General features: G+C 55.5%; 5 protein-coding genes across 5 annotated transcripts; 3 read left to right on the top strand and 2 right to left on the bottom strand.

Moving 5' to 3' along the window:
* Positions 1-24,829: 24,829 nt before the first annotated feature.
* On the top strand, positions 24,830-28,411 carry ZFP92 (ZFP92 zinc finger protein). The gene is made up of 4 exons (XM_054719923.1): positions 24,830-24,862; positions 25,090-25,216; positions 26,694-26,795; positions 27,282-28,411. Exons 1-4 carry the CDS (start codon positions 24,830-24,832, stop codon positions 28,409-28,411), a joined length of 1,392 nt encoding a protein of 463 aa, XP_054575898.1.
* Positions 28,412-46,438: 18,027 nt separating this feature from the next.
* TREX2 (three prime repair exonuclease 2) lies at positions 46,439-48,157 on the bottom strand. The gene is made up of 2 exons (XM_008159231.3): positions 48,080-48,157; positions 46,439-47,454 (listed from the first exon to the last, which is right to left on the bottom strand). Exon 2 carries the CDS (start codon positions 47,424-47,426, stop codon positions 46,716-46,718), a length of 711 nt encoding a protein of 236 aa, XP_008157453.1. The 5' UTR covers positions 47,427-47,454; positions 48,080-48,157; the 3' UTR covers positions 46,439-46,715.
* A 1,934-nt stretch (positions 48,158-50,091) lies between these two features.
* Positions 50,092-72,487, bottom strand: HAUS7 (HAUS augmin like complex subunit 7). The gene is made up of 10 exons (XM_028136148.2): positions 72,262-72,487; positions 70,685-70,800; positions 65,958-66,025; positions 63,859-63,920; positions 59,434-59,525; positions 58,852-58,989; positions 58,678-58,762; positions 58,000-58,212; positions 56,490-56,601; positions 50,092-50,303 (listed from the first exon to the last, which is right to left on the bottom strand). Exons 1-10 carry the CDS (start codon positions 72,427-72,429, stop codon positions 50,206-50,208), a joined length of 1,152 nt encoding a protein of 383 aa, XP_027991949.2. The 5' UTR covers positions 72,430-72,487; the 3' UTR covers positions 50,092-50,205.
* Positions 72,488-83,021: 10,534 nt separating this feature from the next.
* LOC103302241 (extracellular matrix protein 2-like) lies at positions 83,022-91,367 on the top strand. The gene is made up of 8 exons (XM_008159278.2): positions 83,022-83,076; positions 84,987-85,433; positions 85,734-85,849; positions 86,259-86,391; positions 86,587-86,744; positions 87,444-87,583; positions 90,406-90,732; positions 91,187-91,367. The coding sequence occupies exons 1-8, from the start codon at positions 83,022-83,024 to the stop codon at positions 91,365-91,367; spliced, it is 1,557 nt and encodes a 518-aa protein (XP_008157500.2).
* A 9,639-nt stretch (positions 91,368-101,006) lies between these two features.
* On the top strand, positions 101,007-116,080 carry BGN (biglycan). The gene is made up of 8 exons (XM_028136142.2): positions 101,007-101,149; positions 110,839-111,087; positions 111,372-111,484; positions 112,292-112,505; positions 112,999-113,109; positions 113,287-113,380; positions 113,465-113,603; positions 114,853-116,080. The coding sequence occupies exons 2-8, from the start codon at positions 110,850-110,852 to the stop codon at positions 115,048-115,050; spliced, it is 1,107 nt and encodes a 368-aa protein (XP_027991943.1). The 5' UTR covers positions 101,007-101,149; positions 110,839-110,849; the 3' UTR covers positions 115,051-116,080.
* Positions 116,081-139,338: the final 23,258 nt, after the last annotated feature.

A 139,338-nucleotide genomic window follows, 5' to 3' on the forward strand; every position in this document is an offset into this window, starting at 1 on the left:
TGCCTTCCTCTCTAAAATCAATAAAAATATATTTTAAAATAAATAAATAATTTTATAAAGACCCTGCTTCATTTCTCTCTTCCAAATTTCATGCAAATTTGCCCTGTGATCAACCTTAGCCTGGAACCGTAAAGGGTAGGGAATTCTGGGATAAGTAGTTGCAGCTTAACCCAGTGGACACAATACACTTGACATGTGCCGTCCTTCATCTGGGGATGCCTCTCAGCTTCCTCCACCCTGCCCCACTACCCCTCAATGTGCACCTAAGGACATTCACCTTACGCTTCAGAAGTGCGCATGTACCCTCGGCTCCCCAAGTCCCCCGCAGCCTGGTGGGCACTGGTGGTCAGGGCCAGGCACTGGCGGGCAGGGCTGAGGGGGAGCTTCTCAGGCTGGCAGCTTGGAGAGCGTGGCCAGGAATCACTGCCCCTGCAACAGCATTGGCAGTAGCTGAACACGAGTTCCTGATGCAGCCCCCCTTGGCAGAGTCTGCCGGGGTCCCTGGAGTCTAGAATGCTCCAGTTGGAAAAAGGGGCAACTTACACAATGATTATGCAAGTTGTCCATCACGTGAGTGGGTTTGTGCTGCCTCTCCAGCCCTAAACCTTCAGAAGGACTGGGCTCTGGGGCCCGCGAGGTGGCCACTGGGGCACAGGTTCACCAAGCTCTCTCTCAAGGCCACGTGAGCTCGAATCCCCGCTCACCCAGAAGGCATTGGCTCCCTGGGGACCTGGCAGCTGAGAGAGTGTCTGGAGCCCTCCTCTGGGGGACTTGTCCTCCGAAGTCCAGTGTGGCCATTGGAATGGAATGTGTTCGCAGAATTAAGACTTTGCAAGTGCTTGTGGGGGAAGTGTTGAAGGCCAAATCCCAAGTGCCTCCTAAGGGGCAGGCACCATGTCACCACCCCCAGCAGCCAACAGGCCTTTTTCTTTTTTTTTAATTCTTGATTGTTTAAAGTCTCACATATAGTATTACATAAGTCCCCTTTTTCTCCCATTGATCCTCCCCGGCCACCCCCACCCCCCAGCACATGCCCTCACCCCCCTAGTGTCTGTGTCCATTGGTTATGCTTATATGCATGCATACAAGTCCTTTGGTTGATCTCTTACCCGCCCCCCAACACTCCCCTGCCTTCCCTCTGAGGTTTGATGGTCCGTTTGATGCTTCTCTGTCTCTGATCTATTTTTGTTCATCAGTTTATGTCTTTCATTTTTCAGGGGCCACTATGTAGCAGGATCCCAGCGGTCATTTGGTGAATACTGTCTCCCCCTCTGCAGATGGGAGCTGGGCTGGGATGGGAAGGGGCATGGGGCTGGGATGGGGCGCCAGCAGAATCTGCACTAGGCTTCAGGGAGGGCCATGCACCTACCCAGCCACCACTCCCTGTGCCAGCCGGCAATCTGGTCCCACGGGCTGGAAAAGACGCGGCAAGTGGGGTGGAAGGGTTCCCCGCTCCTCGGGACTCTGCCAGCTGCCCTGGGCTACGGACAGAGACAGGAAGGGCCTAGAGTGACGTGCACTTGGACTGCGAGCAGGAAAGAGGACACAAGAGGAAGAATAACTAGGAAATGTGAAAGGCACCGTCAAGGCCTGTTGGACGTCCCTGACCATCCCATCTGGGACATAAGCTTCGAGGAATGGGGACAAGGCGAAAAATTGGAACAGGGGCTCCCCCAGCAATCAGTCTGCTCGGCCCCCTGAGTTGATCAGCGTCAGGGTATAGGCTCTTCTTCCATTCATGGGGAAGAAGGAAACCACTGGGAGTCTCAAGCTCTGATCAGAGGAGATACAGACTGAGAGAGAAACCACCTTGCCCAACTTTCTCTCTCACATACACACACTCACACAAATACATAAGCCACACACACACACACACCACATGCATACACATAAGACACACACACACATATACACATAAGCCCCCCACACACTCACTCACACACGTAAGCCACACACACACATGCATACACATAAGCCCCCCCCACACACACCCATACACATAAGCCACACACACACATGCATACACATAAGCCCCCCCCACACACACCCATACACATAAGCCACACACACACACACACACACACACACACACACACACACACACTGAAGCTTTGTCCCGAGACCCCCTCCACCTCATCCCAGGGCCTCCCCTGCCCTCTCACAGGTTCCTCTCTCCCCTTGATCAGGAGCACCCAGCCCTCAGGAGTCTGCAGGAAGGGACCAACTTTATCTGTGCCTGGGAGGGCTTCTCAGGCAGAGGGTGTACCCTGCTGCTCACCCCAGAGTGGGAGCTCCCCTCTCTCCACCAGATTAGCTCCCCCTCCAACCCAGTTCCAAGAGAAAAGAGGCACCCACCCTGACCCTGTCCCCCGAGGGCCCCACACCTTACATTCCCTGGACCTGCTTTCCCTCAGACCTGCCCTGCGGCACTAGGCATGGCATTCCCGAATCCCAGCCACCCTCCTGTGGGTGGGGGTGTTCTTTTGGCGGGTGTCATTGGGACGCTCTCGTACCACCCCGGTCTTTAGCCATCACATCTCACTGTGGCTGCTGGAAGCTCGGAGGGAAATTAGCTGAAGGATGGCGGGTGGCTCGTGGGTGTTCAGGGAGGCTGGAGAACCAGGCTTAGAGGAACAGGGTCTGCGGCAGGGCAAAGTGCTGGGCAGGCTCCCTCCCCTGACTGGCACACACATAGACACTGTGCTTGGCATCACCAATGTGGGACTCGGGTGCTGCCAGGAGAACCGTGGCTATCACTGCTCCTCAGGTAACAAGCCTCACTGCCCCTGCTGCCACTCACCACCCAGTGGAACCTGGGAGGTCCTGCCTCTTCCCATCTGGGCCCAGATCCAGTGGGCAGCAAGTGCATTTGATTGACGTACCTGGTCACGTGCCCACGCCCTAGCTGCAAGAAAAGCTGGGAGAACACAGACCCGGCCTTTTCTGCTTCTCTCATGGGAGGTGGGGCTCAGCCTCATAAAGGGGCAACTTCTGGAGCCAGAAGGAAGGAGCAGTGTCCACTGGGCCCGCCTAAATGGTCCAGCAGCTTCTCACTGCCTTTAACATGAACCCTGACCTCCCTCCCCTGAATGTTGCCCCTTCGGAGGGCAGCCCCTCCCGAGTTCCCTCCACTGTGCAGCTCACTAACCTAGTCTTTTCTTGTCCTTGGGAGCAATTCTTTAAAAAGAAAATTTTTTTTTTATTTCAGAGAGGAAGAGAGAGATAGAAACATCAATGATGAGAGAGAATCATTGATCAGCTATCTCCTGCACATCCCCCACTGGGGATCCAACCCACAACCCGCATGTGCCCTGACGGAAAATTGAACCTGTGACCTCCTGGTTCATATGTCGACGCTCAACCACTGAGCCACACCGGCCGGGCGGAGCAAGTCTTTTTGCAGGTGGAAGTGCTATGGATAACGTAGTACCCCCTCTCCCAGAAACCCCAAAGGTGTCTAGAGTTTCTGAGTTGCTCAGTAAGTGCCATCATTGTTGTTCCATGGTGATATTTTCACATTTTAGGATAGTTCAAATTAAAATACACTTGGGGTGTTTACAAAAGTCTTAGCAGTCTAATACTGGTTTCTCAGCAAGCATGCTATGGGGAATGAGTTCTTGGTTCCGTGGCCCTACCTCACACATCACACACACTTAGCAGTCCTCAATCCCAGGCACTGGAGGCCAGTGACTCCTTCCCTCCCTTACCCATTTTCAATAGACGAAGGGGTCAGGACCATCCCAAGACAAGAATGAATGGAAACCCAAAACTTTGTAATTCACTTAGTAAATGGAACAAAACCCCTCATCATGTCCTAGGCCCATGGTCAGCAAACTGCGGCTCGCGAGCCACATGCGGCTCTTTGGCCCCTTGAGTGTGGCTCTTCCACAAAATACCACAGCCTGGGCGAGTCTATTTTGAAGAAGTGGCGTTAGAAGACGTTTAAGTTTAAAAAAGTTGGCTCTCCAAAGAAATTTCAATCATTGTGCTGTTGATATTTGGCTCTGTTGACTAATGAGTTTGCCGACCACTGTCCCAGGCTGACAGTCTAAGTACCCACCCTACCCTCTCCCTGGAGGTTCCCCAAGGGTGTTCAGCAGGAATCCTTTCCTAGCCCCCAAGCCCACCCCCAGCAGACCCTTCCCTCAAGTGACCTCAGCAAAACTCAGCTGAAATATTCAGTAACATTTATTGAAAAAAGAAACATTTGTTGAAACCATTGAACAAAGGAATGACAACAAAGGGGAACTTCTAACAGCCACCAGAGTACATAGTTCACACGCCTTCCTCCTGGGGTCCCGGATGAGGTGCCTCAGCTTCTCCCACACACGGCCCTCCCACCAGTCTCCCTCCCTGAGGGCTCCACGATTGCTCTTTGCAGGATAATGGACGCTGGTGTTGTCCACTCACTGCAGGGCTCCCTCCCCTCTCTGGACGACATGCTGGGGCCTAGCTCTGCCCTATGACCTGCACAGGACAGACACAGGACACTGCAAAACACAGCAAGGGACACTCCACCATGCTGAAGAAACTGAGTCACAAAGAACAGGGTGACATCAGAGCACAGTGTCCGTGGAGCCTCCAGCAGCCGCCTTCTGGCCCTGGTTCGCTTCTTCCAGGGGTCACTGGGTGAGTACCGGCCGCACCTTCGCCGATCCTTCCCGCCCTCTCCTGGGCCTGGGCACAGGGTCTCCGAGGTGGGTGATGTTGTCGATGGGGAGGGAGAAAACTGCTCAGAAAAGAACACACACATCTCCACAAGCACAAGCAGCAGTTGGCCTAAATCTACACCGAGAAAGCAGAGGCTGAGCTCATGACACTGGACGAGAGCTGGCAGAGCCTTGGTTGACAGAGGGGCTCACAGCACATGCCGGGGTTGAGAGGTGGCTGCCCCGGGGGGGGGGGGAGGCCAGGACACCCATCTGGGTTCACACACACCTGGCGGTTCTGCACAAGCACCATGACTAGTGTGTGTGTTGGGGCCTACAGAGAAACAGGGTGAGGGCTGCTCAGGGGATGGTGGATGGGGGTCCCAGAGACTGGCACCCTTGAAATGGCCCCTAAAGTTTCCCAGTCCAGTGCAGGTGGCAGACGTATTCAAGTGCCCCTTACTTGGACTGGGACGGCTGCCCAGGGGTGCCCAAGTGGGCAGGGTTTGGGGCTGCATGTGGTGATACTATGAGGGGGCACCTCTCCCCGTCCCATTGGTATCACAAATGGTCATCTTGGTGACTTGGAAGGGTTGATGGTCATGGTTAGGGCCCCTTGGGAGTAGTGGGGGGCCAAGGGGCAAGGCAGACCCTTCCCTGGGCCCTGCTCCCCATGTGGGGTGAGGTGGCCTTCCCCTGCCTCCAGGGCTCTGCTGCCCCAGAGAACAGGAGGCCACTGGGCCCTCCAAGCTTACTCGAAGGAGGGCTCAGGGGGACTCATCTCCCCAGACCCATCCTCACTTCCTGACTCCTCTGGGATGGGCATGAGCCCCTCCTGGTGAGGCTTCTCAGCCTCCTCCTCTTCTTCCTGGAGCAGGCCCTCTGGGTCATAGCCAGGACCTCCTGAGCCCACCCCAAAAGCAATGCCCATGTGGGCAAGGGAGGGCCCTGCCTGCCCTAGACCTGCAGGAGCCAGAGCATACTCATCTCCCTGAAAGGCAAGGGAGGCCTCAGGGGCAGGGTCTGCCCCGGTGGCATCACTGGTTTCAGAAGCAGCGTCACCAGGATCGGCAGTGGCAGGACCCGCCTCAACGGCCACTGCATCTTCCTCGGAAATGGCAGCCAGGGTGGCATCTTCATAGGCTGGGGCGGCCTGAGCAGCACCTTCACAGGCTGCAGAGGCCTGACCAACATCTTCAAGAACTAGAGAGGCCTGGGCATCTTCACAGGCTAGAGCGGCCTGGGCATCTTCACAGGCTAGAGCGGCCTGGGCATTTTCACAGGCTAGAGCGGCCTGGGCATCTTCACGGGCTAGAGCGGCCTGGGCAACTTCACAGGCTAATGCGGCCTGGGCATCTTCACAGGCTAGAGCGGGCTGGGCATCTTCACGGGCTACAGAGGCCTGGGCATTTTCACAGGCTAGAGCGGGCTGGGCAACTTCACGGGCTAGTGCGGCCTGGGCATCTTCACAGGCTAATGCGGCCTGGGAAATTTCACAGGCTAATGCGGCCTGGGCATCTTCACAGGCTAATGCGGCCTGGGCAACTTCACGGGCTAGTGCGGCCTGGGCATCTTCACAGGCTAATGCGGCCTGGGAAATTTCACAGGCTAATGCGGCCTGGGCATCTTCACAGGCTAATGCGGCCTGGGCATCTTCACAGGCTAATGCGGCCTGGGCATCTTCACAGGCTAATGCGGCCTGGGCAACTTCACGGGCTAGAGCGGCCTGGGCATCTTCACAGGCTATAGCGGCCTGGGCACCTTCACAGGCTATAGCGGCCTGGGCATCTTCACAGGCTAATGCGGCCTGGGCATCTTCACAGGCTAGAGCGGGCTGGGCATCTTCACGGGCTAGAGCGGCCTGGGCAACTTCACAGGCTAATGCGGCCTGGGCATCTTCACAGGCTAATGCGGCCTGGGAAATTTCACAGGCTAATGCGGCCTGGGCAACTTCACGGGCTAGTGCGGCCTGGGCATCTTCATAGGCTATAGCGGCCTGGGCACCTTCACAGGCTATAGCGGCCTGGGCACCTTCACAGGCAAGAGCGGCCTGGGCATCTTCAAGGGCTAGAGCGGCCTGAGCTTCTTCACGAGCTAGAGCGGCCTGGGCAGCAGCCAAATCTCCAATGTCCATCCAGGGCCCTTCTTCCACTGGAAACTGCTGCTGGCTCGTAGTCGGAGTGGCCTCCCATGCCTCTGACTCCCGAATGAGCCGGAGCATCCCCAGGAAGCCAGGTGGTCTCCTCTCCAGGCGCATCCTTCTCAGCTTGTTCCAGAGAGTCTCGTTGGGACGGGCCCGCATCAGCACCTGCCTGGCACGCACCTGGTCTGCAGTGGAGGGTTGGATGGCCCCCTTCTCCATGGCCGCCTGCAGCAGGCCTTCCAGGCGCATCACGTAGGAAAAGAGAGTTTCCTGGGGCCGCTGGGCACAAGTCATGAATCTCAGTCTCGCGGTTGTTCGGGTGTCCTTGTTCCCGAACACCTGAATCAGCGTGGCCAGGCAGTCCTGTGCTGCAATGTCAGGATTTTCATCCATGAGGCCGCTCACGAGATCCAGCGCAGGCCCGTGCAGGCTCTCCACCAGCCGCCGGCGCCGTTCCCTTTCCGATATGTGGCGCCATAGGTACAGCATGTCGTTGGCGTGGTCCAGCCAATTCTCAAAGGTCTCCTGCTCGTGGCCTGGCTCTTCCATGCCAGAAAAGGATCTCAGTTCCTGGTAGGCCATATTTTCCAGCAGAGGCTGCAGGGCCTGCCTCCATTGCTCATTCCAGGCTCCTGCCTGTCCTGGGGCTCCTGCCATACCTACAGCTTCCTCATCTGGAGACCCTGCCTCACCTGCGGCTCCTGCCATACTCACAGATCCTGCCATGCCTGCAATTCCTGTGTCACCTGAAGCTCCCTCCTCATCTGACCCTGCTGCTTCATCTTCAGCTCCTAGCTCACCTATAGCTATATCCTCACCTACAGCTATATCATGACCTGCAGGTCTAACCTGACCTGAAGCTATAGCCTCACCTGCAGGTATATCCTCACCTACGGCTACATCCTCACGTGCAGCCATATCCTCACCTGAAGCTATATCCTCACCTGCAGGTATATCCTCACCTACAGCTATATCATGAACTGCAGGTCTAACCTGACCTGAAGCTATAGCCTCACCTGCAGGTATATCCTCACCTACGGCTACATCCTCACGTGCAGCCATATCCTCACCTGAAGCTATATCCTCACCTGCAGGTATATCCTCACCTACAGCTATATCATGAACTGCAGGTCTAACCTGACCTGAAGCTATATCCTCACCTGCAGGTATATCCTCACCTACAGCTACATCCTCATGTGCAGCCATATCCTCACCTGAAGCTATATCCTCACCTGCAGGTATATCCTCACCTACAGCTATATCATGACCTGCAGGTCTAACCTGACCTGAAGCTATATCCTCACCTGCAGGTATATCCTCACCTACAGCTACATCCTCATGTGCAGCCATATCCTCACCTGAAGCTATATCCTCACCTGCAGGTATATCCTCACCTACAGCTACATCCTCACGTGCAGCCATATCCTCACCTGAAGCTATAACCTCACCTGCAGCTTCTTCCTCACCTGCAGCTACCTCCTCACCTGCAGCTCCTTCCTCACCTGCAGTTTCTTCCTCACCTGCAGCTCCTTCCTCAACTGCAATTTCTTTCTCACCTGCAGCTCCTTCCTCACCTGCAGCTCTTTCCTCACCTTCAGCTTCTTCCTCACCTGCAGCTTCTTCCTCACCTGCAGCTTCTTCCTCGTCTGTAGCTCCTTCCTCACCTGCAATTTCTTTCTCACCTGCAGCTCCTTCCTCACCTGCAATTTCTTTCTCACCTGCAGCTCCTTCCTCACCTGCAGCTTCTTCCTCACCTGCAATTTCTTTCTCACCTGCAGCTCTTTCCTCACCTGCAGCTCCTTCTTCACCTGCAATTTCTTTCTCACCTGAAGCTCCTTCCTCACCTACAGCTTCTTCCTCACCAACAGCTCTTTCCTCATCTGCAGCTCCTTCCTCACCTACAGCTTCTTCCTCACCAACAGCTCTTTCCTCATCTGCAGCTCCTTCCTCAGCTGCAACTCCTTCCTCAACTGCAGCTCTTGCCTCATCTGCCCTGCCAGCCACTGCTTGCCTTTGGGGCTGTGCAGGGAAATCTGGTCTATCCTGTGAGTCAGCATCAGGAACCTGCGGCAGGAAGACCACAGTCCAGGGTCCCCCCCTGCCTGGTATTTGTCGGGGGATCAGACTTCGGTTTAAATACTCGGTGAATTCAACCAAGGCCACCCTAGACTGGAGCTCCCTTCTGAAGATCTTGCCCAGCACTCGGTACCTGCCCAGGGGCCTCAGTGCAGCCCGCACAGCCTCCTGGAATTCCTCCTCCTCACAGTCATCTGGAATGCCCAGGATGAGCAGGGAACGCTGTGCGTTCACGGCCATCAGGCCACACCAGTCCCGCAGGATGGTCAGCGCCATTGCCAGCATTGAGGATCTGAGGGGTGGGGAAAAGGGACTGATCAAAAGTGTGCAGGCTGTGGCAATGTGGTCTTTGTCCTGGGTCAAAGGGAAGAGAATCCCATGTTTGTGCCACAAAGCCCACCCCACTGCCCACCCAGAGCCCCATGCCCCGCCCAGCAGAGGCCTAGAGCACCTCCTCGCCCCTGTTCTATTTGTTTGATTTTAGGGAACGTTTTAAAAAATAAATAAACTTACAAGATACAATCCTCGTCGTACCCCAGAAATGGAATTGAGCGGTGGGGTGGGCTGGCTGACTGTAGCGGAGCTCAGAGGCTCTTCTCAGAGCGAGCTGGAGATGAATGCCAGAGGACGTGGATCTCAGCTAAAGGACAGTAGACACAAATAAGAGAAAGCATATATCGTGTTCATGGGTTGGAAGAATTAACACCATTAAACTGTGCACACTACCCAAAGCAATTTATAGATTCAACACAGTCCCTATTAAAATACCAGCAGCATATTTCACAGATCTAGAACAAATACTCCAAAACCCGAATAGCCTCAGCAACAATGAGAAAGAAGAACAAAGCTGAAAGGATCACAATACTGGATATCAAACTATACTACAAAACCATTATAATCAAAATAGCCTACTACTGGCACAAGAACAAGTATATAGATCAATGGAACAGAACAGAGGCCCCAGAAATCAACCCATACCAATATGGACAGTTAATATTTGCCAAAGGAAACAAGAGAGTACAGTGGAGTAAAGTTAGTCTCTTCAATAAATGGTGCGGGCAATGGAATACTATGCTGCACTAAAAAAGAAGGAATTCCTACCATTTGCAACAACATGGATTGAACTGGAGAGCATTATGCTAAGTGAAATAAGCCAGTCAGAGAAAGATAAATATCACATGATCTCACTCATTTATGGAATATAATGAACAACATAAACTGATGAACAAAAACAGTTCCAGAGACAGAGAAGCATTGATCAGACTGTCAAACCTCAGAGGGAAGGTAGGGGAGGGTGGGGGTTAGGGGGAGAGATCAACCAAAGGACTTGTATGCATGCATATAAGCCTAACCAATGGACACAGACACCAGGGGGGTAAGAGCATGAGTGGGGGGATGGGGAGGTAATGGGGGAATAAGAACACATATATAACACCTTAATCAATAAAGAAATTAAGCCCAGCCGGGTGTAGCTCAGTGGTTGAGCGTCGACCCAGGAACCCAGATTGCGGGCTCGATCCCCAGTGGGGGGCATGCAGGAGGCAGCCAATCAATAATTCTCTCTCATCACTGATGTTTCTATCTCTCTCTCCCTCTACCTTCCTCTCTGAAATCAATAAATATATATATTTTTTAAAAAAACATACCCTCGAGTGAGGATTAAAAAAATGGAAGCTAAAGAGAAAATTAACAAATGGGACTACATCAAAATAAAAAGCTTTTGCACAGCAAAAGAAACCATCAACAAAACAACAAGAAAGCCCACTTTATGGGAGAACATATTTGCAAATGCTATCACTGATAAAGGTTTAATCTCCAACATCTACAGGCAGCTTATGCAACTTAATAAAAAGGAAGATAAATGATCCAATAAAAAAATGGGCAATGGACCTAAATAGAATATTTTCAAAAGAAGACAGAAGGAGGCCAAGAGACACATGAAAACATGCTCAAAGTCACTAATTATCCGAGAGATGCAAATCGAAACAACAATGCGGTACCATCTCACACCTGTCAGAATGGCTATCATCAACAAATCAACAAACGACAAGTGTTGGAGACGATGCAGAGAAAAAGGAAACCTCGTGCACTGCTGGTGGGAATGCAGACTGGTGCAGCCACTGTGGAGAACAGTATGGAGTTTCCTCAAAAAACTGAAAATGGAACTGCCATTTGACCCAGTAATACCACTTCTAGGAATATATCCTAAGAAACTAGAAACACCAATCAGAAAGGATATATGCACCACTATGTTCATAGCAGCACAATTTACAATAGCTAAGATTTGGAAACAGCCTAGGTGCCCATCAGCAGATGACTGGATCAGAAAACTGTGGTACATCTACACAATGGAATACTATGCTGCCATAAAAAAGAAGGAATTCTCATCATTTGCAGCAACCTGGATGGAATTGGAGAACATTATGCTAAGTGAAATAAGCCAGTCAATGAAAGAAAAATACCACATGATCTCACTCATTTAGGGATAGTAAAGAACATTATAAACTGATGAACAAAAAGATAGATACAGAGACAGTAAAGCATCAAACAGACTGTCAAATTACAGGGGGAAGGTTAGGGAGAGGTGGGGGAGATAAGAGATCAACCAAAGGACTTGTATGCATGCATATAAGCATAACCAATGGACGCAAAACTCTGGGGGGGGGGTGAGGGCATGTATGGGAGTGGGGTGAGGGGCAATGGTAAGATATGTACACATATAATACCTTAAGAAAGAAAGAAAGAAAGAAAGAAAGAAAGAAAGAAAGAAATAAAATAAAAATAAAATAAAAAATAAATGGTGCTGGGAAAACTGGACAGGCACATGCAAAAAAAATTGAAATTTACACCATACGCAAGAATATATTCAAAAATATAATGGGGGGGATAAGGACACATATGTAATACCTTAATCAATAAAAAATTAAACAAATAATTTTAAAAGAATATATTCAAAATGGATAAAACCAAGCATTCAAAAGACTGTCAAACTACAGCAGGAAGGTAGGGGAGGAAGGGGGGGCGGTAAGAGATCAACCGAAGGACTTGTATGAATGCATATAAGCACAACCAAAAGACTCAAGACACTGGTGGCGAGGGGACGAGGGCAAGGGGGACAAGGGGGGGTAAGGGGGCCAAGGGGAGGTCAGTGTGGGCGGGAAAGAGACATATGTACTACTATTTGTAATACCTTAAACAATAAAATTTTAAAAAAATGGATAAAACCATAAAAATCCTAGAAGAAAACATAGGCAGCAAAATCTCAGACACCTCATATAGCAGTTTTTTCAGCAATACATCTCCTAGGGCAAGAGAAACAAAGGAAAAAATAACAAATTGGACTACATCAAACTAAAAAGCTTCTACACAGCAAAAGAAGCCATCAACCAAATGAAAAGGGAATCCACTTATGGAACAACATATTCACCAATGATATATCTGATAAGTGGTTAATTTCCAAAATATATAAAGAACTCATACAACTCAACACCAGGAAGACAAACAATCCAATTAAAAAATTAGCAAAGGATCTGAATAGATGTTTCCATAGTGGACATACAGATAGCCAATAGACATATGAAAAAAAATGCTCAATGTCACTAAACATCAAAGAGACGCACGAAATAAGTTTTTTTCTTATTGGGGTTTTATTAAATCTATTAATCTCTGTCTTTTAACTGGGTTGTTTAACCCTTTTACATTTAATGCAGTTATTGATTGGTTTTAATTTACCATCTTACTATTTGTCTCACATATTTTTGTTCTCCCTTCTGTTTCTGACTTCTCTGTTGCATTCATTGAGTATTTTTAAAATTTATTTGTCTTTATTGTTGATGGTATTACAGATAGCCCCCATTTTCCTCCATTGTCCCCCTCCACCTGGTTCTGCTCCACCCCAGGCTTTCACCACAGTATTGTGTGTGTCCATGAATTATCATATATGCATATAAGTTATTTGATAATTCTCTGCCTGGGCATGAAATTTTTTTTTTAATCCTCACCCAAGAACATTTTCCATTGATTTTTAGAAAGACTGGAAGAGAGAGGGAAAGATAGAGAGAAATATAGATGTGAGGAAAACACATTGATTGGTTGCCTCCAGCACGAGCCCCGACCATGGCCCTTTACAGGAATAGAACCTGGGACCCTTCAGTCTGCAGGCCCACGCTCTATCTACTGAGCCAAACCGGCTAGGGCGGGCATGAAATCTTTTCTAAGTTCCTTTGTGATTTTCTTTGACCCATGGATTTCCAAATATTTAGAGATATGTTATCATTATTAATTTCAAATAAAATTCAAAATTATTTCAAATAAAATAAGAGCATGTATTAAGTAAAAGTGCCATCTTTTTAAATTTACGGACAGTTTTATGGCCGGGTGTATGGTGTATGTGGGTGAATGTACAAAGCACCCTTGTAAAGCATCTACATTTTCTGTGGAAGCCAAGGCCTAGCCCCTCTCGGCACTGCAATCCCCCTCGTGGTCTTTCAGATTCCAACCGTTGCGCTCCACTCCGAGCCGCTCCCCTCCCCCCACCCCACCGCCAGTGCCGACTCCATTTTCAATATCCAACAGCCTCCAGCAGATCACCTGCTCCCCACCAGCCAGGCGGCTCCTCTCCCACCCTCAGCCAGTGGCTCTACCTTGCAGCCCATTCCCTCCCTGGACGTAGGGGGCGCCACCATCTCCCGCCCCGGCGAAGCGCCCTCTGGTGCTGTGCCCTGCCCCGCCCGGAGCCGGGTGAGGGCGCTCGCCTTTAGCAGCAGAGCGCCCCCACTTTCTTAGACGTTAGCTTTCCCCTCTGGCCTCCTCACAACGGGGGAGCCCTCCCCTCCGGAGCCCTCACACTGGTCCCCGTCCCCTCCCGTGTTCTCCACACCGGCAGCCAGTCCTCCTCTCCTGTGGTCCCAGGAGCAGTGCACCATCCGAGTTCACGGACATCCGAGCCTACACCTGCTAGGACACGCGATCCCGTCTAGCCTCCCTTCACCAGGGAGCCCCTCCCTCTCCGCCCCCCACTCCCGCCTCGCAGCGCTGAAGCCTGGAGCGCCCCCCCCCCCCTCCTCACCCAGAGACGATGGGGTGGGAGCCCGCCCGCGGCAGCTCTCTACACCGGGGGCAGGAGCAGCCCTCCTAGTGTGGCGGCGGCCCGTGTTCTGCCTTCCGCCCTTCTCACACACACCGTGGAAGCTCCCCACTCGCAAGATTCCACCCCATTGTCCCACCTTGGCTACTAGCCCTCTCTTCACCCCCCCCCCCCAGTCAGTCTTAGTCTTCCCCTCACGTCGGGGCACCGGGAGCCATCTGCCTGCCCCACACCCACCCATCCGCAGCCAGCAGCCCTTCTTGGGTAGAGGCCCCAAGGCCGGCCCAACCGGCCCAACCGTCGCTCCACTCCGTAGTCCTCAAAGCACAGTCATTCCCCCCACTCCAACATCGGGGAGGCCTTCCTTCCACGCCCCGTCCCCCAACCGCTTAGTCCGCTTAGCCAATAACACCACTCACCGCCTCCCCACACCAGAGAGCCGCCACCTACCCCCCTCGAAGCCAGCGGCACCCACCCTGTGGACCCCCTATGGGAATCCTGCCGTTAGCCCCCCTCAGTCAGCAGCCCTCCCTTGGGCCGGCTCCTGGTTCCTGCTCCTGTACCCCAACGTGTTAGCCCTTCTCTCTGACCCCCTTATCCAGGGGCCCACCCCCAGTTTCAGCTGAGGAGTCCCCGCCAACACCCTGCCCCAGGGGGGCCTTACTCTGTAGGCCTCTGTGGACGACTCCGGAGCTGAAGAGCTCACGTCTCCTGGGCAGCCAGGAGCCAAGAGGAGGCGTCTCCGACGTTCTCCCGTCTTAAGACCTCGAGAGCTTCCCAGAAAGTTCTAGATGTCTGGATTCCAGGCAAATGATTGGATCCGAAAGACACGTGAGGGGGCAATATGTTACAGATACGTTACAGTAACATGTTGTCGGCGGGGAGAATGAAGCTTGGTGTACCCAGTCTTGAGATTCTAAAAACAACAAGCACACCCATTGGCCCTCCATGGACAAAACGGCCTACGAACAAGATGGAGGAGTTAGCGGAGTAAACTGGCAAATATGGAGAACCCATTGTGGCGAACGGGGAAAATTTTCTTTATAGTTTGTTTTCTATTGTGGCTGAAAATGTCATAAGATATATTTTTACTGACGTCTTGTCTAGTTGTCTCAAACTTTTGTTTTATATATTTTAAGCTTATTGTTATAAAGCACAAATACATTTATAAACTCGATGTGTTCCTGATTAATTAATACATATGTCATTATTACCTTTTAAAGTGGACCCCCCAACTGGGAATCCTGCCTTCAGCACCCCCATTACCTTAATAGTTTTTGTCTTTAAATTTGTTTTGCCTAGTATTAATGTAGCCATTTCCACGTTCTTATGCTTACTTTTTGCATGGTATATCGTTTTAAATCCTCTTACTATCAACTCATCTGAGTCTTTATTTTTAAATTGCAGCTCTTGTAGACAGCAAAATTATTGCTCTTTTCCTCATGCTGACAATCTGTAGCTTTTAATTGGAGTTCATGACCCATTAACATTGAGTGTAATTTTTATATGGTTAAATTTAGATTTATCCTTTTACTGTCTTAGTCCATATAGGCAGCTATAACAAAATACAGTAAAACCTCCATATAATGGATTAATTCAGGCGAGGGGGTGTCCATTGAAGCTGAAAGTCCCTTATATAATAAAGTAGGTTTTCCGAATGCATATGTTAAAAATTTGACAAATTAGTTTACCTGTTTTTACTTATGCAGGCACATTTGTGTAATTAAAATTATTTATGAAAAGTTTAATATCACAAAAAAAGTTTCCTATATGTATTACTGTAATTTTACTTTTATATTGAATAGATCCAGTAGATTCCTGCATTCACCAGTCACCGAGAGCGAATAAATGCACACAGCTGGGGCCTAGCTTCGCAAAGGCCCGAACATCGGCCCGCACCAGTTAAAACTGCTGCAGAAAGTCACGCCATCAACAACAGAACCAATTACCGCTGGAGATGCAGTGTGATTACGTGCGAATCATTCCCCGGATGGACATTGTTTACCAGTGGTGACTCTTGGATTTAAATATGTAGACTAGAGTTGTAGATATGTAATATTTATTTATGTCAGTGAGATTACTAGCGGTTTTTGTTTTTGTTTTTTTCCTCCTGGGATCCCCAATACACGTGTCAGACCTTTTTATATTGTCCCACAACTCACCGGGGTTCTGTTCTGTTGGTTTTTCTTAAATCTTTTTTCCTCTCAGTTTCTCAGAATGGATCATTTCGATTGATAAATCTTTCACTAAGTAGTAGGAAGCCTCTAACATTCATACTATTAAGAAATACCAACGTTAACAGAACGGACTAAGAGGAGCCAAGAAAGGACTTGGCTCAGATGCTTCCCTCCTGAGCAAGGGGCTTGCTTGCCCCGGACCCTTTCTCCAGGCCCCTTCTCCACTGGGGTCCCGGGTACCTGCTGCAGAGTGGCTGAATCTGGGCTCACTGCCCTCAGGGAGCCGTCCCTGCCTGCAGCGATGAGGCCACTTCTCTCAAAGCAAGTCCTGAGCCTCCTGCCACAATAAAGGGAGGTGGATGTGGGAGAGATGGCCCTGTGTGGATAGCAGCTGACTGGTTTGTCCGCGACTCCTGTTATATTGCTCTGTCTAGGCTGGCTGGGCATATGTTTGAAATTCTTGTTAATAAAATATTGAAAGCAATCCAGTAGGGAAATTTCTCTCCTGATCCAATTGTGGGTTTATTAGTTTTTTTTTTTTTAAATATATTTTATTGATTTTTTTACAGAGAGGAAAGAGGGATAGAGAGCCAGAAACATCGATGAGAGAGAAACATCGATCAGCTGCCTCCTGCACACACCCCCCACCGGGGATGCGCCCACAACCAAGGCACATGCCCCTGACCGGAATCGAACCCAGGACCCCTGAGTCCGCAGGCCGACGCTCTATCCACTGAGCCAAACCGGTTTCGGCTATCAGTATTTCTTCATCAGTCTATTACTTTGACTGACTATAGTAATGCTCCCACCAGCCATAGGGTAACCCCCAAACGGTTAAGACAATTGTGCACTCTCTCCCTGCCTCTCTTTTGATAGCCCTATTCCAACTACATATTCAGAGCACACAGTCACTCCCACTGCAGTAGATATGGGGTACACTTCCGGAGCACCCCTCCCGGCCTACTCTCACTCTCCTCCTTTGGTGAAGCTTGGATGCCAATGCTGTCGAGGAATTGCCCAAGGCCAACGGAGCTGCCTCACCCAAGGTCGCTCCCAGCACACATCCAACTCCTACCAGCTGAGTGCGCGCAAAGGCCCAGCCCCTTTCTAGAAGTTAACTTGGGAGGGATCTGAGCTCAGCCCATTCCCTCTTGTATGAGTTTTCTCGGACTGCTACAATAAATCACCAAAAAGCAGCTAGCTTACAACAACAGGAATTTATTTTCTCACAGCTCTGGAAGCCAGAAACCCAAAATGAAGGTGTCAGCGGGGCTGCGCTACCTCCAATGGCTCTAGAAGAGGACCGTTCTTTGCCTCTTCCAGTTTCATGGGACTCCAGGCATCCTGATCAGGGCTTGTGGCCGCGTCACTCTCATTTCTGGTGCCACCTTCACATGGCTTTCTCCCGTGTCTATGTCTTTCTCCTCTTTTATTTTTTAAAATATATTTTTCTCGATTTCGGAGAGGAAGGGAGAGGGAGAGAGAGAAACCTCAATGATGAGAGAGAATCATTGATGGGTTGCCTCCTGCACATCCCCCACTGGGGATCAAGCCCCGCAACCCAGGCATGTGCCCTGACCGAGAACGGAGCTGTGACCTCCTGGTTCATAGGTCAACGCTCAACCACTGAGCCACACCGGCCAGGCTCTTCTGTCTCTTTGAAAGACATTTGTCATTGTATTTAGGACCCACTTGGGTAATCCCAGCATGACTTCATCTCGAGATTCTTAACTTCATCACATCTGCAAAGACTCTTTTTCTGAAAAAGGTCACGTTCACAGGTTTGGGGGGTCAGGGTGCACACATATCTTTTGAGGGGCCACCATTCTCCCCACTACACTTGGAGAGCCCAGGCTCAGGCCTGCCCAGCCAGCCCCCCAGTGAGAGGACAAGAACTGGGCAGCAGGGTCCACAGCCAAGGGCCACAAGGGGTCTCCCTACCTCTGCTCTAGGGAAAGGCTCCAGCCCTGCTCCCCACAGCTAGAAGCACTCTAAGTGGGTGTCTCAGGTCTCCCCCTAAGCGAGGAGGGCTGCTGAGGGCTTCTCCCTGAGGCCCAGGCTCTCCTGGTTTTGTAATGGAGGGTCAGAGAGGCGCCCAGCTCCTGCTCAGTTCCCAGTGGCCTGGGGCTGGGGGAGGGGCGGGCCACGCAGGGTGCCTGGTTTCCCTGGTTGCTTTTCTCAGACAGCCTTTTTCCGATTCCCAACTTTTCGGGAACTCATCATTGCCAAGACAGCACGTGTCCCCAGTCAGCCCTGGATTTCAGTCCTGGCTCTGCCGCGTGGGTGGTGACCTGTGGGGGAAATAGGGACTCAAATGCCTACTCTACAGACCAGCTTGTAGGCTTGCGGGTCACAAGGAAAACCTGAGGGAAAAAAGTTGAACCCAGCAGCTCTTCACTCCCTGCTCTCATCCTCTCTCCCCTCCACCTGCCTGCACACGGCCCTCCCCCAAACCCTCTCACTGCCCCTCACTTTCTCATCTCTGCCCTCCTGGCTCAAGTGGCCTGGTCCCTCTGCTGCTAGCTGCCCTGCAAGGTGGGGGGGGGGGGGTGGGGGGAGGGGGCGGGAGTGTGTAGATGGAGGGGTTGATGACTGGATGGACGTAAAGCCCAATGTTGCCCCTCCTGGCCCCTTGGGGGACTGCGGTGGATCGACCACTGAGACCAGAACCCTGGAAGCATCCGGACCGGGACTCTGAGCAGAAGTGCTTCAGCGTCCGCGGGGAGTCAAGACAGAACCCCGGCGGGGCGCGCCGGGGCGGGCGCTGGCCGGGCCGCCCTCCTGCCGCGCCGCGCATGCTCCGTGCCCCCCCCCCCTTTTCCCACGCCGCCACCGCCCCCGCCCAACCCGCTCCGTGCCCGAACGTTGGTGCTGGACGGACAGACAGACGGACGACGGCAGTGCTGAACGCACCTCCCGAGCGGTGACGGAGGACGAGGCCCCAAACCTTCCCGGAGCCCCGCTGCCTCCTGGGGGCTGCCCCGGAGGGCTTCTCGGAGGCGGCGGCCTCGGCTTCGGTCTTGCTGGGGCGCCAGGTAGGGGCGGGGCCCCGTCTCCGCAGGTGGCGAGGGGGTGAGGGAGCTGCTGCAGCAGCGGCGGCGGCCGTCGGGACGCCCTGGGAGGCGGTGAGCTCTGAGGAGCTGGCGGCCGGCCCGCGGGGCTATCCCTTTCCTGGGCGCCCCAGAAAGGCAGCCGGGTTTCCCAGTTGTGTGTCCACTGACTGCCGTTCGCCACCGATCCGGGGGCCGGCAAGAGCGCATCCCGTCGCCCAGCCGCCTGGTAAGTTTGGACTGTTCGCCTCTTCATGTGGGAGCACCGGGCAGGCTGGCGCGGCGACCCTGGTCGCAGCATTCCTGCCCGGGGCACCCGGCGAAGCGTCTGCAGGCACAGGGCTGGGGGTTGTGCCCTTTGGTGGTGTGGGGGGTTGGGGGTTGGCGGCGACGCGCAATGCCCCCGGGAAGGCTCAAGAAGAGGAAGCCGAGGGCAGGGTAGAAGGCCCGCAAGGGCAGGAGAGGGATGGAACTGAGCGGCGGGGACTGTGCGGGAATTGTGCAGGGCTGCCCTGCAGAGCCAGTTCTCTCAAATCCCCTCCGAGCTCCCATTGTGGGCCAGGTTGCTGTGGGCATTGGGGGTACATCTGGGAGCGAATTGGCTTAACCCCCTGCTTGGTGGGTCCAGTTCTAGTGGCAGGGCACAGACAATGAAAGGTAACGGTTTCAAATGAAGAATTATAAAGTATGCTAAATGGTGGGAAGTGCCAAGGGAAAAAATAGAGCAGGGGAAGGGAGGGGAGGTGTGGGATTGCATGTTTAAGTAGTGTGGTTAGAAAGCGACATTTCTGAAAAACTTAAAGGAGATGAGTGAGCCTACCAGGCAGCAGGAAGAGCCAGTGCAAAGGCCCTGAGGTAGGAGTGGCCCGGGTGAGTAGGAAGAAGAGTTCAGAGGCCAGTGTGAGTGGAGCAGGGGGAGCAAGGGTGTGGGAGGAGGGGAGGGAGAGGTCAGGAAGGGCCATGGGTTTACTCTGAGTGAGACAGGCACTTCAGGGGAGGGTGCTAAGCAGGGAAGGGCAGAACCTCACTAGGAAGTGGCTCTCTTTCTGTCCAGCCCAGAGCCTCTGCCCCTGAGGCCAGGGTCCTGGAGACACCAGTTGCACGGTTGTTCCTCAGAGGGCTTTGCTGGGCCAGGCTGCCTGGAGGCCCCGGGGCTGACCTGTGGCAGCTTTCAGCCTAGACCTGGGCTCCGGACTGAGGCTGCCACCCCCCCCACCCCCCCGCCCTGGGTCTTCCAGCTTTCCCACCAGGTGGATGGCAGGTGATGTGCACTTCAGGGAAGGCTGCTGGGCAAGGGAAGGCTGTTGGGTCTTGAATCACTACACCCCAGAGGAAGTCCCACCAGGACGGAAGAAGACCTTCCTTGTGGATGACCGCCCCCTCCCCCCAGTTCCTGATCCAGCCTGAGTGGGGGGACTGCTGACTGCCTTTCCAGTTGTTTGTTTGTTTTCTGTTTCCTTTTTCTGGGGAAATAGCCCCATCTCGTGGTCTTCCGAAGGCATCAGCGCCCAAGCCCACTGGCCGCCCCTCCCGCTTTGGGCTTTGGAGCCGGCTTCACTTAGCCCCCTGCACTCCTCCCCTCCCCCCGCGGGGTGGGCAGATGGCTCCTCGTTCTCAGCTTTCCCTCTACCAGGATCAGTGAATGGGGTGGGAGTCTGCCCCCTTCTTGGGTGCAAACCAGCCCAGGAGGAGGCTGGCAGGGCCTTCCTGGCTTCTGGCCCCGGGGCACTGCTGTCCGATGGACCCTCCCCTGCGTCCCAGTGCCAGGTTTCAGGAAAGCTGAGCTTCGGGGTCCAGAATCATCTTTCAGTTTCTCCTCTATTCTGGTGGCCCAAGGTCAAAGGGTCTTAGGAGAAGCTGCTCTCCAGCTCCACAGGCTCCTTCTAGATTGTTCCTTATGCACGTGCTAGGGAGTGTCTTCCCATTCCCACCTGGAGGGTTACTTGAAGTTATAGTCTGTGAGGAAAGGGCTTGGCGTGTCTTTCCTTCCAGGATTTGGAAGTGTGCTGACTTTGGGGGTCTAGGTCTCAAGCATAGATATTGTTGCATGCCACCACTCATCGTGGCTGGCATCTCTCACTGCGCCTTGTGGTGTTGAACTTGAGTGTTGGTCTCTACAGGTGAGCCTGTTATGCTGTTTCTCTCAGGTGGTCACAGCTCAATGGCTGCTTCTCCACTGGGGGCTTGGACCCCAGTATGTCTTGGAGTGGGGGACCGTAGATAACGCCTCTTCCTTTAGTCTTTCCTGTTTTCCAAGATGGACCATGACCTGGCGTTACAGCCGTGGGAGGGAGAAAAGAAGCACGAGCTGTCCTTCAAAACAATGTGCTGCTGGTCTGGAAAGCCCGGATGTTCTCACTAGTCTCTACCCTACACCTTTAGCCCGTTATGTCCCCGAGTGACTGACGGGGTGTCAGAGTGAAATGTGACATGTGGACATCAGTATGATACTTGACAGCCACACCTCTTGACCCCCCCCCTTTTTTATTGAGATGAGAGTCACATAAAATCAAATTAACCATTTTAAAGTGAACAATTCAGCGGCATTAAGTACATTAACAATGTTGTGCAACCATCACCGCTGTCTTGTTCCAGAACATTTTCATCACCCATGGAGAAAACCCTATACCCAGAAAGCAGTCACAAGCGCGCGGACACACACACACACACACACACACACACACCCTCTCCCCCCCCCCCCCCACACACATCCTCACACCTCATGCCCACCAATCTGCTCTCTGACTCTGGATTTTCCTATTCTGGACATGTCATATATTGGTTTTTAAAAATATATGTTTTTATTGATCTTTTTGTAGAGAGAGAAAAACATTGACGTGAGAGAGAAACATCCATCGGCTGCCTCCACTATGCACCCAGACCGGGAACTGATCCTGAAGCCTGGGCATATGCCCTGACCTGGAATCGAACCGGTGACCCTACGGTGCACGGGATGCTGCTCACCCCATTGAGCCACACCTTCCCTGGCCATGTAATATTTTTAAAGATAAAATTATTTTTTGATGGCAGGTCACAGGACAGTGACACTTAGAGAGATGAAAGGCAGAACTCTTTCTTACAATTCAAAGGAGAGGAGGCTGCCACGTGGGGGTGCACCTGGGTAGCGTGCTAGTTTCCGTGGGGTCCCTCTGGGCACAGGGGTTGTCCCTAGTTTTCTTGTACTGACCCCTGAGTGTGGGAGCCCAATAAGGGGGCTGAGGACATATTTAGTGGCCCCAGAGAGAGAGCCCCTGATGAGGGAGGTAGTTGGGATGGGAGCTCAACAAACTGCCCATGAAGAGCAGAGAAAAGGGGGTTTTCAGTCATAAATTCCAAACTAGGTCGAGACAGCTCTTGTGAAATATTGCATTACCTCATATAAATGGAATCATACCATCTGTGGCCTATTGTGTGTCTGGCTTTTGTCACTGAGCATAATGTCTCCAAGGTTCGCCCGCATTGTGGCATGTATCGGCATCTCATTCCTCTTTGCGGCCAAGTAGTATTCCAGTGTGTGTGTACGGACCACGTTTGGTTCATCCGTTCCATTCGTCAGACGGTGAACATTGGGTTGTTTCCACCTGTGGCTGCTCGGGTGCACCACGCTGCTGGGAACAGTCATGTACAGGCTTTTATTTGCACACCTGTTGGCAGTTCTTTTGAGTATGTGTCCAGGAGTGGAATGGCTGGGTCATGCAATAACTATGTTTACTTATTGAGGAACCATCCAACTGTTTTCCCTTTTAATTTTGAACACCGTCGAGCAAACAGACACGCAGAGAGACTAGTGTAATGAAGCCCAGGTACCAGTCTCCCAGGCAGTGCCCTCCAGCGCCCCTCATTTCCTAGTTTGCCCTTTCCTTTCCTGCCCTTCTGTTCCCTCCCCAGCCTTTTAAAGTAAGTTTATAGGCCCTTTTCTCCCAAAATGCTTCAGTGTGCATCTCTTTTTTTTTTCGTTTGTTAATCTTCACCCGAGGATATTTTTCCACTGATTTTTTAGGGAGAGTGGAAGACAGAGGGAAAGACAGAGAGAAACATCGAAGTGAGCGAAACACATCGATTGGTTGCCTCCTGCACACGCCCCGACCAGGCCCGGGCCAGGGAGGAGCCTGCAACCAAGGTACGTGCCCTTGACCGGAATCAAACCCGGGACCCTTTGGTCTGCAGGCCCACGCTCTGTCCACTAAGCCAAACTGGCTAGGGCCATCTAATGGTTTTTAGCATCCACTTGACCTTAGAGATTCTCTCTCTGATTCATAGAAACGTCTTCATAAGACATTTGCGTTTATTTATTCAGGGCCAGTGTTGATTGGCAATTTATCACAGGTGATAAGGTACTTCGGGCCAATTTCAATGCTCTGGGGACCCTCTCCCTTTGCCCTCTCTCCTGTTGTACCAACACACTGTGCTTGCCCACAGCAGCATAAGAAACACTCTGGGCGCAGGCCCACCCACCCCCCATACGCAACCTTGTTCCTCCGCTGCTCCACCCAGGACTTCCACCTTTCAGTCTCCAGTTGGGTGAAAACAACATCCTTAGAGCAAACTTTCTTCTTCTGGCTTTGAGAACTGATGTGGAGAGAGAAATCTGGTTCTGTCCACTTTGTCAGTGACACGCTCTTCCTGCCCTTAATGTGAACCTGGGCTCCTTCCTGTCCCTGGGGAGGGGAAGGGGGGAAGAGAGGGGGCCTCCAGAATGGCCTCACCTTCTGCAAACTCCTCCCCCTTGTCCCTCCCCCCCCCGCCACCCCCACACCCCCCTGCCAGCCAGTTTTCAGCACCATGAATGCTGCACTCAGGCCTATCTGAGGGCTCGACATGGGCCATGCCCTTGGTCTGCTGCTCTCCTTACCCCCAACCTTCATCTCTTGGCCTAAATGTTACTTTTTCAGAAAGTACCCCCCTTTATCCCTCCCCCACCCTATCGTGGGTCCCTTAATTGTGCAGCTCACCAGCCTGGTCTTTCTCTTCCCCTTGAGAGATAGTCTATTTGCAGGTGGAGGCGGTATGTTTAGTTTTTTTTGTAAGAACCCTGACCTGAGGGGAAAGGGGGTTGGCAGCGGAGCTTCTAGGGATGGCTGGAAAGTTGGGGTCAGGGGTACTGCCCACATGAGAAAAGGGCCAAGAGAAGAAGGAAATGAGAAAAAGAAAGGAAAGAAGAGCCCAGCTGGCATGGCCCAGTGGTTGAGTGGCAACCTATGAACCAGGAGATCAGGGTTCGATTCCCAGTCAGGGCACATGCCCTGGTTGGGGGCTTGATCCCCAGTCGGGGGGCATGCAGGAGGCATCCCATCAGTGAATCTCTCTCATCGTTGATGTTTCTATCTCTCTCCTCCTCTCCCTTCCTCTCTGAAATCAATAAAAATATTTTTTTTAAGGGAAGGAAGAAACACACTTCCTTGAAAGCCTAGTTAGGTGCTGCTGGCCAGAGGAGGGAGTAAACCCGTGTCCGTGGCCCGCTGCACAGGTGAGGAGAGGGGACAGAAGCTCAGTTTGGTTAAGTGTTATGGGTTGAATTGTGTCCCCTAAAAAGATATGTTGAAGTCCTGTCCCCAGGGGCTGTGAATGGATGGGCTGTACTGGAGTAGAGTGGGCCTCCTCTCACACCTGCTTCTTTCCACTTCCCTTAGCTTCTCCGTGCCTCTGCCATGGCAGCCATTCTCCTAAAGACCAGAGCCAAGGTGAGTGGGTCTCCGAGCTATGGGCTGCCCCTCGCCTCAGCATCTCCCCTTCACGGTCTCCACCTGCCACCTCTTCGTGTCCCAGCCTCACAACTGTTGCAACTCCAAGCCTCCTCTGGATGCTGCACTCCCCAGTACCGCCCTTGCCCCATCTTTAGTTGCCCCCATCTCATCTTGGGGCCCAAGAGGGTGAATTTCCCTACAGTCACAGGAATGGCTCGTTTTAGGTGCCAGTATCTTTTGAGGACGTGTCGGTGAACTTCAGCAAGTCAGAATGGAAGCTTCTGGATCTCAAACAGAGGATCCTCTACAAGCAAGTGATGCTGGAGAACTACCGCCATTTAGTGTCACTGGGTAAGGACCCCACACACACCTAGTGCCTCCCACTCTGTCTCAACTCTCTTTCTTTCTTTCTTTCTTTCTTTCTTTCTTTCTTTCTTTCTTTTTTTAAACATATTTTTATTGATTTCAGAGAGGAAGGGAGAGGGAGAGGGAGATAGAAACATCAATGATGAGAGAGAATTATTGATCGGCTGCTTCCTGCATGCTCCACACTGGGGATCGAGCCCGCAACCCGGGCATATGCCCTGACCGGGAATTGAACCATGACCAAACACTAAGCCAGGCGTCCTCAAACTATGGCCCGTGGGCCACATGCGGGTGTTTTTGCTGTTTTGTTTTTTTACTTCAAAATAAGATATGTGCAGTGTGCGTAGGAATTTGTTCATAGTTTTTTTTAAACTGTAGTCCGGCCCTCCAACGGTCTGAGGGACAGTGAACTGGCCCCCTGTTTAAAAAGTTTGAGGACCCCTGCACTAAGCCATGCCAGCCAGGCTGAACTCAGTTTATTTGTGAGTTCCTTTGCTGGTTGGTTACTGTAAGGTCAAGAATAAATGCATTTCCCCATCAGATCCATTGCAGCCCAGCTTTTGTCTCAACAGGGCAGTTTTTAGCTCAGTGGTTTGGACCTGTAAATGTTCTGGGAAAATGTGTGCCCTCCCTCATCAAACTTATTTTGCATATAAACTCATAGGTTAACGAAACTTCTGCTACCCAAAAGATGGTGCAAATTACCCTATGCCCTATTGGAGACTTAATTCACTTTTACCAAGGTTGCATTTCACATTTGTTTCTTGTTAGAATTTAGCAGCATCAAGCCACAGAGGGCCCAGGACATGGAGGCCCAGGCCAAGGCATGCAGAAGCCGGGGTGGGAGCTGGGGCATACTCCCCTGATGCATCCCGCTGCCTTTGGGGCTGCAGTGGACCCTCTTGCCCCAATTTTCCTTTTAGAGTCAACAGATTTCACCTCTGTGATTTACCCCCCACCGAGGGAGACTAGCTGCTTCCTCTGAGTTCTTTCTGACCCTCCCCAGGAAGATCTGGGCTTCCCAGGGGAGTCCAGGAATCCTCAGCTGAGTATGTTATAAGGAACTGAGACAGCTGCTCTGTGTGCTGGTGATTCAAAGGTCTTCAGTTTTTGGGGTGCAGGCAGTCCCTCGGCTCTGTTCACTTCCAGATAACTCCCTACAGTCTTGCCCCCAGTGGATCCCTGCTCTAGTCCTTTGGCTATGCCTCGGGGTATCCACACACAGAGAGGCCCCCACAAGCTTGCTGCTTTCCGCGAGGCCAAATAATAACATTTTTATCCTCGTGGCCCAAATCGCCATTTATTACAGATCCCCTGGGCCTGCCTGGCCCCTGTAGGCTTAGAGCCCCTTGCTTCTTGAGAGGGACTTTGCCCTTTCTCTGGACCCTTCCAGTGGCACTTTTTGGAGAGTTCTTTGTTCTCTGTTCCTGAAGATACTGATTCACTTCATTTCCGTGCACAGGATTTTCATCCTCCAAGCCTCACCTGGTCTCCCTGCTGGAGCGAGGGGAGTGGCCCTGGGTAGCAGACAGCCGGACAAGGGCTGCCGTAGGAACACAGGCAGGTGAGTAAAAGGTGCTTAGCCAGCTTGCCTGAGCCATTCGCATAGAGCAGCAGCCAGTGGAGGATGGCACAGTCACTTTGGGTGGGGAACTCTCTTTTGTGGTAGAATTAAATGCCCCAAGGAGTCCCCCCACCCCATGGAGGCACCAGATGAAGGGAGCACCTCCTGCTGTCTCACCCCACTTCCTCCCTTCTCACTCTCCTGTCTGTATTCCCAAGATCATCTCCTGGTTCATCTCTTCTCAGCCTTGGCATGAGGATGAGGGTGAAGAAAAAACCCTCAATAGAGACCCAGGGAGGGAGCAATACCGGTTAGTGCCCTCTGTCTTTACAGATGAAAGGATCAATAGCAAGACATTGAGTTCCAAGAAGAAACATTGTCCAAAAGCATGCGCAGGTGGCAGCAAGGGCTAGGGAGCCAGGCTGCTGGAGGAGACACCTGAGCAGACACAGAAACATGTTCATTCTGTTCATTCTCCCGAGACAGGTTCCAGCAGGGGTGACCATCACAGGGAGAAAGGCCACGGCAGCTCCTCGGGAGAGGGAAGAGAGCCAGTGCAGAGAAGGAACCACAGCGTCAGGCAGGATTCAGTGCCAAGGCCACAGAGTTCCAAAGGCGCAGAGAAGCGCTACCTGTGTCAGCAGTGTGGGAAATCTTTCAGCCGGAGCTCCAACCTCATCAAACACCGCATCATCCATAGTGGGGAGAAGCCCTACGAGTGCTCGGAATGTGGGAAACTCTTCCGGCGCAGCTTCGCCCTCCTGGAGCACCAGCGCATACACAGTGGCGAGAAGCCCTTTGAGTGCAATGAGTGCGGGAAGACCTTTACGCGCAGCTCCAACCTCATCAAGCACCAAATTATCCACAGCGGGGAGAAGCCCTTCAAGTGCTCAGAGTGTGGAAAACTCTTCCGGCGCAGCTTCGCCCTCCTGGAGCACGAGCGCATCCACAGCGGCGAGCGGCCCTACGAGTGCAATGAGTGCGGGAAGTCCTTCAGCAGGAGCTCTAACCTCATCGAGCACCAGCGGACCCACAGTGGCGAGAAGCCCTACAAGTGCAGCAAGTGTCCGAAAGCTTTCAAGGGCATCTCCCAGCTCATTCACCACCAGCGCATCCACAGCAGGGAGAAGTCATTCCAGTGCAAGGAGTGTGGGAAGGCCTTCCGGGGGCGCTCGGGCCTCAGTCAGCATCGCCGGGTGCACAGTGGCGAGAAGCCCTACGAATGCAGCGACTGTGGGAAGACCTTCGGCCGACGGTCCAACCTCTTCAAGCACCAGGCGGTTCACAGGGAGGAGAGGCCCCACGAGTGTCAAGACTGCAAGAAGGTGTTCCGGAGCAGCTTAGACCTCCTGGAGCACCGGCAGGCGCACGAATGCCGGAAGGCCTGGAGCAAGAGCGATGAGAAGCCTTGCACATGTGGCGAGTGTGGCAAATGTGACAAGGCCTTTAAGGGAAAATTGCAGAAAACTCGCCATGGAAAGAAGACTTTGGAAGACAGCGACAATGAAAAAGAGCCAGCCTCCTTGGCCCCCAAAAGTCCCCCTGCAGAGCCCCACACTGCGGATGAGAAACAGGGGATAGACTCTGAATGCAAGGCTGCCCACAGTGCCATGTGACAGGGTTGTCTCGGGAGGGCTGAGCGTCCTGCTCCCCTCCATCTTGTCATTGATGACGCAGCCTGAGCCCTGGGCTGATGACAGGGTGCCGTGTGTGTGCACAGGAGTGCGTGTGTGTGGAGCGGATGTGAGCTGCTGAAAGGGCTCTTGCACACCCATCAGGACTGCGTGCTGCAGGACACCTGTGTATGGGGCCACCCCCAGGGCACAGGCACCTTGAGTTCAGTAGAGGTGGTCTATTTTCTCTCATCGGGTCATTCACTGCACCCCAAGACTTGTTAGTGTTTCCAGGTAGAAAACACAAAAAGGCACTTTAATCCTTGAAGAGCTTATATATGGAAGGGACTTGAGGACATTAAAACTCGTGAGCTCTGTAAGTAGGCTGTGGCTTGACTGTGACATCCCCCCCCCCCCCAAATTCATCAAGAAATGGTCTGAAAATGGACTCCGGCAAATGCTCTCACACACTGCTCGTGCCTGCATTGTCAGCCTCGGCTCCGTGGAAAGGCACAGGACACCCTGCTACGGTGCTGACCCGTTCTTTTTCCAGGCCATTTGTCTTTGTGCCTGAAGACTGCAGCCTTCGACGGCTGTCCCCAGCTGCTGCTTCTCAGAGGAGCAGCGCCAGGCCCCATCTTCTCAGAGCTCAGAGCTTGGGGGGGGGGAGGGGGGAGAGGCGGGACTCTGGGGAATGGAGGGCCAGGGCCCCATGGAGAGGATGAGGCCCAGGGACTCTCAGCTTCTTTCCCCCTACCCCCCGCCCCAGAGAGTAGCCTTTTTGCACTGGTCCCTCCAAGCAGAAGGCTCCAGGCAAGACATGGCAGCATGGCAACATTTGCCACCAGCTGCCCTGCTACCTTTGGTCTCCTCCCTGCCCAACCAGGCCCCCAAGTTTGCCCCATCTGCTGCTTTTCTGCAGAAGCCACCCTGGCTTCTCTATCCCTCCTCCCCACCCTCAGTGCCTAAAGCTGCCCCCACTCCCCGCACCCCTTGTGGTTTGTATGCATCAGGAGGAAAGCCAGACGGGTTAGGAATTTGCACAGAGGGTACCCAGCCGTGGTTCTCTCGTTAGATCTGTCTTTATAGGACATTTCTGAAAATATTGGAGGCTCGGTTGCTTTGAATGTTTTTGCGTTCAGGACAATGTAAGTTGAAGTTTGAGATTTCTGCCATATGAGAGTGTCAGGGAATCGCTCCTGAAATAAGAATCCCACCCCATCTCCAGCCCTCTGAGAAGTACTCAGACCGGAGAAAGGGTCCCCCCTCCCCCCAGGCCTGGCACATGGCCCTTGTGGTGGCAAGCCTGGCTACTCTTTTCCCTCCTCCCCCTCAGCCCCGTGGAAACAGGGCAGACCCTGCAAATGGCACTTTACTGCAGGCCAGGCGAGGTTCTCAAGCTCGCGCTGGCCAGTGGGGGCAGCTGCTGGCAGGCTCTGTCCTGTGCCACCTATGCTGTCCCCGGAGCTGGGCCCAGGAGTTATGCCCCTTGGTGCTCTCAGCCCAGCGTCCTGATTCGCTTGCCACCTCCTTCCAGCCCCCTTCACTCCCAGGGGCTCTGGTCTGTCACACAGAGCGCCTGAGGGCAGGCAGGTGGTGGATATGCTGGAGTCCCCCTCTGGGCCTCCAAGGAACATGCGCTTTCCCTGCAAGACAGGGGAGGGTCAGAGACCCATCAGGAGAGTGTGGGAAGACCTGGAAGTCCAGGATTCCTTCTGAACATGCTGTTTGGGACTACAATTGCTAGGACGACTCCAGAAGTGAGAAATATAGGAATAGGTGTAGTTGTAGGTGTAGATGTAGATGTAGATGTTTTATAGAGATTTTATTTAAAAGATTTTACACATCTTTGACTTATGGAAAGTGCTTGTAACTTGCTCTTATCTCATAACCTCCTTCTGCTCTGCGCATCATATTCATCTTTGTGCCCTAGCGCTGGGCTTGGCACTTAGTAAATATTAGGTCGCCGAAGGATTATGAATTTATTCAATCACCCGCACACCAGGTGGCTGAGCCTGGATGGCTTCAGCACCCAGTGACTGGAGACAGCGGCTTTTAAAGGACTTTTGGAGGGCTTTGTCCTGGGCGTAGACTTCTTTATGCATACCCGGAGGGGAGAGAATGGAATGTGGTCACAGCAAGTGAAATGTGGTCTCAGTAAAGGGAATGTCCATAGTGACACGACCTGGAAATCCAGTTCCTGGGGGGAGGAGTAGCAATTCAATTGCTCCATCAAACCTAACAGTAAATGCTTGTGAAATGAATATCTCCCCCTTAGCACAATGAACTCAGGTTCTAGACCACAGTCAGCCCCAGCGTAGCCTGGAGGCAGTTGAAAGTTTCTGAGACTTTTGGGTTTTCCTGTAGAAAAAGAAGGATTAGGAACAGTGTCTGGAGTCCAGGGAGAGGTCATTGGGAAATGTGTGTTTTTTCTGAGATGCAGGCAATCTTTGCTAGGATTCAAGAACCCAGTCCCTATGCAGTGCAGGGGACAGTGGCCGGAGGCCCTGTGCTTGGGATCCAATCGCCTTTAACCATGGCCTGACCAGGATTGGGGCAACAGCTGTCACGTGGTGGGAATCAGGAAGAATGTTCTAGTACGTGAACAGTTTTGCTCTTACAGGCCAGTCAGTAACCAGCTTTTAATAAAGAAGAGCTGTACCCTAGCCGTTTTGGCTCCGTGGATAGAGCATCGGCCCACGGACTGAAGGGTCACAGATTTCATTCTGGTGCACGTGGGAGGCAATGGGTGAATGCATCTCTCACATCGATGTTTCTCTCTGTGTGTCTGTCCCGCTCCCTTGCACTCCCTCTAAAAGTCAATGGGAAAAAATATCCTCGGATGAGAACTAACAGGAAGGAAGGAAGGAAGGAAGGAAGGAAGGAAGAGAGGAAGAAGGAAGGGAAGGGGAAGGAAGGAAGGAAGGGAAAAGAAAAAAGAGAAGAAAAGAAAGAGTTGCCTCCCCCCAGGATAATGTCATCCCATTGATTCTACTGGATAAGCTAGCTTTTTGTCCCTCCCTGCCACCCACCCCACAACGACTGGTCTACTTTCTGTCACTGTTCATCAGTTTGTATTTCCTGCAGTTCTGTGTAAATGGAACCCTGCTGTGTGCACTCTTTCTTGTCTGGCCTCTTTTACTCTGCATAATGATTTTGAAGTGCATCCAGGTTGTTGTAGCAGTCCTTCGTTTTCATTGCTGAGTATCGTTCCGTTGTGTGCACGGACCACAGTATTTGTGTTGTTTCCAGGTTTTGGCCATGACTAATAAAGCTGCTATGAACATTTGTGTACCAGTGTCTGTGTGGACATATGTTATCGCTTCTCTTGGGTATACATATGCCTGGGCGGGGAGTTGCTGGGTCAGTTATGGATTTTGATCTTATTGCTTCGATCATCCTTGGTTGCCCTGCAGTCCTTGCTCCCCAGACACACGCTGCACATTTAAGTGCGTGCTGGGATGTGAGAGTAAGTAAGGCATATGTCTTGCCTCCATTCACAATCAGGAGCTTGTATCTGTTGCTATGATACCTTTGTTCAAAACTTGCCGCTGTTCCAAGATTTTTAAAAAGCTTTTGTCTTGCCCTGGCCGGGTAGCTCAGTTGGTCAGAGCATTGTCCTGATATGCCAAGGTTGCGGGTCCAATCCCCAGTCAGGGCACATACAAGAATCAAGCAATGAATGCATGAATATATGAAACAAACATTTCTCTCTCTCTCTCTCTCTCTCTCTCTCTCTCTCCCTCTCTCAAGTCAATAAATAAAAATATTTTTTAAACTTTTTCTGGCAAAGATTTCTTTTAAAAAATATACAGTATACACTGAGTAGCCAGATTATTATGATCTCTGAACGCATAATAATCTGGTCACTCAGTGTATATCCTATATAATAAAAGGCTAATATGCAAATTGTCCCCTTGACCAGGAGTTCGACCAGCAGGCAGGCCGGCCAACTGCCCATGTCCCCTCCCCCTGGCCAGGCTGGCCAGACCCCACCCATGCATGAATTCATGCACCGGGCCTCATATATATATAGATATATATATATATATATATATATATACTGAGTGGCCAGATTATTATGCATTCAGAGATCATAATAATCTGGCCACTCAGTGTATATTTTATTGATTTTTTACAGAGAGGAAGGGAGAGGGATAGAGAGTTCGAAACATCGATCAGCTGCCTCCTGCACATCCCCCACCGGGAATGTGCCCGCAACCAAGGTGCATGCCCTTGACCGGATCGAACCTGGGACCCCCCAGTCCGCAGGCCGACGCTCTATTCACTGAGCCAAACCGGTTAGGACAGTGGTCGGCAAACTGCGGCTCACGAGCCACATGCGTCTCATGAGCCGCGGTTTGCCGCTCTGTTGACTAATGAGTTTGCCAACCACTGCTAGGGAAAAACACTTGAAAACATTTTAATAATGTACTAATGTCTTTAACCTGAAGTCAAAACTTCTGGGTAGCCGAGACCGGTTTGGCTCAATGGATAGAGCGTCGGTCTGCGGACTGAAGGGTCCCAGGTTCGATTCCGGTCAAGGGCATGTACATTAGCTGCGGGCACATCCCTGGTAGGGGGTGTGCAGGAGGCAGCTGGTCGATGATTCTCTCTCATCGATGTTTCTAGCTCTCTATCCCTCTCCCTTCCTCTCTGTAAAAAATCAATAAAATATATTTAAAAAAAAAAAAACTTCTGGGTAAGGGTAATGCCTTAGCAGTGGTCGGCAAACTCTGTCAACAGAGCGGCAAACCGCGGCTCGTGAACCGCATGTGGCTTGCAAGCAACACTTTGCCGACCACTGGGTTAGGGCATCTGGCAAAGAATTTCTAACAGAAAAATAAAATCAAATTGAAATAAGGAAGTAGAGATTAAATTAATTGTATTTTTTCCAGAATATTCCTCACATAATATATAATGTACTTTCCTTCCATATTCTGGCTAGTTACGTGGGAACGAGGTGAAAGGAGGTAGATGGAGAGCAAGCCGGGTAGGCAGAGAAGGGGTGAGGAGAGACGGACAAAGGAGAAAAGAGGAAAGATAGCTGTGCAATGCTTGCACACTTGGGTGGAAGACACCTCGGTTATCTCCTCAGGTTGTGGGGACAGAATAGAGGAATCAACAAACAGAGTATTAGTTAGGAAAGTGGCCACAAGTAATAGAAAACCTGACTATGGTGGACTAAATAATGTTTAATTTTCTCACATAAGAAAGCTGGAGGTAGCTTGCTGGCACTGGTTAGAGAGAGCACTGGCATCTCTCTAACTAGCCTCGTTTTGCCTCTTGATCACAAAAGGGTTGCCAAAGCTCCAGTCATCACATATGCATCCAAGCACTGAAGCAGCAAGGGGCAAGAACAACTGCTTCACATCAGTTCCCTTTTATCAAGAAAGCAACAAAATCCCAGAAGCTTGCCCAGCAGACTTTCACTTAAGTCTCAGCCAGAACTGGGTCAGATGGCCACCTTTACCTGTAAGAAAGGCTAGGAAAGCAGAGGACAGAATTGTCATAATCTGTCACCTGAGGCTAAGCCCACGGAAGCGCTGAACAAAATTGGGAGTCTTATCCCCAGAGAAGAAGGTTGGAATGGATATTGTGTAGTATTATGGATTGAATTATGCAAACCCCCCCCAAAAAAAAGGAGATATGTTGAAGTCCTAACCCCCAATACTTTGTGATCTCATCCCAAGATCTTGGAAGTAGGATCTTTGCAGATGTAAATAGTTAAGATGAGGTCATCCTGAAGTAGGCTGGGCCCTTCATCCAATATGTCTGGTATCCTTATAAGAGAGGACAGGGAGGAAACGGTTGTGTGGAGATGGAGGCAGAGATTGGAGGGATGCGGCCACAAGCCAAGGAATGTCTGAGGCTACCAGAAGCTGAAGGAGGTGAGGAACGATCATCTCCTAGAGCCTCCAGAGGGAGCACAGCCATATTGACACCTTGCTTTCTACCTGTGGACCTCAGCTCTTTATGCCTAAAACCTCAGAGCCTGGGTAGCGCTGTGCCGTGCCGGCAAGAGGAAAGGAGGTCAACCTTCTTTGCTCTCCCTCCCCACCTGCTGGCACTCTGCATACTTATGTGCATGTTCTCAGGGTAGAAGTGGGTACTATCCTGACCCCTGTTTACAAGTGAGGAAACTGGAGCTCAGAGATGGATAGGAGATGTCCAAAGCCTCCCCACTAAGAGGCCACAGATCCTCACCCTGGTCCAGGGAACCTCCGCACCACAGCTTTTTCCACTCCAGGCAACTCTGCCTCCCCTCCCCACAAACTAGAGGGAATCCAACTGGCTTTCCCATTTTCCCAACTATGCCCATTTGGGGATGATTCCTTGCAAATTTTGGTGTATCCAAAGATCAAATCGCATCATTGTAGCTTTAAGGATTTCACAAAAGAAAAATGCTGTGAAATCCTGCCTTGGGAACTACAAAAGCTTTGACCCCAGTCTAGGTTCTTGGCTGATCACTCTCCTGAGAGCTGGGGAGACCTGGGAACAGGGCCAGTAGTGCTTTCTTTGGTCAGATGCCAGGCGCCTCGGTTTTCTTCCTTGTGATAAAGATGAAAAGAGTCTTCATGTTTTCAGTCAACAAATCCCCGCTGGGGCAGAGCTCTGGGCTGGCTCTGGGCTGGAGCTGGGCCCAGTGCTGAGCCAGCCTTCTTTCTAGGGACAAGGAGTGTCAGGTGCGAGGAGCAAAAATACAACAAGGGAGCGGTGGACAGGGTGAAACAGTGGTCAGAGAGGGTCTCTCTCAGAGGTGGAGACAGTTGAGCAGAGACCTGATTGGGGTGGATGTCTGGAACAGAACAGTCCAGAAGGAGGATACAGCCAGTGCAAAGGTCCTGAGGCAGTATGTTGAGTTCCTGGGGCTGCCATAATAAGCACCACAAACTAGGTGTCTTAAAATAACAGATACTTAGTCTCTCAGTGCTCTAGAGACTGGAAGTCCAAAATCAAGGTGTTGGCAAGGCCATGCTTCCTTCGGAGGCTCTAGGGGAGAGTCATTCCTTATTTGTTTAAAATATATTTTTATTGATTTCAGAGAGGAAGGGAGAGGGAGCGAGAGAGATAGAAACATAAATGATGAGAGAGAATCATTGATCAGCTGCCTCCTGCATGCCCCACACTGGGCATCGAGCCCACAACCTGGGCCTGTGCCCTGACCGGGAATCGAACCGTGACCTTCTGGTTCATAGGTCGATCCTCAACCTCTGAGCCACGCCGGCCAGATATTAGCAGCTTCTGGTGGTTCCAGGGGTCCCATGGCTTTCGGTCACATTCCTCCAGTCTCTACCTCTGTCTTCATGTGGCCTTCTGCTCTGTCACAGTGTCTTTTCTTCATCTGTCTCATAGAAGGACACTTGTCAGTGGATTTGGGACCCACCCAGGTAATCCAGAATGACTGCATCCCAAGATCTTTAATGCGATTCTATCTGCAGAGACCCTTTTTCTAAATAAAGTCACATTCACAGGGTCCGGGGATTAGGACATGCGCAGAGCTTTAGGGAGACCCCCATTCAGCCCAGTAGAGGCAGGAACATGTTCGCTGTGATTGAGACCATGTGGCTGGAGCCCAGGGAGATGGGAGGAGGGATGAGAGTAATGGGGCAGAGGCAGCCATGACAAGAAGAGTACATGCCAAGCATCTGGTTAGTACAGAGCTCAAAACAACTGCAGCCATCATCATAGCTGACATTCTCTGCCCATCTGCTAGGTGCTGGGCCCTGGGTGTGGTCCGGCCTCCTGGCAACACTGACTCCACTTTACAGATGAGAAAACTCAAGCCGGCCTGTTAGGTAACCTCTGCTGGTCACCAGGTTGGCAAACAAGGAGGGTGGAGAGCCAGGACCCAGAACCCAGGCTCTCCCTGGGCAAGGTCCGTGCACGTCAGTAAGAATGGAGGCACCATGCTGGCATGGCTCAGAACCAGGAGGTCACGGTTCGATTCCTGGTCAGGGCACATGCCTGGGTTATGGGCTGGATCCCGAGTGTGGGGTGTGCAGGAGGCAGCCGATCCATGATTCTCTCTCATCATTGATGTTCTTCTCTCTCTCTCTCTCCCTCTCCCTTCCTCTCTGAAATCAATAAAAATATATTTTTTAAAAGAGTGGAGGCTCCCTTCCGACTGCGGGATGCCCCTTGCCACCCCCATGGGGCCCGGACAGAACAGGCACACGTGGGGGGAGGTCAGTGGTTTCTTGGTCTTCCTCCTCTTTCTCCAGGAGCAGGATTCCCAGGTTTGCAAGCTGATGTGCCTGGCAGTCAGGGTCAGAGAGCAAAGAGGTTTCCAGCTGTCAGTAGGAGAACCTGCTAGAAAGCTTGTGCTCTGCCCAGTGTGCTCCTGCCTCCTTATGCTGCCCTTCTGCCTGGCCCTGTTGGCCGGTCCTTCCCAACCACTGGGGCCCACCATCATTCTGCAAGGCTGGCCCCCCGGCTGCTCACACCTCACCCTGACCTTCCCGAATTCTCTTCCTGGTCCAGTCCCTGCCTCTCAGGGTTCCAGACCCTCCACTCATCCCATAGAACAGCCCACGTGGGTAGTGTCTGCTCACCACTTCAGGTGACGGCATTGGGCTAGACTTTTCTAAAGACACCAACCCCAGGAACATTTATCAGCAGACTTGCCAAGAGCATTCCACGGGGGCCCTGGTTTTGTCCAGGGTGGTGGCAGTGAGAAGAGGCGGGAAGATGCAGGGAAGCCTGCTGCAGAGGGCACAATCCACCTGGGACACTGGAGAGGCCACACGCGGGAAGCTGAGCCCTCCATTCAGCAGAGACTGTCCCCTAGGGCAGTGATGGCGAACCTATGACACGCGTGTCAACACTGACACGCGTAGCCATTTCTGATGACACGTGGCCGCTGAGGCGGCCGCATGCCGAGGATGAAACATTTGCTGCTCCTGAGGATGAAACATTTGCGAAATAATGTTTTTTCCTCAAAGTGACACACTACCCGAGTTATGCTCAGTTTTTTGGTGAAGTTTGACACACCAAGCTCAAAAGGTTGTCCATCACTGAACTAGGGCATGCGCAGTGCAGACCCTAAGGCTGGGGACATTGGCAGCCTTTTGCCCCAGCTCAGCCCCCTGGGCCTACTGGCTTTGGGAGTTCTGGCCAGTCCTGTGGAACCTTTGCAGTGGACAGCGACAAGCCTCCTGCTGCCTTACAGCTCAGGAAGGGTCTTCCTTTTTTAAAAAAATATATTTTTATTGATTTCAAAGAGGGAGAGGACAAGAGAGATAGATAGAAACATCAATGATGAGAGAGAATCATTGATCGGCTGCCTCCTGCACGCCCCACACTGGGGATCATCCCGGGCTTGTGCCCTGACTGGGAATAGAACCTTGATGATCTCTTGGTTCCTGGGATGATGCTCAGCCACTGAGCCACACCCAGCCGGGCTGGGCAGGAAGGGTCTTCTTAAAGGCCCAGAGGCACCTCTTTGAAATGTAAACCTCAAGGGGGGTACCCCTGCTCTGCTCCTGGCTCCACCACCTGCAGCAGGGAGAACGCCCAAATGGCCGCCCGATTGCCAGGTGACCAGCTGGGATGAGTATCTGGAGAAGCATCTGCCTGGCTAGATAAAAGGCTGGAGGTTCCTTCCGGCTTTGTGATCTCCTTGGCTGATCGCCTGACATGGGCACAGAGGCAGGTCTGTCGAATGCTTATTCAGTAGTGAAGCTGTTTGTTTTTCTTTTTACATTTGTGGAGAGGACTCTGGGTGGGCAGGGTCTAGGGGGAGGGGCCTCAGTGGGAGGCTGTGGATCTGGGGCCTGGGGCAGGGATCCAGGATTCCTGGATATTAAGCAATGACATAAAGTCTAGAGCAAGCATGTCAAACTCACAGCCCGCGGGCCACATGCAGCCTACAATTAATATTTTGTGCAGCTCAGCCAATATAACGGTATGTAAGAAACGTTTTAATAAACATTTCATAACTTAATTTTTACAATATCCTGTTATACGACGTAATTATTAATAAGAGATCAACCGAAGGACTTGTATGCATGCATATAAGCATAGCCAATGGACGCAAAACACTGGGGGGTGAGGGCATGTATGGGAGTGGGGTCAGCCAATGGTAAGATATGTACACATATAATACCTTAATAAAAAAATGAAAAAAAAAATAACGAACTACAACGTTCGCTAATGACTGGTGACTATAATCGTGTTGCATTCATGTCCCTTACGCACCTTACGCGCAGGCGCACCATTTCTCCCCACTCACACTAGCAGCGAATATTTTAGCAGCCGATGGCCACGTCATTAGTCTTGGACTGACTTGTTTGGTGTGAGCAACAGGAAATATTTCACTTTTGGAGAACAAGAAAAATAGGTTTATTTGCGTGACACTTATTAATTAGGGCAGTTATTCAACGTCTGGTAAGTTAATGTTCAAGAAAAAAATATTAATTTCTATTAAAATGTTCTATTACTTTATGTCAATGATGACTCATTTATTTCAGCCCTTTGTATTTATTCAGCATGTCTCTCTCGAAATAAACCTACGTTTCCATGAAAATGGAAGCTTTTGTTTTTTTGCGGCCCGCATAAACTTAAACCTCGGTTATGTGGCCCGTGTTAGCCTTTGAGTTTGACATGTTTGCGCTAAAGAATAAAGACCAGGTGATAGTCATTGTGCTGATTCGTTGTCCGCATCACCTTGGCTCGGCTTGGCTGGGGTACCCAGATTTGGGGCAAATATCAGCCTAGATGTTGCTGTGAAGGGATTTTGTAGATGAGCTTAACATTGAAATCAGTCGACTTTGAGTAAAGCAGATCACCCTCTATATGTGTGTGGGCTGCGCCCAATCCGCTGAAGGCCTCGAGAGAAAAAGACAGATCCTGGAAGAGGAAGAAATTCTGCCTCCAGATGGCCTTGGGACTCAAAAATGCAAATCTTGTCCTGACTGGTTTGCTCAGTGGTTAGAGCACCGGCCCGAGGATCCGAAGGGTCACGAGTTCGATTCCCAGTTAAGGGCACATACCTCAGTTGCAAGTTCGATCCCCAGCCCCGTCAGGCACATGTGGGAGGCAACCAATAGATGTGTTTCTCTCCCACTGATGTTTCTCTCTCCCCCAACTCCCTCCCTTCCACTCTGTCTAAAATCAATGGAAAGCCCAGCCGGTGTAGCTCAGTGGTAGAGTGTTGACCTATGAACCATGAGGTCACGGTTCAATTCCCTATCAGGGCACATGGCAGGGTTGTGCGCTGGATCCCCAGTGTGGAGAATATAGGAGGCAGCCAATCAATGATTCTCTCTCATCATTGCTATTTCTATCTCTCTCTCCCTCTCCCTTCCTTTCTGAAATCAATAAAAAAATATATTTTAAAAACTAAAATTCAATGGAAAAAATATTCTCGGGTGAGGGTTTAAAAAATATATTTTTAAAAAATGTTTAAACACAACTCTTCCATGATTCTCCAGCCCACTGGCCCACCTTGCAGATTTTGGACTTCCAGCCCCAACAAGCATGAGAGGTTATTCCTTATATATCAGCCTATTGGTTCTGTTTTTCAGAAGGCCCCTACCGGATCCAGTCATGAAGCTAAAAACATGAACACATAGCAACTAACTGCATAGAGAAAAACTCCTAGACATGCAGGAAGACCTCAATAAAATGCAATTATAATGGGCTATTTTATTGTTGAAAGTATTACAAATAGTAGTACATATGTCTCCCTTTTTCCCCCCATTAATGGGCTATTTTAATACAATGTTATAAAATTGTGTCACCTAGAAAAGTCATCCAGCCCCAAACAACCTTAAGCAATACATGCTCAGATCGTTAGGCAATACAATTAGATATACATAATAAAAGATGACCACAAAGTTTTAATGACTCAGAAATTAAGATAAACTGTACTATGCAAGCATTAGGTTGGTGAGGAAATGGAAAGCGAAATTAAGCCCGGTTGGCTTGTCTCAGTGGTTGAGCATCGGACCTATGAACCAAGAGGTCACAGTTCGATTCCGTGGGCAGGGCACATGCCTGGGTTTCAGCCTCGATCCCCAGTAGGGGCATGTAGGAGACAGCCGATCAATGATTCTCTCTCATCATTGATGTTTCTTTCTCCCTCTCCCTCTCCCTTCCTCTCTGAAATCAATAAAAATATATTTTAAAATATAAAGAAAAGAGAAAATAAACATCTTCCCTGATACAAAGCAAAGAGGGATGTTAACTAGCAAGACCGGGGGACACCAGAAAAATGTCCTTCAGGGGGAGATTGCGGGTTTAGAGTGCTTTAGTTATTCAAGATGAAAGATGGCAAAGGAGGTTAGACTTCCTCTTAGGAAATTAGAAAAAAAGAACAAAAACTAAATCAAAAGAAAAGAAATGGAATTAATAAAGATAAAGGCTGAAGTTAGTGAAGCAGAAAATAAAAGAAATCAAAATCTTGGGTTTTTTTCTTGGAAAAGACCAATGGAATATACACTGAGTGGCCAGATTATTATGACCTCTGAACGCATAATAATCTGGCCACTCTGCCGAAACCGGTTTGGCTCAGTGGATAGAGCGTCGGCCTGCGGACTCAAGGGTCCCGGGTTCGATTCCGGTCAAGGGCATGTACCTTGGTTGCGGGCACATCCCCAGTAGGGGGTGTGCAAGAGGCAGCTGATCGATGTTGCTCTCTCATCGATGTTTCTAACTCTCTATCCCTCTCTTTCCTCTCTGTAAAAAATCAATAAAATATATTAAAAAATAAAAAATTAAAAAATAATAATAATCTGGCCACTCAGTGTGTGTGTGTGTGTGTGTGTGTGTGTGTGTGTGTGTGTGTATTAGAGGCCCAGTGCATGAATTTGTACATGGGTGGGGTCCGGCCAGCCTGGCCAGGGGGGGGGGGGGACATGGGCAGTTGGCCGGCCTGCCTACTGGTCGAACTCCTGGTCGAGGGGACAATTTGCATATTGGCCACTGAGTGTACATATAAATGGCAAAGGAGATAACCCTGCAAATAGTGAAGAAATGAAAGAATTATGGCAATGCACTTGACCGCCTAGACTCTAGGCCCTAGAGGAAATGGACTTTATAAACTGCAATAACAAAGTTGCTCATCATTTTTTTAAAAAAGCAGCGTCTAGCCCAGCTGATGTGGCTTGGTGGTTGAGTGTGACCCAGAAACCAAGAGGTTATGGGTTCGATTCCCAGTCAGGGTACGTGCCCAGGTTGCAGGCTGGATCCCCAATGGGGGTTCATGCAGGAGGCATCTGGTCGATGAAGTTTCTCTCTCAGCGATGTTACTATCCCACTATCTCTCTCCCTTCCTCTCTCTCTCTCTAAAAATCAAGACAAGCATATTTTTAAAAATAAAATAAAAAAGCAGAATCTAACAAGATCCCATTTATGCAAAATCATAAGTGAGTGTGTGTGACTAAGTGCATGTAATATGTGGGGGGTGGGGGAGCAAACGTGTGGGAGTGGGGTTGTCTCTGCATGCAGTGTGCACGTGTGTGTGTGTGTGTGTGTGTGCGCGTGTGTGTGTGAATGGGGGTACGTGATGTGAGTGGTGGGGAAAGTGGGGAGTTGCAAGTGAGTGTTTTTTGTGAATGTCGGGTGCACGTGTGCATGAGCCCAGGCCCAAGCTGCTCTTAGGGGACGGGAGTCTCCAATGTGAAAGTTCAGACACTCGCGCCAGGCATTGGTTACTGCAAACACCAACATCTAGCCGTTTCCACAAGAAAAGAACGCAGGCGGGCCAGCCCATTCCATGGCTCCAGCTTCTGCTCCAGGATCCTGCACGGCCTGGTTTGAATTTGTCCCTCCTCACATTGCCTCCTGCATAAGGAAGACCTGGAGATGCTCCTGGCCCTGCTACTTTGGCACTCATCCCTCTGCAGGAATAATTCTGGTTTCAATCGGCTTGGGTCAGATATCTCCCAAGTGTTCTCCTGATCACAGCCACGTCCCCATTGGTAGACACTGATATGGCTTAGTAGCCAGTGATGCATTGTGACAAGAGACAGGTGGCTGGCCAGGGCGAGCTGCAGCAGTAGAATTGGTTCTTTGAATCTGGCACCTGTCACACAGCATAATTACTATGAGTCTCAGTCGCCCCCCTCCCCCTCCCCCAACTGCTGTGTATCTCAGAGCTTAGCAGAGTCCCTGGTGTGGACATGCCTCAGTTTGTCCCACTGCTCACCCCCTGAGGAACATTTGGGTTGTTCCCAGTCTGGGGCTATCTATATATATAAAAGCCTAAGCAACCGTTATGACCAAACAACTAGAACGACTGGAACGCCTGGTCAACCCGTTGCTATGACGCTCACTGGCCACTATGGGGCAGTGCAGGAGCTGTCCTCTGGTGGTCAGTGCACTCCCACAGTCAACCTCCCATGGCCCCTCCCCTCAGCTGGCCAGCCCTCCCATTGGCCCTGATCAGGGGGATGGCCGGCCAACCTCCCAGGGCCCCTCCCCCTGGCCGCCCCAGCCCCCAATAGGCCTCTTTTGCTGGCCAAACCAAGGGACCCCACCCGTGCACAAATTCGTGCACTGGGCCTCTAGTTATGAATAAAGCTGCCAGGAACAGTGATGTGAGAGTCTTTGTATGGACACATTCACCCATTTCTCTTGGGTAAATAAGTACCCAGGAGTGGAATCTTTGGGTCATGGTAGGTGCATGTTTAACATTTTAAGACACGGCCAAATTTTTCCAAAATGATGGTAGCATCTTACATCCTGGTAGTGTTTGAGAGTTCCAGTTCCCCCCACATCACCAGCGCTTTGTATGATCAGTCTTTTGTATTTTGGCCATCCTAATAGATATTAAATATTTAGGGATTTTGAGAGTTAAACTCCACCATTATTAAAAATTAAATTTTATAACTTCCACTTAAATTATATTAAAAATGAAGGAGATAACCAAAACTCATGTCTTATTTCACCACATTTTACTGTTAGCTATCATGTTCATTTGGTGGGAATTTATGTTGCAGTGTGCTGCTGGAAATGTCTTCCCAACTTCACATTCACTGACATCATGTGCAACCTGAAATTGGCCTGGTAGAGGTATTTACACCATGGGAATCAGCACATGCTACAAACCAGAGTGTGAACTATTATTGTTTGGTTGATTAGGTACACTTGAATCTGTAGTCATTCCATTATGAATAGCAAAAAAAAAAAAGAAAAAAGAAAGAAAATAAATAAATTTTCTAATATCAAAGTGTTATCCAGTTCAGCAAAGGAGTCAGTTATGTCACCAACGAACGTGTGAAGTTCTGACATACATCTTTGTTGTTTCACTTTCGTCTTATTAAGACAAACGAAAATATCAACCAACATTGTAGTGAAGAACCACGTTCATTCGTCAGTTGCAATTGTGGGTGGGGTACAGATACAAGAGTTTGGCAAAAGTTAACGAAAGGGGTTGTGTGAGAATCAACTGGCCACATGAAATTTATAAATAGCGTATTGTGTATGTGATTGTATATTTTGCATATATTGGAGATTTCATTATGTGTAAATTGTGTGCTCACATCCTTCACACCAGTAAAATTTATAATAAACTTATTAAAAATGAAGGAGAGGCCCTATCCAGTTTGGCTCAGTGGATAGAGCATCAGCCCATGGACTGAAGGGTCCCAGGTTTGATTCCGGTCAAGGGCACGTACCTCGGTTGCAGGCTCTATCTCAACCCTGCTCCGGGTGCATGTGGTAGGCAACCAATCAATGTGTCTCTCTCACATCGATGATTCTCTCTCTGTGTCTCTCCCCCTCCATTCCACTCTCTCTAAAAATGAATGGAAAAATATCCATGGGTGAGGGTTAAAAAAATAAAATGAAAAAATTCCTTTAAAAAATATGAAGGAGAGAGAGAGAGAGAGAGAGAGAGAGAGAGAGAGAGAACAGATAGATGATTTACATTTACTTTCCTGGAAAGCTGCTGGCACCCATTCGTCAGCACATCACTGCTTCCAGGCAGCAGTAAGGCAGGCCCCAGATTATATGTGTAGTACAGAAGGCAACAGGTTTGGCCCGGCCAGTTCAAGCATGGGCTCAGAGAGGGCACCCACAGCCAGGCTACCATGAGCTCAGGAGAGCCCAGAGCGGTGAGAGAAAGGCACCTGGACCTGCCAAAGACGAGAGGGCACCAAACCAGACACTACTCTGGGACAATGGCAGTGGCCACAAATTGGGGTGTCGACCTGCTCCCCAGAGTCTGGAGTCCAGCCCCTCCTGGCTTACCTGCTGAGTGTGAAGGGACCCGCTTGGTATCACTCACTTTGTGCGTCAGTGGCCCAGGGCCTGGCCAGCCCAATAAAGGGGACTCAGCTCTGCAGGGGCACCAGCGGATCTGAGGAGTCCTGGCTGCCTAGATACTCATGGTGCCCCAATTCTTTCAGCTCCTGCCTGGTGCAGGCAACTGACCGGAGGCCCCACCCCGGCCCGGCCTTGTGGTGCTTCCCAGGTGGGTGCTCTCCTGAGGCGAGGAGCCAACTAGCCCTTCTCAGGGAGCTCCACAGTGTACGGGCCACATTCCCAAACTAGCCCCTGCCCCTCTTTCCCTCATCTCACACCCTTCCCACCCCTTCCATTCTGTCTTTGGCTGGGCCCAACTCCTTTACTTCTTTTTTTTTTTAATGTATTTTTATTGAGAGGAGAGGAGGTGGGGGGAGAAAGAGAGGAACATCAATGATGAGAGAGAATCATGGATCAGCTGCCTCCTGCACGCCCCACCCTGGGGATAGAGCCTGTAACCTGGGCATGTGCCCTGACCGGGGATTGAACCCTGACCTCCTGGTTCATAGGTCGACGTTCAACCACTGAGCCACACCGTCAAAACGGCTTCTTTCTCCCTCAGTAGCCATCCTCCCCCTCCAGGCCCGCTCTCCTTCTCCACATAGCAGTCTGAGAGGTATTTTTAAAAACAGAAACCAGATCCTGCCCCTCTTCTGCTTACAACCCTCTGTGGCTCCCCATTGCCCTCGGGGTCAGTCCAGACCCTCTGGCCCAGTGAATGAGGATGACCTGACATGGCCACTGCCTGTGATCTGGCCTCACCATTCTGCCAACTTGCACATTGTAGTGGCTCTAGTCACTTTGACCTACTTAGGGGTTCCCCAAACGGGCCCAGCTGGATCAAGACTCAAGGCTCTGCTCATGCCGAGTCATTCTCGGGCGTGGCCAGCCCACTCCTGCTCACCTGTTTTCCCTGTCTCTTGACCATCCCTTCTGTGCCTTGCCCCATCGTTTGGTGACACAGGCGGGGCCCCCAGAAGCAGGTTGGCTGGCTCCCCAAGAAGCCCAGCCGAAACAGCTGCCTTCCCCACGGAGCAGCCTCCAGGTCCTCCTCAGGCCTTGCCCTGAGGGACACGGAGCCCAGGACGGACCCACTGCACCAGCTACCCCACCTCTTCTACACGCCTCAGGTCAGCTCTGCAGCCCAGCCTGCCTCTGGGTGCAGCCTAGCGCCCCCATCATCCCCCTCACCCCGCACACTCCAGGGGGCCCCTTGCATGTATGTGCCTGCGTGCGGCTGTGGGTGCTTCCTTCCTCCCCAGCACCCCGATCCTGCCAGGCACGGCGTTAGTCTACCAACCTATCATATCATTCCATCCCACAGCAGGGGCTCCGGGAGAGGGAGGAGCTGGCAAGAGCTGGAGCTGAGCTTTGCCCCGTGGGCTCCGCCCCCGCTCCTCCTCCTCCTCTTCCTCCCGGAGAAAGCCAGAGCTCCTTGGGGGCTGGGGCAGCAGCTCCTTCTTCCTTGGGGCCCCAGCAGATGTCCCTAAGTCCCTGTTCACTCATTTCTTGGGCCTCTGAGGTGACAATGCAAGGAGGCAAAGGTAGACCAGCCAAGGAGGAGGCCGGTGGCTCGGGGCCCAGAGCCTGTGAGCACTCAGGTCTTTCCCATCCCACCCCATCCCCAGCCCTGAGCTTCCTGCAGGGAGAGGCCACCAGGGGCCAGACCTGCGGGGCTGCCCCCTGGGCCCTGACTGGGCTCCCTGCCTGGCCCTCTGGGCAGGGCATGGTGTGGGGGGTGGGCGGTGAGCAGAAAGTCAGCTGGTGAACAGTTGGCAATGTTTATTGTAAGGCAGGGTGAAGGGTGGGAGCCCGAAGTGGCAAACTCCAGCGGGCCGGGGGTGTGGCTGGGGGCTGGGGAGGCCAGCGCCCAGGGGAGGCCTGGCAAGTGCCCGGCTAAGAAGATGCTCGGCTGAGGATGGGGCCCGGGAGAGACGTAGCGGTCCAGTGCCTGCTCCAGACCTCAGTGGGGCTGGATGGTCAATGCTGGTGCTGCTTGTGGTGCAGGAAGTGGACTTTGCCCCCCTGGGTGGTGATGTCACCTAGCCCCTGGCACTCAGTCCTCCAGGCTCGGGCTATCGGGCGGCGTGTACATGGGCCGGATGTGAGCCCAGCTGCGGGCCTGCTCGTCGGCCCAGGTGAGCAGCTCGGCCGCGCGGTGCAAAAAGACCATGAGCAGCGTCTGCACATCTCCCTCGGCCGAGTGGGCCGCGCTCGGCTCTGCCTGGAAGTAGCGGCGAAAGAGGCTGCCCAGGCTGTAGCCCTTGCCGCCCTGGGCTCGGGTGCCATGGCTGTGGGCACGGTCCAGGCCCCGCAGGGCTGGCAGCGTATCCAGGCAGGTGGTATCCCGCGGCAGGTGGGCACCTAGGCGCTGCAGCTCCGTGCACAGCAAGGGGAAGTCGTAGTCAAAGCCGTTGTGAGCCACGAGGCAGATGGGGCCCTCCTGGCGGCTGAGGAAGGCCTGCAGCGTCCGCACCACGGCCTCGTCGAAGCAGGCCTTCCGGCACTGAGCCAGGCCCTCGCTGCTCAGGCCCGTGATCTCGCTGGCCTTGGAGGTGAAGGGGCGCTCCGGGCACATACACAGGGTAAGCTTGTCAAGGATGCGGGGCAGCACGGGGGTGCCAGCCTCATCGCGCTCCGGGCTCTCCAGAGAGGAGCGGTGGACGGCGAACAGGGAGATCTCAGCAATCTCGGGGTCCACATTGGGGAGCCCAGTGGCTTCCAGGTCCAGGAAGACAAAGGTCTCAGCCCGGGGGACCTCAGACATGGTGACGTTCGCACGGGGACAATGACACCTAAAGTTGCCAGAGCAAGAGGCACAAGACCTGAGGGCCAGAGATGGGGATGCCTGGGCCCAGCCACCTGCGGGTGTCCCAGTGGCCAAGGCTCCAGCCCCTCTGGGTCTCCTTCCTACCCCCCACACTCCATCCGGTAAGACCTGAGGCTCTAGGGGCGATTTTCAAGGCCCACATTCAGGGAGCCTGCCAAGGGGCCTCCAGAGCTTGGACCCGGGGACCCAGGACTGTCACTTCTGTCCAGGATGAGGCCTGCCAGGGGCTCATCACCCCCTCCATTCTGGCCCCCCGTCCCTCCTTGGCCATCCCCACTACCAAGTAGTGAAGAGCAAAAGGAAGGCCTGATGCGACCAGAGGCCTCTGCCTCCTGCCTTCAGGTCCATGTCTTCAGCGACGTGGGGCGGTACAGCCCGGGATGGTGTCTTCACTGAGACGCCATGGCCAGGAGCCTCGGGCATGGCAGCCCAAGTGTGCACCCCTAGGGTCAGCTGCCAGGAAGCAGGCACCTGAGAAAGCCTCAGTCATCCCCAGCCTCCCTGGCACTCAGGTGCTGGCCCCAACCTGGCCTCCACCTGCCTCCGGGCTCTCAGTGGCTGTCCTCGCCAACCCAGCCACGCTGGCTTACCTGGGGCGGACGCTGTGGCTGGCTTCCTGGGCTGCTGGGCACCTGTCTCCTGCACACAGGCTGCTCCAGGCGGCCTTTAATCAGTGCCCTTTAATCAGCAGCCGTGGCCCGCCCTCAGCTGCCTGTTGGGCAACGAGGAGGCCTGAGGCCGCAGGACCTGTGTGGCCGGCTCGCCATCCTCTTACTCGCTCACAGCCCCCGGATACACACCCGTGTTGACAGATCGGGAAGCAGGCTCCCAAAGCAGAATCCCGGCCAGCCCATCGGCCATGGGCCGAGGACGTGTCGTCACAGGCACAAGGAGGAAGTGCGAGCCTCCCGCCCAGCCGTGTCTGCAAGTCTGAGCCAGCCGGGCCGCAGCAGCTGGGCTTGGCCAACCTGGGTTCGATGCCCAGCCCCACGCTGGGGCACCTCTCACAGAGGCATGAGGCCCCCCTCTCCAGGGCACAGTCCCCCTTGTCATAGAGGACCAGGCTGCCTCTTGTGAGGACAGTGACCTTGGAGTTGGAAAGCACCTGCACACACCTTCTTCAGCCATGAAGGGGAAGGGTGCACTCTAAGGATGGGGCCTTAGTAGTCCCCCCCGCCGTGACTGGGGACGGCTCACCCACCTTGTGGCCAGGAAGAGGAAATGGTATCTGCCTCATGGGTACAATGACCCACAATATCTAAGGAGCCTGTAGCATGGACTTCCGGGTTATGGCAGGGAGGCACGAGGCCTGGCCCTCTGAGCCATGTGGGTTCCGGCTGAGCCAATCCTTCCCCTCTGAAGGAGCAATGTGAGGGGCAGGGGTAGGGGGCTGTCCCAGTAGCACCTACAGCCTCAGGACCACGGGAGCAGGGGTGAAGCCCAGCCCCTCAGCCCCTGGGCTCCAGGGCCTTCCCAGCCCACCAGGTTCGGCCAAGAGTGAAGGACACAGTTAAGATAAGAGGCGGGGGAGGTGGCAAGGCCATCCCTGGTCCGAGGACCTCATTCTGGAGCAAGATGTGCCAGCAGTTGGCCTGTAAAGTTGTTGGCGCACCTGGGCAGTGACGACCTTGGGCCTGCCTGTCCTCCCACCTCCCACTGTAACTGTGTAGGGGATGCCCCCAGGCAGGCAACCGGGGTTCGGGGAGGAGGCGGCTTGAGCAGGAGGAGGCCTGGCACCCAACTCCCGGGAGCCTCCGCTTTGCAGCACCCACAGGAGACTTGGGGAAGCAAAGGTGCAGCTGCAGGGAATGGGGCAGAGGTGCCAGTGAGGCTGGTGGAGCCCCCCCCCCCCCGCCCCGCCACGGCCAGGCCTGCGGAGACGGGGGCCCCACCAGTTGTGCCTGTTCTTGTGCTAGAAGGGAGGGAGGTGGCTGTGACAGGCACACTGCTCAGGAAGATACTGGGTCACCCTGAAAAGCCCAGAGAACAGCTTCCTGGACAACCAGTCAGGTCACCGGCAAGAATTCCCCCGGCTGGTACCCGGCGCCCTGGGGAGGAGGGAAGAGGGAACATGGGCTGGGTCTACTGGATCCCCGATGTAGTGGGTGCAAGGGACGGGGGTGAGGGGCTGCGAGGACCCCGAGACTAATGGGACCCCGAGACTGATCACAGGAGAGGCTGCAGCTGGGCAGGGGGCAGGCTGTGGTCACAGGTGGCCAGGTGTCGTGGCAACGTGGAGATTTCCAGCACTTGGCATCGCCAAGCGTGGCAGGGGATAAAGTGAAGCAACAGGAGCAGCTCGTGCCCATGCAGACGAGGAAGGGGTGGAGCAGGGCCCAGGCCCCCCAGGACAGCAGGTGCGGCCCAGGCCCTGCAACCACCAGGATGTGAAGAAGGGAGGACTGGGCAGCAGGCACCACAGGCCACTCAGCCCGGGCCAGACAGCAGAAGGAAGGAAGGAAGGAGGCCGTCACGCAGAGCCATAGAAGCAAAAAGCAGGCAGGAGGCAATTTCTTCTAACCTATGGTTTCCTTTTTCTTCAGCTCACATTGTCCCACCCCACCCCCCACCCCAACTTCTGCCCCTTCCCGCCCCCCACCCCCACAAGGAGCTGAAGGCCCATGCATTTGGAGGCTATGCCTGGAGAACATGAGGGTTATAACTGCTTCCCCTGCCGATGGCTCGGTCACCCCGATCACCCCGGCTGCCTGGCTCTTCAGAGTATAACTTCCAGGTCGAAGCCTTCTTCGAGTCTCTTTTTCAGACTCACACTGAAGAGCTTATATTTCTGGATTAGTTCTTCCATTTTGGCGGCTGCAGAGCAAAGAAAAATACAAACCACATAGTGAGTCTAGCGCCTCCCATGGCCATCAAAGGGCTTACGGCCGGGGCGGGGTCAGGGTGGGGGGCTTGGGGCTGGTTCCCACAGTGAACCAGAAACAGCTGAACCAGTCGTTGTTGAAGGGGCTGGAGAGCAGTGAGGGCCACGCGGATGGAAGGGGAGTGGGACAGGTTGTTGTGACTCGAAACACAAATCAAATGACATGGTCCTTAGTGGTGACCTGCTGCTTTGCCTTCAGGGGTGGGGGACACTGCCGCAACATGCATCTGCCTCTCAAGGTACCAACGTCAGGTGACCACTGGGCATGGAATGGGGGGACTTGAGCTCGCTCCTCTCCCCCACGCTGAGTATGGGGGTTTCCCTGGCGGTGGTGCCTTAACTTAAATACACGCCTCTTCTTTCCTCCACCAACTTGCTTCCCTGCCTCCTCGCCCATCCACATGGCAAGGCAGTTAATTGGCATTTGGTCCTGCCCGTCCCAAGGGTGACTCTGAAGCTCAGGAATCATGGGGTGTGCCTCAAGGTGACTGGCCTCAGGGAGAAGCTAGAGCAGGCAGACTCCTGGCAGAGCTGGGGCCAAGCTTGGCCCACCCCAGATGGGTCCCGAACACCCTCCCCACTTGACACTGACGCTCTCGCTGGGGTCACCATAGCACTCTTCCTGTTGCGATCACATTGCTCCACAGATGGGCTCTTCCTAAGTCACCTTGGGTATCATCTGCCTTCATGGGATCCTTAGGTTTTCCCAACCTCTAGACCCTCTAGCCCAGCGGTCGCCAACTGGTGGTGTGTGGACCACTCACTGGTGGTCCATGAGGTCCAAAAGGTTGGCGACCGCAGCTCTAGCCCACTGCTCTCCCAGGCTGCCCCCACCCTAGTTGACAAATCAGTTAACATGTCTCCCCTTTGTCCCAGACTCGAGTCACTACCTGGCCCTGTGTTGGCTGAGCTTGGCTGGGTCTCAGATCCCAGGCCGGAAGCCCCCAGCCCTCCGGAGGCCGCAGGCTTTCTCTCTGGAAGCTTTGTGCCCCAGCCCTGCATCCCTACTACTCTGGACTTCAGAAGGCTGGTGGGCCTGGGCACATCTCTTTGGTTTCACCTGTTCTAGGCTTGGAAACTGGAGCCTCACCCCCTCAGCTCTGTGCGCCTGTTGCTTCACTGGTATCCTCCACTCTCCACTGTCTCCTCCACCCTCCATGTTTCTTCCTCTCTTTCTCTGGAGAGCTTGCTAGCCACCTGGATCGGGCCTCTGCATTACTTCTGTCTTCATTTTCTTTCTCTGTTTTCTTTCTACTCTTAGACATTTGTTGCCTCATTTTTTTGTCTACCTTTCTGTTGACTTTTCGACACCCTGCAAGCCTTTTTAACTTGTAGGAGTGTTTGCTTGTTTTTTTTGCACTTTGCTGTTCAATTGGACATGATATAAGGCTTCACTTAATGTTGTCAATACGTTCTGGGAACTCTAGTAAAACAACGTATAATGAAACCAATTCTACCATAGGCTAAGGGATAAAATAGCATCTCATCAATATTCTAACAAAAGGACATTGTTCGAGGACCTGCTGTATTGAGTATGCGAGTTCATTTCTCGGAAAGCTACATTAGCCCGGCTTTCCAGGTCTTCTGTCTTTCATGGTGCTGGCCCTGCTGTGTTCTGCTGGAGTCTCCATTCCCTGCAAGGTCTGCCCTCCACCAAAGAGCTCTGTGGGGGCGGAGCAGCAGGAGCAGACGGGGGTCAGCCCATGCCATGGACCCTCTGAGGCCAGAAACAGGTGGACTTCACCTGGGCTGCTGCCTGGGGTTTACCATTCATTCATTTCAACAGGGTCCATTTCACTGGGAGCACCAACCTGTAAAGACCTGCTTGGCTTTCGCCCTCTGCTTCCGGCCTACTTGCCAATGCCCCCTCGCCAGGGCTGTGGGGCACCAGGCACACACGCACCCCCAATGCTGCTTCAGGCTGGCCTTCGGGCTGTGGTTTTCTCCACCCCCTGCATCCATCAAATTGCTCCCATCCACTTTCTAGCTTCCAGAAAGCTGCTACAGTCTCGATCTCTCTATGCTGGTGCCGTCAACTCCCTCCCTCACTCCCAGCACAGACAGGGATGCTTTGTTTTCAAAGTGCATTGACATTTTCATGGCAGGCACTGGGGACTCCAGAGGCCTGGGAAGTCAAATGGGGCCTCAGGTCCACCCAATGGAGATGGTAACTGGTGAATGACGATGGGACAAGCAACCAACATAATCAGCCTACTGGCACCCAGATTGGTGGCCCAGCTTCTTATACTGGGAGGGGAAGTAGCACAGACACACAGGTGGGAACAGGGGAAATGCACAGGCAATTCTGACTGGCTCTTGGCATGGACTGTGCCTCTGGGGTGTCTACAGCCCAAGAACTCCTTTCAAAAAAAATCAGGAACTGAACTTGGACATGCATTAAGCCCTCCATGTGTAAGGCAGCACCACCCAAGGAAGCACAGAGGGGGAGGGGGAGGGGGAGGGTGGCGTTCACACATCTTAAGACAAAAAGGGTGCCTATCTAAAAGGTAAAACTTGCCCTAGCCAGTTTGGCTCAGTGGATAGAGCGTCAGCCTGTGGACTGAAGGGTCCCGGGTTCAATTCCAGTCAAGGGCACATGCCCAGGTTGTGGGCTTGATCCCCAGTCGGGGGCGTGCAGGAGGCAGCCGATCAATGATTCTCTCTCATCATTGATGTTTCTATCTTCCTCCCTCCCTCTCCCTTCCTCTCTGAAATCAATGAAAATATATTTAAAAACTAAAAGTAAAAGGTAAAATTTGCCACCAGTCCCGTGACCATGGCTGAGATGGCACGCAGTGCAGAAGACTAATGATCATCATTACATTAATGACAGCATGGACTGTAATTTATTAACAGCAATTACATGCACTGGGGGCGAGAGTCATAGTGATAGTGGTGCTTAGGATAAATGTTAGGATATATTTGAAAATGGAGGATTCTGTTGCAGTTCAGTCCAAAAGAAGAGAGAGATCTGAGGGCCCGGTATACATATGGCAAGTGTCTGTGCCAAAGCCAAGAGCAGGGAAAGGCCGGCAGCCTGAGGAGAGGGCTAGCTAGAGAGTTCATGCAAAGACAGCCTTCAAAGGGAGGGCCCAGAGGCTATGCAGCCTAAAACCTCTCCTTGGGGTACACTGTGGGGAAACGGCTATGGGCCCATGATTTAGTACCTGCTGCCTGAGGTGGTGGATAAGAGTTGTGACAAACCATAGACTAAGCAGAAAGCGTGAGAAGAGAGGCTGGGGGAACGAGATGCCCACAAGGGAACCTTGAAAGCTATGCAGGCCCGAGGCTGTGCAGATGCCCAGGGAAGACCTGAGAGGGCCCTCAGTGATCACGTCTGGCTCAGGGCCCTGAGGCTCAAAGAGGACGTGAAGGAGAAGAAAGAACTGTCAACTGTCCGGGCGGGTGTTAATAAAAAACATGAAGCCGCACATCCAGGAAGCTCAAAACACTCCAAAAGGGATAAACTCAAAGCAATCCACACCGAGACATATTCTAATCCAACTGTCAAAAGCCCAAGACCAAGAGAATCTGGAAAACAAGTGGAGGAAGTGCACAAGGGGCGTCCGTAAGAGCAACAGACACACAATCATCACCAAGTCAGGACGGCGGTTAGCTGTAGGCAGGAAGAAGCATGTGAGGGGTTTCGTGGCCGCTAGGCATGTTCTAGTTCTCAACCTGGGTCATGGTTACACAGTATTCGCTTTAAAATCCTTAAAAATGGAATAAAGGGGGGGTGGGGGCATTGCACAGGGAAAATACCCAACTATTTAATGTTTCTATCCCTAGGAGTTGAGACTCCTCCCTAAAGGCTATATTTCTTACCAGAGAAAAAGTCTCCTCAATGTATATTTCTAAAATAAAAAAGATAAACTTACTCAGAAAAAAATATATTTAATTGAAACTAAATTAAGCTACATTTTTGCCCCTATCCAGCAGTGGACATGCCAGAAAGATCAAATCCAGTGCTGGTGAGGAATACAGCAAGATGGAAACTGCTTGGCCTTGCAAATGGTGATGAGTCGAGTCTCTCCACCATGACCTCAGGAACCCCATCCTAAGGACATAATTGAAAGTGGGGACCCACCTTTTATGTATAAACATGTTCGCTGCACCCTTTTTATTTTTTTAATATATTTTTGTTGATTTCAGAGAGGGAGGGAGAGGGAGAGAGAGAGAAACATCAATGATGAGAGAGAATCATTGATCAGCTGCCTCAGCATTCCCCCTACTGGGGATCGAGCCCACAACCTGGACATGTGCCCTGACTGGGAATCAAACCATGACATCCTGGTTCATAGGTTGATGCTTAACCACTGAGCCACACCATCTGGGCAGCTGCATTCTTTTTAAAAGATTGACAATGGGGGAATTATCTAAGTATTATGTGTTTATTGGGGGAACGTATGAAGACTACAAAGCAGGAAAAAGAAACAAATTAAACTAAACTACCTCTGATTCCTACAGGGAGAAAACAATGTTTACATTCTGGCCCATTTTCTGCGAGGGGTTCTTTTATATTGTTTTCCTTTATTTATTTTGTTTGTTAAGTATTTTTACTGTTTTCAGAGAGAAAGGGAGAGGGATAGAGAGATAGAAACATCAATGATGAGAGAGAATCATTGATCAGCTGCCTCCTGCATGCCCCACACTGGGGATCAAGCCCACAACCCGGGCATGGGAGCCTTGATCGGAATCAAACCCAGGACCCTTCAGTCCATAGCCCGATGCTCTATTCCCGTGGTCAGCAAACTGCGGCTTTTTGGCCCCTTGAGTGTGGCTCTTCCACAAAATACCACGGTCTGGGCGAGTCTATTTTGAAGAAGTGGCGTTAGAAGAAGTTTAAAAATTGTGGCTCTCAAAAGAAATTTCAATCGTTGTACTGTTGATATTTGGCTCTGTTGACTAATGAGTTTGCCGACCATGCTCTATCCACTGAGCCAAACCAGCTAGGGATATACTGTTTTCCTTTAGAAAGGTGAGGTCATCTAGTGCATTTCCTTTTTACCCTGCATTTTCCCTTCAGCATTCTATAATATGCATTTCCTCAAAGTGCCATCACCAACCTTTGAAATAATGAACACTATTTCACCATGTAGACCATTATCTACTGGAGTGCTACCCAATGGCAAAGCTTCACCTTGTTTTCATCTTACACTATTACAAACCCTGCAACAGTATTAGGAATTACACTCAAAACCTGAAAGTGACCTACAGGCTCAGTAACAGAAGATGGTAAGCAAATTATAGCAAATGGCTGAGTGGAACAGTGTTTGATAATTAAAAATGCTACTTTGAGAACATGGGAAAATGCTTATAATGAGGTCCAAGGGAAAGAACATCTATATATATAAAAGGCTAATATGCAAAGTGTCCCCTTGCGAGTTCCATGGAAGACCAGGAGTTCAATCCACTTGCTATGACATGCGCTGACCACCAGGGGGCGGTGCGGAATGAAGCCAGCAGCAGGAAGGCCCCGATTGGCTCTGATCACTGGCCAGGCCTAGGGACCCTATCTGTGCATGAATTTTGTGCACTGGGCCTCTAGTAATAATATAAAAGTACACATGTTATTATCACACTTCACTTATACAAAGAAATAAAAAAATGAGAGGAAAAAGAATGGAAGAAGCACAGCTGGTGTGGCTCAGTGGTTGAGTGTCGGCCTATGAACCAGGAGGTCACAGTTCGATTGCCGGTCAGGGCACATGCCCAGGTTGTGGGCTCAATCCCCAAAAGGGGGCATGCAGGAGGCAGCCAATCAATGGTTCTCTCATCATTGATGTTCCTATCTCTCTCTCCCTTCCTCTCTGAAATCAATAAAAATGTATTTGAAAAAAAGGAATAGAGAGAACTAGACCAAAATACTGGGTCTATCTCTGGGCCAGGTTATTGCATTGTTTTTATTTTACCTCTGCACGTCTTTGGGTCATCCCAAATTTCTACAATTTAATGTTGTGATTTTATAATCTGTCGAAAGCAGAAGGGGCCAGTCCCCAAATGTTCCCCAAATACTGGGTGAGCACAAGAGGAACCCTGGCATGAGGCAGGTGCTAAGCCAAGGTGCACTGGGACAGCCCTGTCCGAGACTACAGCTACATACAGTGGTGACCACGTACCCAGACTCATCGCCACGCTGGCACCGTAGCTCTGCCCACCCTCCTGCTGCTTCTCCGCAGTGTCAACAGCATTTGCCGAGGTTTCAGTGACGTCCAACACTGCTTTCAACAGCTGAGAGGGAGGGAAACATGTGGGCATTAAGTGCTGTGGTCTGACCCACAGAAGGCATCTCTTGCTTCCCACCCAGGTTCACGTTCAGTGTGTGCTCCTCCCGAAGCCCTCAAGCATGTGACATTCACCCCCAAGGACACCCATGGGTGACGGCAGGACTTCCAGCTACCTAGAGACTCACCCATCAGAGTTCTGCAATCTAACTTCCTTCTTCCTAGCCCAGCGGGGGACGCCACACTAGCAGGTGCCCCATCCCACACTGGTAGCCAAACCAAGCCAATGGCACGGTGGGAATATATCCCACGTTGGGGAACCGTTGCCCCCAAATCAAAGGGCCTTTCTGATGGGAGAGGACAGGAGCCTTTCCATTACATAACTAAGACAAACGTTGTAGAAGCCCTGAGCCAATGTCAGACTTCCACAAATGGCAGCTGGGCTCACCATCATAACCAAAGCCTGCATTTAGGTCGGCTCTGGGGCTCTGAAATGTAAAACTTAATGAGTAAATCCTATATAATAAAAGGCTAATATGCAAATCGACTGAACGGCTGGTTGCTATGATGCACACTGACCACCAGGGGGCAGACGCTCAATGCAGGAGCTTCCCACTGGTGGTCAGTGCACCAGAAGCCGGGCTCACGGTTGGCAAGCAAAGTGGTGGTGGCGGGAGCCTCTGCCGTCTCCATGGCAACACTAAGGATGTCCGACTGACGGACATCACCCAAGGGCTCCCAGACTGTGAGAGGGTGCAGGCCAGGCTCAGGGACCCCCCCACCCACCCACCCACCCACCGAGTGTATGAATTTCATGCACTGGGCCTCTAGTATTCACATAGTTGGCTCAGCAGCGTGAGACCACTTTCTCCTGTTTCTCTGAGCTGAGTCAAGGGCACAAACAGGAAGCATGTGGCTGTAGGGCACAGTTCTTCGTCAGACACACAAGAACAGGCCAGGATACATTTGGGTATATCGTGAAGGCAAGAACGAGACCAATACAGGGACAGGAACTGGAACGAAATACTCTGCAGCCACTAAGATCATGCTTTCAAAGAAGAAAGATACGCACCAATGCTCACAATCAAAATCCCAGTGAAAGAGCAAGAGTGTCACAGGCAGTGAGTACCCTGTGCAGGCAGCGCACCGCCTCCAGGCCCAGGTAACACCCCCTGAAGTGTAGTGAGGCCCTGAAGGGGCCATCAGTTTAACCTTCATCCCCTCCACGGCACCAAGAGAATCTCCTGTCCCAACCCACCGAAGGACCCAGGCTGAGGGCGGAGCCCAGAACCCAGCTGTGCTACTTGCTCACAGGGAGCCTGGGCCCAGCCCCGCCCAGCCCTCTGTCCCAGCCCCCGGGTCCCTGGCTAGGGCCTCCAGTGGGAGAGGAGAGGGTGATTCTTACTTTGCGGCACGAAATCAGAGTCCTGCACACGGTTTCAATGATGGGGCCGAGCGGGTGGATGAAGGGGCAATCCAAGTTGCAGCACTCGCTCAGCTCTTTGTCGTACACTTGCAGGAAAGCCAGGACGAGCTGGTGGAAGTCAGAGATGACCAGGCGCAGCTTCTGCTCCAGAATGCCAGCTTCGGCACTGCCTACACCAACTGCTTTCTTGTGCTGCACAAAGCCAGAGAGAGAGAGGGTCCCTTGGGGTTGCCCGACCTGCGCATGGGGCACCAGGTCCCTTCTACCCAGCAGGGGCCACCCCAGGCTTCCAAAGACCAGAGGCGGAAAAGAACAACTTGCTTTCGAGCAAGGCTGACTGGCTTCTGGCCTCAGCCCTGCCACTGTGGCCTGGGTGGGCGTCAGTCCCCTCCTCAGGGGAATGAGGAAGCCAGGCCAAGGACTGCTGGGAGGACTGCAGGGCCTGGCGTGCAGCTCACCTGAGGCCAACCCTTTGAAATTGACAGGAAGCCTCCCAGCTCCTGCCCCGAGCTTGTCTGTCTCTCCCCTTCACGTGAGCCGAGAAACCACTGCATTCTAGCCCATCAGGACCTAGGCACATGCTACCTCACTTAAGCCTTACACCTAAGCTCATGGTAAAGATAGGGTACCTTAGGCCCTAGGAGCCAGCACTCTCACCTCCGCCCGCAGGACCTCCAGCTTGTCCACGCTCTCCTGCAGCTGCTTGACCATCACTAGCACAGTCTTGTCCTCATTCACCTTCCTGCAGGAAGAGAAGGGGGGACACTTCCGTCGCAGGCCACACGTGGAAGGAAGAGTGCCTGAGATCACAGAACCACGCAGGGCCCATACCTCTTGCTGTCATAAACATGCGTGTTCACGCGTGCTTTACAGTCAGGTCTCAGGAGACTGCGCAGATGGGGGCTGGAGAAGAGGTTCCCCAGTAGCTTCTCATTCTCCTCCCTGGTCTCCTTGAACTGCCTCTCCACACTACAGAGAAAGCACAGGGCCGCAGTCACTGGCCCGAGCATCCGGGGACTGTGCTGGCAGCCTTTTGAGGTCCCATGGGGGAAACCCAAGAGGCCACACAAGAGCTGGTGGAGAGGCCAAGAGAAGGGGTCTCCTCCAGTCCCCGCCTGCTTTGGTAGCCGGAGCTGAGCCCCATGCCCTCAAGAGCCCCCCCCCCCGCCCTGCCACCAGCAGGGACAGCCTGAGCACACCCTCCCCTCAGCAGGCCCAACCCCATTCACCCTGACAGCCGGGGACCTGGGCCAGTATGCACCTGCGGCCACCAGGGCGAGGAGTGAAACCCCAGCTAGAGATGTGCCTGGTGGCAGGCCCAGGTGCCCAGCAGGTCCCCGGCCTACCAGCTCCAGCTGAAGAACCAAGGACACCTGCTGGCCATTCCGTGGAGGGCCTGTTCTGAGACGTTACCTGGACATGATGAGGCATCCGGTGGCCATGCTCCGGACTGCGTCCAACAGCTCTTCTATGAGGCGCAGCTGCTCCAGGGTGCCGCCCCGGCCCTGGGCAGGAAACACCGCATGCGCTCACTGACAAGGCATGCTGGGTGCCCCCGCCGCACACCCCACCCTGCTGTAGCTAGTGGGAAAGAGGAGGTAGAGAAGCCTGGGGCCCCAGCTCTGTAGTCCCCACCCGGCCACATCGTGGACTGGCTCGGGGACCTTAGCCTCAGGGGCTGCTCTCACAGAGCACTCCCTGTTCACGCCCAGCCCTGGGCTGCAATAACGCCTGGGACCACTCTGGAAGTGACAAGTGCTGTGGAAACGTATTGGGAGTGTGCTCATTATGCATCCAACAGTGCGGCTTCTTGAGTGGGCGCGCAGGGGGCAGGAGGGCCTGCTGAAGGCAGAACACAGCTCACAGGGACCTGATGGTGGCCTGTTCCTCAGGCACAGCTCCAGGAGGAGGCCTGTCCTTCTCAGCGGATCACCCTCCCCAGCCAGGAACGACCAAGCTGATGGCACAACAAGATGGGGCCCTGGAGATGGCCTGCACCAGCCCTGCTCCTCCTCACAGGCAGACCTGGCAGGCGGCACGCAGCCAGCCTTCTAGCCAGGGTCCCCGAGCAGCAGCTGAGTTAGCCCCCTGCCCTACAGGTGGCTGGGATTCCTGGCAGGCAGCTGCCCAGCCAGGAGCTCAAGGCTCCAGAAGTATAAAGCCTCCCTCCTCCCAGAAAGAGGAGAAGGCTTGCAGCCAATCCCCAGGACCCACTTACAACTCGAGAGGCTTGGCCTACTCCAGAGAACCGTGTGAGTAAGGATGGCAAAAAGCTGGGCCTGCCACTCCATTGAAGCTCCTCATTGCCCTGCCCTGCACACCTGCTCTTCTGAGGAATGCACTAGAACAGGCGTCCTCAAACTACGGCCCGCGGGCCCCATGCAGGTGTTTTTGCCGTTTTGTTTTTTTACTTCAAAATAAGATATGTGCAGTGTGCATAGGAATTTGTTCATAGTTTTTTTTTAAACTATAGTCCGGCCTTCCAAAAGTCTGAGGGACACTGAACTGGCCCCCTGTTTAAAAAGTTTGAGGACCCCTGCACTAGAATGATTCACTCAGCCAGCCTCACTGGTCACTTATTATAAAGCCCTCCAAAAAGCATTTGCACTGCATGGCCAGTGTGGCTCAGTGGTTGAGCATCAACCACGAACCAGGAGGTCATGGTTCGATTCCCGGTCAGGGCACATGCTCGGGTTTTGGGCTCATTCCCCAGTGTGGGGCGTGCAGGAGGCAGCCGATCGATGATTCTCTCTCATCACTGATGTTTCTCTCTCTCTTCTCCCTCTCCCTTCCTCTCTGAAATCAACACATGCCATCTTCCTCTCCCATGAAATGCCCACCTCTCCGAGTGGGACAGAAGGTGTCTGCAGCCACAGAAAGGTAAATGCCAGAAAGAGTGTAGGGAGGCACAGAAACCAAGGTTACCACTCAGATGGTGACTTCTGACTGTGTTCTCTCCTCTGCTCTCCCCAAACCTGCACTCAGCCCAGCCCAAACCCAGAAGAGAGCACAGAGGTACAGACAGAGAGTTCCAGAAAAGAGAACCCCTAACGCGCAGAGAGAGCAGAAGAAATCCCTGGCCTTTTCTCGCTCCCTCTTCTTTGTTCTCTCAGATCTCAGACCTCTGGCAATAGGATGGTGGGGGTGGCAGCAGCGACCAAAGTGGCTGAGGGCAGAAAACAGCAGAGCAGGGGCAACACTCTGGGGGCAGGGAAACTTCCTCTCCATTCGGTGGAGCTATGGGGCCAAATCCTGCTACCGCTTCTTCCTCTCTGTCCTCCTGCTGCTGTGGTGCAGTCATGACTTGAGTGATTTACGGCTGAAGACGCAAAAGGAGAGCCCCTTCCCCCGAGAACCAGGTAGTAAAAAAGAGATGACAGGGAGGGGAGAGCTCAGGAAAGTGACCCTAGAAAACTGTTTATGAATGCCTGGGCTCACCCTATCCCCCCATCCCATGTGAGGGTGGATCTGATCTTGATGAACATTGTGAAGACTGATTACTAAGCCAGGGGAGAAACCAGCACCCAGGTCCCTGGCCAACCACCAGGTGGCGCACGTGCAAAACAGACCCAAATGGCACAAAGGCTGTGGGAACTGAGCTGTCACATAGGCCAGAGAAGCAGGCAGCTTAAACTAACCAGGTTAAGTGCCTTCTAAAATACAAACATTCTCCATAAAATTTAAGACCCAGAGTCAAAGTAATAGTCAAAATGTCCGGGACACAATCTAAAATTACTTGGCACATGAAGAAAACCACAAAAAAAATCTCTACTTGAATGAGAAAAGACAATCAATTGACATCAATGACAAGATGATGCAGATGCTGGAGTAACGTGACAAATTTAAAGTAGTCATCATAAAAATGCTGAATAGGTCATCATGAACACTCTTGAAACAAAGTTAAAATAGAAAGTATCAGCAAGAAAACAAGATTTTAAAAAACACATGGAAACTTTAGAACATAAAAATAGAAAAAGTGAAATTAAAATCTCTCTGAATGACTCAACAGCAAAATGGAGGGACGGAGGAAAGAGTCAGTGAACTTGAAAACATTAACAGAAACTATCTAATATGAGGAACAGAGAGAAAACAGATAAAACTTTCCAGGTACGGCAAAAGACACAAACTTGCAGATTTGTGAAGCTGAGAAAATCCAAACAGGACCAACACAAAGAAATCTTCCCACAAACACATAATCAAATTGATTAAAAAAAACAACTAATGACAAAGAAAACAATGTTAAAGTAGCGGGAGAAAAACAATGCATGACCCACAAGAGGAAAATGATTCAAATGACTGCAGATTTCTCAACAGATCCTGCGGAGAAAGAACTGCTAACCCAAAATTCTGTACCTAGTGAAAATATCTATCAAGAATGAAGGGGCCTGGCCTGAGGGGCTCAGTGGTTGAGTGTCAACCTATGAACCAGAAGGTCACAGTTCGATTCCTGGTGCTTGATCCCCAGTGTGGGGCATGCAGGAGGTAGCCAATCAATGATTCTCTCTCATCATTAACGTTTCTATCTCTCTTTCTCTCTCCCTTCCTCTCTAAAATCAATAAAGATATATTTAAATAATAATAATAATAAATAAATAAATTCCTGAAGGCAGTTCTTCAGACGGAAGTGAAAGGATACCAGAAGGAAACTTGGAGCATCACAAACAAAGGAAGAATATAACAAAGAACAAAACCCCATTATCATCTTAGTAGATACAGAAAAGCATTTATAAAATTCAACACCCTTTCATGATAAAAACTTAACAATGTAGGAATAGAAGGGAACATCTTCAACCTGATAAAGGACATCAATTAAAAAAAAAAAAAACAGTTAGTCCAGTTAGAGTGGCTCAGTAGTTGAGCGGAGACCCATGAACCATGAGGTCACGGTTGGATTCCGGGTCAAAGCACATGCCCAGTGAAGGGCATGCAGGAAGCAGCCGATCAATGATTTTCTCTCAACAATGATTCTCTTATAACTCAACAATAAAAAGACAAATAATACAATTAATGTGGGCAAAAGAAGTGAACAGAGACATTTCTCAAAAAAAGACCTATAAATAGCTAATAAGCACGCGAAGATATGCTCAACATCATTTGTCATCAGGGAAATGCAAGTTCAAACCACAATGAGATCGCCCTCGCACCCACCAGGATAGCTGGAACCAAAAAGACAACATTAAGTGTGGTGAGGATGTGGAGAAACTGGAACCTCACACGTTGCTGGTGGGAATGTAACAATGGCGCAGCCACTCTGGAAAAGTTTGGCTGTTCCTAAAAAGTTAATAGTCAAGTTACTGTATGACCTAGCAACTCCTAGCCATATACCCCTCCTAGCTGTATACCCCAGAGAACTGAAAACATGTCTTTAGTCAAAAACATATACAGGAACATTCACAGCAACATTATTTATAATAGCCGAAATGTGGAAATAATTGCTTCAAAAAATTTTTTTAAATATTAAGAGTAGAGGGCAGGGTTTCTTTCTTTGAATCGGGAGTGACTGATGGGGCTGCGGAAAATGCATGGGCTCAGGAGTCATGGGCCTGGGTTTGTCACTGGGTGACTTCAAGTGAATTGTCACCCCTCCTGTCAAATGGGCCGAAGACAAGGACTACTGCCAAGGGTGGGCGTGACAATTACTGACATGTTAAGTACTTACCACAGTGCTGGTGTGTAGAAAGTCATCGACTGAGTACAAGATGCACTCTGTCCCTTTGGTCATCAGAAGCCTCGGCCTCCTCAGCAATGGCTACGCTCTACTCAAGGAATCCTATGGGTTCCTGCCCTCGGGGGGGCTAGGGAGCAGGGGTGGGGATGAGTGGGAACACCCTCTCTTACCAACAGGATGTCCGAGGTAACCGGCCCAGACAGCATCAGCTCACGGCTCACTGACAACATCACTGTCGGAACACAAGGATTCTGTTACTGCGGATACCCACCCAAATAGGAGAGGACATCACGCACCCAGGGGGTGCACAAATATGCAGGGTTCCCAGTAGTTCTCTGGGAGGGGTGTTCCTGCTCCAGTGTCAGCAGGTCCAGTGACCACAAGGCCTGGAAGACCCAGGTGGATAAGGAAGCAGGTGGACCACACACCTAGGTGCTAGAACTGCCTCTTTTATTAAATTTTTTTTTATTATTTTTTTTACATGTGTCCTCATCCCCCCTTTACCCCCCCCCCCCACACATGCCCCACCGCCCTGTTGTCTGTGTCCATTGATTAGGCTCTTATGCATTCATACAAGTCCCTTGGTTGATCTCCCCCCCTTACTCCCACCGACCCCCTCCTTCCCTGAGGTTTGAGGTTCTGATCAACATTTCTCAGTCTCTGGATCTGTTCTTGTTCATCCGTCTATGCCGTTCATTATATTCCACAAATGAGTGAGATCATGTGATATTTATCTTTCTCTGCCTGGCTTATTTCACTTAGCATAATGCTCTCCATCTCCATCCATGCTGTTGCAAATGGTAAGAACTCCTTCTTTTATACCGCAGCATAGTATTCCATTGTGTAGATGTACCCTAGTTTTCTGATCCACTCATATACTGATGGGCATTTAGGCTGTTTCCAAATCTTAGCTATGGTGAATTGTGCTGCTATGAGCATAGGGGTGCATATGTCCTTTCTGATTGGTGTTTCTAGTTTCTTAGGATATATTCTAGGACTGCCTCTTGCTGTGTGACCTGCACCCAGTCACTGCCCCTCTCTGGGCATCAGTTTCCTCACCTAAACATAAGGGGTCACATCCAATGCTCTTCCATATAGGGACCTCTGGTTTCTAGCAGAAGCCAGACAGCTGCCTAAGGAGCTGACAGAGGTCAGAGAACCTTCCCAGGTGAGAGCAGTGTAACTTCCTGCCGCACTTCCAGCACCTAAAACAGTGCAGGGCACTCCACTAAGACTTGTCCGATGGATTGGTGGTTCTAATCCCCCTCTTTGTCGCAGTTTCTCTCATTGACACTCTTTGACAAGCACTCATGTCTATCCCCTGCTTGGACACTCAGCACACTCCCACTAGGTGGGCAGGGCTGAGGTTATCATCGCACTGTACAGAGGAGAACACTGAGGCCGGAAATGGCCAGGTCAAGGCTGTGGGCCGGGGTTAGCACCTGTGTGTTGCATGTGCGTTAGACAATGTAAGTGCTGTCTGATGACCAGGCTCACCCGGCTTGGACATGGTCCTATCAGCAGGAAAGTAGCAGACACAGTGTCGGGGAGGCCAGCGCCCAGATCAGCCTTGCAGCCTCCGAGACACAATGTCCTGTCCTTCGGGCCTATCTGAGCCTCAGGGACAACTGCCCCCAGATAATTAATTTGGCGGTGCCGGCTGGGACATGGATCAGGGGGTCCAGTTTACTCCATCCTGGTGTGGTTGGGCCAAAGGCAGGCCCGTGGAAATTTCAAGTTTTGGAGACATCACTATGAAGATGAAGAGTTAGCCGCCACCCTGAGGACCACAATTGGGTGCCCTTCACCTAATAATGCCCATTACTAGGTTACGGACAGTTTCTGCCAGGAAAGGATTGAAAAGAAGTGGTTACAAAACAAGCCCCCGGGGCCTAGCTGCCTGGTGTGCTCCTACGAATACCAGGTGTAGTATTCACGTGCACACACCAGTGACACGGGGACATAACCATCAGTGGCATCGGCAAGAACCGCTGTCTCTGCCCACAGAGCCTCAGGGGATGGACTGGCAGGGTGACAGGTTCTTGGTCTTATTCACATGCCCCTACGAGAGTAGCTCACCCATTTGCTGTATCAGTGGGGGAGGAAGCCTGATTCTAGAAGATTCTAGCAACATCCACAGGGTGTGCACCATCCAGAAGAAAACACCAGTCCAATGGGAAATTCCTAACTCAGTAAGGAGGCCATGCACAAGCTCAGAGTTGCCCAGGATCCCACCACCCAACTCCATACTCCCCTCACACAGACTCACCCTGGATCTTCGCTTCTTCTGGGGTCCTGCTTGTTGGGTTGAGAACCGGTGCCGAGGAGGGACAGGCCCTGCAGGTAAAGAGCAAAACCAGTCAGGGCTGAGTGAGCTGCAGAGGCCCCCTCACGACCCCGCCTTATACAAACTTTAAAAAGTGAATTACTGTCTGGCTGGTGTGGCTCAGTGGTTGAGCACTGACCCATGAACCAAGAGATCGTGGTTTGATTCTAGTCAGGGCACATCCTGGGTTGCAGGTTCGATCCCCAGAAGGTGTGTGCAGGAGGCAGCCAATCGATGATTCTCTCTCATCATTGATGTTTTTCTCTCTCCTTCTCCCTTCCTCTCTGAAATCAATAATTTTAAAAAGTGTTGTTGTTTTTTTAATCAGTGGCGGGGGGGTTGGGGAGTTAAGCTACTCCAGGTCTCAGCTTTAGCCATTTAGGGGCTCCTAGTATTATGGACTCTGGGTTCACACACCCCACCTCCTGGGTGGGGAGACAGCAATTCCAGCTGCCCCCTCCTAGCGTGGTGGAGCCTCAGCTTCGATGACACCACACAGATAAATGAAGCAGTGGCCACTCAAAGCATCTTGCCTTAAGATGCCGAACTGATGGACAGAACACTTTCCAGACACAGACCGCATCCAAAGGCAGTCAGGGCCACAGTGCCTGGCAGGCAGCACAAGTGACACGCAGCTCAGGCCTCCCGCTGGGTCTCCTCTGTGAGGAGGCCATGGCGTGAGCCCCAGGAGCGGGTTGCCATGGGGGGACCTCCCTACATAAAGACAAGAGGCTCTTTCCTACCCTAGCATCAAGATACCTAGAGACCGTGCCTTCTCATCACGCTGGCTGTCCCATGGAGAGGGCTCACTGCTCCTTCCCTGGGGCCATGCCTAGAAATGCCTGTGTCCCAGGCCACACCTGCCCAGACCATGCTGGGGCCCTGGGAGCTAGTGGGGCCACCCCAAGCCTGGGCCTGGGACCCCTGGGACTGCAGTAGAGAGGGGGCTGGATCCAGCAGCCTCAGCTGCTCAGCTGCACCTGTCTTCATACCTCATTAAGGCAACACAGCCCCACCCCATCCCCGTTCTGCCAAAGGCAGGGGCAGGGAGGGCAGGAGAAAGTGCCCACCATGTGAAATGCTAGGAGGCTGGCCCCTGGGCCTGCTTGCCAGGCAAGGTCCCCACTCACAAGGCACCAAGCACTGGCGAGTGCCCAGCGGTCCATCAGGCTGAACCGCAGCAAAGCACTTCAACACACTAAGGAACAAGTCCGAAAAAGCCTAAATGACCTTGCTCGGGAAGGGCTTTCATTAAAGTCGATTTTCCTGGAGCAGCAGGGAGCGGGGCAGAAATGAACAGCGTTCAAAGCCTTGAAAGCAAGCACAGCTCTTTGGGGGCCAAGGAAACTCATGTTCCACGAACTCATCCACCCAGGGGACCCTGTGGCTCTGCTCCCCTCCTGCACAGAGGGCCAGCTCAACTGGCTGTTTAGGCCACCAAGAACTGCCATGCTGAGCTCCCCCCGCCCCCAATGCTGGGTGCAGCTCCTAGGTTCTGCCAAGAGAGGGGTGAACAAGGTGGCCCTAAATGAGGGCTGAAATGGAAAGCCACGTGCAAAGAAAGCCAACATGAACTGAGGGGGGTGAGGGGGGACTGAACTCTGTCCAATCCTCTTTTTGGGCCCTGAAAGGACTAGAGCACTTTTGCCAGCGTGGGATCATTAAAAGGATTCCGTTTCTTGCGTTTAAAAAAGCACTAAAGCATCTGAGGAATGCAGCTGTGGACTGCCCCCATGCCTCTCTGGCCAGCAGAGCGACCCGGTGCCCAGCTTCCTCTGGCCAGGCAGATCTGGGCTCCCTCCCCCAGGATCTCCAAGCCATAGCCTTAGCCTCCCTCCTCTTGGGAGGGAGCTCAAGACACCCCCCCCCCGCCACTAGCCCAGGCTATCCCCAGGACTCTCTCTCCCCTCCCAGGTTCCTGGACAAGGCGCTGGTCCCTCCAGGGCTGGCAATGGCTGGCACGTGAGCCATCTGCCATTCTGAGCCAGGAGCCTGCCATCTTTCCCTGCAGCTGTTGCTACATCTTCCATATTGGTCCCCCTGCCTCCGGTCTCTTCCCCTCCAAATCCATCTGCCACAGAACCCGAGTCACCTTGCCAAAATGCCAATTTCAGTATGGTACTTCCCTGGTCCCATGCTCTTCCTGCACAGAGCACCAAGTTCAAAGGCCTCATGTGGCTTGCAAGGCCCCACGTGAGCTGCCCTGGGCTGCCATTCAGGCGGCTGCTACCTGGCTCTCCCTCCCACACAACTCCCTGCTCCTGTGGAAATGAGCACCTACCATCACCTGTTCCATCCCAGGTCAAATGCCACCTCCTCCCTGCCAATGTCCATGGCACTCAGACGGCGGAGGTGTGCCCAATACTGGGATTCGTGCCTGGGCCTTTTGCAGTCACTAAAGCCCCAGCTCCTTGAGGGCACCCATCTGAATCTGAGGCGCCTGGAATGGCACAGACGCGCATGTGACCCTGGGCCCTCTTGTCAGTACAACACTGCTGTAGTCCGGGCTGATGGGGGAGCCCTGCCTGGTACCTGCGCCTGCAGCTCCCAGTGCTTTGCAGAGCCAAACAGGACAGCAGGTAAGACAAAAGCAACAGGCTGAGGACTCTGGCAGGAGTGTGCTCCAAGGTTATGGGTGTCCAGGGGAAGAAAGGATATGTTTTGCCTTGGAAACTGGAGACTTTTTTAAAAAATATATTTTTATTGATTTCAGAGAGGAAGGGAAAGGGAGAGAGAGAGAGACAGAAACACCCATGATGGGAGAGAATCACTGATCAGCTGCTTCCTGCACGCCCGCTACTGGGGATTGAGCCCACAACCTGAGCATGTGCCCTGACCACAGAATCGAACTGTGACCTCCTGGCTCATAGGTCAATGCTCAACCACTGAGCCACCGCAAGCAGGTGGAACTGGAGACTTTTAAAAAAAGAGATAGGATGTGCCCTGGTTCAATGGGTTGGAGCGTCGTCCCATGCACCAAAAGGCTGCAGGCTTGATCTCTGGTCAGGGCGTGTGCAGGAGGCAGAGGATCAATGTATTTCTCTCTTAACGTGGATGTTTCTCTCTTTCTCACTTCTTCTAAAATTAATTTTTAAAAAAAATTTTAATAATCCTATATAATAAAAGCCTAATATGCTAAGTGTCTGGTTGACCGGTCTGCCATTCAACCAATCAAAGCATAATATGCTAATGATACGCTAAGGCCACTCAACCGCTCACTATGACGTGCACTGACCACAAGGGGGTAGACGCTCTGAACGGTAGGTTAGCTTGCTGCTGGGGTCCGGTTGATGAGGACTGAGCAAGATGGGCTGGACACACCCTGGAGCCCTCCTGCGGTCCCTCCCCAGCTGGCCAACCTCTGGTATCTCTCACTGGCCCTGATCTTGCACCGATGGGGTCCCTCGGCCTGGCCTGCACCCTCTCGCAAATCCGGGACCCCTTAGGGGATGTCAGAGAGCCAGTTTCAGCACGATACGGCAGGCCAGGCCAAGGGACCCCACTGGTGCATGAATTTGTGCACTGGGCCTCTAGTAAAAAGTAAAAGGAGATAAGATGTGTGACCTGGGTTTTTGAAGGCTGTGTCAGAGTATGTGCGACATGCAGACACCTGAAGGGCACTTCCAGGAGGGAGAACAGGTGAGCGAGAGCAAAAGGTTGAGAGCGGGTATGCCAAGGTCTGTGGTGAACCTGAGGGACAGGCCTGCAAGGCAGCAGGAGAGACTTAAGCATGAAAATGCCTCCGCCTTCCTCCTGGCTGTCCCTAGGATACCCAGCTCAGGGCCAGGCCTGCTGACATCCTGTGGCCCGGCAGGCATCAGCTGGGTGCAGGCTAGACCCTCGATCCTCCACTGCCAGGTTCCTACCCAGGTGTCTTCTGCAGCTGCAAAGGCAGACAGGCCAGGCTGAAGAGGGGCAGGCCCAGGCCTGGCCTCATGAAAGACGCCTGTACCAACCATGCATGGGCATCCCTGGGGCTCATGCCCAAAAGCACAGGGCCTGTCTTCCCCACTGGGGCATTAAGACAGCTCAGGGGCTGCTGCTCCCAAGAAAGAGACATTCTGTGGGGCTTTCTAGATCTTTCCCCTTGCCATCAAGGCAGGCTTTGCTTCCCCTACACAGTGCCAAGCACATACACCAGGCCACACCTTGACCTGAAGGACTGGGAAACAGGGGGTCTTGGCCCTGCTTGTCACTCCTCAAGTGATAAGACCCGAGGCAGGTACAACTCCAGCCTGACCCTCAGGTGCCCAGTCTGAAAACAAAAGGACTAAAGTAAGTAGATCATTTCTCAGGCCCCTGCCAGCCCGGAAATCAGTAGTCAAAGTAAAAAAAAAAAAAAAAAAAAGAATGCTCAGAAGCCAAGCTGAGTACTTCAGCCAAATGGTGAAGAGACTCCCCAAAGCAATGGTGTGTGTGTCGGGGGGGCATTTTCACCCCAAATTTGACCATAGCTCCATAGCTGGCACTTCTTACCTCAGCAGCTGCTGGTCACAGTGATCTGGGGTAGGGAACAGAGCCCCTGGGGGAAGGGATAAGGGAAGGGGGGAGGGAGGAGGAGAGGGGCGGGAGAGTGGAATCAGGGACAGAACAAAACCCCATCTCCTCAGGTGGGTTGAGTGGCAGCAAGTGTGCCACTGGAATGGGGGAAGCAGCAGCCACTCCATTACCGTGTATACATCCACTGCAGGATATCCATGCGGTACTTCGAGGGAGTACACAGCAGTTGCTTCACAGTCTCCGGTTGTTTGATGTGAAGACCCTTGATTAAGGGGCATTGGAGGTCCTAAGCAAGGAAAGGGAGAGCCGGGAAGCTTTAGGAAACTAGAATCCACGAAGGGCTGCAATGCACTTCTGCGCTCACGCCCTTGCTGCTCCTCCACGTCTGTTCACTGCAACCGGGCACACACCAGGCTTGTTAGCACTGACAACTGCCTGCAGGCACAGTCCCCCCCCACCCCCACCGTGTGCACCCTGCAGCGTCCTCCCCTCCCCTCCATCTTGTCCAGGGGTAATTTCCCCTCATTCTCATCCCCATCTATGACAGCCTGCCACCCCACTTCCATTAAATACGCCCCTCTCTGGGCTCCCATAGCTATTTGACCTAGTAGCAAGTAGGGGTTTAGCAAGATTCTGGCCGTGGAGACGTCAATGCAGGCTCCTGGCTAAGGGACTAAATGGACAGGGGGGAGGGAGGGGAGATGAGGCCTACAGGGCCTCTCCTGGAGGGGAGGGGAGGAGAGGGGAGGGGAGGAGGAGAGGAGAGGAGAGGGAAGGGGAGGGGAGGGGAGGGGATAAGGGGAGAGGAAAAGGGGAGGGGAGAGGGTCAGGGAGGGGAAGAGAGAGAAGAGTGGAGGGGGAAAGTGAAAATGAGGGGAGGGGCGAAGTGGAAGGGAGGGGGATAGAAGAGGGGAGGAGGGAGTAGAGGAGAGGGAGAGAGAGGAGGGGAGGAGGATAGGGGAAGGGGGGAAGGGAGGGGGATAGAAGAGGGGAGGAGGGAGTAGAGGAGAGGGAGAGAGAGGAGGGGAGGAGGATAGGGGAAGGGGGGAAGGGAGGGGGATAGAAGAGGGGAGGAGGGAGTAGAGGAGAGGGAGAGAGAGGAGGGGAGGAGAATAGGGGAAGGGGGAAGGGAGGGGGATTGAAGAGGGGAGGGGTTAGTGGAGGGGAAGGGGGAAGGGGAGGAGGACAGGGGGAAGGGGCAGGAAAGGGGGATAGAGGAGGGGAGACAGAGAGGAGGGGAAGAGAATAGAAGGGGGAGGAGCGGGGGACAGGCGAAGGGGACAAGGGAGGGGGACAGGGGAAGGATGGAGGAGAGGAGGAGAAGGGCGGGAGAGTGGAACCAGGGACAGCTACCCAACCTTGTGTAGTGGGCTTCATCACTACTACCACCATTGGCCTGTGACGCAGATTGGCCTGTGACGCAGATTAGCATGGAGCAGGGACCCTGCCCGCCTGTCTCCCCAGGACCCCCCCCCCCCCCCCGCCAAGACCAACGGTCGGTTCCCTCCCCGTCCTGGCACTTGCTTTGCGCGCCCAGAACTACCAGACACTGGCCGTGGAGACAGCAAGAAAGCCCGGGGCCACCCAAGGAGCAGATACATACACCCCTCAAGGCGTTCCCAATAGCGGGAGCGCAGCCTGGAGATAGGGGCGGTGCACACAGCGCCACCGACTTCCGCGGGAGGCCCGCCAGCCCCGCCGCCCGGCCCCCGCCGCCGCCCCGGGTGGTTCCCTGGGCCCGCAGCACCTTCAGCTTCTCAAACACCTCCATGGCTAGCTTGGACTCTCTGTCCTCAGCCTGGTTCTCGGGGCAGTAGCAGCCTGCGCCAGCGCCAGCGCCAGCATCCCCGCCAGCAGCAGCGCCAGCGTCAGCACCAGCAGCAGCAGCACCAGCAGCAGCACCCAGCTCGGCCATGTTTCACGCTCTTCGTGGCGCCCGGGGCTCACAGGCCGGCGTTGCTGCCAATCACGCAGTAGCCGCAGTCCTGCCGCCCACCAGTCTGAGACGGGGCGGAGCCTCCACCTCGCCTTCCCATTGGGTTTCTCACGCGCCAGAGAGGGGCGGGGCGAGACAGTGGGCGGAGCCTGGGCGGGCTCACCGTCACCAGCCTAGCTCGCGTCACTTGCGTGGGCGACCAGATCGGTGACGCATGCGGGAGCACCTCCTCCAGGAGAGGGCGCTCCTCGGTCGGGTTCTCCCCGGGAAGGATGAAGGGCAGCTTTGGGGACTGAATGGAACTGGGACTTGTGTTCCTTCTCCCAGCGCTATGCTCTGTCTCCTGTTTCCCACACAACTGGAGTTAAAGGGGAATTTCTTGTGTTCGAATCCGACCCCAACAGTCACTAGCTGTGTGATTTGGAGCGGGTTACCTAACCTCACTTAATGGGAGTAATGAGAGCACTTACTTCATTGGGTTGCTATTGAGGAGGATGGAATGAGGAAATAAATCCTAGGAAATACCTAGGGACAGTACCTGGCACATAAAAAGCACTATGTAAGAATAAAAGTTTACTGTTATTATGCTGGGCTCTGATACTTCCCCCCCCTCCTCCCCTAGACAGTCTTTGGCCTTCATGGAAGGCTCTGTGGCTCCTTTCTGCCCTGTCCACTTACACATTTCTTTGCATCTCTCAAAATAAGTGTGGAATGAAATTTGTCAGCTGGTCATCTCCCATACTTCCAAAGCCCCCAGCTCAGTGAATGCCCACATCCCCAAGACCTGCTGATCAGATTAGGTGGGAAGGAGCTGGAGGGTGGCTAATGCCTAAGGAGTGGCAGGCAGTGGCTACCAGCCTTCCTCTGTCCTCTCCAGGGTCTATCCCTCCTCCGTGCCTCACCCTGCCATTTCCTGAAGGGTGGGATCAGGGCACAAATCTAGAGGCAGAGAGACCTGGGGACCTGGCAGGAAGCAACTGCAGTCAGCTGAGTGACAGGAGAGGGCTCAGCTCTGTCTGGGAGGAGGGGATGGGCAGGAATCTGGGCTAACAGGAAAGGACCCCGGCCTGGCCTTGTGCAGTAGGGCCTGAGGCCTTGCAGAATAGTTTGTTATTCCAATCTATTCTGAGGACACGGAGCCTCAGAATGTGAGCTGAAGGGACAGCCAGCCCTGGCCCAGGGGCCCAGGGACCCAATGACAGGCAAAGCACCTTAAGACCCCCTCCCCCTCCCATGTGGCTGCTGCCTTGGGCCATTCTGGCCGCTGAGGGCTATAGGGACTTCGGGTTGTTTTCTAAATCTCTTTGTCTCCTTTTTGTTTTTCTTTCTTTTTAAAAAATTTCATTGCAATCACAGCCCCAGCTCAGACGTTCAAATTTTTGTGGGTTTTTTTTTTTCTGTGGATCTTTCCTAGGACTGGGGAATTTGGCGGGAGAAACCACGGCAGTGTGGTGGCCTCCCCCACCCTCCCCATATCCTCTGCTCCTGAGGATCAGGAAGAAACCAGCCCCTGTGTATTCTGGAAGAAAATTCCCCTCTCCACCCAGCCCAAATGGAGCCAGTACTCTAAGCAGCCCTTCCCCAACTCAGCAGCTCTGTCTACAGCACAGGGTGGGACGCAGAGAGATTGGCAGGGCCTTGAGGGCAGGAAGAACATCTCAAGGGCCGATGGGGTCCATCCGCCTACACAGAGGACCTGCTGGCCAGCCCTCAGCCCATGGAGATGCTGCTGACTATGCAGCAGCAGGCTCCAGCCTCCCTGCCCACATCACCCCCTAATCATGGTGCCTCCCAGGCACCCTCTACTGGAAAAGCTGGAGGCTGAGATGGCAACAGAGACTGCTGTGGGAAAGAAAGGGCCGAGTGGTAGAAACTTCTGGAAATGTGCACTCAAGCTCAATACAAGGAAGTACTTCTCCCAGAGGGCACTGTCTAAATACCAGCTTGCTGCCTGAAAAGGGAGGGAGCTCCCTGCTTTAGGTGTGCAAGGCCCGGGGGCGGGGGGGGGGATGGGGGGAGGCAAGTAGGGATGTGGGGGGATGGGTTGCTACAGTGAAGGAGTGAACAGCTCTCAAAGGGTCATTCCTGCCCAGAGCCCCTGGGTTCTGTGAGGGAGGCCTGTGCGGGTCAGGGGCTGAAAATGGGACTGAAGAACCCTTCTTTGGGGAAGGGGGGGTGGGGTGCAGAGGTGTGGGAGTGATCAGAGGATGCCGTAGGGCGTGGGGCAGACCCAGACACTGCATGCAGCAAGAGCCAACCTCCTGATCGTGGGGGAAACTTGGCCATAGATCCCAGCAGGGCCTCAGCCATATGTCAGTGCTTGGAAAACAGGTTGGAAAATGAGACCAGTTGACAGACAGTGGCCCCACTGAGCCACGAACAGGCTGGCAGGCAGTGGAGGCAGAGGCAGCGGCCACACGAAGTACCTCATTCTGTGCAGAAATGTATAGCCAGCCAGGGAGCTTCACCCCATGGCCTCCCTGCCCTAGAGCAGTGGGCTTCCGGTGGGAGCTATGCAGGGCACTGGGCAAAGGGGTGGGGGAGGGGCAAGAGCATCTCAACCCCACTGTTCCAGCTGCCTGAGCAGCAGGCCCTGGGGTGCAAGGTGAACCTTCATCAGAGGCCCCCTAACAAATATCGCCAATGAAATCTGAAGTTCAAGGGTTTACCTCTCCAGGAAGAGGAGACGGATTGGCATCTGCTGCATCCAGCAGGGATGAAGGCCTTGCCCCACAAAGCCCATCAGCTCCTGCCCCAAAAAGGTGGCAGCCTTGGAGGACAGAGGCTCCCTCCAGTCTACTGACCCCTAAGATTCTCCAGTAAGAAAAGGAGGACCGCCCTAGCCGGTTTGGCTCAGTGGATAGAGCGTCAGACTGCGGACTGAAGGGTCCTGGGTTCTGGTCAAGGGCACATGCTCTGGGTTGTGGGCTCGATCTCCAGTGCGGGGGGGGGGGGGCAGGAGGTAGTCAGTCAATGATTCTCTCTCATCATTGATGTTTCTCTCTCTCCCTCTCCCCTTTTTAAGCTACTGGGATGGCATAAATCTGGAGGGTTCCAGATCTGCCACTATGGGCCTGACAGATGTGCGCTTACCATGAGTGTGGGCCTGGGGGAGTCTAGTGGTCCTAGCACTCAATGGATGAGACGGTCAACAAGGGAGCTAACTGATGACTGCCAATTCTAGAATGTTCTCCTTCTAGGCTCGTGTCCACATTGGGAGTCCACTGGCACATGAGGATGGAGATGCCGCGCTGAGACCTTGGCCTCCTCTTCCTGTCTCTTCTGGTCGCTATGTTAGGGTGGGGACCATGACAATCCCAGGCAAGGGCAGCTGGAGAGCCAGCCCCACCACCACTTCCTGCCTCTGAGGGGCCCTCCAAGCCAAGTGGATGCCACCCTCTCCCAGGACACAAGCTCCTGCAAGGGCACATTGCATATGCCCAGGATCCCCCCTCCCTCCATCAGATCCCAGCCCATTCCTAGGGCCTCTCCCCTCTGAGGGTGAATCTCACTTGAGATCCGAGGTGTTGGTAGGGGGATGGACAGAGCCAGGCTGCGTGTGCCCGGTGTACCCACAAGTGAGCCCCTGGCCCCAGTGGAGGCAGGGGTGGCACCTACACAGATGGGGGCAGAGGCCAGGGCCGGGGTCTTCACATCCCCTTGCTCTGGGCCCCACACACGGTGGACGCCCAGGCCAGATCCCCATGGGCTTTTGGGTTCCTCTCCCTCCTGTTTGCAGCAGTCTGGCCGAGTTCGGGGCTCAGTGAGGGGAGGGAAAATGGCACGTGTGCGGGTGGGGGCCTCAGCCTCTCCCCCCACCCCCACCCCCACCCCCGTGGCAGTGGCGGCGGGAGAGGAAATGGCAGGCGGGATGGCCCCCTCCGCGGGGAGACACTCGGGTCTAGACGGCTTGGCAAGGCCGGCAGGGCTGAGTCACATGCGTCTGGAGCAGGAGATTCGGGCGCCAGGACTGGAACATGAACGTGCCCCGCTGGGCGGGGGAGGGGGCGCTCGACCTCGCCTTCTGGCTCCCTTGCCCCCAGGCCAGCAGGAGCCCTGGTTTCTGCCCAGACTCTGTCTTCTGCCTGAGCCCCCTCGATGCCCACCTGGAGGGCCACGGGCAGCTTCCACTGGGGTCTAGCAGATCCCACGTTATTGGCAGGGACCAAATGGGGTTTCAGACAGGGAGGGAGATGTGAAATGATTCCCCACATGCCCTCATCCTAATCATGGCCCTACTCCTTCAACCCAGCCATATCCCCCACCTGGGACCTTTTTTGTCCCAAAGCCACCCCTACTGCACTCTGCCCCCTCCTTCCACCTCCCACTGTCACCCTCTCCAGGGACACCCACTCTGTAGCAGCTGAAGGCCTCTGCCCCCTCTCTCTGTGCACCTTACTACCCGCCACCCCATCCCCAGCCTTCACTGTCCCATTAGGGGTTCTGCGTACCCCTTCCCTCCTCCCCTCTCTGTCTCTGTCTGCCTTACTGTCTCTCTCTCCCACTTGCTCGCTCAGGAACACCAGGTCTCGGGCAAGCAGGCACGACACGTGAGTCTGGATCGCTGATGTATTTAGTGCTCACAAAAGCATCTACAAGCAAAGTCGTTTAATTGGGACCAGATCCTCTGAGGTTTCAATGGCATTAAAACAAGATGAGTTTTTCTCTTGGGAAGAAATTGCTGGCAACGGGAAAAGGACATGGAAAGTTTGGCTTTTCTCTGCTCAAAGCTTAAAGAGGGAAAAGGCCCCTGTACATTGATTTATATACCATAGATGTGTGAACATGCGCCCCACGGGTAGACCCAGCATCCGAGTGCACATGCGCACGTGCACACACTGCTCTGGATGTTACTCAGACACAATGTGGAAGGTTCAAGAACGGGCCTTGGCCTGGCCGGGTGGCTCAGTTGGTTGGGCATCGTCCCGTGCACCAAGAGGTCGCTGGTTCAATTCCGGGTCAGGGCACATGCTGGGGTTGCAGGCTCCATCCCCAGCTGATGGATGTTTCTAACTCTCTCTCTCTCCCTTTCCCTTCCTCTCTCTCTAAAAAAAAATCAATTTAAAAAAACATTTTTAAAAATGTTAAGAGAGAGAAAACAGGCCCGCTCCCATGCTCTGGGGGTCACCACAAAGGTGTGTCTCTGGCTGCAGAGCCAGCATTCTGGCCTGGGCCGTGGCAGAAGGCTTAGCACCCAGTAGGGGGTTTGATGCACTTGTCAAATGACAGATCATAGAAGGGCAGGACAAGCAGCCCAGACCTTAGCCCTGAACTCCAGATTTACACACGGAGCTGCCTTCTAGATGTCTCTGCTTGACTGTCTTAATCACCAGCCTCACCCTTGATGGGGCGAGCTGGACTCCCAGCTTCTGCCCCAGGCTCACTCGGCCCGCAATTCTGACTCTACCCTCTTCCTCCACCTGCAGCATCCACCCTGGGCCAGTCATGCACTTGGGGGAGGGGGGCGGCCCTCAGCTTGGCCTATGCCCTCTCACAATCCCGGAGCCCTCGGGGGATGTCTGACTGATGGCTTAGGCTCGCTCCCCATGGGAAGCGAGCCTAAGCCGGCAGTTGGACATCCTTAGTGCTGCCACAGAGGCGGGAGAGGCTCCTGCACCGCTGCACTTGCCAGCCCTGAGCCCAGCTTGTGGCTGAGCGGTGCTACCCCTGTGGGAGCGCACTGACCACCAGGGGGCAGCTCCTGCATTGAGCATCTGCCCCTGGTGGTCAGTGCATGTCATAGTGACTGACCAGTCATTCCACTGTATGGTCAATTTGCATATTAGCCTTTTATTATATAGGACTAGTAGCCCGTTTGCACGAAGATTCGTGCAATAGACCTTCATTCACCTGGCTGCCTGCACCAGTTTTCTGCCGGCACCGGGGACCCAGGCCTTGGCTGTGGCCACCGCCTTCTACCTTCTTTCAGGGTCCCGGCTTGGCCCCGGGCGGTGGCCTTGGGCCCGGCTGCACCCCAGCGTCCCTGTGACCCGATCGCTGGAGCGAGCCGACCCCCCAGGTCGGCTCGCTCCTACGATTGGAGCAAGCACCCCGCTGGCGCCCAAGGCCCGGAAAGCCCCAGGCGGCTTTCCGGGCCTTGGGCTCCGCCGCAACCCAGCGTCCCTGCGACCCGATCGCAGGCACCCCGCTGGCACCCAAGGCCCGGAAAGCCCCGGCGGCTTTCTGGGCCTTGGGCTCGGCCCGCACCCCAGCGTCCCTGCAACAGTTTCCTGGTGGGCGTGGTTGATGGGCGTGGCTTGGTTGGTGGGCGTGGCTTGGGCATAGCAAAGGTGCGGTCAATTTGCATATTTGTCTATTATAAGGTAAGATTACTTAGGATGAGATCATGTACTAGTAAGTACATCCACAGTAGAACTCTGGCCTGTTTGGCTCAGTGATTAGAACTTTGGCCTGAGGACCGAAGGGTCATGGGTTCGATTCCCATTCAAGGGCACGTACCTCAGTTACAGGTTCTCCAGCCCCGGTAGGGGCACTTGTGGGAGGCAACCAATTGGTGTGTTTCTCTTACATCGATGTTTCTCTCTCCCTCTCTCTCTCCCTTCCTCCCTTCCCTTCCACTTTCTAGAGATCAATGGAAAAAATACCCTCAGGTGAGGATTTAAAAAAAGAAGTCCACAGTAGGTCCCTGTCTCCTTCAAGATCTAAGGCAAAATTGGCCTGCCCTCACGAACTTCATCTCTAACTTATCATGCTCCACCACACTGGTGGTCCCTTGCTGGTTCTCATATTGGGCCCCAAACTTTCCTGCCTCAGGGCCTTTGCACTGGCTGTCCCTCCTTTTTTGGAGGGCTCTTTGCTTGAGTTCCTTTCGTGTGGCTATCTCCTTTTCACTCACGTCTCCATCCAAATGTCACTTTCTCACTGTCCTCATATGATCCCCTGTCAGAAATGCCCCTCCCTCCAAACATCGTGACCAGCCCCTTTCCTTCCAATGGGGTCCCTGTGCTCCCCACTAGACTGTCAGCTCTGTGAGTGCAGGGAGCTGGCCATGTGCACTTCACACAATGCCTGGCCCGCAGCAGGGGCTCAGGAATGTTTGATGAGTGAAGAATCCATTCTCCAGTCCTCCTTTGGTGGGTGGAGAAGGCTCAGCTGTGAAGTTCTAAGGAGCCCTGAGGGACAAAGAATGTTGCTTTGACATCCTCTGAGCTGCCAATTTGAGTCCCAACTTGTGCTGAGTGTGCACGCAAGTTTGGACAGTGGGCCACGTGGAAGGGAAGGGCAGGGGCAAAAAGGGGCCGGAGTCGCTTCCTTGCCCTTAGAATTCTGGGATTGTGCAGCTAGAAGGGACCTTGATCAGCTAATGCCGTTTCTCTAGGCCCCTTCCAGCTCTCGGATTCTAGAACTTTCTAAGGAGCCCATGTCCACCACATTGAGATGATGAGACTGAGGCCCTGAGCAGGGAGGCTTACTCCTGACATTAAATGGCCTGTCCGTCCAGGGACGGCTGGGAGCCCAAAACTCTTTCCAGCAACCCTGGGCTGCATCGCTGGTTCCTGGAAAATGTTGACACTCTCCCACCCTGTGCTCCAGACACCGGCTCGGGCAGTGCTGGCCAGGGGCCCTGCCTGCCTCAGCCCAAGTCCACGCACGAGTGAGCTATGTGTGCAAGAGGGGCAGGCACATGAAGGCCCCTCTGGTTCTGCTGAGACCCCCGCAAGCTGGCTCTTCAAGGTCCCCACGATGGCTGGGCACCCTGAGACAGGGCAAAGTAGGTGACCACTGGGCCCCCCACGGGGGGAAGGGCATCTAGGACAGGACTCCCCCGGGAACTGGGGAAGTGAGCGGCCAGGCCTCGCCCCTTCCTGCCTAGGTGGGTAGGAGCAAGGGTCCCTCCCTTCTCCGGGCCACTGTGCCAAAGAACCTGGGAGCAGACTTCCCCCACCCCCAGCCCAGCTAATGGGAACCAGATGGCAGGATGTTTAGTCAGCGCCTGGGGAGCAGCGAACAGGGGAAATGGGTTGGGGGGCAGAATTCCAGAATCCATCCCCAGGCAGGGGGAGGGTCGGGACTCCCACCACCCACCACCGTTGTCTCCAAGGGCCCACCTCAGGGGAAGGCAGGCGGCCTGGCCTCTGGCATCTGACTTAGATGAGCCAGGCTCCCTCTTCTTTCCTTCTCTGTCCTGAAGGTCGCGGGCGGGGTGGGGGGGGGAGGGGAGGGTGCGGGGGGGGGGGGGGGGGGGCTCAGTCTTCCAGGATTCCTGCGTAAATCTTGCAAATCTCGCAAATCTTGATGAGTCTCCGAGTCACACCCGAGCCTCCCATGCCTAAGTGTTCCCCTCCCCCATCTCCAGCAGACTGCCAGCCCGGGACATCCTGTGTCACCCATGAGCACACAGGCACATGGCGGCTTCATCCTTGGCTCCCAAGGTGTTTGCTCATGCTCACTCCCCAGACAGTCCCTGTCTCTAGTCTGCGTGTGGCATGGTCCCAGAGTCAGGCTGTGAACCAGAGCCCTGGATGGGACAGGGGATGGGGTGTCCCTGCTGCACCCTGCGTGCTGTCCATCTCACTGCTACCCGGACCCAAGTGGGCAGAGGCTGAGGGGCCCACTTGCCAGGGACGCCCCTGCCCTGACCATTCTCCAACCTTTCCCAGGTCTCACGCACTCCCATGTGGCCCCAGACCGAGACCTTGAACCCCAGGTGGTGATGGGAAGCTCCTTCCCTACAGCTCTTCCCAGCCCTGATCCGCCTCCCCCCCTCCCCCACCCTCTCCGGCACCCCAGCCTTGCCCACAATTAACTCATTTTTTGAGATCCCTTCCAAACATAAGTCAACACTGGACAGAGCTGTAGGAAAAGCTTCCTCAACGCTGGCCCTGAGGAGCCTCGTGGTGAGCCCAGCCTCTTGGCTGTCCCCCATCCCCCGCCTGCCCTTGGCTTGGGGATGGGGCCCTCTGAGGACTGGCCTGGGCCTTGGTCAGACACCCTCTTCTTTGATGCTTGCTCCACCCTGGCGTCCTTTCCATCTTGTCCCATCCTGACCTACAGGTGCCCCTCTGAGCCACAGGGCATGTGACCCCCTGGCTGTGCCCCCATCCCAGATTGGAGTGTGTGTGGACCAGGGGCTGCCATCTCTTCGGGGACCCCTGGCCTGGGCAGCCTGACAGTGGCCTGAGCAAGGCCACATCACAGGTACCCACAGACTTCTTGGCCAAGAGCCCCAGGTCCCAGGGTAACCACTGTCATTAGGGGAACTGAAGAATGGATTCTTCACTCATCAAACATTCCTGAGCTCCTGCTGTGGGCCAGGCATTGTGTGCGGTGCACATGGCCAGCTTCCTGCGCTCACAGAGCTGACAGTCTAGGGGGAGCACAAGGCCTTGTGGGGTCTGTGACAAAAAGGTGGGAGCTCCTGGAGAGAGGGCAGAAAGGCAGAAGTGAGGCCTGGCCACAGAGAGAAAGAGGGAGGGTGCCCTAGCCGGGTTGGCTCAGTGGATAGAGCGTCAGCCTGCAGATGGAGGGGTCCGGGTTCGATTCCGGTCAAGGGCATGTACCTCGGTTGCAGGAGAGAGAAACATCAATGATGAAAGATAATCATTGGTCGGCTGCCTCCTGTACGCCTCCCACTGGGGATCGAGCCCGCAACTTGGGCATGTGCTCTTGACCGGGAATTAAACCATGACCTCCTGGTTCATAGGTTGACGCTCAACCACTGAGCCACATGGGCTGGGACCCCTCCATTTTATGAAGGAGCTCGTAGAGGCCTGGAGGGAAGGGCACTGCCCAGAGGTAGGCAAGGTGCTGGTAGGACCAGGAGCTGAGCTGTGTACCCCAGTGCCCATGCCCAGGTCGCCTTGTGGCCCCAAGGGCTGGATCCAACTAGCCACCCTGGCTCCGCCCATGTGTCTGTTTCCCCTGGAATTGGGAGTCCTCACATTGGCGCACAGGTTCCCCAAAGCCCTTTTGGGGAACCGCCATTGCCCAGGTAGCCTGGCACCTGCCCCCTCTCCTGAGGACCCGAGGCCCGGCCCCTCTCCTTTCCCAGCCACGGAGGTAGGACCTGGCAGCCTCGGGTAGGCGGCCTGCTCTGCGGTGGGCCTCACAGGCCCGCTGTGTGTGGAGACAGAAGCCTCATTCATGGGGGCCACTGGGCTCGGGCCAGTGGAGAATAAATGCGGGCCTTACGGGAAAGTAGCGAGAGTGCTGAGGCCCAAGAAAAAAAATCAATCTGCCTTTCTCCTCAGGTGGGAGCAGGGGATGCTGGGGGAAGTGGGGAGCAAGGCCTGGGGAGGTGTGTTTGGAGGGGGCTCCCTGGGGGAGGGCCAGGGTGGGGGAGGCTCGGAGCACTGCAGCCAGGGCCAGGAGCTCAGGGAGCGGGACTGTCCGGTGCCATCCGAGGTGTCCCTTCGTGCCAGGGCCACCGCTCCCACCGCTCCCAGCTATTCATCCTCTCTGCCGACTCACGCGCCCTGCGTGGCCTGAGCACAGGGGCCATGAAGACCATGCTGTTCCCTGTCCTGGCTCTCTGGGTGGGGTGCTGCCCTGGAGGGGCCCTGGCTAAGAAGAGGCCAAGCCCGAGAGAGCCCATGGCCCCACCAACCCCCATGGGCTTGCCCACCCTGCAGCTGCTGCTGCCCGTCGTGCCTGGGCGTCCCGATGGTGAGTAGGTGGCACCAGCAGGAGGAGGCTGGCAGGAGGGGGGTGCCCTGTCCCACCAGTGGAACCCCCGGGGCTGGGGCAGAGGGAAAAAAAAGCTGGTCGCCCAAGGTGGGGGGCCTTGGAGGGGCCCCCGGCCCCCGGGAACCATTCCCCGGAGGGCATGGGGTGGACTGCAGATTCTTAGAAGCCCTGTGCCCATCCCGCAGGGTGGGAGCAGGGGAAGTGAGAGCCCCCCCGCCCAGGAGGGGCCACTGCAGTGGGGCTGGAAGAATGGATCTGGATTTGCTGGTTGAGGAGCTGAGCTGGCTGTGCTGGGCCTGCTGGGGAGACTGAGAGAAGCATAGGAGGTTGGAAGTGGGGGGCCTGGGGCTGGGATGGGGTGGCACCAGGGGTCCCAGGAAACCAGCTATGGTGTGGCCAGTGGTTGTTGGCCCATCCCCAGGCCTGGGGGTGGGGGAGGAAGGGCCAGGGGTGGACCTGCAGGGAGGCTTATGGTCAGTACTGGTTAAACGGGACCGCCACGCAGTGGAAGGGAGGCCTGGGGGCTATTGCCCCTCCTTAGCCATGGCTGATGGCCCCTTTAAGTGGCCTCTGGGCTTGCCTTGCCCTCAGCAACCTCCCCTCCCAGCAGGCACTGGGGATCCCACTTCTGAAAGCAAGCTGCCAGGTGGCAGCGACCCCTTCGGATCTCCAGAGGCTATGCCCACCCTCCTGCCCAGGCAGCACCCACAGGGCCCCAGAGGCATAGGAGCAGGCCCAGCCCCTCTGCCCGGGCCACTGAAGCCCTCCTGTGCCCACCCCAGGGGCCTCCCTGTGCCTTGTCCCGACAGGATGGAGGGTGCCCAGCAGTAAAGAGCTGCCTCAGTCCTGAGAGGCAGGCAGGGTGACTCTGGTGCTAGGGGTCCCCTACGCTGGGGCCATGAAAAGATGGGGAGGAGACCAGGAAATCTCTGACACTTGATGGCCTTGGGGGTCTGTGACAAAAGGATGGGAGCTCTGGTCAAGGGTATGTACCTCAGTTTCAGGCTCCTCCCTGGCCTGGGCCCTGGTTGGGGCTCGTGCAGGAGGCAACTAAACCATGTGTTTCTCTCACATCAATGTTTCTCTCTCTGTCTTTCCCTCTCTCTTCCACTCTAACAATCAATGAAAAAAATACCCTCAGGTGAGGATTAAAAAAAAGAAAGTAAGAGGGCTTCCAGCCTATAGCTGACCCCCAGCTAGGGAGAAGGAGGTGTGGCCTCTCAGCCATTCAGGGGTCCTGGCCACCCCAGCCTGAACCGGCTCCTTCTGCGGCGGGCAACCCATTCCCAAGAACAGTGGCTGGCACGGGCCTGAGGACGGGCAGCTGGACTGGGCACAGGCGTGGCCCACCTCCAAGAAGGGTGCCCATGGAGCCCCCACCCAGCCCCCCAGACCCAGCTGAAAGGCCCCTGCCAGGCCAGGGCTGGCCCAGAGGAGTCACCCCAAGTAGCCTGAGAGCAAGAGCAGGCCCCGCCCAGGCCGAAGCTGCAGTGGGGGCTGAGGCAGCAGGGCCTCTGGTGGCCAAACTCAGGTCCTTGAGGACCAGCGAGACCCCCTTCCCTCCTCCCTCCAGTGCAAGAGGGCACAGTGGCTGCTGAGAGGCCGGGACAGGAAGGCAGGAGGCTGGGAGGCTAGGAGAAGGGGCCTGAAGCCCAGGAAGCACCTCAAAGGTGAGGACTGGCCAGGACAGGCAGCCCTCAGGTGGAACTGTGGGGGTGACAGGCTGTCCATGAGTCTGAAGAGGCCAAGACTTGGACCAACCGCTACCAATCACACCAGAGTCACCAGCCACGGAGACCCCGCGCCACTCTCAATGCGCCCAAGCCTAGACCCTCGAGTGTGGGGCCAGAGGGGAGCTCTCTAAGGCAGGGCTCCTTCCCCACCCTCAGTTCCAATTTGGGCCTTCACCCTTGGTGCCCAGGAAAAGAGGCCCAGTGTCCGGGTGTCCCAGTGCAAGCTGCTGGCAAATCTAAAGGCCCCGGGCAAGGCCCTGCCCCTCAGTGGGCCCCTGTTGCTATGTGACTGGGCTGGGGCTGCGTCTTGTTCTCCAGGGGCCTCCCACCACCATGGCCCAAGGGGCTGGCGACAAAAGAAGGACTGCAATCGAGGCTGCGGTGGCCGCAGCATCCCAGACGCCACAGGCCGTGGGCGGAGAAGGCCTGGAAGCAGGCGAGGGCACGGGCATGGGCCTGCGGACCCAGGCACCACGGAGCAGGCCATGCCCTCCCTGCCAGCCTCATGCCTCCTGGCCCAGGCGGCCATCGCCTGTGGCAATGCCAAGATGAAACACATCCCTGCCCTGACCGACCCTGGCCTGACCACGCTCTACCTGGCAGGTGAGTGGTCTTCTTCCCCCACACTCACCCCTGCAGCAGGGGTGAGGCAGCCACACCTCCAGGCTACGCTGCTAGTGGGTCCTCGGCCAGTGTAGCCACCACCCCGCTGTGCCCCGGAAATAGTTCACTTTCCCATGGGTCCTGGTTGGGAGGGAGAAGATGCTCTGACCTGGGACAGCAGAGGAGCCACCTCCTTTGAGGGCGCCTTTGCTGCCTCCGCCCGAGTGGGGGAGGTACAGAGTGGCAGACGGGAGGGGGCCAAGGACACATGGAACATGGCTGCCCTGTGTGCGCGCACAGAGAATGAAATTGCCAAGATCCCGGCCCACACGTTCCTGGGACTGCCCAACCTGGAGTGGCTGGACCTGAGCAAGAACAAGCTGGATGCCCGAGGCCTGCACCCCAGTGCCTTCAAGGTGCGCAGCAGCCCCGCCGCCTGCTCTCCCAGGGGCCGGGCCAGCCCCAAATGGCCCCAGGCATCCATGGCTCCTCACCCGCCCCTGCCTGGGGGACAAGGCTTAGAGGGAGCACGGAGTACCCAGCACGGCGGGCTTGGATAATGTGGGGTGACATAGTCCATAGCTGCGAGTGTGGAGAGCAGTACAAATTTGTGGGCTCCATGAGGGAACAGCACTCCTGGGAGAAACTAAGGGGGGTTCTGGAAACCCAGACAGGCCTGATCTAAGCGGGAACTAGGAAGCCGTGATGCAACCCATTAGGGGTGCCCCTGGGTGGGATAAGCCCAAAGCCACACCCAGCAGGCCCAGACCGGGCCCACAGAGAACCCCAGCCCCCAGCTCCTTCTTCTCCCCCACCCACTTCCAGAATCTGACGCGACTAAAGCGGCTGAACCTGGATGGAAACCGGCTGTCCACAGTGCCGGCCTTGCCCGCCTCCCTGCAGGAGCTCAAGCTCAACGACAACCACCTGCAGGGCCTGCAGCACAGCAGCTTCCACGGTGCGGGCAGCCCCAGGGGCAGGGAACAAAGGGCTCAGGCCTGGGCAGCCATGGAGGCCTTGGAAAGCTGTGGGAGGGCGAGGGGAGGGGCTGCCCAGGGTAGCCTGGCTGGAGGGCAGAGGAGGAAGCAGCAGCAGGCAGCTCCCAGTGGCTCCTCAGTTGGCTCAGGCGCCCCTCTGCCCACCCACCCTGCAGGGCTCAGCCAGCTGCTGACGCTGGAGGTGGAAGGGAACCAGCTGCATGATGGGAACATCTCCCCCCTGGCCTTCCGGTCCCTGGGCAGCTTGCTGTACCTGAGGCTGGACCGGAACCGGCTGCGAACCATCCCGCCAGGCCTACCAGCCTCCCTGCAGGTGAGATGCGGGCCCGAGTCCGGGACAGGCAGTATGGTGGCCAAATGACCAGAGCATCTGCCGCTGGCTAGTAGGGCTGCCCAAGGGGGTATTATTTTTTATTTTAAAAAATATTTTTATTGACTTCAGAGAGGAAGGTAGAGGGAGAGATAGAAACATCAATGATAAGAGAATCATAGATAGGCTGCCTCCTGCACGTCCCCTACTAGGGATCCAGCCTGCAACCTGGGCATGTGCCCTTGACCGGAATCAAACCTGGGACCCTTTAGTCCACAGGCCCACGTTCTATCCACTGAGCCAAACCAGCTAGAGCCCATGGGGGGAATTTTGATGATAAACCCACAAGGTCTCAGCGCCAAAGGCCTCCCCTCCACCTGACCTCACCTTCCAAGAGCCCAGAGTTGAGCCTCCAGGACTTTCCTGGACCCACTGGGTGTCCCTGAGCAAGGTCCTTGCCCTCTCTGGGCCACATGGTCCCCTGCGCTTGGCGGTATTCTCTGAGGCTGTGTCTTGTGGGACCCTGAGGAGTCATGGTATCACTGACAGATGTCGCTGGGATCCTTTGCACAGGTGACCATGGCCCTGAGAGGAGCAGAGACTGTGGCATCCGAGTACCACAGACGGGGCCGGGAGGAAGGGGGCAGGGAGCAGGGCCAGGCCACCAGGGAATGAGCCCCTCACCCCGAGCCTTGGCCCTAGGAGCTGCACCTGGGTGCCAACGTCATCGAGGAGGTGACAGAACGCACGCTGAACCGCAGCTGCAGCCTCAGTGTGCTGGTGCTGAGTAACAACCGGCTCCAGGAGGACCGGCTGGCGCCCCGAGCTTGGATCGACCTGCCGTGAGTGCCACTACCACCCTGGAACTGCCCAAGCTTCACCCCCGTGGGCACCTGGAGGCCAGAGAGGAAAGATGTGCTCAAATAAACCCAGGGAGTCAGGTGGGGAGACAGAGAGTCACCCTTCTCACCACCCAGGGCTCAGGGTAGCCTAGGTCCTCAGCCACCACCTGCTCCTCCACAATTTTCCTGTGTCTCCCACCTGGCAGAATCCCCAAGGCCACAGAAACTCCTTCCCTCGCCCATGCCTGGACTTGCCCTACAGACATCCAGGAAGCTCACCCAAGAGGTGCCATGGGCTTGGATGAAGGGGCAGTGCAGGTGGTAAGAGCTGGGTTTAGCTAAGAGGCAACAGAGGGAAGAAGAGTCATGGAAGAAATGATGGGGCACAGGAAAGAGAAATGTATGAGTGTTCTGGGGTGGCTGTAACAAACTACCACAAACTGGGCAACTTACAGCAACAGAGATTGACTCGCTTATGGTTCTAGAGGCCAGGGCCCCAAAATCAAGGTGTCAGCAGGGCCATGCTCCCTCTGAAGCCGCAGGGGAGGATCCTTCCTGCCTCTTCTAGTTTCTGGTGGGTCCAGGTGTTCTTGGCTCGTGGCCACATCACTCCAGTCTCTGCTTCTGTCTTCATGTAGCTTCTTCTCTGTGTCTCTCTTCTGTGTCTTACAAGGACACCTGTCATTTTACTTAGGGCCCACCAGGGTAATCCAGGATGATGGCATCTCAAGATCCTTGACTTCATTACGTGTACAAAGGCCCTTTTTTCAAATAATGTCATGTTTACAGGTTCTGGGTAGACATATGTTTTGGGGGCCACTATTCATCCCACTATAGGAAGGCTCGAGGATGAGTCCCCTGATCTGGTTTGGACATCGGGGTGGGGGTGCTGGCAGGAGGGGTCCAGGAGGGGATCTGGTCCTTAAAAACACTGCCTCAGGAGTCAGGACATGGTCCCAGGATCAGCAGGAGGGCTGGTGAGGTCCAATCCTTGGGTGCTAACATCAGCACCGAGGGGGCAGGGTGGGGGTGGAGAGACAGACAGGGGTTGACAGATAGTCCAACCTACTATTGCAGGGATCAGAGCCTCCCGCCTTGCATCCTCATGTTCCAGGAAAAAGTTACCAGAATGTTTGGGTTTAATTATTCCTTTTTCCTCTCCTGTTCTTGCCAAGGGGGCAAAGGAAAGCAGACAGCAGCCTGGGGAGGAGCCGCCCAGCTGCTGTTCCACTCCCGCCATGCCATGGGGGCCTGCGAGGGGGGGGTTGGGAGGGGGGAGGCTGGCAGCCAGTCAACCAGTCAAACCCTGGCTGGCACCGCCCAGTTTTTCCCTGGATCGTGGAAGGGGAGGGGGCTGCTGGCTCCATAGGCTCCGGAGGTACCTGAGTCCCCAGCCCTGAGGAATGAGGACAGCATGAGCCCCAAGGCCAAAGGGCTGACCCCACCTACAGGGGCTGGGGGATGTCACTGAGAGAGAAGCCACTTTCCCTGCTCTGGGCCTTCTAAAAGCATCACCTCCCTGACCAGCCCTTATTCTCACCTACCATGGAGTGACCTGGGCTCACGGAGGCCTAAGCTTCACCGCCTGCCTCCCTGATCCGTTAGGGTCCCCCGGCCTTGACCCTCTGAGAGATTGATTTTCTTTTCCTCCCTGTATCTCTTCTGCTTAGCCTGGGTGAGGCAGGAACAGGACAAGAGAGTAGGGATGGAAGGAGGAGGCTGTGGGGCCAAGGAAGGGCAAAGCAGGGACAGGCCTAAATGGGAAAGGCAGGTGACAATTCAATTGCCCCCAGCTCTTTCGCTCTTTCCCCAGATAGCAGGCCCCTCCACTTGTACTTTATTGTCCAGTTAGCTCTGACTGTGTCTTTATATATATACTAGAGGCCCAGTGCATGAAATTTGTGCACTGGGGCGGGGGGGGGGGGTGTCCCTCAGCCCAGCCTGCACCCTCTCCAATCTGGGACCCCTCGGGGTATCAGGCCTAAACCGGCAGTCAGACATCCCTCTTACAATCTGGGACTGCTGGCTCCCAACCACTCACCTGCCTGCCTACCTGATTGCCCCTAACAACTCTGCCTGCCAGCCTGATAGCCCCCTAACCGCTCCCCTTCTGGCCTGATTGACACCTAACTGCTCCCCTGCCGGCCCTATCACCTCCAACTGCCCTCCCCTGCAGGCCTGGTCACCCCCAACTGCCCTCCCCTGCTGGCTATCTTGTGACAATGTGGGGGCGGCCATCTTGTGATATGAGGATATGAGGGTCAATTTGCATATTACCTCTTTATTATATAGGATACTAGAGACCCGGTGCACAAATTCATGCACGGGTGGGCTCTGGCCAGCCCTTCCTGATGTGGGGTAGAGAGATCAAGGGCGGGGCCAGCTGGGGGGAGGAGCTGCAGGCAGTTGGCCAACCAGCCCCGCTCCCTGGTTGAACTCCCGGTTGAACTCCTGGTCGAACTCCCAGTTAAGGGGACAATTTGCATATTAGCCTTTTATTATATAGGATTTTTTTTTATTGGTTTCAGAGAGGAAGGGAGATGAGAGAGAATCATTGATTGGCTGCCTACTGCACACTCCACACTGAGAACTGAGCCCACAACCCAGGCATGTGCCCAGACTGGGAATTGAACCATGACCTCCTGGTTCATAGGTCAACACTCAACCACTGAGCTACACCAGCTGGGCTAACTGTGTCTTCTGTGAGGGAAAATTCCTACTCTCCTCTTGGGTGTGGCCCAGGGACCGTGATCTGGGTTCTAGCTGTTCCGGTGCTTGTGGCTGGGCGCCATCAGTTCACCTGGAACCCTTGTGCCCCACAGGAAGCTGGAGACCCTCGACCTGTCCCACAACCGACTTGTGCATGTCCCCTCTTTCCTGCCGCGGGGCCTCCGGCGCCTGCTGCTGCACCACAACCACATTGAGCGCATCCCCGGCTACGTGTTCGCACACATGAAGCCGGGCCTGGAGTTCCTGCACCTGTCCTACAACAGCCTGCGTGCCGACGGCATCCATGACGTGTCCTTCTGGGGCCTGCGCACCTCCCTGGCGGAACTGCTCCTGGATCACAACCAGCTGCAGGCCATCCCGCGAGGCCTGCTGAGCCTCAAGGGGCTGCAGGTGCTGCGTCTGAGCCACAACAAGATCAGGTAGGGCTGCCCACCTGCGCCGGTCCTGCTGTCTCCCCCCTCCCCCATCCAGCCAGGGCTGAGCCATCAGGCCCTGCCTACCAGATGGGCTGGGGAGGGCTGGCCTGTGGGCCCTGCAGCCTCAGAGGCTGAGGGTGGGGCTGTGGGGGAATCCTTCACCCACCCCCCATCCACCCATCTCTGCTGGTGTGATGGGAGGCTGTGCCCAGGTGGAGGGCAGCATACAGCAGAATCTGGGCAGGGGGTGGGCAAGGGGCAGGTGGGACAGCTCCGGTCCAGAGCAGCAAGGGCTGAGCCACCTGTCTGGCCCTCTGCCCAGGGGTCTTGTCCCTGCACAATGGTCTCACTGCCCCCTCACTGTGGGGCCCTCTCTTCCTCTACTCTTGTGTGATGCCTGCCTCCCCTTCCTGGGGTCTTCTCTCCTCTGCTCGGCCCTGCCACCCCCACTCCACAGACACGTGCCCCTGAATTCCATCTGTGACACTCGAGCGGCCCAGGACTCCAACCTCATCTCCACGCACCTAGAGAACAACTTCATCGATAGGCGCCGCATCCCACCCACCGCCTTTTCCTGCATCCGGGCCTACCACAGTGTGGTCCTCCAGCCCCAGCAGGGGGAGGGGGAAAGCTCCTAGACCTCCCCCCTGCTGGGCTCCCTCCCCCCCCCCGCCCCGGCTCCTTTGGGGCTGGTGAAGGGGGCTCAGGCCCAGGTCCACTTGATCTTTGCACCACTTAGAGAAAGATCTAGAACACCCTGATTCTTCCCATGGACTGCTGAGGCCCCTTCACTTAGTAAACAGCCCGGTGGGGTGCAGCGCTGATTCGGACTTGAACATAATAAATGCGTCTTATTCAAGCCCATGGCCTCCACCAGCCTCCCCCCACCCACCCTCCCTCTTGGATCGAAGCCACGTGTGTATGCTGGATGTCCACTGTGTGTGGAGTCCCCAGAGCCCACATCCTGGACATTGCTTCATCAGCAGGGGGTTGAGAGTGCCTGATTCCGGAAGCTTCTCCAAGAGCCTCCTCACCCTCATCTGCCCTGGCCAGGGTCCTGAAGTCCCCAAGCCATCTGGGGGCCAGGCTGGCCTCTGTTGCTCAGAGCAGCATCAGTGCCTGTCATCCATGAAGCATCCCTGTCGGCAGCCGGGGGGGAGGGAGGGGAGGAGGAGGAAGAGATGGTCTTAGCTGGCAGAAGAGGCTGACGTGGAGGCCCGTGGTGCGGGCCCTTTGTCCTGGAGCCGCCCACATCTACCACTGCACCCAGGCCAGGGACACCTTGCTTCACCCTCTTCCCCTGTTCAAGGTCTCGGGGCCCTCGTCCTGGTTCCCCCATCCCAGGCACACACCCATCCCCAAAGCTAGCCTGTGGGTCCCCAGCTCCCCCGGCCCCCACAGCCCTCAGGGGCAGGCTCAGGCTCAGGCGTCCAAGGCTGTGGGATCCAGATGTCCCCAGTGCAACCTGGTGCCAGGGAAGGGTGGGGAGTGGCATCCACTCAACAACTCTTGGGAAAGGAGCGCTTGGTCTCTGGCAGGCCAGGCCTTGGTCTCTGGGGATCCAGCAGCCACTGTCCCCTGGCCAAAGTTGCTGACTCGTCTGCCTGGTGGGGGAGGCAGACGCAGACACGGGCCAGCTGTGGTGGTGAGTCCTGCTGAGCCCTGAGGACAGGACTGGCCAGCTGTGCTGGGTGGGGACACAGGGTCCGTGAAGCTCCATGAGGTCACTGGAGCAGTTGCCCTGCCCATGCGAGGGGAGCCACCAGGACTAGGGTGGGGTCACTGGGTCAGCCTTGACAGCTCATTGATGCCTCCATGCCTGGTGCTGAGACGGATGGAGGGGAAGGGAGGAGGCAGCCAAGTGATAGGCATCAAGGATGCAGTAGGAGCAGGACTGGCCCCAGCCTTCAGCGCTGCTGGCTGTGGGGGGAGTGAAGCAGGAAGGACACCAAGTCCCCACTGCAGAGACCTTGCCCTGCCACCACCTCTGGCTGTGGTCTGGGCCTGGGAACTGTAAGCCTGACATCGGTCCCATTCTGTAGTCACCCACCCCCACCCCCTTCCCACCCCCTCCCCCAGTTCTCAACAGAGAAAAGGCCAGACTCTGGCAGGGGGTGGGGCGAGGCCTGGGAAGCTGGCGGAGTGTTTGCTTTGGACTCATCCCTGCATTCCTTCTCCAACCCGGCCTAGGCCCACAGATATGGCACTTCCTGTTTGGGCTGGGTCAGAGGTCAGCAGCCCTTGAGGCGCTGGCCCTGATGGGGAAGGCTGCTGCTTTCCCAGCTCTCATGATCCCTCCTCCCGACCCCTGCTGTTCTGGCTACCCCCCAGCTGCCTTCTTCCCCACAGACACAGAGGTCAGGCCCCTGGGAGCACAGGAACTTGGGGCTGGGTGAACCCCCCACTTCCCCACTGCTCCTTCCTCCCCTGAGTGGATGAGGTCCAAGGACCTGGATGAGAAGGGCAGGGTAATGTGGCTGCCATGTGGGGGTAAGGGCAGAGGAGGGCAGGGCATGGAGGAGCAGGCATCCCACAGGTAGTGGCCAGGTTCATTCCACTCCCAGACCGGAAGCTGCTAGGCCCTTGGGGCTGTTGGCAGGTGGGCTGAACCCAGGCCCAGAAGCCAATCCTTGGGTGACCGCCCCCCCCCTCCCAAGGGAGCCAGGCCCAAGGCAGCCGGGACAGCAGAGCCTCCCGGGAAACCAACTGCTGAGGGGAGGATTAGCCTACAGGGAGTTTACTTGGAGACTCTTGGGCCACCACCTCGGGAGGGGAGGACAGGAGCAGGAGTGGCCCAGGGAGAAGCTGGCCTGCAGTCAATGATACAGCCCAGCCACGCCCCCCCCCCCCCATGTGCTCTGACCCTGAGCTGGTCCTGAGTTGGGGCAAGCGGGCCGGGTCTTTCTATTCCCCTGTCATCATTAGGTGGGGCTGCCCAGCAAAGGGGACATGACTGGGGGAAGGGCTCTCTCTCCAGCCCTGACAATTCCCCCAAAGGACCAGGAGATCAGGACTAGGGGTGCCAGTAGCTGGGGGCAGGGGGCTTCGGTCCTGGCAGGGAGGTGGCAGTGGCAGTGTGTGCCCCCGGTGAGAGGGGATGGTCAGCAGTCCAGCCAGGGACGTCCCAGACAGCGCCCAGCCAGGAGAGCGAGTGCAGTGCTGTGGACATCTGGTGGCAGGACCTTGCCTGCCCTTCACCTGGTGCCCACCTCCTCTCCACCCATGCGCCAAGCCCCATCCTCTGCTCACGCATGCCTGCACGGGGCTAGGTACTGTGTCCCCCTTCAGGGCAGGTGCTGGCTCCATTGGTGGGGATCTGGGGGGACACTGGTAACTGTGATGGTGACTACAGAGTAGGAGTAACTGGGGTCGGGTGGCATGGCAAGTAGGGAGGCACTCATCAGCCCCTGGATTGAGACAAGGGTAGGAGGGGTGGGGGTGGGGCAGTGGGGACTGGGAGGGGAACACAATCTAACAAATGTGAGGGGCGACAATGAGGACAGGGAGAAGCGTTGCATTCTTTGGGGTCCGACTGATGTCTCCTCTCAGGCACCTCGATGGAAACTTGCACGTCTTGCCCTATGGTTTGGCTCAGTGGATAGAGCATTGGCCCACGGACTGAAGGGTCCCGGGTTCAAATCCAGTCAAGGGCATGCACCTCAGTTGCAGACTCGATCCCTGGCCCTGGTCAGGGCAAGTGCGGGAGGCAACCAATCAATGTGTCTCTCTCACATCGATGTTTTTCTCTCTCTATGTCTTTCCCCCTCCTTTCCACTCTCTCTAAAAATCAATGGAACAATATCCTCAGGTGAGGGGTAACAAAAAAATAAATAAACCTTGCATGTCTGAACCCCTACCCCCAGCCACAGACCCAGAGCCCTGCCCATCAACCTCCAAATTCTCCAACCCGCCTATTCCTCTCTGTTCCCAGTGCCCTGACTTGAGAGCCTACCTTTGCAGGTCCCCTGCCTAGCCTCCTGCACCTCTGGTTCCGTGCCTTCCTGCTGCCTCACACCCCAGTCACGGCCAGCTTGGTTCCAGCTCCCAAATCCAGAGACACAGGCCCAGGAAGGAGCATACGGAGCAGAGGGAGGCAAAGGATATAGTAGTATCTAAGGTCATATGCCCTGGGCCACGCCTCCCCCACCCTGGCGGCCACCCAGGGCGAGGCCAGGAGACACTAGCTGCAAGGCCCCCCTCCCCTACACCCACCCTCACCCACTGTCCTCACCTGAGCCCCCTAACCCTGCAGGCAGCTCGCAGATCCGAGCACAGCTCCTAAGGGCTGGCCTCCCCCAGGGGAAGACCATGGGGGCCCGGGGTGCCTCATGGCATCTGTGTCTCGCAGGTTTCTAAGGCGGTGCACACATGGATGCCTCCCCGTGGCACAGCCCCTGTCCACCATCCCTCGTCTGGCCACACCCAGACCGTGCCTCTCTAAAGATAGCTAGTCGTAGGCCAGCCTGCACAGAGCCCTCTTCGGGCCCTGAAATTACAGCCCTGGCAGGCCTGGGCGGAGAGCCACTGTGTGATTATGTCCTCAGGGAAGGTCAAAAAAAGCTCTGGCATAGAGAGTGCCAGCTTTCACCGGCCACACCTCGGCCATCGGCACTGGGAAGCTTCCAGATCGTGGAGGCTCGGCCGCTCCACAACCACTCAGCTCCCCCTTTTGAGCATGTTAGCATGAGCCTCTCAGGGAATAGTCCCAGTCCCCTTTACCCAGAGGGTCCCCTGAGCACAACTTATCCATTTGGGGCTCCTGGATGTCCCAACTCCAGGCTCCAGGGACCCTGAGGTGGGGGGATGCCCCCCCCCTGGTGACTATGGGCCTGGCCCTCCTCCTCCCCTGCCTGGCCCCTGAGAATGCAGAGATTGGGGGGTGGATGAAGCCCGCCAGCTGTGAGTGAGGCCCACATAAGGCCATGAACTTGAGGACACAGGCTTGGGTTCAGGGGCTGCAGTGCCTGGGAGCCTTGAGGGCTCTCTCAGAGATCTCAGCGGAGTTCAGGGCAAGGCCACTTGCTCAAGAAGTGACCTTGATGTGTATGTGATGTGTTCCTGCTTGGGGATTTGTCCTGGAGGCTAGAGTGTAAGGGGACTCCCTTGGGCAAGACTCCTTGTGCTGGGCTGGCTTTGCCAGAGTCCTATGAGGACACTCCAGGGAGGGGCTGGGAGGCAGGAGAGCCGCCTCCTCCTAGAAGCCCTCCATGTGCCCCCCTTCCCATGCCAGCACCTAAACCTGTGCTATTTCCTTCTGACCACTCACCACACTTGGTCACCATGTTGCTACTAGTCCAGCAGCACCTGCACGCTCCACAGAAGTCAAGGCTGGCGGACTCAGTGCCCAAGGATGAGACAAAGAGGCACAGGGGAGACCCGAGAAAGCAATGGGGAACCAGAAAGGACAGGGGGAGCGATCTGCAGAGGCAGGAGGAAGTAGGGAGCCAGCCGGACCTAGCAGGGCCAGGAGGCCAGCAAGGCCCCAGAAGGAGGCTGGCTGAGGGCCCCTGGAGCTCCACGCTGGCGGCTCTGTCCAGGCCCCAGAGGCTCATGGGACCAGCAGCTGGGTGGGCTGGATTTCAGGGGGAACTCTCACTGCTGCCACCTCTGCAGAGGTCCCCCTCTGAGCCCCTGGGCGCCCCACCCACTGGGCTACCTCCCAGACTCCCAGGCTCTGCGCTGCAGACACTAGAACCAAAGGCCGGTTTTTGCTCCTACCGGGGACCAACGGCTTGAAACCTGCCCTCCGGGTGCCCCGCTTCTCTCCTGGGCCTCCCCTAGCTTTGAAGCCAGGGCACGAACAGCTGTAAACCAGCTGTTGGGGGACAGGCTGCAGCTGACCCCAGGCGCTTCTCCACACACAGGCCTATAGGGTGGCAATGGCCTTGGATTGCCCTGTCTGGGGTTCTCCCCACCCCCAGCTACGCCCCTGCCCTTTGCCCCCTCCTACCACCTCCCTACATTGACGCACCTGCCCTGTATCCTGGGGCCCCAGGCTGGTACTGGGCAGTGGGTTGGGGCAGCAGTGACCCCACAAGGGCCATGTGAGAGCAGGCAGCCAGCAGTATGGCCGGGGGGGGGGTGTTTCCCGGGAAGCCTGAGCCACTGGGCTCCTTCTCAGGTCAAGTTCTTGGCTCCTTCTGGCAGCAGAGTCTTCTATGAAGGCGCCTGCAGTGGGAGAGGGGTGGGGAGTCTGGGCTGAGTGGCTAGTCGGTTCCAGCAGGATCACCCGGGCCTCTGCAGCCCTTTGGGGGAAGTGTCTAGGGTGTGGCCTTAGGGGGCCTGTTTGGTGGGGTCCCAGAGGTGCGGGGCATGCTGGGAGAGGATCCTGGTCGCCCTTAGGTTCATCCTGATGGGGGACAGGTTCTGCCTCCCCTCCACCCCAACCCCTTCTCAGGCGCCCACCAGGACCGGGCCAGCACTGTCTGCCTCTCATTCTTATGAAGCTCAGACAGCTGTGCCCCGGCCTCCTCCGGAGCCTGGGGCCTCAGGAAATGCCTTCTCTTCCTTCCTGCCTTGCCCCCACAAGGCCTGCCCTCCCCTGCCTCCTGCTGCCTCCTCCCAGCCCTGTCCTCTGGCCTCCCACCAGCCGGCAAGGACATGCTGTTCCCAGTGGGCATCAGCTAGGGTCCAAGTTGTTCCTTTGTTGCAGAGAGAGCTGAGGCCCGGAGAGGAGGAGGGAGCGGGGGAGGGGAGCCCAGGACTTAGGTGCTGCCTGGCTGGTCTGGGAGTGGCCCCCAAATTAGAGGGCCAGGCCCAGTGACTCAGTGGGCCTTGGGCCGGGCGTGCAGTCACGGCTTATTGCAGACTGCAAACCACAGGCACGAGAGCCTTCCAGGCACAGGAACCGTATGTACAGAAATCGTGCCCCGGATGCATCCCCCAATGACGGGGACGATCTCCAAGATGCATCTGTGCCCCTTGCAGGGTGCCACCCCCACGCTCCCTCCAGGAAGATGCCAGGCCGTGCAGGGGAGATCGAGGCTGGCCCACCACTAGGTCTGACCACTTAATTTTAGTGGCATTCTCCCCCCTGCTCCCCAGACCCTCTGCACCTTGCTGTGTGTGCTTCCTTCTGCCACCAGCAAGTCCCTCTTCACTATTCCTCTGGCGCTGTGCGCAGCCCTGGCGTCCAGCCTCCACAGCAGGGCAGGGGGCAGCAGGGGGTGGCTGGGGGCACAAGGCCAGGTGGGGCTCCTTGGGCAATGGACATGCCTTGCATGGGTTTCTTTCATTTCTTAAACAGCTTTATTTTTTTCAAATATATTTTATTGATTTCAGAGAGGAAGGGAAAGGGAGAGAGAGATAGAAACAGTAATGATGAGAGAGAGTCATTGATCGGCTGCCTCCTGCACGCCTCCCTCTGGGGATCGAGCCCACAACCCCGGCATGTGCCCCGACCGGGACTCGAACCATGACCTCCTGGTTCATAGGTCGCCGCTCAAGCACAATGAGTCACGCCAGCTTGGCTTAAACAGCTTTATGGAGGTGCAGTTGACATACCATACAGTTCACCTATTTTAAATGTGCCAATCAATCGTTGTTTGGTATAGTCACAGAGTGTACAATGTCACCACCATCCATTTTAGGACATTTTTATCATCTCAAAAAGAAAATTCATGCCTTTAGCTGTCGCCCCTCCATCCCGCATTCCCCTGGCCCTAAGAGACCACTCATCTACTTTCTGTCCCTATACAAGCGCCCATTCTGAACGTTTCAAGGGGAATCCTACAATCGGTGGGCTTTTGCGACAGGCTACCTTCATGGAGCACAATGTTCTCTGTGTGTTTTGGACCCTCTTTCTCCTCCAAAGGGCCATGACTGGGGGTGCTGGCACTCGGTGAGGCCGCATGGGCCTCGCGATATTAGTCTTTCTCCTGCCAGAGATGTTGGAATACGTCTCCAATAAACAGTAAAAACCACAAGCAAACAAGCAGACAAACTGACTCCCCTTGTCTGGAAGGACATGCGTTCTTTCCAGTCTCCTGGTCCGAACCTTTTGCATTGGCATTGCCCCCCAAAAGAAGAAGGAGCCAGAGCTCCCAACCCGGACCCTGCTTTGCCCATGTCACCCTTCTCCGTGACTCAGCCTGGAAGCTCCTTGCAGGCAGGCGCCACAGCTCGGTCAGGCCACCTTGTGTTCCAAGTCCCCTGAACTGATGTTGGTGCAAGAAAGGGGGCCTTGCCCGGCCGGCCTGGCTCAGTGGTTGAGTGTCCATCTCTGAACCAGGAGGTCACGGTTCGATTCCCGGTCAGGGCACCTGCCCACGTTGCAGGCTCGATCCCCAATGTGGGGCATGCAGGAGGCACCCGATCAATGATTTTCTCTCATCATTGATGTTTCTGTCTCTCTCTCCCTCTCCCTTCCTCTCTGAAATCAATAAAAATATATATTAAAAGGGGAAGGAGAGCCCCTGGGCCCAGCCATTCCCCCGGCCAGAACCTTCTAGACTAAGGTGACCAGATCGTCCCACTTTTGGCGGGACAAAACCGATTTTTAACAATTTGTCCCACGTCCCACGGCGTTTTTAAAAAGTCCCTATTTTTGGAAAGATTCTGGTCACTTTATTCTTGACCCCACTTGCATGCCGGCCCTGGGCTGAGCACTGAATAACTGAATGACAGCTGGCCAGATGGGCGGGACCCTCAGACCTCATCCCTGTTCTCCACCCATTGGATCCACCTCTCCTCGGCCTCCCCTCAGCCTCCACCTGCGGAGCTTTTCCTCTCTATACACTATTCTCTTTTGGTTTCTGTGGAATTCTATCCTGTCTTGTGTCTCCTGCCTTAGCGTCTTCCTCTCTCAGCCTCCTAGCCTCCTGTGCAGATCTCAGCATCACTGTCTACCTCGGTTTATTTATTTATTTATTTATTTTATTTTATTGGTTTCAGAGAGGAAGGGAGAGGGAGAAGGAGATAGAAGCATCAATGATGAGAGAGGATCATTGATCGGCTGACTCCTACACGCCCCACACTAGGGATCGAGCCCACGACCCAGGCTTGTGCCCTGACCGGGAATCGAACGGTGACCTCCTGGTTCATGGGTCGGCGCTTAACCACCGAGCCACGCTGGCTGGGCCTACCTTGGTTTCTCACTCCCTCTCAACTCTCCCCTTTGTCTCTCGGAAGCTGCTCTTGCAAGAGTCTCCCTCCTGCAGTGTCAGCCCATGAAAGAGGCTGGCTCTGGCCTGGCCCCGCGGCATGCTGGGTACACGGGCCAGGGGAGGAACGGGACCCCAGTGCACAGGGAGGCCTGGACTCTAGCCACAGGTGGAGCTGGGCTCGCATGGGTCCTCAGGAAGTGGCCACGCTTCCAGTCATGGCCTGGGTGTAGTGGCTGACGACAGCCTCTTCCTGGGAAGCTTGGCGGGCCGGCCAGCACAGAGCTCGAGCCCCAGAGGAAGTGCCCACCCACAGAGCGGTTATCACGTCCTCGGGGACCTGCACAGATTGAGCAAAAGAATGACTCGCTAGGTTCCTTCTCTCTGAATCAGCTTTCCCACTCAGCTTCTCTGCGCTCCGGGTCAGGCAAGCTAGGGAGGATCCCCCAAATCTGGGCCGGCGCCTGCCGCCCCCAGCTCAGTCCCATCCTGAGGTCACACAGATAGGACAAGTTCCTCTTTTTTAGGGGAAAAACAAAAGGCTGGAATGTGTGGGGATGGGGATGGCGGGGTCCGGTATTCCCAGGAGCCTAGATCAAGCCCTTCCCGAAATCCACACAGCTGCCTCCCGGATCTCAGAGAAGCACCTCCTTGTTCAGGCCGAGGCCCCAGGTTCTGGGCGGGCTCAGGACAGAATCCCAGGGCCACTCGCTGGACCAGCCACCGGAGGCTGCCTCCCTCCCCCTCCTCTCTCTTTCCTTTCTGCCCTCTCTCGCCTTCCTCTGCCCGGCCCAGGGCCACAAAGCCATTTCCCACCCCTTTCTGGGCCTCAGTGTCCCCATCTGGGCAGTGGAAAGTTTGACTCTCTGAGGCTGGGCCTGCCCAGAGACGCCCAGGGTCCTTGTGTGAGTGAGAATGTGTGTCCCTTCGCTATGTTCCCTGGGGCAGGGAGAGGGGGTGCTGGAGGAGGGGATGTGAGCGGGGAGCCGGGAGTGGGTGCAGCTAGCCCAGCCGTCTACAAGAAAATTGCTCCCTTTGAAGCTGCCAGGGGGGCCTGGAAGCCTGCCCCCCTCCTTCCCTTCCTCCCTCCCTCTCTCCTTCCCTCCAGCCCCCTCCCTCCTTTCCTCCCTCCCCGCCCCCTCCCCGTTGGCCCGCCCGCCCAGCCTTTAGCCTCCCTCCCACCGCCTCTGTCTCCCTCTCTCCACGAACTGCCCAGGAGTGAGCAGCTGCTCTGGACGGCCCAACAGACGGACACACGGACTGCTGGACACTCAAGCCTGCCAACCAGCCAGCCTGCACCCAGCGCTTCCCCTCCTCAGGTAGGGCCCCCACACCAGCCACTCACTGTCCCCACACCCCTCGCTGGCCTTCAGCTGCCCTGGATGTCGCATCCCTGGCTCTGTTGCCCCCTCACCATTCTCAAGAAGTCCCAGCCCCTGACCTTGCTGCCCCCATGCCGCCCCTCCACGTCCCTATCCCTTGTCCCTCCTGCCCCCTTACCACCCTCTCCTGCGGGTTCCCAGGATGCCTGCGGGTTCCCAGGGCACTGCTGCAGGCTCTCAGTCTGTGCCCCTTCGTCGCCGCCCTGTGGCACCCTTGGTCCTTGTCCCAGCTCTGCCTCTACTCCCCTCACTCCCCTCCCTCTTCCAGGCACCTTCTCCACCCCCCCCTTCCCTCTCCCCTCTGATCTCACTCAGCTCAGCTCTGTGCCTGCCCTCTCTGCCTCCCCCTCGGGGTTGTTATCCTTGGCTGCGGCCCCAGAGCATCACCAAGGCATGGCTGGATGGCGGGCACCCCAGCTCTACCAGTGGCCCTCTCCCTTCGCCGCGAGACCCCGGGTGCACCCTGCACTCCCACCGGCCTCTCTCTGTGCTCTGCTCCTCCTGCTCAGCAGGCAAACCTACTTGCTCAGGGTTTCTCCTGGCCCAGGTCGGGAGGCCCTCAGGCCTCCGCAGGAGCTCGGGCCAGGGAGCAGTCCCCACTGCCCGGGCCCAGGCCTTGGCAGGAGCTCAGAGACTTGGTTCTCCAGGCACGCCCCAGGCACCCTGCCCAGATGTTCCTCGCTTACCCACAGGCTAATGCCCTGCCTCTACCTCCTCCTGGGCGAGGTGTGGGTCCACGAGCCCTGGCCTCCAGGGCCCGGGGTGGGGCTGCCTGGATGGCTCAACCCCATCTCCTCAGAACCCCGTTGGATTGGGACTCAGAACTGGGGTGAGGCAGAGAGAAACCCGGGCAACTAGGCCATGTTACCCTGGGCCAGGCCTGGCTTGGGGCCCTTAAGGTTATGGGGACACTGGATAAATGTTTGGCTGCAGATCCACTTCCAAGCTGGGACCCCATCATCCCATCATCCCAGGCTTTTAGGGATGGGTGGACTTCAAGGGCTCCCTGACCAGCAAGCAGCCCCTGGCCCCCAAAGGCAGCCCAGCCACTTGTGTGTGTGTGGGGGGGGGGCATCTTTCGAATGGAGAGAGAGCCCCAGGTCTGAACAAAGTGTAGCTGGCAGGTTGCCTCTAGGGCCCTTTAGGAGGGGAGGAGTGGCTCCTGCGGGTCCTACCCCCATCCCGCCCATTGTACAGAGGGGGCTACTGAGGCCCAGAGAGGGGCAGGAACCTGCTCACGGTTGCACAGCCATTCAAGGGCAGAGCTAAGGTCAGGACCCAGGGCTTCTGACCGACAAACTCTGGCTGTATTGACCCCATACCACCCAGGGAATCGTCAGAGTCCCTTGACTACTGATGACAATAGCCTGTGGTCAGCAGTACTGTGAGACGATCGGGTGGGGGTAGCAAGATCACTGGCCCCTGTCCCGCAAGCTGCCAAGATGGCTGGCACGTAGAGGGGCCTGTCAAGGGACCCAGGAGAGGAGGAAGGTAGAACAGAGCTCTCTGGGTGTGCCCCTGAGTGCCCTGGCCACCCCCCCCCCTCCCTGCGGCATGGGCTGGTGTGGGGCCTGGGCACTGGTTAGTGAGGGCTGCTGAGTGCAGAAAGTCCATGATCCTCCAGGGCGGAGCAGTGGGTGGCATCGGGTGGGGCAGACCTCACTTAAGCCAGAGAGATTGTTCCTGAACAATCTTCAGAAGAGCCGCTCAGGTTGCGGCTGCGGTCAGTGCCATCTGTCCTCAGCAGGCTCCTGCCTCTGTGCCCTCACCCCGCCCTGGCCTGCCAGCTCACTGCCCTTAGGGCCTTCCTGGGGCCGGGACAAGCTAGAGATGCTCAGGCCTCCCTCAGCGCCAGAGAGGAAGGTTCCCGGGGCAGGCGGGGGGGGGGAGGGGGGTCTGTGTCCAGGAGCTCGTTCATGCAGAGAGAGAACGCGTGCACGAGACAACAGACGTGCAGGCGAGTGCTCCTGGCAACGCGCTGCTGCCTGTGCCATCCGCGCCTGGGAGACCTGCATGGGCAGAGGCACCTTCGTGTGGCGCTTGCCCACGGCTAGCTACCATGGGCCTCCTGGGGGAGCCTCTGAGGGCTGGGCTGTGTGGTGCATTGAAAGGGAGGCGCAGAGCTGCCTCCAAACTGTAAGGGCCAGGCTGGGAACCGGGAGCAGAGAGGGCTCCGCCCGGTCCAGCTGCCCACGGGGCCACCTTCAAACCCCAAGGACCCAGGTGCCAGCGGATAGGAACATCCCGCTACTTTTGTGCTCTGCCTGCCCTGGAGAAGAGGCCGGCGTCCCCGTGTAGTAGATGGGGAGTCTGAGGCCCCACCCCCTTGCCAGGGGATCTGGTGGCAGTCCCGCGTCAGTCCATTTTAGGGGCCCAGAGAGTTGGGGTACAACCCTCTGATCGGTGTGCGTGGCGACTGGCAACCATCAACCCAAATTTCTCCCCACCACGGCCCTGGCCCGTTGGAGGGGCGTGGACAGGGAAGGATAGGAGGAAAGGGGAGCCTATGTCAGACCAGAGTCTCCTTCGGCAAGATTCTGCGGTCACTGGAGGCCACAGAGTGTCTCTTCCGGTGACAGCGTCAAGTCCCCAGCGGAGGGAGTTGTCATGAGCCCGAAAGCGAGGGTCTGCAAGCAGGGCCCTCCAAGAGGGCTGCTTCCTCCCACCCACACACCCTGGCCTCTGAAGCCCCACCCACTGCGCCACCGGGCTGCTGTCCTGCAGGTGGCACATCCGGGGCCCCTCACCATCCTTGTCCATCCTGATGGTTAACAAGGTCCTCCCAGGCCCACCAAGACTTCATCCTGCTCCCCCTGGTCAGGTACCCCAGAGCCGGAGAGCCTGGCCCCTGCCCGGAGCTGCTCCACCCCACCACGCCTGTCTGCCCTGCTGCTGGGAGGGGTCACACTAGCCCAAGACTTGCCCCAAATTGAGGGGCTAGGAGGTGACAGTGGCTCTCCAGAGCTGTGCTGGGGGGATGGGGAGGGGGGTCTGCTCAGTCCTGCCCCAGCCCCATGGCCAGGTCCTTCTCCAGCCTTCCAGACCAGCTCCAACCTTCCATATAGGGACACACAGCCCGAGGGTCCCAGGGCATCCTTCACCCCCACTGGGACTCCAGGCTCCTGGAAGCCACCCCAGCCCCACCCCGTGAGCCTCTTCCCCACCCTCTCTGCTCCGGGTAGGGGTAGCTCGTGGAATGGCCGTGGCGGGCACCTTCTTGCCCAGAGCCCAGCAGCCTCAGCTCCCAGCACGGCCTACAGAGTAACAGCACCAGCGAAGGTTGGGGGACTCAGATGACTCCCATCTGCCCCTTCCCTGTGGTGACACATCTCTTAGGTTTAGGGGGCGGGGCGCTGGGAGAGGTCCCAGACTCTGTGTGACTCTGACCTCACCCCGGCTTCTCCCAGACCAGCTGCCTCTGGGAGGTCAGATGGCCCAGGGGGGACACAGCAGTCAGAGGCCCTTGCGGCCGCAGGATTGGGGATTGGGGGAATAGAAAGCAGGGCTTGAAGGCCGGGGGCAGAGGGCAGAGAGAGGCTGGCTCTGACAGCCCTGACCCTGGAGACAAGGGAAGTCCCGAGGCAGAGGAGGGTGTGACTTTGATCCTTTCAGAAGTCTGAGTCCCAGCTCAACCTTCATTACGGTCCCCTGGGCCTTAGAGGCCGCCCAGCTACAAAGAGGCCTGACGCAGGGAACCTTGGTGAACAGCTGAAGGTGAACAGGTCCTGCCTGCCAAGGGCTGGGTCCCGCCACAGCTGGGGCCCCTGGGAGAGAGCTGGGACCCTGTGTAGGGAAGGGAATGTTCCCTGTGGGGAACCCTGGGCCCAGGAAGGGAAGGGGCTTCAGGCCTCCCTCTGGGGTGCCTGGCAGCTCTCCTGGACTGGGAGCCAGGCCAAGCTCCCTTGCCCTGGCCTGGCTCAAGGAGAAAATGAGGCAGGCAGGGACCCAGGCTCTGCTAGGCAGGCAGAGAGCATCGCCCTGGGGGGTCTGGCGCCTGCTGGGGCCTCAAATGCTCAAGGGAACTTCCCTGGCCTGCCAGGGTGATGGCTTTTGCCGGCAACTTCCTTGTAGACTGACGCAGAGCTGGCCTTGTGCATATACTTGTGCCAAAGCAGTGCCACCTGATCCATGGACGAAGAGGGTTTATTGATTTTCCACAGAGAGGAAGAGAGAGGGATTGAGAGTTAGAAACATCGATGAGAGAGAAACATCGATCAGCTGCCTCCTGCACAACCCCCTACCGGGGATGCGCCCGCAACCAAGATACATGCCCTTGACCGGAATCGAACCCGGGACCCTTGAGTCCGCAGGCCGACGCTCTATCCACTGAGCCAAACCGGCTTCGGCAGTGGGGAGCTATTGATGGTGGCAGCCAGAGAGAGGTGCTACGATTCTAAAGGATATATGATGCAAGCAAGGGGGCACAAGGCTGTGCTTTCCAACCACCTCATGTCCCAGCTGGGGCGAGGGAGCTGCCAACGAGTCTTCTCCAGGGACCCCAGGGGCTGGCCCAGCCCCTACGCAGCCCAGAGAGCGTGGGATCTTGCGGCTCTGGGGCCTGCAGCAAAGTCTGCAATTGATGGCAGAGGGTGGGGCGAGACACATGGGTGGGAGACAGACAGCAAAGTCCCAGCTCCCCCATTTCCTCGCTGGGTGGCCTTGGGCAAACTCGGAGCCTCATCTTACCCATTCAGCAAGTAGTAAAAAGCAGGGCTGCCTTCTATGATCATTGGAAAATCATTTGAGTTTCCTGCCCCGCCCTGGGAGGGGGTAGCATCCTCTCCTTTCCTCAAAGATTCTATTTTTTTTTTTTTAATATTCTTATTGATTTCCGAGAGGAAGGGAGAGGGAGCGAGAGTAACATCAATGATGAGAGAGAATCATTGATTGGCTGCCTCCTGCATACCCCACACTGGGGATGGAACCCACAATCCAGGCATGTGCCCTGACCGGGAATCGAACTGTGACCTCCTGGTTCATAGGCCGATGTTCAACCACTGAGCCACACCGGCTGGGCTCCTCAAAGATTCTAGAACATGGTGAGGAGCTCAGGATTTCTTCATCAGGGGGAAGAGGAGGAAGGGCACACAGCTTAGGTGCAGAGGGACCAGGGAACTCAGGACCCCCGGCTGACGCAGGTTGACCCTCTTGCTTCCCTCCTGGCAGGGTGGGGGCAGGCGGGGATGGCTCTCCTCAATGTTGGCCAACACCAGCTGCCTCACCCCTTCCCCGTGGCAGCCCTCTGCAGCCAATGAGCTGGCTTCCTGCAGCCTCTGACACCATGTCCAGGTGGAGTCTGTCCTTGAAGACCCAGCTCTGTCCAGTCACCCCAGCGGCGCCAGGGCCACAATAGGAAGGAGCTGACCGGGCGAGCCACACTTGGGTATCTGCTCCCCTTGTCGCCTGAGGGCATTCTGAGACAATGGCGGCGGGTTCAGGGTGGCTGGGGTACAGACACAGACAGGGTGGGGCTCAGGGACCAACCCCTCCCCACTCCAGCCACCAGCCCTTCACGCAGTCACCCCCACAGCACGCACGTGTGGGCTTCAGCAGACCCATGGGTGGCACATGTGCCCGCTCTCTGTTTGACCCCAAGTGCAGACTAGAGCTGTTGGGAGTCTCGGGGGGGGAGGGGGCATAGGGAGCACCCCAGGGTCAGCCTGGGTAGCAACCCTGCCTCTTGCCTGCTGGTTGAAGCTGGGCCCAGAGGGTTTGGTGAACAGGGTTGAGTAGGGGAGGAAGGCACCCTGAATCACCTCCCCACCCCCCTCTCACCACACCTCACCCATACAGTCCCAGGGACCTGACAGGGCTGAGTGGAAGGTGGCCCGCGTGTCAGAATTCAGGTCGGGTGGCTCAGTGGGGCCAGACACGGCGGGCTGGGGCCCAGGGATAGCGCCCGGCGTCTAGGACTTGGCAGCTGTGGGTCACACATCGGCCGGCGAGCTCCCAGGGCATGCCAGACCTCAAGTCCTGCTCCTGCCGCCCTTGGCCTGGCCTGAATGCCTGGCACGGCCCGTCCATGTTCTCAGAGGCTGCCAATGTGTCTTGTTTGGCTGCGACCTGGAGCAATCCCGCTCGGAGGACTGTTCCGACTTCCACAGGGCCAGACAAGAAGGGCCCTATTGGGTCGGAGGTGCGGGCTCCAGGAAGCCCAGCCTCCTCCCTCGCTCACACCTGTGGGCGCCAGGCCTGAGGCCTCACAGCCATTACCACTTCTTTCCTTTGCTCTGAGGAGGTGGGGTCCAGAGAGCTCAGAGCCCGCTTTGATGGGGCTGGAGGCCCTCCCTGAAGTCCTGGGGACATGCCCGGGGGGCGGGGGGTGATGAAGGGAAACTGAGGCCCAAAGGCCCCGGGTGGTGTGGGGAGGTGGCGTTGGGGGGACTTGCTGTGATGCTCACACTATCTGTCCATAGAGGGCTCCCACTTCCTGGGCTTTGGCCTTCCTGCCTCCTACATGTGTGTGTTCCTGAAAGGGGTGGGGGGGGGGCAGTGTGAGGTGATGGGGAGGAGGCAGGGGCACGCTTAAACTGGAGCAGCTGGGCCTGTCTACCTCCCCGCAATCCCCCACCCCAATCGTCACCATCCTGGCAGGGAATTCCTCCCCCAGGCTCTGCACTGCCCACGCTGGGCCAAGCCAGCCACCCAGAGACCCCCGCCTTCACGGTGTGCTGAGGGGCCAGGCCGAGGCCTGGAAGCTCAGGGCCTGGAGTTGCCTGAGCCGGACTCTGCGGTCTCAGGCTCAGTGACTCGGGGGAAAATCTGTTCCCCTTTCTAGGCCTCAGTTTTCTCCCCCATAAAATGGAGGTACTCATTGCGCAGGACACAGGGAAGCCTTCCCCCTGGGCACCCCCTGAGGCCCCTTCCTGGCTCCTTCTGGCTCTGTGGGGGTCTCTGGCCGCCCCCTGCAGGCACACTGTCCAGCCAGCCCCCTCCCCTCTGCATAGTTCTGGCGGAGTCCTGTGCCAGGCCCTCGAGGGGAAATGAGGGCTGTGCCGGGAAGCCCGCCCAGCCTCCACCCGCCAGCCTGCCCACTGCCTGGGCCCAGCCAGGAACCGGGGAGAACCAGCCAAACCTTGTCCTCTGCCTCTGTCACGGGGCCCTGGGGTAGGGCCTCCAAGCCCTCAGCCTCCCTTCCCCTCAGAGTGTGTCTGCGCTGGAGCCGGGCTGGCCCCAAGATGCAGTGACATCAGGCAGGGTGGCTTCGAGCTGGCGCAGCTCCTCCAGAGCCCCCAGCCCCCAGGGTAGGGCCCAGGCGACCCCTTGGTTGGCCTTCCCAGTGCCTGACCATCCTCTGCCCCCATGGAGGGGCCAGACACCAGGGCAGATGTGCCCTGTGGAGATCCCAGCCGTCTCCAGCTCCAGGCTGCACGGGCCTATCTGCGCCCCCCTCTCCCCACCCAGACCATCCCCCCACCCCAACCCTACCTATCAAGGTTGACTGTGGATCCCAGAGAATTCCAAGGCTCTTGCTGGGCATTCCAGCCCTGACTCATCCCCCTTGTGAGGGAGCAACTTTGGCAGGGGATCCAGACAAAGGGGGGAGCAGTCTCCTCCCTCTCTCCCCTTCCATCTTCTCTCCTGCCTTCGACCTCCCCTTCCTGTTCTCTCCCACTGCTCCTCCTCCTCCTGGCCCTGGGCAGCCAGTGGCACCTGGACAAGGGACCTGAGCAGGGGTAACAGGCACGGGAGGCCTCGACCCACACCACTCTGTCCTGAGAGTTGCGAACTCGGGGGGAAGAAGGAGGGACCCGCTGTCCAGGTAGGCAAGCCCCAGGCCCTCTCCCTACCCTGAGCCAAGGCCTTGTGGTGGTCCCCTGAGTCAGCATGGCCAGCCTGGGGCTGGCAGAACCTGGTGGAAGCCAGAGAGGCTGGATGCTGCCCCAGTATGGGCACCCTCACTTTGCTGTGTGACTTGGGGTAGGCAGGCAGCTTCTCTGAGCCTGCCACCAGGGGGCCATGCACTCAGGAGAGCGGTAGGTGCCTGGCTGGGGCCCTCTGAGGCTGGCTCTGTAGCTTAGTCAACAGAACCATGGCCTGGGCTCCCCCTGCCATCCCTCCGCAGCTGTATCCTCAGGGACCATGGGAACCGAGGCGGGCCATGTGACCTGGGGCTGCAGGAGTACTGGAGGGGACAGCAAGACAGGGATGGTTGAGACTCTAAGGGTCACAGCTGTGTGCCCAGGCCTGGAGCTGGCCCCAGGCACCACCTGGTAGCCAACCCACCCCCACGTCCAATGGGCCTGCCCAGGAGAGCAGTAGGCGGGTCCAAGCTGGCCTAGAGCGGGCAGAGCCCTCCACCCCCAGGTGCTGGCCTAGAGCGGGCAGAGCCCTCCACCCCCAGGCCTCCCTCCCACTTCTGCAGCCAGCATCCAGGCTCAGGGGGACTCCCCAGCCCCTCTGATGCTCCAAACAGCCCCTCCCCTGGCCAAGATGGGCACCAAGTGAGGGCCTCCCTGGGTGGGGCCAGTTGGGGTCTACAGGAGGCATGGGCTGTCGTTGATGCACCCAGGGCAGCCTTCCACCCCCTGCCCCCCCCCCCCCCCCCGAAGCTGTGAGGCAAGCAGCGGGGAGGGCACTCTGATTCCTGTTGAACAGATAGGGAAAATGAGGCTGGGACCTTTCCGGGAAACCCTTGTAGGTGGGGGAGATGGGAGAGGCCCGGGCCCTGGCTCCTGCTTGTACAGAGCCTTTGGGCAGAGCAGCCTCTGGCTGGGGGCAGCCTCTTCTGGAGGAGGAAGGAGGCAGGCCCATGTGGGTGCCAGGGGCAGGCTCAGGCAGGGAAGTGCCCCCACCCCCACCTCGCTGCCCAGCCTGGGGGCCTCCAGACAAGCCTGACCCTGCTCACCACCCTGCTGGCAGTCTGCTCCCGTTGGGGGAGGGGGGTAAAGGGCTCCAGGGGTCTGGACCCTGGGCAGATGGAAGGCCAGGTGAGGAAGCCGAGGCCCCGCGGGACAGTGGGGAAGCGGATGGGGGGCTGTGCCCTGGGGAATGCCCCTCTCTTTCTCCTCCTGCCTCTGGAACGAGCCCAGGTCTTGGCCCAGTGTGCCCAGCCTGGTGCCTTGGCCTCTTGACTTTCGTAAAAAAGATGTGGGTGCGCTGCAAGGTGGGGGGCTCAGGCAGGAAAGGAAGCGACTCATAATCCCTTAACTCAACCCCGACTGCGCCCACATTGCCTTGAGCCTGTGGGATTGGCCCGGGGCCACAGTGGTATCTTCAAAGCGTGTGGGGGGCAAATGATTGGGTTTCTCTCTCCGCCTCCTGCACTCGCCTCACTGACCCCCCAGGCAGCTGCTCGCTGACTCAGTGGTGTGTGTGTGGGGGGGGGGGGTGTTGTGCCACAGACTCCGTAACTGGAAAGACACTGCAATTCCCACTGAAGCCAGGTCTTGCCTGGGAGCAGAGGGGAGCGGAAGGAGGTGCCCCGATTCTGCCAGGTGCCTCCTGCCTTCCCACAGCCGCTCTCTCTGCCACTCGGGCCCCAGTGATGGATGGGGGACACGGTGCCAACACACACCGAACCCCAGCCCCTGGTGTGGGGAGGGTGGCCGGGGAAAGGGCCGAGAGGATGGGTGTGGGTGCCGGCTGGGCCCTCCTGACGGCCCCTCTTCGCCCTGGCCTGCTAGGCACGTCCATCATGTGGCCCCTCTGGCTCCTCACGTCCCTGCTGGCCCTGAGCCAGGCCCTGCCCTTCGAGCAAAAGGGTTTCTGGGACTTCACCCTGGACGACGGGGTGCCCATGCTGAACGATGAGGAGGCTTCGGGTGCCGACACCTCGGGCGTCCCGGACCTGGATTCCTTCCCGCCCACCTTCAGCGCCATGTGTCCCTTCGGCTGCCACTGCCACCTGCGGGTGGTTCAGTGCTCGGACCTAGGTCAGTCTCCAGGCCGTGGCGGGAGGGGTGTGTGGAGGTGTGGGCACAGCCCGAGTGCCCCTAGCAAGGGGACACACGTCTGTCCTGTGGGATGGGCGTGGGAGGATGGGGGCGCAGATGGGTGACCCTAGACAGGCTCTGGAATCCTGATTTCAGTGGGGGCGGGTGGCAGGGGCGGTGGCAGGTTCTCTGGGTGCGTGTCTGTGTGTGTGAGTGTCCTCTGCTCTGAGCCTCTGGGAGACGTGGCCTGGGCTCACATGGGTGACAGCGGCGCTGGCCCCCAGGTCTGAAAACTGTGCCCAAGGAGATCTCGCCTGACACCACACTGCTGGACCTCCAGAACAACGACATCACTGAGCTCCGGAAGGACGACTTCAAAGGCCTGCAGCACCTCTACGTAAGCCCACCCTATCCTTTAAAAAACAAAAAAGTATTTTTTTCCTATTGATTTCAGAAAGGAAGGGAGAGGGAGAGAGAGAAACAATGATGAGAGAGAATCATTGATGGGCTGCCTCCTGCACGCCCCACACTGGGGATCGAGCCCACAACCCAGGCATGGGCCCTGACCGGGAATCAAACCGTGACCTCCTGGTTCATAGATCGACGCTCAACCACTGAGCCACGCTGGCCGGGTCCACCCCACCCTTTCAAAGGGCCTTGTGGAGGTGGGCGGTCTGCAGCTAGGAGTGGATCCAGATGTGTGTGTGTGTGTGCGTGTGTGTGTGTGTGTGTGTGTGTGTGTGCTTGTGGAGTGCAAGAGGGACCTGGGACCTGTGGGGTCCTGAGAGGAGTCGACAGGTGAGCATGGAGGGAGTGCCCGGGGTCAGGGTCACGTACATGGGTGTCAGCAACCACAGGGCAGGACGGGATCACTCAGCCGAATCCCCTTTTTGGCTGGAAACTTTATTGGTTTTTTGCAAGAACATATTTCATTGTAGCCAGGGTACAAGTGGGGAAACTGAGGCTCATAGAAGCGCTGGGCCACATTAGGCAGTAGTGGCATCGCCTGGCTCTGGGCTCTGCGCTCTGCCCACCCAGCTGGGCCTCAGACACCTGTGAAGTCCCAGTAACGGCCACTTACTCCTGCTCTCTCTGCCTCCGCCTCCACGTGGCAGCGGAGGGAGAGAGAGGAGAGGGCTGGGTGGGCCGGGAAGCTGGGCCTTCACCTCCAACGCCCCCCCCTCCCACCTCACCCCCCCCTCAGGCTCTCGTCCTGGTGAACAACAAAATCTCTAAGATACACGAGAAGGCCTTCAGCCCCCTGCGGAAGCTGCAGAAGCTCTACATCTCCAAGAACCACCTGGTGGAGATCCCTCCCAACCTGCCCAGCTCCCTGGTGGAGCTCCGCATCCATGACAACCGAATCCGCAAGGTTCCCAAGGGCGTGTTCAGCGGGCTGCGCAACATGAACTGCATCGGTGAGTGTGGCCCTGGCCCAGAACAGTCCCCGTCCCGGTGGCTGTCAGGAAGGGTCAGGGACAGGGACCGGGACCTCTTCCAGTCAGAATGGGTCTCACAGAACGTTCTGGAGCCTTGTCTAGGGGCATGCCCCAGCGCGGCCTAAGAAGGTGAAGAGAAACCAGGGGACTGTGGAGAGAGGGAAGGGAAAGGGCCAATGCCACTAGACAGCCAACCGGGGCCTGCCATGGGCTCCCCTTTCCTCCTGCTCCCCCTGCCCCCTGAGCCGGATGCAGGGCCAGTGCCCTTGGGGGCTAGTGATCTTGAACAGCTAGGAGTTTGCCCTTTGCCCCATAAATCAGTGGCTGCTTTCAGGGGCGGATAGGGGAGCAGGCAATTGGCAGGGTTCATCAGGCCAACCCAAGCCAGGAGGCCAGCAGGCCCCGGGGTGTACGGGCGGCAGCTCGAGCTCCATCCGCTCTGGCTCCGGGACTGAGGGGGCCTCTCTCCTAGAGATGGGCGGGAACCCCCTGGAAAACAGTGGCTTTGAACCTGGAGCCTTCGATGGCCTGAAGCTCAACTACCTGCGCATCTCTGAGGCCAAGCTCACCGGCATCCCCAAAGGTAGGAAGACAGCCCTTTCTTCCCACGCTGGGCAGAGCTGGGGGTCTAGAGCCTTCTACAGCCACCTGGTCTCCTTATAGGGAGGGCTTCAGTGGGCCTCCCCCTCCCCCACCCACACACACACACAGCAGCAGCAGCCACACCCTCCTGCATTCATCTCATTCATTGTCCCGGCAGACCTCCCCGAGACCCTGAACGAACTCCACCTGGACCACAACAAAATCCAGGCTATTGAGCTAGAGGATCTGCTCCGCTACTCCAAGCTGTACAGGTGGGCTGGGGCCCAGGCGGGTGGCCCACCCCTCAGCCCTCTTCTCCCCTGGCCTCTCAGTACATCTCCTCCTTCCGTTTGCAGGCTGGGCCTGGGCCACAACCAGATCCGCATGATCGAGAACGGAAGCCTGAGCTTTCTGCCCACCCTGAGGGAGCTGCACTTGGACAATAACAAGCTGTCCAAGGTGCCTGCTGGCCTTCCGGATCTCAAGCTACTCCAGGTGAGAAGCTGGGCGGGGTGCGGGGAGAGGAGCGGGCAACCCAGTACCAAGTCCTCTAAGACGGGGGGAGGGAAGCAGCCCATGTCCCCAGGCCAGTTCCTTGGCCTCCCTGCCCCTCCTGATTCGGGCCCCAAGTAGAGAGTGGAACAGGAACTCGCTGTACAAGTGGCAGCTGCATGGTCTGGCCACTTACTCCTTCTCCCTCCGCCTCTGCCCCCTCATCTGGAAAGGAGCAGTCACGAGTCTGTGCTGAGGAAGAGGGGGAGGACGGCAGGGTAGCGGGGAGGGTGGGATGGGCTGGAGAGAGGTTGTGACAGATAAGCCGGAGGTGGCCTGGTAGATACTGGAGCTGAAGGTCTCCCAAGACGGCAGGGCCTGGGAGGTCGGGGAACAGGAAGGGCCTGGGGATGAACAAATACGTGCCAAGACAGGGATAGCCCAGGGCAGGAAGTCGGCTGATGGGGTGGTGGTGCAGGGCCTTGCCTGGGGTTCTCTTCTCTGGCTTAGTTTCCAGTCAAAGGGTGAGCTTGGTCTTGCCCAGCCCTGCTCTAGCCCCTCAGTCTCTTCCTCAGCCCCATTCCCACGGTTGTCCAGCCAGAGCCCTGCGTGCGTGGCAGCCCAGCTGCAGCAGCCGCGGTGCAGGCAGTGCTGGGCTGAGCGCGCCCTCTAGTGGCCAGTTCCTCTCCGCTTCTAGAGGACGCTTGTTGCACACGAGCGCCTCCCCTGGTCATTGGACGTATTACCACCCACACTCCTGTCCGCTCAGCCCTCCCCTAGAGAGGGGCTTCAGGGAGTTGGGGGAGGCTGATAGAGGGCAAATGCCCCTGAGGACCGGGAGGAAAAGGAAATTACCCTGAAAGTTCTTTCTCCTGTCATGCCCCGGGGTCCCTGGAATGAGAGGCTGAGAGGGGCAGGCCGGGAGGGAGTTCGGTGAACCCAGAGGGAAGGCCAGGGACCCTCTGGGAGCCCAAGGTGCCATCTTTTCTGCATGGACACCCCCACCCCATCCCCTGCACCCACCCCCATGTGCCCCTCACCTCCCACCCACCACAAACCCACCTGAACCCCTCATCCCAGCCCCTGGTCACACACACATGTCTGACCACCATACTCCAGCCTTGGTTTGCTCCTCCCGCTGGATGCAATGCAATGAAGTGATGCCCAGGTGGCCGCCAGGCCAGATTCGGCAAAGGTGGTTGAGGGGCCAGGGCCACTGGTGCTGAATCTAGGCCACGCCCCTCTGCCCCAGGTGGTCTACCTGCACACCAACAACATCACCAAGGTGGGCGTCAACGACTTCTGCCCCATGGGCTTTGGGGTCAAGCGGGCCTACTACAACGGCATCAGCCTCTTCAACAACCCTGTGCCCTACTGGGAGGTGCAGCCAGCCACCTTCCGCTGCGTCACCGACCGGCTGGCCATCCAGTTTGGCAACTACAAGAAGTAGAGGCCGCAGCAGCCTTGCGGTGGCCTGGGCCGGGTCTCTGGGGAGCACAGCGAATGTCCTGAAGGGGGAGGCAGAGCGAGGGAGCCAAGCCAGTGCCCAGCTGCACCCAACCCAGCCCCACCCTGATCCCCAACCCTCCCCCCCCCCCCCGCCACTCGCTGCCCCCTGACACCTTCGCCCTGCTTCCCAAGCATGCAGGTGGGGCACGAGGCCCAGACCCCATCACAAGTCCCCTTGGCTTCAGAGCTGCCCCTCCCCCCATCATAGCCATTCAGAGGGGCTCCCACCAAATTTTCTTCCATTTCACCCTGAAACCAAATTGTCTGAAGCTCCAACCCAGGGAAACAAGTCCCTGGGTCTGGGGGAGGGGAGGGGATGAGCAGGGATGGAGATAGCAGACTCCTCTGAGTCCACCGCACCTGCCTGGGGCACATTCCTCCTTCACATGAACTTGCAGCTTCCAGCCCCCATTGGCCTGGTCTGCCATCCTTGGCCTCAAATGGGCCCCGACCTTTATGCAAGTTCATGGCCCATCCATCGGAGCCTCCTTGCTCTACTGACTCTTAGACCAGTCCCCCCCGCCCCACCCCCTCTCTCTCTGTCCTCTCTTACATTCTTGGGCTAGATCTGGTCTCTGTCACAATAGGCCTCTACCCAGTTCCCACCCAGGCAAGCCGGTGGGTGGGGTGCAGCTGCCCCCCACACCAGTCTGCCCTGCCCAGGTCTCTCCCCTAAGCCTGGGCCTGCAGGCGGCAGATGGAGGTGCTGCCCCGCCCATGCTCTAGTCACAAGGGGAAGCACTGGGCTCAGTCAGACCCTGGAAGTCAGGCCCCCAGGAGGGGCCCAGCATCCCACTGGAGTCCCAAGCACGCTTTTCATTGTCCCCCTTCCCCCATGATGGCTAGGTCTCCCCACCCCCCCTACCCCCGACCCCCGCCTCGCTCCCGGCCCTTGGTGTGGGGTTTCAAGCTTGAGGAAGGGCTGCTTCTGAGGTCGGATGCTGTCTTTCAATTAAAGAAACACTGTGCAATATGGCTCTATGTGTCATTGTTCTCGGGGTGGCACTGGGGGCCACCTCTGGCCTGCTGCCGGGCCCTGCCTCTCTATGCCCCCTCCAAGCCTGGGGGTTTTATCTTTGCTGCTTTCCCTGAAGGTCCTGGGCGCCTCCAGGTGTGGGGCTGTACAAGAGGCCCTGGTGACCAGGTGGGAGGCCACGGCCTGGCCCCTTCCCCTCCCTTCTAGGCACTTCTACTGCCCCAGCTGTCCTTAGACTGGGCTCCTGGAGCAGCCCACCCCGGTGGCATCTGCTCTTTCAGAGTGGAGTGTTCGCCAGGCACCTGCAGGCTGCAAGACACCAGGCTAGACCCCTTCCAGGGGAGCCAGGAAGTCCTAGGGGGTCCCCTGATTGCCCCTCTTTTTAAAAAATATATTTATATTGATTTTAGAGAGCAGAAGGGAGAGGGAGAGGGAGAGAGAGATAGAAACATCAATGATAAGAGAGAATCATTGATCGGCTGCCTCCTGCACGCCCCACACTGGGGATCGAGCCCGCAACCCAGGCATGTGCCCCGACCGGGAATCGAACTGTGACCTCCTGGTTCATAGGTCGACGCTCAACCACTGAGTCACCCTGGCTGGGCGCCAATTGTCCCTCTTGATGGGCTCCTGTGTCAGCACCAGGAGGCGCACTCCAGGCCAGGGCAGCGCGCTTTGTGCTGCGTGTGCCCACCTGTGCTGGCCTGGCCCAGGTTCCCAGCACAACCTCCACCCCGTAAGGCACACCGCGTGCCAGCTGAGCCACGCCCAGGCTGCAGTGTGCTGGCGCCAGTCCCAAGAGAAGATCCAGAGCACAGCCGGGAAATCCTGCTCACCGGACACGACACGGGTGGGAGGGACAGTCCCCAGAGCAATGCCCTCTCGGCATGCCCAGAGGGCTGAGGTGGCAGTGGGCTGGATCCTGGCTGCTCTTTCTTTGTGCTACATGAGGGGGCTCTGTCTCTAGTGGTGGGACCCGGGGCTTCCCGGAGCTTCCCGTGGCAGCCACAGGCCACTCACGAAAATAGAGCAGGCTGGGCCCACTGGGAATGGCAGCCCAGGAGAGGAGCCCGGAGACTCAGCAGCCCGCCTCCCACACGCGGCCACCTGCCCTTCCACCTGGCCTGGCACCGGGACACCCGGTGTTCCCAGGTTTCTCCTTTTGGGGATGGGAGGCACTGCTCACAGTGGCAGCCCAGCGATAGAATGTCACCCGTCGGCATCATAGCACTATTCTGGGCCATGTGCTCCACAGCCCAGCAATCTCTGCTGAGCTGGGCAGGCTCAGGGCAAGGGCACTGGCCCGGGGCCAGGAGTCAGGGCCTCGGTCAAGTCCCCTCGCTGGCTGGGAGGAGGGGCAGTCGGTACTGGGGCCTGGTGGAGCCAGTAAACCTGGAGCCCTCAGGCCCTTTCTCTGTGTGCTGGTCTTGGCGCCTGACCTGTTATGCGGGTCCACCACAGCCCCTCCCCCCTGTGGGTCTCTGTCTTCTCTCCTCCCTCTCTCCCTCCCTCCCTCTCTCCCTCCCTCCTTCCCAGCCTTCCTGCCATTCCTTTCCTCTCTGCCTCCCTCTCACTGGGGACGCAGGTGCCACAACAAGCTAAGGCTGTTAGGCGCAGAGGAGACCCCAATGGCTGGACCCCAGGGAAGGGGTCTATAGGCTTGGTGGGTCACCCCTCCCCATAGGGAACAGTGCCCTGCAGGCAGGACCCACAATGTGCCCAGACCAGAGCCTGTGAGGCACCCAGGAGAATGCTTGGGCCCCGAGGAAGAGTCCCTGGATAGGGCCAGCCCCAAAGGGCTTCTGGGTCCTGGTTGGAGGGGAGAGCTCCCCACCCACAGCAATTGGTCAAAGACGAATCACTTAGCCTCACTCTGATATCAAGTGTGTTGCAAACTATTAGATGATGGGTAATAATAGGAAGAACAAGGGGAATATGAATGCAAAAGTTGAAACTGATTGGACTTTAAGAAAAAACACCCATGGCAACATCAAGTTTACTGCCCTGGCCGGCTAACAGCTGCCATGTACAGTTTCACGTACACTTCATACATCCTCCTAGCGGAGCTCAGGGTCCGGCTCCAGTCACAGGAATCCCAGGGTGGCAAAGCTGCGGAGGGCTGGCCTAGGCATGCGAAACTATAGGTGGATCATTGGGCTGAGGGGGCTCAGTTAGAAAGTGCGGGAAAGCGCCCTGACCGGTGTGGCTCAGTGGATAGAGCGTCGGCCTGCGGACTGAAGGGTCCCAGGTTCGATTCCGGTCAGGGGCATGTACCTTGGTTGCAGGCACATACCCAGTAGTGGGTGTGCAGGAGGCAGCTGATTGATGTCTCTCTCTCATCGATGTTTCTGGGCAGGGCGAGAGTGTGATGCTCCCATTGAAGCCCCTGGAGGGATGCCACCTGAGGGCTGGGAGCACCTCAGGAGTGGTGAGTGTGCACGTGCAGTTCGGAGGAGGGGTGTGAGCCCCAGGGCACGCTGGAGCTGGTGCACACCGGCATGCACATGCGCACGCACACGCTGGGCAATGAAAGTCATGGGAACAGCTCCGTTGGAGGGGGGGACAATCCCATGAAAGGAGAGGCCGCCAAGGAGTGGACTCTGAATGACACGGGGCTGGGCTGGGGGACATTTCCGAGTACTTATTACTAGTCAGGTGCCTTCTGGAGGTGGCAGGGCCCAGCTGGAGACTAAGCCAAATCCACTGCTTAGGTTTAGACGAGTCAGGGCTTGTCCGAGGGGCAGTTGGCCAGGTGTCCGCAGGCTATGGCCAGGGATGGGGGCAGGGCCCCTCAGAAGAACAACCCCTCCTTGAAGAACCTGAAGGGTCAGAGGAGGGGCTGCTCTGAGAACTTGAGGGGAGGGGGGGCAGTGTTCATCCACCACTAGTCCCCCTGTGGTCTGTCTCTAGGCCCCGTCCCTGTGGGCTCCGGGATCCAGTCTCAAGCTTCACTCTGAACACGTGGGGCAGGGCACCATCTCCAGGGTGGCACAGAGCCGCTGAAGGGCCCCAGTGCCCGCTGCACATGGGCTGCCAGGACAGGGCAGGAGTGCCCGGAGGCTGGAGCCGGTCTGGCAAGAGGGAGTTGTGCTCAGAGGACCACCTCCTTGTAGCCAGTCCCGAGCTGCTGGGAAAACAGAAAGGAGGTGTGCCTCGGGCTGAGCCAGGCCCAGGCTGGTGTGTTTCTTGGGGTGTCTGTAACAAAGGACCACTAGCTGGTGGCTTCCAACAGAGATAGACTCTCATGGTTCTGGAGGCCACGAGTCCAAAGTCAAGGTATTAGCAGGGCCGTGCACCTGCTGAAGGCTCCAGCTTCCGGTGGTTGCCGGCATCCCTTGGCTTGTGGCTGCATCACTCTAGTCTTTGCCTCCGTCTTCACACGACCTCCTGCTATGGGTCTGTGTGTGTCAACTTTCCTCCTGCCTCCCTCTTTACGGACACCTGTCACTGCATTCAAGTCCTGCCGAGATAATTCAGGGTGATGGCTCCATCTCAACATCCTGAAGTTAATCACATCTGCAAAGTCCTTATTTCCAAAGAAGGTCTCAGTCCCATTCCAGGGATGGGGGCTTGCACATCTCACTGGAGGCATTTCCGCCTGTCATGGGGCTGCAGGTCAGCGCTGATGGTCCCCAAACTCTTGGGGGGAGGGGTTGTCTGTGATCTCAGACAGAGAAAGAGTGGGCATACAGAGAAGAGAGGAAGCCTGGGGCCCAGCCAGAGGTTCCCCACTTCAATGGTGGGCTGAGGAATTACTGTCCCCAGTTAAGGCTGTGGCAGTCACACCAAAAATGGCAAGAGGGACACCAGGCAAGGGAGGAGGGGTGGCAGTTGCAGGCCCACAGAGAGGAGAAGCCTGGTGCTAGGTGGTGGCCCGAGGACCTGGGAAAGACAGCATTCAGGAAGTAGGGGGAGGAGAATGAGAGCTAGAGGCAGGAGTGAGGGAGGGGTAATGAGGGGGTAGGAAAAGGTAGAGTGGGCTCCTTTGGCAGAGTGTGTGAGGGGCACCAGCTGAGAGCCAACTTCTTGTTGGCTTTACTTCCTTGGCGATAGAGTGCCAGAGAGGGATGGGGTGGGGGGGGGGCGGTGACAGTGGATAGGCTGTTGACAATGTAGGAGTGAGGGACAGGAGGGGGCAAGGACACACTGGGGACCGGAGATAGGACAGGAGGAAAGGGATGGGGGAGAGTGCAGGGAAGTAGGAAGGTCTGGACCACTAGGCCAAGCCCCTTCCCCTGCCACACCCTCAGCCCCAGCTATGAGCCTCCCTGGGGCTTCCCCCTAAACATTTGTAGTGCAGACCTAAGGCAGAAATTTCTAGAGAAGTTCTCCCCATCTACCTCTGTAGAGGAGGAGAAGCCAAGCAGGGCTGGCCAATGAACAAGGGCCACCAGTGATACATCAGACACTCCAGGCCTGGGGACTGACCGACTCCAACCGCAAAATGGGGACCATCCCCGCTCCAGGCCCATCAGCTGGTTGGGGGTTGCTAGGGACTGAGGACCGTGATGACATCCTGAAGGGCTGTGACTCTGTCCCTTCAGCCCTCCTGAAAGCCACATACCTTGTTCCTTAGCCAGCTGACCTTGGCCTCAGTGGGCCTCATCACAGGGGCACGTGGCATGGCCAACTCTTGCCCGGGCTAGCCTTGGGCAGTGCCCCTGGGCCGGGGGGGGGGGGGGGGGAAGAGGCACAGGAACACGGGTGGGTGATCCCTGCCTCAAACTCTCTCCCCTTCCCATCAAGAGGGGGCCTGTGCCAAGCACAGGAAGAGAGGGGCCGCGTGGGCAGCTGGCTCCCAGCTCTGGAAGTGGGGCGGACTTCACATGCTGGTGCTAATGCTGCCATGTGGACAGCAGCCATCAGTAAAATGTACATGCCCCCAGGGGCGATCAGGGACGAGGCTATCACCTCTCCTAGCCCATTAGCTGCTTGGGTCTCAGAGGGAAGGCAGTGACGGAGTCCCAAGGGAGTCTTCTCTCTTTACTTCAGCCACTTCCAGGCCTGCACATGTGGGCCTCCCGCTGTCCCTCTGCGCCCCCATTCCTTCCTCACTCCTGTCCTCCCACAGCTGCCCACACGTGTCTACTAGGAGGTGTTTGCTATCAGCCACGGTGCACCCCCTGCCCAAGGAAGCAGCCTGCTCCTACCTCCTCTGGCCCTGGGGCCTCAAGTCCCCGCCGGAAGGACATGCCCAAGGAGCCTGCCCCTCTGCGAGAGGCCAAGAAGGGGATCCAACCTGAATCTGGCAGGGAGGGGGGCTCTGAGGCTCTCAGGAGGTGCTCCCATCATCCGGAGCTCCTCTTCCATCCTGTGGGTGCCCAGGGGCAGCTGGCACCCCGTCTCCCAGCCAGGTGAAAGTCTAGCTTTGCAACTGGCGCTCAAGTGAGGTCTGGTGCCCCTCCAAGTGTGGGATGGCAAGAAGAACAATTCCAAAGACACAGAAGCACGGAACAGACTGCGGAACCTCAGAGGGAAGGCAGGGGAGGGTGGGTGGGTGGGAAGAGATCAACCAAAGACCTTGCATGCATATCTGCATAACCCATGGACACAGATAATAGGGTGGTAAAGGCCTGGGGGGGGGTGGAGGCGGGCTAGAAGGGGTCAATGGCGAGGGGGGGAAGAAGGGGCCATATGTAATACTTTCAACAATATTTTTAAAAGTTAATTAATTAATATAATGGGGGGGTGGAGAGAAAAACTCCAAGGTGGCCGGCTCTCACACAAGGACACAAGACTCCACGGCCAGCACCGAGCGTGTGATAGGTGTTCAGGAAATCAGGGCTGGCTTTGGCTTTTAGGTTTTCTGTGGGCACAGTGGGTCAGGCAGGCCAGGCTCTGGGGCTGCTGTGGGGGCCAAGGTGGGCTGAGCCCACAACAGCTGGCCCCTGTGCTGAGGTACATTCTTCCCTGGGTCTCGGGACAACCAGGTGGCTTTCAAAGAACAAACACCCAGGAGAGCGGCTGGGGTTGCCGTGGAAGGAGGGGTGTGCGTGAGCGAGCGCTTGAGTGAGCATGGGTGAATCCATGCGCGAGTGCGTGTGAAAGAGTGTGAACAACTGTGTGCATCTGTGTGAGATTTGTGAGCGAGTGTGTGTGACAGCGTGTAATTGCGTAACTGAGGGTGTGACTCTGAATATATGTAAATAACTGTAAATGTGAATTTGAGTGACTAGGCATGTGTGTGACTAACTCTGAGTGTACACAAGTGTGTGTGAGAGCAGTAACTATACTAATAAAAACCTATGTGGTCGTCACGCCCTCACGCCGTGACAGCTTCATACTGCAACGAGCAATCACCAGGAGATTATGTGCACAGCGGGCGGGCGTGGGTGGGTGGGGCTGCATGCATCCGTGGGTGGGTGGGGGCTTGACGCTGCGTGTGCGGCACGGAGGCAGGTCCCGTGGCTCCACGTGTGCAAAGGTGGGACCTCTGGCTCTGGCCTACCTCTTTGGGACAATCCATCGAGGAGCCCCAAATGGGTGGGCGGAGCCTACCCCCTTGAGGCAATTAATCGCTGGCTCCCGCACTATGAGAGGGTACAGGCCAGGCTAGGGGACACCCACCCCCCAGTGCACGAATTTCATGCACCGGGCCTCTAGTGTGTGAATAATTGGGTGTGAGTGTGTGGCATTGTGACTGCGCATGTGTGAGCATACGTGAGCATGTGTCAGCATGTGTGGGGTGTTTGAGCGTGTGTGAGTGAGTGTAAGCTCTGTCCGTGTGAGTATGTATGAGTGTGATTAAGCATGTATGTGTAAATGTGTGTACACATGTGTGAGTGGGCATGAGTGCGTGAGCATGTGTCAGCGTGTGTGAGTAAGCATGTGTATGAGTGTGTGTGAGCCTGTGAGTGTGCATGTGACCTCTGCCTGCACTGAGATGTGTCAGGTCTCAAAGGCTGTCCATGAAAGCAGCTGCTTCCTGCAGGAGGGACGCACTGTGGGGAGGTATGACAGTCCCTTGGCCCAGGGAGGAACTCCCGCCGTGCCTTTGTGCTCTATAGGTCTCTGTCACAGTGGTACCTCCTCAAAGAATCCTTCCCTTAGCTCTCAGCACCATCTTTCTTCTCCCCAATCGGTGGTTTTCCTGGGCTCTCGCCCACACTGTGTGGCCATGCGTGTACTCTCTGCCTGCCAGCCCCATTTGTGGTCCCTGCTGCGTCCTTAGCGCCCAGTTGGGCCTGGCACACAGGGTGCCCCAGGGCTCTGTTTGTCCAAGGCAAGAAGTAATTTGCGGCTGTGCCAGGCCTCCTCTACCTGCCACCTCGTTGGGCTCTCAGCCCTGCCTGCTCCAGGGTGGTGATGCGCACTAAGGGCCTGTCAGTTCTCTTGCCCACACACAGCCCCCTTCCTGTGCCACCCCGCCCCCTTGCACTTCTGCTGTCTGCTCGCAGATGGTGGCAAAGGCCTGATGTGGGTTTGGAGGCACCCACTGTCCCTGGAGCTGGGGAGCTGGGGGCTCTAAAGACGGGTGGCATAAGCCAGCCCGCTCCTGCCTGGGTGTCCATGGGCACACACTTGGGTCTCTGTCCACCCGACGTGCATCTGTGCGTTTGTGGGTATGGTCTTCTCTGCATTGGGGTTTGTCTGTGTGTCTGTCTCCACTGTGTCCACGCATGTCTGTGACCCTATGTGTCTGTCTCTGGTGTCTACCTGTGTGCAATGCCTCTTGGTGTCCCATATAAGGGGGTTCATATGATAACCTTTTGGGGTCACTGACTTGGAGAATCTGTCGGAAGCTCCAGCTTCCCTTCCGAAAACGCCTTTATACATCGCGATCCCAACAGTTAGAAGGCAGTTTCAGGAGAGTCACCACCACCACCCCTCTCCCCCACAAGGTAGGGACCGATGGATCCCACACTACATATCAGCAAGTCGGCTCCACACCCCATTTGGCTTCAGGGAGAAGGACCCAGAAGGCAGGGGTCTTGAGGGAGGGCAGCCTGATGCTCCAGTGGCACCCTCACAGCTCCTTCTCTGCGCTCCCAGTTACCAGGGCCCTCAATTTCCAGTGGCGCCCACCCCACCTCAGCCAGCACCCTCCGGGGCACTGCTAGACTGGGAAGGGCAAGCACCACGCGCGTCCTGGGGGGACAGAAGGGCGCGCACCGGACGCGTGGCTCCGGAGCCCCACAGCCCCCGCGCAGCGCGCCGCCCCCCGCGCCTGATCCCTCCTCCCTCCTCCTCCTCCTCCTCCTCCTCCTCCCCCCCCCCCCTCGTTCGCTCCCTCCCTCCCTCCCTCCTTCCCTCCCTCCCTCCGCGCTCAGAGCTGCGGCTGGAGCCGAGCGCGCCGCGTCGCCCGCCGCTGCCGGTGCGGAGCGTGGGGAGCACTCGGCCGCAGCCCTCGCCCGCCGCGGAGGGTCGCGCCCGCGCCGCCGGCCAGGCTGCCCTGTGCCTGGGCCTTTCCGTCCTTGGAGCGGATCGTTGCCCGCCGGGCGCCCGCCCGCAGCAACAGCGCCCGCCGGAGCCGAGGCCGCGGCGGCGGCCGTGCCCATGACCGGGTAAGTGGTGCCCCGGGGCGCACGGGCGCCCTGGGGTGGGCGCGGGCGCGGGTGGGGCGGGGCAGGCGGCCCGGCAGGTGGCGAGGCCGGCAGGTGGGGAGACGCGGGTCCCCGCTCGCGGCACCTGCACCCCGCGCGGGGCCTGCGTGTCCTTGCGGCGCCGCGTCCGCGCGTCACCCCGCAGCCCCGGGCCGGCGGGCAGCGCCCCGCAGCCAGCACCCTGCGCCCCGCATCCCGCGCGCACGCGCATCTGCATCTAGGGAAAAAGGCCGCCGGGGGCTGCGGACTGGGTCCCGGGAGGGCACAGCCGGGGCGTGGGGCCTGGGCCAAGCTGGCCTCGCGCACGCACCTCCGGAGCTTCGCGGCACCCCTCCCCCGCGCCCTCACACTGTTATTCTCCCCCGACACACGGTCTGAGAAACCCGCACACGTTCCCACACTGTCCCCACACGCCCGCCCACACAGACACCCGGCCGACCCTTCCGCTGGCATGGGCTGTGCGAATGGCAAGCCGCCGCCGCGGCCACACTTGGGTAACTCGTTCTCCATCCCTCCGTGCACGGCTGTCCTCCCCCTCCTCACCTGTGTGACCTTGGCCAGAAGGCTTCTCCCTTCTGGGCCTCAGTTTTCTCAAGGGTTTGGGGTTCTGGAATTTGCAGCGCTGGGGGAGGGGGCATGTCCCAGAGGAGGGCGCCCTGGATCTCCCCCTTGGACAGTCCTCTGATTTTTCTCTCTGGGACCTGATTTCCTTCCTTCCGCTGGCTCTGCGGGGCTCAGCGGGCAGGCCAGCTGAGGGTGGGCGACAGGCAAGATGGGGGCCTGCAGGGGGCCTGGGGGTAGGATTGGGAGATAGTGGGGAACAGCTTCCTCCAGGGGCAGGGCAGGGCCAGCATCCCTGAACTAGGCACTTGATACTCTCAGGCTGGGGTGGGGGAGTGGGGGAGTGGGGCCAGGGTTTCAAAGATGAGGCCCCTGGGCCTCCGACCTAAAGTGTGTCCCTGACAGCTGCAGGGTTGAGTCCAGCCTGCCCCTGGCCATCCCAGTCTCCCTGGCTCCCTGCAGGGACGTGGGTGCCAGCCTCATTGGTCTGTGAACCTCTTAAGGCAGGGACCGGCTCTTAATCTGTGTCAGTTCCGAATGGAGTGCCCAGCCCAGGCCAGGTGTGGCTCAGAGGGAGCACAGGTTTCTGTGTGGCACGTGCGCACGACCTTGACCTCCCTGAATCTGCAGAATCACCCGCCGAGGGAGGCAAGGCCAGGGTTTCTGTCCCCATTTTGCAGATGAGACCATTGAGGCCCTGAGAGGGGAAGGGACTTGACGCTGCCTTCACTGGATGGGCGGATAGATGGGGACACTCCGAGTCCAGAAATGGCTCTAAGCTGAGTCCCGCCATCAACGCCAAATGTGAGCTGCTGTTTTGCATTGCCCCCTTTCACGGCCCAGGAAACCAAGGCCATGGGGGCTCAGGAGAGAGGAGTTGGCATGCAGACCCTGGGCCGTGGGAACCTCACCCCAAACCAGCCTTCAGAGGGGCGGGCTGGCGGCTGCCTAGGTCCCTACCGAGCAGGCCTCGGCTGAGATCTGGCAGAGGGTCTGAGGGTGTTGGAAGAGGTTGGGCAGTTGTGGTCCCAGGATATTGATTGTCCCTGCTGCTTAGCCCCGAGGAGAAGGCGGGCCAAGGACACAGCTAGTCTTGATCAGATCAACCTGGTCCATGCCCAGTGCTGCCAGGTGGTTTGAGCAAAGGGGCAGGCGGCTCTGGCACAGACATGTGGTGGGGGGGGGGTAATGCAGGCAGATGGCACTAGGGCGGTGTGGGAGGGGGCTTTACACGGAGCCAGAAGGAGAGCCGGTCTTATGGGGAAGGAAGCCCTAGGCTAAGAGCACTGGGGCTGGGGAGAGAGCTACAGCCACAGGCGCAGAGGCGCTGCAGCAGGCCCCTGAGGGGTAAGGAAGGCCTGGGGAAGCTCCTGGGTTTGCTGCCAGCTCTCCGACTGATGGTTTTGTGACCTTGGCCAAGTCCCTTCCCTGGAGGCCTGGCAAAGGGGGGAGGGGGGTCTCAGTGCACTCCCATGACATTTCAGGATTCCCAGCTGGAGCTTCGGAGGTTGAATCATTTGCGAGCGAGCAAGCGGGAGAGGCCCGGCAGTGAGTCAGGGAGCTCTCTCCACCCAGAATGTCTTCTCCCAGTCCAGGGAGGCAGCGGAAGGTGCTGGGGTCAGCCTGAGCCCTGCCTCCACTCCCCCCTGGGCCTTCCATGTGGACAAGATGAGAGTGCCCTAGGCCGCTGGGGGCTTTGAGAGCTGACCTTCAGCGGGGACTCCTAAAGCCAGCAAAGCCAGGCCCAGCTTCCTTTCTCCCACCTTCCAAAGTGAGTTGTCAGCGCATATGTGGGCTATGCCCATTGCACTCTCTTCTGATTTTAAACTGAGGGTGTGTGCATGGAACTGATGGCTGCTGTCTCTATCCGAGGTTATTAGCACATCAAATATTGTAGGTAATACCCTAGCCCGTTTGGCTCAGCAGTTAGAGCGTCAGCCCGCAGAATGAAGGGTCTCAGGTTCCATTCCGGTCAAGGGCACACGTACTTGATCCCCGGCCCTGGTCAGGATGCATGTGGGAGGCAACCAATCAATGTGTCTCCCAATCGATGTCTCTCTCACATTGATGTTTCTCTCTCTGTCTCTCCCCCTCCACTCCACTCTCTCTAAAAATCAATGGGGGGGGGGGAAATATCCTTGGGGGAGGATTAACAAAAATAAAATTAAAAAAATATATAGTAGGCAATAACAGTGATAATAATAAAGGCACTCATCTTGTGCCAGACATCATTCTCAACATCCCCTCACCTCATTAAAACAACCACCAAATGTAACAAGGGCTTTTACTCTCCCCACGTGGCAGATGAGGAGACTGAGGCCCAGAGAGGTTAGGCAACTTGCCCAAGGTCACAGAGCCAGCAGATAGCAAAACCAGGATGGGAAGGCAGGCCGGCAGGCTCCCGAATCTGGACTGTTTATGTAGCCGCTCATTCCATAATCTCTAGAAGTCAGTGCTGAGCTCAGCAGAATGGAGCGTTGTGCATGTGAGCTGTTTGTCGAAGGCATCTTCCAGCCCTGGGAAGACCCTGCAGCTCAGAAGCTGAGCCTCCTGGGCCCCCTCATCTACTCGCTGAGAGAAACGGACCAACCGCGGATTTCCATCCATCTGAAGCAAGTTAGGGAATGATTTGTATTTCAGTAAGTTTTCGGCTTGACCCTGACAGCGCGAAGGGGCGGTCTCAGTGGAAGCTGATAGATGGGGACCTGGGCTGTGGCACCAAAGGCAGATGCTGAAATCCCACTGAGGGCTTGCTGCCCCGGAACCTCACCAATGCTGTCTCTGAGATGGGCTCAGGCGCTGAGCTCTGGCTGTGAATTGGTTGGGCAGGGCGAGCAGAGACCTGGAATGTGCAGATGTCTTCTCCCTGCCCCCCATCATTTCCCAGAAGGCCACTTCTTTATCTGGGGCCCCAGCTCCTCACTGTTTCTCTCTTCCCCGCCCTGGCTGAGCTGGCAGAAGCCAGGCCAAGTGGCGGCCGGCTGGAAAGCCCTCCCCTGCCTGTGCACCTTCTGTTGGGTGGGAGGTGCTGGAAGTGGGCCTGGGAGTACCGCCTGCAGAGCAGGATCTGAGCCCACACGTCACCAGGACGGAGGGAAAGAGGCCCTCAGATGTAGGATCGAAGGCCAGGCATCCTGGACTGCCCAAGGTTGGGACGAGGACGAGACCAAGGTTCCATGGCTGAGTAGATGGCAGAACCCGAACCAGAGCCACAGGGTGAGGTGGGAGGAAAAGGCTGGAGATTTGTCCCGAGTCCCACCTCAAGGCCTGAGGGGCCTTGGGCCACAAGTGGTTCCCAGAGACTTGAATCCAAATCAGAGTTGCACAAACGGGATGCTACGGTCAGTATCCTTGGGGGATGCCTTATTCGAAGGGGTTCTGAGCCTGATTGGGGGTTGTGTACATGGGTCCCCTCAGTAAAAGGGAACCCTTCTCTCCAAATGAGAAATCCGAAAGAGACTGCAGCCACAGTCCCAAGGCACTTTCTAGAGCTGCACGGTCCAATGCAGTAGCCACAAGTGGTGATTTAAGTAGAATTAAATAAAATTTAAAATTCAGTTCCCCAGTCAAGCTGGCCACATTTCAAGTGCTCAGTAACCACATGTGGCTGGTGGCTACTGTGCTGGACAGTGCAGACAGAGAACATTGCCATCACTCCACAAGGTTCTGTCACACAATGTCGCTTTAGAGCCAATGCAGACCCAAGCCTTCACACGGACCCTGAGGCCACGCCCATGCCTACCCCCACCCCCACCCCCAGGGCTCCTTGAAAGGGAGTGGATGAAGCAGGTATGGATGTCTCCCGGCAGACAGGATGCCCCCTGGAGAGTCTGAGGGCCTTTGCCACCCTCACACGTGGAGGAGGGAGGTGAGAGAGAACAGCCCACCATGCGGTGAGGATGCCCAGCCTGGCCTGGCCCCATGCCAACCCCGGTGGCCCTGGCTCACCAACTTGAGGCAAAGCCCTGGCTCTTTTCTTTTAATAGTATGTTTTTAAAAATATATTTTATTAATTTCAGAGAGGAAGGGAGAGGGAGAGGGAGATAGAAACATCAGTGATGAGAGAGAATCATTGATCGGCTGCCTCCTGCATGCTCCACACTGGGGATCGAGCCCACAACCCGGGCATGTGCCCTGACCGGGAATCAAAGCGTGGTCTCCTGGTTCATAGGCCGACGCTCAACCACTGAGCCACACCGGCCGGGCTTTAACATGTTTTTATTGATTTCAGAGAGAGGAAGGGAGAGGGAGAGAGAGATAGAAACATCTTGGGTTTAAAAAATATAGAACGTTTAAATATAATGCTGTTAACATGTATGCCCTTTATAGAAAATTCATAAAACACAGAGAGGTAGAAGACCCTTCCATCCTCTTACCGAAATGCAAGCCAGTGCTTCCATTTTATCGAACTCGTTTCCGCTAGGCTTTCTTTGCATAGGCTATTTATTTTCACATTACTGTAATTATACCATGAGCATAATTGCGTAATCTATTTTTTACTTCACATGTGCATTTTCTTTATTAATATAATCCCTTCCTAAATGAATTTTTCAAAATGGATGCAGTTGGATTTTTTTAAGGTTCTGAAAGCCGTAAGTGCTTATTGCAAAAATAAAAAAAGAACTTGAATTATGCAAAGGAGGAACTGCAAATGATCATTCACTCATTCGACAGCTATTTATCAAGCACCCAGGATGTATCAAGGCGGTCCTCAGGGCTGTAATTACAATTTTTAATGGATGAATAATATTCTCTCAAGAGAGTGTAATTCGCTTAATTATTTGGCTATTTGTGGAGATCCAGGCAGTCGGATTTGTTTCACTCTCATAGGTGGGGCCCTGTGGGGCACCTCAGTGGGTAAGGCTTGTCCTGCCCCGAGGAGGGTGCCCAGGCCGGAGCTCATCCTGCCAAATTGTTTCCAGAAGGCTTTTCAGCACATCCCAAGGGCTGGCTCACTGTGGCCTCGCCAGTCTATCATAATCAAACAAACTGACATAAATAAATATCATGGTCCAAAATGTCTGCTTTAGTTTCGAGGGTTTTGTGTGTGTGTGTGTGCGTTTTAAATATATTTTTTATTGATGTCAGAGAGGAAGGGAGAAGGAGAGAGAGATAGAAACAGCAATGATGAGAGAGAAACACTGATCAGCTGCCTCCTGCACACCCCCCACTGGGGATCGAGCCCACAACTCTGGGCATGTGCCCTGACCTGGAATCAAACCATGACCTCCTGGTTCATAGGTCAACGTTCAACCACTGAGCCACGCTGGCCAAGCAGTTTCTGTTTTTTTAATTGCTCATGAGGGTGAGGGTGGGCATTTTTCCACAAAGCCTATTAATGATATGTCTTTTTTTTTTTTTTTTAGTGATTTGTCTTTTTTTTTTTTTAGTGATTTCCTCACCTTTACTGAGTTCTTAGTGTTTCTCTTATGGGTTTGAATACATTTATTCAGGAAAGATAGTGACAATTTTGCATGCTTGTTGCAAGTAATTTCAGAATTTTTTTTTTTGCCTATTAATTTTTTCATGCAAAAGGTAAACACTTTCTGTCTCACATTTTTTTTTTTTTTTGGTGTGATTTCTTCCATTGCTTCTAGACTTACAAAGTACCTTACAGAAATCTGAGAACTATTCTTGTGTGAGTGTGTCATTGCATTTTTAACATGTTTTAACTCTTTAACCCGGGGGTGGGTATGCTTTTTCGGCAAAGGGTCAGATAGTAAATATTTTCCACTCTGCGGGGCCACACAGTCTCTGTCCTGGCTGCTCAGCTCTTCATAGAAGCACAAATACAGACACAGCAGCGATGAATGGGCGTGGCTGTGTGCCAATAAAACTTTATTCACAAAAGCACTTGGCTGCCAGATTTGGCCCTTGGGCCATGTTTGCCAAACCCTGTTTAATCCAAAGGCAATTTGTCTTGAAGAATAGTATGAGGTGAGGATGCAAGGTACATCATTTTCCTGAGTGCTAACCCAACCTCCCCGTTTCTTTATCAGCTCATTTGTCCTCTAGCTAGTGTGTGATGCCTCTGTCAGCACAGACTCCGATGTGGAGTAGGGAGGGTCTGTTTCTGAGCTGTCTGCCTCCCTTCCCCATGGCCTGTAGGTGGGCTCCAATGCCAGTAATGTGCATTTACTTGTTTTTGGTTTTTGGCTTTTAATACATTTTTCTTGATTTCAGAGAGGAAGAGAGAGGGAGAGAGAGATGGAAACATCAATGATGAGAGAGAATCACTGATCGGCTGCCTCCTGCACACCCCATACTGGGGATCGAGCCTGCAACTGACTGGGAATTGAACTATGACCTTCTGGTTCATGGGTCAATGCTCAACCACTGAACCACGCCAGCCGGGCACTTTTACTTCTTTTCTTTTAAAACTATCTCCTGCTTTATTTTTCTGATTTCCTTTTTCTCCATATACGGATCCTCCATGCCTATACGTGTTTCCAAAAAGCTGGAAATGCTGAGGTTAATAAACCAGAGGTCCTTGTCCACACAGCTCACACTCCCATGCAGATAAAGGCATTTAAATAATCACCCTGTTCTTACAGACATACGGAAAAAATGCTTTGGAATCTTAAACCTTGTATCTTTTGATACCTGACCTGCAGGTCCCAGCTCAGTAATCTTAAAGCAAAACTTGTCCGCTGAACCTTAGAACCATTGGGTGAGTCCCCTTCCTGCCTCCCTCAATCAAGCATTTGGCCACGCATTCTCTGGACCACAGTTCAGGGTTGTCATGCTTCCCCACAGACGTAATGGTGGCTGGCTCTCCATGGGTTTTCCTCCCAGAGATACACAGGGGATACGGGTGTAGGCAGGAGAGCGTCATCAGAAGCAAAGCCTCACGGCTGAGGATGGCCAGACGGCCTGGATCACCAGACCCTCCTGGATAAGAAACAGGAAAACAAAGCTGGCAACCCAGGAAAGGACAGGGAGATGTAGAGTTGCTATTGGCCGGCCCCGTTCCAGCTACTAGGGGGCTCAGAGGCTTTGGATATATATATATACTGAGTGGCCAGATTATTATGATCTCTGAACGCATAAGAATCTGACCACTCAGTGTATATCCTATATAATAAAAGGCTAATATGCAAATTGTCCCCTCGACCAAGAGTTCAACCAGCAGGCAGGCTGGCCAACTGCCCATGTCCCCTCCCCTGGGCCAGGCTGGCTGGACCCCACCCATGCACGAATTCATGCACCAGGCCTCTAATATATATATATTTTTATTGATTATTTTTTTAGAGAGAGAGAGAGGACCAGAGAGGGAGAGAGAGAAACATCGATGTGAGAGCAGAACATTGATCAGCTGCCTCCTGCACACACCCCTACCAGGCACGGAGCCTGCAACCCGGGCATGTGCCCTGATCAGGAATCAAACCGGTGATGATAAGGCCTTTGGTCTTTTTGCTTCCCTTTGGGAGGCACATCTCTGGCTTGTTCTGAATGAAGACACATTCAAAAGAGCCACCGTGATCACTTCTTGGACTGGCCTGAGAATATCGTCAGTCCCTGGATGGATGTCCTGACACTGGGCATCCTGCATGCCCGCGTTTTGATGCAAACCCTGAACCAGGGTGAAGGCTCGTGCAGCAGTGGGCTCTACTGAATCACTGTTTATGTGATCCCTGGCCCAGGCCAGGATGGTGGCACCGGGCATGACCATACAGGGGGCCCTTCTCCACAGTGGACCAGCCTGGCCGAAAGCACTCAGCGCTCTGCATGCCCAGTGTGGGGCATGGCCCGGGTTCCTGCTTCCTGGGTGGAATTTGGGCCTCCATCTGCCACACCAGGTCCCGGGACCTTCCCTGACCACCCCCATATGGGACTCAGCTCTGTTCTATCGGGAAGAACCGGTGGTGAACCGTCCAGTCTTGGTTTGGAGCTGCGGGCCTGGGAAGGAAGCAGGTGGCCGAGGGCTAGGTGGACTGGGCTCCTGGGGCTGTTGGGGTCCCTGAGTGCTGCCCTGTGAAGGGGCGGCCCCTGCAGTCAGAGGGAGGCTCCCACCTGCTGTGGCCCAGCGCCCACAGCAGCACAAGAGGGAGGGACAGAGACCCAGGCCCATGCTGGGCACCCCACCCCATCTTCTCTCTCTCCTGTGGCCCCTCACTCCTCTTCGGTGGATGGCTACAGTGTGGGGCATGCTGAGGGGAGAGGCTCAGACCCCGACGACGTGTGTCATCATAGAGGAGTCACACAAGAGGGGCCCTTGTGCCTCTGCAGGACCCCCACCCACTCCCTCCCAGCATCCCCTGGGCCTGCAGGAGCTTTGTGGTAGCCTCTCCAGGCTTTTCTGGAAATGCTTCTGGATTTGCATACCGGGTCCTCTGATTCCCTGACAGCTCAGTTTGTGTGATTCAGATGGTAGCGGGGCCTTGGTGACTTGCAGGTCCTGCTGTCACCGCCTGCTGGGGTTAGTGAGAGTACTGGAGCGGAGCCGGGAAGCCTTGCAGGTGTCCCTCCCCGGGCTGCAGGTTCTGAGGTGCCTCTGATGTGGCCACTGTCTCCTCCTCCGCGGTGCATTTGGTAGCAGGCGTGCCTACCTGGTCAGCTGGGAAAGGTGGCACGGACGCTTTGGTGTGCCAGTTCTTTTGTCTGGGTCACAGAAGGCCAACTAGACTCAACTCCCATCTTTACTCTGCACACATCTTCTCTGCTCCCCCTGGGCAACAATGCCCAAGACCAAAGTCTTTTCTAAGGGCTCAGAGTGGCCTGTGGCCAGGGTCCCTCGATGGTGACAGTCCTTATCAGCTCTTTCTCCTCATTGATTGGGCGCTGACCTCCAGCCAAACTCGGTCCCATAAGGTCCCAGGAGGCCTATTTTGCCAGCAATCTGAGACCCCTGGGTAGAAACCAAGTCAGCTCACATATCTCTGGTCTCCCATTTGGGGCCTGGCCTTCTAGGCTCTTATTGGCCATAGATAAGTGGGTGTCCTTCCCTGACAGCTCTCCTGGCCCCTGACCTTGACCCAATGAGCTCCCAAACCCATCTTCCCCAGGGTTTCAACCTATTTCCAAAAACAGACCGGCTCCCCACCAGGACCCACAGTAGGGCTCCCCTGGATCCCGTCCCCAGGAGGACACGTGTGTCCCGGCAGACTCCTCTAGGCACCCCCTGGGTCTGCAGCGTTCCAAGTCCTCGGTTAGCTGTCATTTCCTTAATTATCTGTTTAGGCCTTGACTGCTCCTGGTGTCTCAGAGCTGGCTTTGGAGATTGGCAGGCTGGGCAGCCTGGTACCATGGACAGAGTTGGGGAGACATGGGGGAGGATTGGGACTGGGCACCCTTATTCTGTCCACGTATTCTCTGTCTGTGAAGGCCTGGAGGACAGGACCCCACGACTTCCTAGACCCCAGGTGTGTGTTCTCTGCCCTTTGTGCACTGGAAGCATGTCCCAGAGGCCAGCCAAGGTGTATCCGGGTCCCCTGTACCCCACCCCTCCAGACACCACAGGCCAGGCCATGCTCTTCAGGGCAGGCTCGGGACCTCACTGGCCACCAACTACTCACAGGCTGAAGCGGGAGGGGCGTGGGCCAGAGTGGGCCAAGCCCCGGGTGCGAGGAGGGGGCACTGGCTCCAGCTCTCTGCTGCAATGCAGTGCTCTCTGCCACAGCTGCTGTAATTGGATAATTAGTGTCATTATGCTTCCTGCCCATCGCTTCTCGCTCTCCTGCTCCCTCCAGCTCTCCTTTCCCAGCTCTCTCGCCTTCTCTGGCAGGAAACAAATGACTGCCCCACCACCTCAGGGCAGAGTCGTGACCCCCTTAATGACACACTTCAAGGCTCCAGCCAGAAAGGGGCTTCCAACTTCCTTCTGGGACCCAGGGGCACTCGTTGCGGTGAAGGCCACCGTGTGGGGTGTGTACCTCCCTCCAGAAGCATCCTGGGGAGCCAGCTGCCCCCGCAGTGCCTAGCACTCTCCAAGAAGGATTGAGGGCAGGGCAGGCTCCAGGATGGCCCAGCAACAGGGAAGCATCTGACAGGCGTATGGGGTCGGCCTCTGGCCAGGCGGAATGTTCTGGCCTCACTGGTAGAGCCTGGTCCTGACCTATGGAATTCTGGGGTCCAGATGGGCTCAGTCAGAGCTCAGAGCTTCAAGGCAGGCAGAGGGAGGGCGGGCGTGGCAGCCGGACTGACTCAACAAGAAACATTCCTGTCTCTCGTCTTCCTGGAGAAGAAACCCTCTAGGGAAATGGGACCTTCCTAGGTATGTGCACTTGGTAACCCCTATCCTAGGAGCTCACACCAACCCAGCCAGGAAGAGCAAGGACCCATTGCCTGGACAAAAGGAGAGACCCAGAGAGGTTGAGTAACTTGTGCTGGCTCACACAGCCAACCTTGAATCCAGGGCCTACAGTCCCAAGCCCTGAGGTTTATGGGGACAGATGTCCTGTCTAGTCACTTTGTTGAACTCTTTTTTTTAATGTTGAACTTTTAAAAATATATATTTTTATTGATATTGAGAAGAAGGGAGAGGGAGAGAGAGAGAGAAACATCTACGATGAGAGAGAATCATTGATCGGCTGCCTCCTGCAGTCTCCACATTGAGGATCGAGCCTGCAACCCGAGCATGTGGGAATCGGAACCATAACCTCCTGGTTCATAGGTCGGTGCTCAACCACTGAGCCACACTGGTTGGGCTATGTGGAACTCTTAAGTGGCTTTAATTATGTATTTGTTGCTTTTCTGGAGTTTTCTGGGCAGTCACTTGGCAGAGGAACAATGTAGAAATCTCTGGAGCTAGACCACCTGAGTAAACCTCTGTTCCTTGCTGGCTGTGTGACCTTGAATGAGCTCTTTAACCTCTCTGTGCCTCAGCAGCTTCAGCTCTAAAGTGAGGACAATCAGTCTTCCTGCTTCAGAGGCTTATAGCCCAGAGGGAATGCGTCCTTCCCCCAAAGCAATGGTCAGCAAACCATGGCTCGCAAGCCACATGCGAGCCACATGCGGCTCTTTGGCCCCTTGAGTGTTCTAACACCACTTCTTCAAAATAGACTCGCCCAGGCCGAAAACCAACTTCTGCTCATGGACCACAAAATTTCAATCGCACTGTACGTGCGCGCCCACATTTTGTGGAAGAGCCACACTCAAGGGGCCAAAGAGCCGCATGTGACTTGCAAGCCTCGGTTTGCTGGCCACTGCCCCCAAAGCATGAAGAAGAGTACCCCACACAGCCCAGGTGCCAGGCATTGCCTGTGACCAAATTGTCCTTCTGTCTCTCTTTGGTACTCTCATGGTTCTGTCTCTCCCTGATTTGGCTAGAACTTCTAGGATGTCAATTGGCACAGGTGAGGGGGAGCCCAGCTCCTAATCACCACATATTCCAGGAAGCCCATGGCAGTATGGGGGTTGGTAGGTCATGGAGACTCCATGGAGGCCTCCTGGTTCTCCTAGAACCAGAGTTGGCTTTGGGCATGTGTTGGTGTCCCTCCTTAGGGCGTCATAAATGTTGGTGTTCCCCGTACGGGCCACCATAATGCCGAGGTTCTTGTCCCAGCCTTACAAAAGGTTCAATATTCTGGAGAAAGGGGTTCTGCATAGATGATTAAAGAGTCCAAAGATGAAAGACATTTTTGAAAGGCTTTGGGGGTCAGAGGAGCTTCAACTAAAGGGAGCTAAAGACTCTCCTCCTTGACCAAGGACCCGTGCTTTTATTATAACACAATGTGTCCCAAGGCAAGGTGGAAATATACACTTCAAAGGGCAAGGTATCAAAGGGTACAGAGCATTATCAGTTTGGGGAATAGCCTACAGCTGTTCAGGTGTTTGGCCAACAGGAGGCAATAAAATGCCCTGAGCTGTCTGGCAGTTAATCCTATTCAGGTTTGGGGGAAGTGCCGTTTAGCAGTTTCCAACAGGCAAACTACATATGTGGCTCACCCTTGTTGAGCCCCCCAAGTCCCATCAACCTTTTGACAGAACTCTTGTAATTATTACATGCTGGAATTGGTTCTCAGCAGGCGTGGAGGGAGGCGGGAGGCAGGCAATGGAGGCTGGGTTCCTCCCTGCATGAATTTCCTAGGTGATGAGCTTGACCTCTTTAATGGAGACCCAGCTTCATGGAGCTATAGAAAGAGAGAAGTTGGTTTCTTTCACAAACAAACATCTAGGCAACCTAGGGCTGAAATGACAGCTAGTTGGCCATAAGGGACCCAGGCTCCTTTGATGGTGTTGCCATCCTCAGCAGGCAGTGTGCCAAACAGAGTAAGATAGCTGCTTCTGCTCCTATCTTCACATCATCGTTCCAGCTGGCAGGAAGGAGGAGAGGGGCAGGGGAGTTCACATTCCTTCCCTTTAAGGACACAACCCTGGAGTTGGCCTTATCCCTTTTACCACCCACCCCCATGTGCTTAGAATCCCTAATGCTGTCCATGAGTGAGGCATAGCCCGGACCCTTTTGCTCAAATCCCATTGGACAGCACATAGTCACATGGCCATACGTAGCTGCACCAGAGTTGGGGGAATATAGTCAATAGCTGGATGACAAGACACCTGGCTAAAAATTTAAGATACAACATGGGAAGAGGGGAATAGAAATCAGAGACTATCTAGCAACTCCCTGCCACAACCTCCTGGGGGTTTGTTAGTGCCTCCTAAAGCCATATTGTATTAACAGCACCTGTGGTCTGGAGGCCAGGTCTTCCCCGCATGTTCTGGCCATCCCTTCTGGTCTCTTCTGAGGACAGGGTGGGGTTAGCGCCTCTGAGGAAATTCAGAGCAGCAGCAAGAGAGGAGGCAGGCAAGGAGAGTGGGGGCGGGGATACAGGGCCACACTTCTTCCACGTAGGAGGGGAAGAGCCCTGCCAATGGCCACCAGCAAGCTCAGCCTCTCAACTCATCTGCCTTTCTGCCACCTAATAGGCAACCAGCCAGCTGAGGCAGGATGAGGGTGGTGTCAAAGGTCATCAAGGCTAAAGGGTGGTGGTAGGGAATGTATAGAAGGGTCTGATTAGGTTTTAATTCCAGGTAGAGGGTGCTCCTGAAAGTTAAAATCCATACGGGCATCCCTAGCCAGATTGAATCAGTGGAGATAGAGCGTCGATCTGCGGACTGAAGCATTCGATTCAATCAAGGGCACGTACCTCGGTTGTAGGCTCAATCCACAGCCCTGGTGGGGGCATGTGCAGGAGACAACCAATCGATGTGCTTCTCTCACATCGGTGTTTCTCTCTGTGTGTCTCTCTTCCTCCCTTCCACTCACTCTAAAAATCAATGGAAAAATATCCTTGACTGAGGATTAACAACAAAAAATCCACCCGGGCAGAATCATTGGTTGATCAGCAGTCAAGGCAGTGGGACTGTTACTATCATTGTGCAGCCCGAGGCATCACGGAAGGCTACACTGGACACAGTACAAAAGGGCTGGTGCGACCAGTTTGGTTGTTCAATTGCAGCAAAATACACATTGCATAGAATTTACCATCTTAACCTTTTTTAAGGGTACAGTTCAGTGGCATCAAGTGCATTCACATTGTTGTACATCCATCACCACCATCCATCTTCAGAGCTTTTCATCCTCCCAAACTGAAACTCTGTCCCCATTAAATACTAACTCCTCATCCCTTTTCCCCAGCCCCTGGCAAACACCCTTCTATTTTCCATCCTTATAAATTTGCCTACTCTAAGGACCTCATATAAGTGGTATCATATACTATTTGTCCTTTTGTGTCTGGCTTATTTCACTTAGCGTAATGTCCTCAAGGTTTGTCCACGTTGTAGCGTGTGTCAGAACTAACTTGCTTTTTAAGGCTGAATAATAGTCCACTGTATGACTAGACCACATTTTGTTCATCCATTCCTGTGTCGATGGACACTTGAGTTGCTTCCACTTTTGGCTGCTGTGAATACCGCTGCTATGAACATGGGTGTGCAAGTCTCTTAGAGAGCCTGCTTCCAATTCTTTTGGGTAGATACCCAATGCGGGATTGCTGGATACCGTGGTAATTGTTGTTTAATGTTTTGAGGAACCACCACATCATTTTCTGTAGTGGCTGCACCATACTTCACATTCCCTGTTGGAGTGTGTCTTAGCTGGATAATTCTGGGCCTTTCCTGGAGACTCCCTGTGCCACCCCCTTCTGACGGTGAAGCTCCCACTAGAACCAAGCCTTTTTTTTTTTTAAGATGTTTTGTTGATTTTTAG

Source organism: Eptesicus fuscus, chromosome 1 (assembly GCF_027574615.1).
Source record: "Eptesicus fuscus isolate TK198812 chromosome 1, DD_ASM_mEF_20220401, whole genome shotgun sequence".
Classification (NCBI taxonomy): domain Eukaryota; kingdom Metazoa; phylum Chordata; class Mammalia; order Chiroptera; family Vespertilionidae; genus Eptesicus; species Eptesicus fuscus.

Bases quoted from the DNA above. Each gene is read 5' to 3' on its own strand.
- ZFP92 (XM_054719923.1), top strand. From the start codon at position 24,830: ATGGCAGCCATTCTCCTAAAGACCAGAGCCAAG. The intron at 24,863-25,089 runs GTGAGTGGGTCT...GGCTCGTTTTAG, and splicing joins TCCTAAAGACCAGAGCCAAG to GTGCCAGTATCTTTTGAGGA. The intron at 26,796-27,281 runs GTGAGTAAAAGG...CTCCCGAGACAG, and splicing joins TGCCGTAGGAACACAGGCAG to GTTCCAGCAGGGGTGACCAT.
- TREX2 (XM_008159231.3), bottom strand. From the start codon at position 47,426: ATGTCTGAGGTCCCCCGGGCTGAGACCTTTGTCTTCCTGGACCTGGAA.
- HAUS7 (XM_028136148.2), bottom strand. From the start codon at position 72,429: ATGGCCGAGCTGGGTGCTGCTGCTGGTGCTGCTGCTGCTGGTGCTGAC. The intron at 70,801-72,261 runs GTGCTGCGGGCC...TTCCTTGCTTAG, and splicing joins AGGTGTTTGAGAAGCTGAAG to GACCTCCAATGCCCCTTAAT. The intron at 66,026-70,684 runs GTAATGGAGTGG...CTTTACCTGCAG, and splicing joins CTGCAGTGGATGTATACACG to GGCCTGTCCCTCCTCGGCAC.
- LOC103302241 (XM_008159278.2), top strand. From the start codon at position 83,022: ATGGGCTTGCCCACCCTGCAGCTGCTGCTGCCCGTCGTGCCTGGGCGT. The intron at 83,077-84,986 runs GTGAGTAGGTGG...CCCCACCCTCAG, and splicing joins CGTGCCTGGGCGTCCCGATG to TTCCAATTTGGGCCTTCACC. The intron at 86,392-86,586 runs GTGCGGGCAGCC...CCCACCCTGCAG, and splicing joins GCAGCACAGCAGCTTCCACG to GGCTCAGCCAGCTGCTGACG.
- BGN (XM_028136142.2), top strand. From the start codon at position 110,850: ATGTGGCCCCTCTGGCTCCTCACGTCCCTGCTGGCCCTGAGCCAGGCC. The intron at 111,485-112,291 runs GTAAGCCCACCC...CCCCCCCCTCAG, and splicing joins AAGGCCTGCAGCACCTCTAC to GCTCTCGTCCTGGTGAACAA. The intron at 113,381-113,464 runs GTGGGCTGGGGC...TTCCGTTTGCAG, and splicing joins CGCTACTCCAAGCTGTACAG to GCTGGGCCTGGGCCACAACC.